Source organism: Cyprinus carpio, chromosome B16 (genome assembly GCF_018340385.1).
Source record: "Cyprinus carpio isolate SPL01 chromosome B16, ASM1834038v1, whole genome shotgun sequence".
Classification (NCBI taxonomy): Eukaryota; Metazoa; Chordata; class Actinopteri; order Cypriniformes; family Cyprinidae; genus Cyprinus; species Cyprinus carpio.
The window spans coordinates 17710376-17854554 of record NC_056612.1 but is presented as its reverse complement, the minus strand read 5'-3'; the positions used below and the strand labels follow the sequence as shown (position 1 = coordinate 17854554).

The window sequence follows — 144179 nt, the reverse complement described above, 5'->3', positions numbered from 1 at the left end:
ATGAGGATTGTCAAGCAAAATCGATTCAAGAATCGATTCAAGAAATTCACAAGGAATGGACTGAGGCTGGGGTCAAAGCATCAAGAGCCACCACTCCTGAACCACAGGCAACATCAGAGGCGTCTTACCTGGGCTAAGGAAAAGAAGAACTGGACTGTTGCCCAGTGGTCCAAAGTCCTCTTTTCAGATGAGAGCAAGTTTTGTATTTCATTTGGAAACTAAGGTCCAGTCTAGAGGAAGGGTGGAGAAGCTCATAGCCCAAGTAGCTTGAAGTCCAGTGTTAAGTTTCCACAGTCTGTGATGATTTGGGGTGCAATGTCATCTACTGGTGTTGGTCCATTGGTCCAAAGTCACTGCACCCGTTTACCAAGAAATTCTGGAGCACTTCATGCTTCTTTCTGCTAACCAACTTTTTGAAAATGCTGATTTAATTTTCCAGCAGGATTTGGCACCTGCCCACACTGCCAAAAGCACCAAAACTTGGTTAAATGACCATGGTGTTGGTGTGCTTGACTGGCCAGCAAACTCACCAGACCTTAACTGAACCTGTATTGTCAAGAGGAAAATGAGAAACAAGAGACCACAAAATGCAGATGAACTGAAGGCCACTGTCAAAGAAACCTGGACTTCCATACCACCTCAGCAGTGCCACAAACTGATCACCTCAATGTGAGCCAAAATCATCACAATTAAAAGAACCAAAGACTTAAACTACTTCAGTCTGTGTGCATTGAATTTATTTAATACACAAGTTTCACAATTTGAGTTGAATTACTGAAATAAATGAACTTTTCAATGACATTCTAATTTATTGAGATGCACCTGTATAATATTGTTGTAACTAATATTATTTCTTTTTCTTTGTTGTTGAAAAATACAATGTGCATTAGTGTGTATGTTCGTTGAAGTCATATAATCAGTTATATTGAGATTTGAAAGTCATGGAGTATCAACCCTAAACATTTTCTGTAATGTTTTTGAGCTGTGAAAATGGACATGCATTCATTTCATACAGTATGTCCCTTGTTTACTCACTATTTTAAAAGTAGTTAAAAGATCTCCAAAGTAAGAGTCTTTACTCCTTCCAGCTGATTCTTATCACCAGAGCTGCTTAAAACCTGCTGCTTCCTCCACAAATCCATTTAAAAATCATTAAGATGCTCTTCGGCACATTTCTACTGACACTTATGTTAATCAGTGCTGTTAATGTAACCCTATTTAGATGCTGGGATGACACAGGAGGCTTATAGCCACTGATGGTGACATTTCATTGACTTTTGCAGGCCTGTGTCATCCTTTCTTTTACCTAATCACCCAGGGTTGGACAGACAGGATTGTTTTTATCTGGAAATGGTGCATGCTGTTGTTGATGATAGTTTACACACAGACAAACACTATGAGACAATTAGCAATGTGACCTCTTGTGGAAATAGAGGGTGAAAGAGTTGTTTGCTGAGATGTTCTCATCTTATCTGTGCTTATGACATCATTGAAGAAGCAGTCAGAGTAAAAGTCTTGGACAGCAGTATACAGTCCAAATCCATCCTGCGTACTTACAGTAGATGCCTTACATTAAATAAATCAAAAGTGACGTTACAAAAAAAAAAAAAAAAAAAAAAAACACACTGCAAATTTAATTAATTTTAACTTTATAATTAACTTTAAATAAAATAAAATATATTTTAGTTAAATAAAATTAACTTTATATTATTCAAAGAATCCTAAAAATGTATGATGCTTTCCTTAAAAATGTTAAGCAACACAACTGATTTGTGATCATTTCTTGATCAAATAAATTCAGCATTGATAAGCATAAGAAACTTCTTTCAAAACAGTCTTATCAACAAAAAACTTTTAAACAATAGTCTATACTTTAATGTAAAATGAAAAGATTGTGTACCAGGAAATATTGGCAAATGCTTTTTTTTTGTTTGTTTTTTTTTTTTCGCGCAATAAACATAATAATGTGCCCAGTGTAGCCTGATTTCACAAACAAATGATTCTTATGAACCAGTTCTTTTTAGTGAATCAGAAACATTGTGTGGCCAGTATAGTCCAGTTGCCAAAATGAACAACTCTTATGAGCCATTATTTTTGACAATGTATTTTGAATATATTCACTGGGCTGAGGTTGATCTAATACAGAGTACTCAAATGTAGTAAGCTGTTGATGTGCTGATCGTCAGACCCATTTAACTGCATTTAAAGTTATTGCTTGAGATGTTGTGCAGGTTTTGTTGTGGTACTTGAGGAAGCATCATCAAGTAATGAAATTCCATTTATGTCCATCTGTAATAATTACTTAACATCTGTCAAAGCTCCACAATTATCTTTCTTTATTGAGCAATGCACAGTCAATGGAACAAACAGTTCTCTCTCTCTCTCTCTCTCTCTCTCTCTGTGTGTGTGTGTCACCCTGCACCATCTGGAATAAAGGTGTTCACAAGCATACTGGTGCACTATGGGAGGCTGTTAGATAACCACACCCTAACAGACAGAAGATTCATATGATCCTTCAAGAGCCTATTTAATCATTCGCTCTGCTGATAAGAGCCCAACTTTTACACTGCACCTCCAAACCAAGTAATGGCACGCTGCACATCTAATTATAACACACCTTTTAAAACCTTATCAAGGTTAAATGGGTTTATAAGATGTACACAGATGTTTATAATTTTGATTAATTGCCTCAACTAATTCATTTTTAATCTGTTTCGAAATCTCTTACATTCCCAAAAAGCTCTTGTGATTCACTGATGATTAAAAAGAAAATATCCAGGCCGCAAGACGCAGAGCTTTTGAAATACGGCTAGTGAGGGAAAGATGTGGCTGCATTGAGCCTGTCTTAGCATTTAATTATCAGCCCAGTGTTTTTCTGTTCATTATCTTGACTGATTTTGCCATCCAGATTCACAGTGTGTGCGTAAACAGCGCTCTGAACAGCACCTCTGTTTGTTCATCATAGTCTAGCTTTAATCAAGCCAATCATTAATCAAGGGAATCGAGAAGTGAGAAACTCAGCATGCGATTTCAGTCCAATCGTTAAATGTTTATGACAGTGGGGCAGTGTCTTGCCACAGCGTTACAATCTCACAGTCAGAAAGCCCTGGCCTTTTAATGCAAGCCTCTTTTTGTGGTTTGGAATGGCCTTTGTGTCACAGAAACACACACACATACTATAAGTGTATTTCACTATGACAGAAAACTCCGTGATTGTAACGTTCGTGATAGTAAGTAAAAAGTCATTTAGCCGGTGCTTTAAAAGTAACACATCACAGGAACAATTCCACTGGAGCAACCTGAGGTTAAGTGTCTGGCTGAAGGGCAGAGCAGCGATAGCTTGCATGAATCAAACATTCTTTTAGTTACTAGGCGTGATACAATAATAGATCCAGGCAGAATATCTTGAGTTATTTTCCATTATCTCCAGAGATACTGGGCAAAAAAAGTCTGTGAAATTTTTTATTATATGCATTCAAACATAGTAAAATACACTGTAAATTGCAATTATCATATTAAAAGGCTATTTTTTTTATCTAACATGACTGAAAATTTGGTTTTATTGGTGGAATTTAAAGTAGTATTTTTGACTGGAGTAAATATTAATTTATTATTATTTTCAGTTTATGTTAAGTAATTGGTTCTCAGCCTTCTCCGAGAACCATTGTGTTAAAAAAGCTGTATCTGTCTGCGTATTCCACATATGCATAACGTATCATTAAAGGGACAGTTCACCCAAACATTTAAATTCTGTCATTAATTACTCACCTTCATGTCGTTGCAAACCTGTAAGACCTTTGTTCATCTTCGGAACACAAATTAAGATATTTTTGATGAAATCTGAGAGTTTTCTGACCCTGCATAACACAACTACCATGATCAAGGCCCAGAAAGGTAGAAAGGACATCGTTAAAGTAGTCCATGTGACATCAGTTGTTTAACCTTAATTTGATCAAGCTATGAGAATACTTTTCATACGTAAAGAGAAAAAAAAAGACTTAATTCAACAATTTAATTTAATTTATTTAATAACTTTATTCTGTGTCAGTCTTCGATGCGCTTTTAAGAGAGTACATCACACATGCATGTGCAGCTATCAGATTTTGTCAAAAACATCTTAATTTATATTTTGAAGATGAACGAAGTTCTTGCAGGTTTGGAACGACGAATTACAGGATTTTAATTTTTTTTTTTTTCGTGAACTACCCTTTTAACTTTAACAAATTTTGATCTAGGCCAGATGTTGCTAACATTATCACAAGGGTTTGCTTTGGTTTGTGTGGCATTGTTTAAATTTTAATAGTAAGGATGTCAGAATTTGACAAAACTGATACAGTCTGTCTTGATTTTACTAAGATTTCACTTGAGTTATGCCATACAGAACAAAATCAGCAAAGTTTAGTATTTAAAAAACAAGTATGCAAGATGATGATGTCTTGATGAGTGACTGATCAAAATTTGAATATGGTCCAACTTAGTGCATTAGAAAGTCAACAAGTTACATATTTAGTTGATTCCATCATGCACATACAGTGCGTTACTATATGTACATCTGTGACTGTTGTGACAGAGTCACTCAGGAATTGATTTCAGATCAGAGTCTTTGCCTGAAGTCCTCACACACAAGCACACTGAGCTCTACCACACCTGCAGCTGAACTCAGGGTTTGTCTTTACTGCCCATAAATTGTTCATCTTGTGTTAACCTTGATGTGATGATTCTCTCCCTCGAGATAAACATCACAAAGCCAGTCCACACCAATATGGCATCAAGTCTGTCCTGCTATCAGTCTCAGGGAGGGGTTATCTGTGGAGGAGAGCTCAGCTGCCTCATTCTTCTCCATCTGATGTCTACCTCACTGCACTTATAGTCTCCATCACGCACTTAGAGGATAATGAGATTTTTTTTTTTTTTTTTTTGCTTTTGTTTATTTTGTTTTTTGTTTTGTTTTTTGCCCAATCATTCTCAGCCAGAGAGGACCACAGAGAGAGAGAGAGAGACAACGGGATTGATGTGCAAGTATTTAGTAGATTTTTTAAAGGGATAGACCACACAAAAATGTAAATTCTGTCATCATTTGTGCTCCCTCGTGTCTTTTCAAACCTCTATGACTTACTGTACTTTCTTCTGTGGAACACTAAAGAATATATTTTGAAGAATGTTGGTAACTAAACCATTTCGGTTCCCATTGACTTCCATTGTCAAAAAATTAACATTCTTCAAAATATCTTCTTTTGTGTTCAGTGGGAAAAAGAATGTCATACAGGTTTGGAATGACATGAGGGTGAGTAAATTATTTTTCACCTTTAAATATATTTAATATTTTATATTTTAGAGTTTGTGTTGCTTGTCACATATTCATGCTGCACATGGTTAGGACAAGCAGGTGAAGTCATTTTTTTTGAAAAGCACTAACAAGAAGTGTCTTTACAGAGTTTGTTCATACCTACGGTAATTTAGAGGTTTTTGAAATGTTTGTTCATCTTGGTTTTGAAGTTAAAGTAAATATTAAAATACTTTTTCCTGTCCTAATTCATGCAGCGGCCGCTATAAGTAATTTTAGGCCTGTGTCTTCTCTGTAATAAGGCAGTGCAGCAATGCCAACTCATAGACCGTCTGCCAGTGTACTGAATGGAGTCAGATGAACTAATTATCTCTTCCAGACTTCATGCTTAAGAGCAAAGAAGGCCCTGCTCTCAGACTCCAACAGAGAGACAATAAACTTCACAATTACACACACAAACACATACACACACAGATTCATCTGTAGGATCATTGGCGCACAGTTCTTGGATATTAGGGAGATCTTTCTCTCTGTGTACTCGTAAATAGCTTTCTTCCCTTCAACTCTTTGGCTGATTATCTTCCATCAGTGAGTGCAGGATGGTTGGTTTTGTTGGGTGAGAAAGGGTCTTGCACTCGGGGGAATGGATTCAGAATAAACATGCTAATCAGATTAATTCATTTGACCTTGTACTTTTTGTCTGCAGGGTTAGAGTTCCCTGCCAAGTCATGTCTATTTTCAAATGCCTCCGTTCCCTCCCCTCTACTTTCCTCTCTGTCTATTCTTTTCATCATGATCTGTTAATTATAAGGTCATTGTCTGGTGTATGTTATTACATTGTGCTCAGCCATTCACAGTGGCCGGCCTGATTCATTCATACGAGGAAACAATGGTGCGGTGCACGTATAATCAGCTTTCTGCGCTGGTGAGCTTTAATAGGTCAAACGCAGAGGGTGATGGGGACATACACAAAGCTTGTTCTGAAGAGTAAATAAAAGACATTTTCATGGGTCTTATTAGCATAGAGTGTGGATAATGTCATGAAGTTTCAGTGGGGAAGCACAATATATTATTACCATATCGGTTATTGGTACAGATGTTAGACTTTTTCATTTAAAAATGTGATGGCTGAATTATATATATCCAGTTTGCAATGTAAATGCAATGTAAAATTGGCCGAAATGACTTATCATTCTTGAAGTATAACATATCTGCCATGTTTTATAGTGTTATGTGAAACATTCCTCTCTTGTTACGTTGCATTTTTTAAAAAAAAATCTGAACCCACAGTCCCCCATACCTCATGCTTTTTGCAGCATGATTTTGCTGAACCCGTTCAGTAAAATCTCCTGTGTCTTATGCCTAAAAAGCCTCTCACACTCACACATACTCACAAACACACTCTCATACAGTACAATGACAAGCCTCTCCATTATGAAACTATCTTCAGCCAAAGTGTCCAATTATCGGACCTACTCAGCTGAGTCTTCACACATGGAAGGGCACACACTGAGGCCAGCACAGCACAAAATTCTCCCTTTCTCTTTTTTCCCCTTCCTTTCATAAGTTTGGTACACAGTGCGAAAAAAGAGCGTAGAGAAAGAGGCAGAGAGCGAAAGAAAGCGAGAGACGGAGGAGAGAATGGGCAAAAATCAAGCACCATTTGCATAATGTGGCTTTTGTCCCCATTTTCAGTCTCTTTAACTATCACATCTAATTAGAGCTCCAGACTGCCAGCCAGAGATAGGGCTGTGTGTGTGTGTGTGTGTGTGTGTGTGTATGTGTGTGTGTGTTTGGGTCTGTTTTCATGATTGGGTGAGATAAAGAGGCTTTGCTGAGTCCCAGGCTGGCTCGTTCCTCTCCCAAGAGACTGCTTATGACAAATAAGATTAATGTAGTCCCTCTGTCACCAGACCGCAGTCCTGCAAGTGATAGGTGACTTTTTCAGCTGGTAGCCGAAGTACATGCTGGTCAGTGCACGCTTGAGCTGTTGGCCATTTGGACCTTGATGGAGACCGGCCAAACGATGGGTCAGACACAGGGTCACAGACTGTTACCCATAGACTGTGCTCCAATTGCGGGAGGGAATACATCCACTAGAAATCCTGATATAGAAATCTACTCTTTGTGAAACCCTGTTCCTGTCGTGTAGCCAAGACACACGTGCCATGGGAAAAGCATCGTGGGGGCACCCTCTGGTCTGTTTGTGTTTTAATGAAATATAATTCTGAACCCATCTGCTTGTCAGAGACGTTGCCAGGTGTGCTATGCTGCTATTTGCAAAACAGGAAATCTAACAATCAACATGTTTCGGAAAGTTTCTCTAGATTTGAATGTGGTTTTGCATATACTGCTTTTGTGTTTTGAAATTTAGGCATTTTTATTGGAGCCATTGCAGTATTTTTCTAATATTACTAATTTTGGTTTGCCCTGGGTGATTTTATTTTTGCTGAGGGTTGACAGCTTGACTGAACAGACGGTATTCAGCCTTTCTATTAGGTGGGGCAACAGCCAATCAGAGAACTTTAGCTGCAAAATGCTGTGCTGTTAGGCCAAACTGACAGCCTCAATGTTTAGGAGGTTGCCCTTTGTTATTGATATGGGGTGAGTGGCAATGGTTTTAACACTTTTCGTACACGATAATGCTAAAAGACATTTAGCATTATAACACTTGCTCACTAATGGATCCTCTACAGTGAATGGGTGCCGTCAGAATTCAAACTGCTGATAAAAACATCACAACAATCCTCAAATAATGTTTGTTTGTGATAAATAAATCCATCATTCAGGTGATTTTAACTTCAAACCATTGATTCCAACTAAAATCATCTAACCATAATGTAGCTTTGTCTCTTGAATAAATCTCTCATCCAAATCAGGAGAGAAATGTGCACAGATCAATCACTGTTTACAAGCAAAAACAGTCTAAAGCAATTCTAAAGAAATATGTTGTGGATACTGATGTGAAAGGACAACAGCTTTTTCAATGGGGAGACGTTATCATGGATTATGGACTTGTATTTTGTCCAGAAGCAATGTAAAGTAAAAACAACCTGGTCTCATAAAAATATGTATCTCTGGGTACTTTTCTGCAGCACCGTTTTTGCGTACCTTACTTTTACTAAAACTAGCGTTTTGCCGCCGTTTCAAAGAGAAAGGTCCAATGAGTGGCGCTAAAACACGGGATCAGTGCGTGAACCCTGGCACATTTTTATTACATTGATACAGGTACATACTGCTGTGTTTTTATTCCGTTGCTTCAGGAACGTATTACGGTGGTTCAGAATTCAAATATCCGGGGACTGTCGCTAAAAGTTAACCCTAAACCTAACCCTAACCCTTAATGCTTTATCATGTTGAAAATATGCCCTACACCAAAACCAACCCTAAACCTACCCGATAGTGTTAACAAATGCAAAACTGATATAAAAATGCATTTGTTGATGCAACTGTGTCATTTGAACTTCCTCATATGCAGATTTGAACTGTTTTGTCAAACCATAGTTACACAGGATTCAAACCAGAGCTCCTCACTTTTTAAGTATATCTCCTTACTCTGTCAGCTACCCAACAAGCCTATTGTCTATGAAAACCAAGAGATATGAAGCTGGATATGTGTGATGCTAACAATCAAAAGCATTGGTTTTCAAAATCTCCCAGCATAATAATATTGTTTTGAAGTCATAACATGATATTCTTCAAGTAATTGTGCAAAAATTATGCTTTATTAATCACCATGGACCATTGGCTAAACGTTTGAACGTAACGTAATGCTGAATGAAATGAACTGTGATTGGTTGTTTGACATGTCGGTCAAACGGGCTCATGGGCGGGCCTTGGCCAATGAAAGCTGCCATGAATTCCAGACCTTCAGCTGGTCTGGCTACGCGAGACTACAACCAGCCCCACTACCACGGTGAACTGAAACAGGTGGGTTGGGATGTAACACAGTGGAAAATATATAGAAATAAGTTTAAATTTAATTAAATCAAATCAAATTAATGTTTTTTTTTTTTTTTTTTTCAGAATTATATTCCAACCCCATCAACCTTTCCCAAACTTCAGCCCAAACTCTAACATCACAAACAAGTTGGAATAAATTATTGAGCAAACATACATGAAGCAGGCTAGTGGTGTGTCACTGTTATCAATGATACTATTATAGTTTCTATTAATATTTTGAATTAGATTTTCTTTTTATATTTTATATTTTCTGGTTTCATTTTAATTGTAATATTTTAGTGATTTTGTTGTTTTTTTATATCTTTTTTTTTAGTTTCATTTCATTTAGTCTTAGTTATTTTGGTACTTAAAGTAAACAAAAATAAGAGAAAATTTGTGTTTTTATATATATACATATATATATATATATATATATATATATATATATATATATATATATATATATATATATATATATAGTGTATATAGTGTATATCATAAAGGGGCAAATATGCTTATTGAGATGATGTTAGTTCTGTAATTTATGTAACATCAGTTAATCAATGATTGCAATGATTGTGAAGTTTTGATATTTTTACCTGTTTTTTTTTTGTTTTTGTTTTTGTTTTTGTTTATTTTTCCTTTTTAGGGGTTCAAGCACATAGTGCTGAAACCCTATTGTAATTCTTTTTCTTTTCATACACAGAGCCTTACAGCATCTACACTACTTTTACCTTATGGTGTTGGTGGTCATGTATGATACCTGTTTCTCTGGTTAAACTGAAGGTGTTCAACTCAGCCCATGTTACAACCGTCCCTGATCTCCCCAATTATTCAGGATACAGAATTCAATAGGACGTCGATCCCAGGTCAGTTTCTTTTGGCAGTGAGTCCACTCATCACAGTGACCTGGGAACACATCCGAGAGGCTTTTGGTGATCCGCAGGGAGACGAATGCAGGGGTAGATTGTGAACGCAGCATGTGCTTTTGTATGTGCGTGTCTGTTTACGTGTCAGAGTAGGCTATAATATCATCTCCGAGCGAGTGTTAATATCTCTCTTCCTTGGTTCCGTGTCTTACGGTTCAGAAGGATGTAACCTCTGATCACTTCTGACACACCATTGTTTGACTGTCGGCAGAATTAAATGATATCTCTCTCTCTTCTCTTTTCTTCCGCTCTCCAAAACGGAATTCCCAGTCTCCGGTATGTTACTCTTTCACAGAAAGGCTTGTCAAGTATAGAAATGCAATTTCACTGATTCAAGGCAATTACCTTGGAGCCTCTCTCCTCATCAGGATGAAGAAACTACAAAGGCACAGATGGAGGCTGACTCTTGTAAAGGAAAGAGCTTGAGGCAAAGATCCGCAGCAGCCCCACTGACACTTGCGTGGTGTTGACTTAAATCGCTCAAGCACTCAAGACAAAGAGGAGGAGAGAATCCTAATTACCCACCATCACTTGCATCATCCTCAATTTGCTGTGAATGTGGTGGGAGAGAGAGGAAGGAGAGAGAGTTTGTAGTACATATTACATAGTGTGTGAACTGGGGTGCCACCCACTAACTTTAGTGGAATCATAGCTGTTTGTTTCTCTGGTTTGCCAATGTAGTATGTTTTACTGAAGTCACAAGAAAAAAGAGGCCAAGGTACGTTTTACTCCTAGACCAGCATTTCTGGCCTGTTGAGGACTGTACTCAGCAATATTTAGTGTTATTATTGCGACAGCATGCTGAAGGTCGCCTTCATTTGTGCACCAAGACCTCTGTTGTTATAGTTTGAGTGTAAAGCAATGTCCAGTTTAGTACTGACAGAACCGGCGATATACACATTTTTGGGGGTGAGCTGGTTTCTGACCATTTACCAAATTTGTGTTGATTAATTCAACACTGCAACCTCTTCTCTCAAACTCTTTGCCTCTCTCTTCTACTGATTTTGAGTTCCCTTTGCCCCCCCACCCTCCCCGGCCTGTTCCCACTAGGCTCCATCTGCTCATGGAGGGGGCCGCAGCAGCTGCAAAGCCTGAATCTCGCACTCATCTGTGCTTGCCTGCCTGCCACTGCATACGAGCACCAGCTGTAAACTAGCCTACGCAGCCTATAGCACTGCTGCTAAAAATCACAGAGAGATTAGGCAGGCGATTAGTTAGTGATAGCACAGAGTGGATGGGATTTTAGGTAATGCTGGTTAAATAGTATAGAAAATAGGCATGTTTTGGGAGTACTTTATGTCTGAAAAGCTTACTTTATATTCTCAAATAATTAATAATAACTTGTAGGGTTAGGGTCATTAATATTGGCCTTTGGCCTCTGTGTCATAGTTTTTTTTTTGGAAAACACAAAGGACTTTCTTTATCTTTTTGTTGCTGTGCCAAAAGAACAATATGCAGTGTAAAAAAAATTCATCATAACAGCATCTTTGTTTTTATTCGTTTAAGTTAAAGTGTACACACACAAATAGTTTCTGTCATTTCTACTTGTGGGTTATGGGTTTTTGAGTTATGAAAGTCATGAAATTTGAAGTTGGACAAAAGTCTAATGAGCTTGGCACTACTTTGTTTCAGATTAAGTGGGTAGCTTTTTTTTTACATTGAAAAAAAATCAAGTAAATTACTGCTAATATTTCTAAATCAAAGAAATATATTAAGAGAAATATTAACAAGTGTTAACATGTATTATGAAAAGGGTTGACCTTTTAGTGAGTTTGTAGATATTATATTATATTATTATTGTTATAGAAAGAAAGAAAGAAAGAAAGAAAGAAAGAAAGAAAGAAAGAATGAAGATCTATAAATGGTTTTCATTATTTTAGAAACTTTTTAAATTAGATTCCAATTATTATTTTTGCTTCACTTTTGTCAAAAAATGTGTCATTTTCATAAACCTAACTCCATTCATACAAATCCCAGAGAGATTAAACGTAATATTGGTTAAACAACCTAAACAAGTCCATGTTTGAGCACATTTTATGTCTGAAAAGGTATAAAAGCAGCTCAATAGATTATTTGTATTCTCTGATAATCATCTTTCAGTACTTGATGTCTGCTTCTGACCTTTGTGGGTTTTTTTTTTTTTTTTTTTTTGCTTTTTCAAAACAGTAAGGATATGTTTCTTGAACATCTGTAGCACAAAAACAACATAAACTGTATCTAAAGCATATGCCCATATCATTTAAATAAAATATATTGCTACTAGTATTGCCAACATGTATGAATATAGAGGAACATTTCTCTGTTAATATTTGTGATGTATGTACTATAGGTTAAAATGCAATCCGAAGAGTTTTTATGGGATGTCTATGGATGTCGAATGTATTTTGTGCAAGCTTTCAAAAATAGAGGTGCTAAAAACGACCAGTGGAAACGAGGAACAGACCAAGTTTGAGATGTCACTGCTTTTATGTGTGTGTGTGTGTGTGTGTGTGTGTGTGTGTGTGTGTGTGTGTGTGAGAGAGAGAGATTTGCTTTGATTTATGTAATGTGCATTTTTGGATGAGACTCAAATTGTCGTAAATAGACTTTTTACAACAATAAATTCTTATTCCGCAGAAACATGGCGGGCGCCGTGAACGTAGGAAAAAAATGAGACTGAGAGACGAATAACAGCATCAATAAATCATTCTCGTCCAATGTTGTTCCCGGGAGATTTCTGATGGATGAAATTAAGCACTTCCATCTCCATCTCCCACCTGATCGCGCGCGTATAAATCCCAGCAGCTGATCAGCAGAGCTCAGACATCAAACCAACCCCGCGCGAGCAGAGACGACAGCGGACACCTCTCTCTCTTTAACATTAACAACCGCTCCTCCGGAAACGTGCTCGTATTTAAAGCTGCCCATTTTTGGAGCGCTTCCATTTGGGTCTGAGCGCACTCTGACACGCGGCTCCTGGAGGCGGATCTGCTGCTGCTGCTGCTGCTGTCCAGTGCTGAACTTGCATTTCGCCTGTGCGGAACGGCTTGCGCACAGTTGAAGCTCCGGAGCTTCCGCGTCTTTCCCCCCGCTCAGGTGTTTGACTTTCAGCCCTGCAGGACCAACTCTTTTATTGTGCGGTGGATAGAGCGTGGATATCGTGCTGGAAGAGGCTTTCCGCTCTGCGCTCTAAACATGCCAAGGTCTTTTTTGGTGAAAAAGGTGAAGCTAGATGATTTCTCATCCACTGAACTTGAGAGCGTGTACGGCAGGTCCAGGACCGATCTTAGATTTCGGATACACGACAAAGGTAAATGCAAAGGAATGCTTATTCCCTTTGATGTAGCGCTGTTTAACTTAATACAAGCAGAGTTTAAAATGTAACCACAATCAAACACATCTGAAATTGCGAAGAATGGTTTTGGGGTTCATTTATGAATTAACCTCTGAAGGAAGGAAAGTAGGTATCTAGTAGCGGGATTGAGCACCTCTGTGGCTTTGCATGCGATTTATGTGAAACCATAATGGGAATGCAAATATAATTAGTGGGATTCCAGCACTGAAAACGCATGGTAACATTCGCATGCATGCCATATGGAAATCTGCCGCTGGTAACAACGCTTAACTTCTCAGCAACTTGGAGCTCAGTCACTTCTAGATGAGCTTAGGTGTTTGTTTATTCTGCAAATCAAAGAAACGCTTAGGGCAGCTGCGCACAGCACACTGTGCTTATGGTGGTGCCTTTAGAAGGGGGGTAATTAATCTCCCACTGTAAAAAAAAAAAAAAGTGCTATCTGTGCTTATACTGTAAGTCCACAGTAAATGTGGCATCCTTCACAGCTCCACGGCTTTGTCCTGAAATAACTCTGAAATAATGTGAAGTCAAGCCGACACCTATTCTGTTTGAAATTTTCTGTACTGAGTGGTCATTAAGTCTAATTATATTCAAAGAGAAATGCTGAATTTGTTAAACACATAATGAATCTCAAAGAGCACTGGCACAATCTGGTCGCCGGTCGCCTTTGCCAAGGTGGAGATAAATTGAGCGGAAAAGTGGCCGTTGCATCGCCGAACCCCATTGTCCTCACCCGATTCCCTTGTGAATATGAATAATTGAATAAAAGATCTTGTTCTCTCCATACTAGGCTACATCAGTGACTACATCACCCCGGCCGTTTACGATGGAGAAAGTGACGGTGGCACCAAAGTACCTTCTCCAGGACCGATTTACGACAGTAACCACAGCGACTACGGGGCACCTGACTCGGACCAGCCTGACAGCCCACAATCCGAGATCACATCCGGGTACATCAACGGTGACAACGCGGTGAGCGAAGGTTACGCCGTGGACGCGTTCTTCATCACAGATGGCAGGTCCCGTCGGAAAGTGCTCACCGGCTCGCGGACCCTCCAGCGGCACACGTGCAATGAATGTGGCAAAACCTACGCGACGTCTTCCAACCTGAGCAGGCACAAACAGACGCACCGGAGCCTGGACAGCAAAATGGCCAAAAAGTGCCCGACATGTGGGAAAGTCTACGTGTCCATGCCAGCCCTGGCCATGCACCTGCTTACCCATGACCTCAAGCACAAGTGTGACATATGTGGGAAAGCGTTCAGCAGACCTTGGCTACTGCAGGGCCACATGCGCTCTCACACAGGTGAGAAGCCCTTTGGATGTGCACACTGTGGAAAAGCATTCGCCGACCGTTCCAACCTGCGGGCGCACATGCAGACCCACTCCGCATTTAAGCATTTCAAATGCAAGCGATGCAACAAAACTTTCGCGCTCAAGTCCTACCTGAACAAGCATTACGAGTCAGCGTGCTTTAAAGGGGCGTTCTCACCACTCGCGTCCATCGAGGCATGACTTCCGGTCTATAAAGCACTCACTCCCTCGTCACGTGTTAGGATGATTACGCTATCTTACCCAGTTATGTCTCACAATCAAAATGAAACCCAGTAATAGCACAATTTTCTCTATTTTTTTTTTCTTCTTGCAAAGCTGACCTTAAAGGAATATGGAACCTTCGCATGCACTTCAGCACCCGTGTCCTCAAATGACGTTCAGACAGTTAACCTCGGCCCTGCGCAGTGCTTGACTATGACTTGCGTCGAGTGAAGATTTGAGTGACACCATGTTCCTCATTAAAATAAAACTCTTTTGTATTGTCAGTGGATATTATCAAACTGCTGCAAGTGGCCCAAACATATTCACAATTGAGGTAAACCGGTATTATTTATTTATTTATTTTTAATATATTTATTTTTTTGTTTGTCTGGTTTTATTACTTCATCTAGGATGTATGATTCTCTATGATACACTGAAAGTGTGCTTGTCATGTATTTATTTATTTTAGTGATTCATTTGGCCTTTTTCTTTCTCAATAACGTTGCCTTTTGGGTTACGCCAGTCTTATTAACATGCCAAAGCATTTAGATCCATGGTAATAATTGTATGTTGTTTTTAGTTGTTTGTTTTTTATTTGATTATTATTTTTGTATACCTACTTAATGCATGCAAAAAGAAAAGAAAAGAAATCTATGCCAATACCACAAAGCTTATAATTTTGCCAAAATGTAGAGATAGTATCAGGGGGCAATATTTCTAGGGGTTCTCATAAGAATATAAAAAGCAATAATCATAATGCATGGTATTTTTGAAAGTAATAAAGTATTACCTATAGCAGTTTTTTCTAAATCAGGTACGTTTTGATCCAATACTCTTAATAAACATTTAAAAATACCACATCAGGGAAAATGCCAGTGTAGAGTTTAGTGAGACGAAATCCATAAGTCAAAACCATCTTTCTTTGCTCTCTGCTTATGCACTGCCTGCCTCGAATTTAAACGTAGATTTAGGATGTAGGCCCAAAGTGCTGTAACTCCACTCTAAGCAATTCAGAACCATTCTCTAGAAGTGTGGAACATGTAATGGTTTTTCTGAGGTTAACTCAAAGGGACACGCAAAGACAAGAAAAGGACAGGAGCGATAGGAAGGTGTACCATCTGCATAGCCGTTCTGTAATGCACTCACACTGCATTTCCTGCTCAGCTCAGACGCTTTATGATTTTCTCCAGTTTGGGTGTCCCTGAGGTTGAAAGCACTTCATTGTAGAAATCCTTAAAAAGTAGCACAAAAACCCTAGATTCAGGTAGATGTTACCTAGCTCTATCTTCCTTTTTTATACCTCGAAAGAGGAATAAAAGCTCAGTTTGTGAGATGATCTTCATGTAGATACTCATTTGAAGAGGAAAAAACTTTTTACTGTAGATTAATCCACTCAACCTGTTCAAGAAACAAACAAACAAAAAAATGTCCTGCGACTTTTTGAGCCAATGTTCAAATGATGTAAGCACAAGACACAAGGCATTTTAAGCACTTCATAATAAAGGCAAAGTAAACAAAACCAAGTCTATTGCTCATTTGTCCCTGATTATTGCCGTTCCTCTGTGAAATTAGTCTATTAAAGAGGCCAATTAATCTTGGTGAATGAAAATCAATGCACACGCACTGACGAAGAAATGCAGGCCATGAGATGGGAATGGGTGAAAACCTGCTATGGTTATTTATGGTTCAATATATCCACTCCGGCAGTAGCAATTGGTTGTTTTTAATGTAGCACCAAAAGCAAATATAATGGAAATAATAGAGTGGCTATAATGGAAGTCCAGAGGGAACAATTTCCACAGGTGCTGCGTTTCCTTCAGGTTGACATTCTTGCCACATAATCTTCGTCGGATAAGAAAAACGTGCACTTTTGTTACCTCAAATCAACAGGTTTCATGGTGAAGCTGCAGAGCTGCATGATGCTTCTCCATTCTTACAAGTAGTGCTCGGCATATGGCACATAAATGTTAACAATCCATATGATTAGGTGTTTGTTTTACCACTTAAGGTGAGGGATGCGTTACACTTGAGTTGAGTTTTGGTGACTGTGCATGCAAGATAAATTACCTTTGTGTTAGGATGCAATCCACTTCACAAACACACACCACAAAGTGCAGCTTTTACTGCAGTTCCATCTGTATCTGCTCAGTTCTCGTTCAGCGAGGAGCACCAAACTCTTCCGCTCAGGTTAATCTAGCTTGTGCAAACGAGGCCACCAGTGTCATCAATTTGCTGGGAATCATTATCTGAGCATTCTGAGCGTCTGCGCTCTGGTCTCCGGAGCTCTGGGTAATTGTGCTAGCAGGATGGGATCAGCAGGAGCCATTATTTAACCGGAGACAGCTGTGCGAGGGGCCGCACACGTTGATCTGTTTGCTGTTTCATCCCTGTCTCTCTGCTTTAGGATCACAGCATCCCTTGAGTGATTCCTGCGTCTTCTGTACTCCTCGTGTTCTCCAGGGTCCTCGTCTCTTTGACAAACCCCATAACACTCTCTCAAGTTGAGCAGGTTTACTTTTACAACTCGGATCTCAGAATAAACATTTTCAGAAGTGATTATTGGATTGAGTATAGGCAAAGAAACTGCTTATTAGTGACATCGCTGTTTTCTTTCTGGAAAGCCAGAATCAATATCCATGAGGTTACAATCAGCAATGGCTGAAATTGTGCCTGTGTCAACTGATGGATTAGATCAGAGGCTATTAAAGCAAGCCTTGTACTCGAAAACACATAGACGGGTCAGAGAACAGTGTTCATTAAGAGTTTGTTGATGTACTACTACTAATAGCTGGCTCATAAGAAAAAGTGACTCACGACTTTTATCTTACACCAGCAAAACACCTCTTGTACTGTATTTTAAGTTGCTTTTTTAATGTTCAAACTGTTTGTTTATTTATTTATTTATTTAACTGAGGAGTCCAAGTAGTTGTTCCCTGATAATCTTCCCCTCCGCTATTGCACTTAAATATTTAAATACGCAAAATATGTTGCCTCAAGAAACATTATGACATTTAACAATGTCAATTGCTGTTAGCTCTTATGTGTCTTGTAATGGACTGCCATACCCAAGTTTGAAGATCTCTTTTGGAATGCGATTTTAGATATGTAAATTTTTTTCAGTTAAAACTGATTTGGCATGTCCAAGCTGCTTGGTTGAAAGTGGACATATTGCCTGCAAAATATTGCTGATGCGACCCGCACCTACTTGTTTAACACAAACCCAACTGGTATCATCTTGTGTCCAATTTATCGATTGTAGTGAAAATGATCTTAGTGGATTGCAATATAAAAATTATGCAGGTTATGTGCAACAAATGTCCATATTCTGTAAAAGAGGTTGCATTTTTTCCTTTTCAGGTCTTTTGTATATTCTTTGCTACACATAGGGATGTTTTACTCAAGATGCCTTCAAAGGAGCTGCAAAAGATGAGCACAACTGATATCTTTCGCATATGCATATTGATATCTATTTTTTCCCCTTCTCACTAACATTCAAATATTAAAATTGAATAAAGCACCAACAATAAAAGGAAGGTTAGCTGATTATCTTAAATGTCCACAGACATCTCCAACAGTTCAGACTGCTGTTAAAATTTTGTCCAGCAAGTGGATGCCATGAGATCTGTTTTCCTTTTTGTTCATGTATTTGTAATTTGTATGCTGTAGCTGACTGATTTTCTTAGTGGAAGCTTTAAGATTATTAAAGATTAGAAAAATGTATACTGGGTTGATTATGAAATAATTTCAACTCTAATCAGTATTTCATTCAAGAATTTACTTATTTGGTGAGTAGCAGTGTAATAATGTTTAGTGAGATTATCATTAAACCCTGACGTAGAGCAATATTTCTTACATGTTGTGCAGTAAGTAGTGTTAGGGGCTCAAAAATATCTGTATCTAAATAATATCTGTAGGCTATAATATAGAAACAATCAAAAATATTGGTTAACACACTTCAGTATTTTATACCTTGTGACAATGTTTTTGAGTTGAGAATTTCACGTTTCACAGTGCAGAATGAAAGTCCATGCAATGTGTCCCTTAATGAAACAGCCCGTGTACCTGCAGAAATGCCAAGGTACTATAGATAACATATGTATCCTCCACAGTATATAGATTCCTAGTACCTCAGCTGTCTGTCACATCCTCTCTTACTTAAATATGTTTCCCAGTCCAGCGATTTCCTTTCTGTTTTTATCCAAGCATCCTGTGTGTTTTTAGTCATTTTAATAACATACTAAACCATATGTGCACGTTCCTTTCAAACAGCACAACCATGACACCTGTAACATAAAGAATGCTTTTCCTTCTGATGTTCTCATCATATAGAGTGAGTTTGCTTCCCTAGCGTTGTGTGCATGTCCATACTGGTGTAGGTGGAGGTCTTGAAAAGCAATGTCTGCAGGCAACTTTGCTCAGACACACTTCAGTAGCTGCAAGTAGCAGCCGGGCGCTCAGAGAGAGAGAGGTTTTTTTATAGCTGTTGCGCAGCCACTTGAGAGAGTGTTACCTCTGATGAGAATAGACATTGTGAAAGGCATCGTCTTTATGCTGTGTGCTTGCATGTAGTATTTAAAACATATTTAAATGTAAAATATTTCAAATATATTACTGTTTGATTTTAAATTGCTTGAAAAAATTATTAAATATTTATTAAATTGATTAATGTTCCAGTGGATAAAATAATGGTTGTAAAAATAGCACACCTCAAGCTTAAAGAGCTGAAATTCACATTAGCATGAGGTTAAATGTTTACCCTTTAGGTTTTATAGTAGTTAACCCTGAATTCCTCCCCGAAGAGGTCATTAAACACAGATAGTATCAATGTTAGAAAGATTTAACGATCCTTATTTACATAGAAGTATGTGACTTATCTGGCAGACAGTGGGAGATTCAAATAATTCATGAGGCCTTTCAGTCATTCATAATGAGGTCTGTGTATCTATGAGGTGTCTATTTTGAGAGCGGTAAGAGTTCTTGTTGCATACTCTTGCTCTGTTGCACGGCAAATATTCCCAGGCAGAGAATAGTGCTTTCAGGATTCTAGGAGGAGGAAGGGTGGGATGGAGAGAGAAGCGGTGGGAGGGATGGAGAAAGAAAGAGAGGGAGAGAGAAAGATAGAGAGAGAAAACGAGGGAGGAGAGAGGGAAGTTGACCCAGTTTGGATGACATGCAGCTGAGAAAGCGTGTTCTAGCCAGTACATTTTTAATGGCTCCTTTTGAATATCTGTATGAGAGGGACGGTTCAGTTCCTTAATTGTGCCCGACCGAGGCTTCTGCCCATTAGAGTGTATAGGCCAAGTGCTTGTGTGCAATCGTTGTCTAATGTTAGGCTTGAAGGAGCATTTCTGAAGAGCCATAATGTTCTGATTATTGCAGCTTTGTGGTCGGTTCTTGTCCTCTGTGCCTGTTGCAGTAATGTAAGCTGGTAACATAAACACTTCAAAGTGAAGTTTTTAGTCATTTATAACTGTCATGTTTGAGTATTGAGGGTGAGTACTTGTTTTGCGTAAACGAGTGTTTCCTATAGTGTACTGCAGCCTCTCAGCGATGAACTTGTGCAGGAACAGGCCGGGCATGTGCTTTTGTTTCAACCCTTCATTTAACGTGGTTGAGGAATTAACACATCATGCATATTCAGCAGGCGAGAAGGCGGAGCAATGCCCCACTACAGCCTTTGATGTGCATTAGTCAGTGGTTGCGAGAGGCAGAGATGCTGCATTAGCAAGGCTTTAGAATGACTAAGACCTATTTATTCTCCTCCGCTACAGACTCTGCAGGTCCATTTTTACACTGACTCTCGCCATTTTAAATAGAGCACATTCCAACGTATGGGACTGAGAGCATTGTGAAAGGCTGTGACTGTGTTTGCCGTGTCCACTCGGGTTATTCCTGCAGGTTTGAAGGCTTAAAAATACATGTTAGACACTGTTAGACCAGAATTGTGTTCATTAAAAATTCTAATTAAAGTGATTAAAATAAAATGACTTGAATACTTGAATTTAGTAAGCAGGTGAATATAAACTAAGTTGAGAAAATCCAGCTTAAGAGGTTTTCGCACTTGCACTTTTGGTTTGTACCTGGGTCTCTTTGATATCAGAGTTTGGTTTGTTTGAATAATATGAATGCTGTTTTCTGAATTCAGGTGCATACCCACAAACTGTCCCCATGAATAACACTGCAAGAAGAAAGAATTTATATCTAATTTCTGCTAACCTTCAAAAGAAATTGACTGCCGCATTCTTTTGAAATTTTCAATTATTTATGACAAATAGATGCATGTGCCATTTTGTGTTGGTGCTTTGGAAACAAAACCTAATTTTACAAAAGTACAAAAGTGAGGCGAGCAAGCAACAATATCCATCAATTTGTCCTGCATAGTCCTTGCCTAGCAACAGGGGTAAACAGTTCCCATTCTGATGATGCAGTGTTCCGTGGTTCAGAGCCAAAAACACAGTGCGGACACAGTCCAGTGTGGGCAAGGAGAGGGGGATCAGTCCAACTGGGGTTTGGACCAGGCAAATAACCAAGTGTAAAAGCACACTTAAACTGGTAGCTGGAACATGGCAAATGGATTCTAGCTGGTCTAAACTGACCATTAGCTAGTCAAAGCTCATCATTAGCTGGTTAATTTAACTAAAATAATTATAATATTGTTTAGTTTTTTAACTGGACAAAACAACTGTTGTGAAAACAGCACACTTTAATTTGAACAGCTGAAATTTACATTAACATTTGGGTTTTGTCATGGTTAAGCCTGAGATTCAACTTGACTATACAAGTTTGGTCAGTTTAAAATGAAAATTAAAGTAACTGAAATGTAAAATGCAGTAACAATGGTTGAATTTAGTCAATAAATGAATGTAAACTGAGATTAACTGAGAAAATCCTACTCAAACTGGTGTTTTGGAACATGGCGGCTGGTTTCAAGCTGCCCTAAACTGGTCTTTAAATGGGCAAAGATCATCATTAGATGGTTAAACACCTTAATGTGGTACCGTATGATATGCTGAAAGCTAGTTTGTTTGCCGGTCTACCAGTTGGCAACAGCTAAAGACCAGTTTTTGACCAGTTTAACCAACTAGAATCCAGCTTAAGTTGTGTTTTAGGGCAGCATTTCTCAACTTATTTAACCAGCCATTTGATCAAGCAGCTTCATCAGGTAAGTTTTGCTGGACACCACTAGCTAAACCTTCCTATACAGTAAACATCCCCAGGTGTTTAAACTCCATTTGAGCACTTCTCCATGGCTTTCCTTTATCGTTCCCATTATGAGATGCAGGCAATCTCATGAATTGCCTCTGAGTGAAAAGATCAAGATTTGGCTGTTGACAGAAATTTGACTAAATCCACGTTAGTGGTAGCCAGAGGCTGTTTTTCTGACACTTAGTGTGTGAGTATAAACTTACAGTGTGCTTCCTCTGAGAGATAACGCTTGTGTCTTTGTGTTTTTTTGTGTTTTTGTGTTTTTGTTTGTGTGTGTTTTTTTGTGTGTGTGTGTGTGTTGATGGATTTACAGAGACTGATGGATTTACGAGGGAGAGAGTGAACAAGCACTGGGCATCTGAATGGAACAGTCAATGGGATTTGGACGCTCTGGTGTCTCCATGCCTGTGGCTCTATTGTTTGGCTCTTCGATCTCCCATCTCTAACTTTTTATCTCACTCTTTTTCTTCCTCGCTTCTCTCTCATTCTCTCTACTTCTCATTTTCTAATTTTCTCTCATTTTCCCACTTAAAGGAAAAGTACACCCAAAAATGTTTCACCCCCAAATCATTTCAAACTTGTATTCTCATACTGTTTCTGTGGGACCAAAAATAAAAATAAAAAGATTTTAATGAATCTTCATGCAAGACTTATGTGATATATTTCAAGTGTTTTAAAACCATATAGAAGTTTTATGTGAGGAAATTAGAATTTTAGCTGTTATGCATTGATAATCATCACCATAGAAATGATGAAATGAAAAAGAAGAGTCATGCAAACAAAAATGACATGCATTTGTTATTGTCCTTAGTCAGGGTAGTACCATATTAAATATTTGACAGCAATAAAAATGAAGTTCTGAGGGATAGAAGTACCAATGGACTGTACTGTTGTTTAATGACATACCAATTGTTTAGCTGACAAAATTTCTTTACAGAAAAAAAAAACTTTCAGCAGACAAAAACACTGAGAAAAAAAAAACTGTTTTGTAATAGCCTCATTTTCTTTCATGTTAAATTCAATATGGTGTCTAATCTGAATAAGGTATATTAACATCAAAGCCATTGACCGAGATGTCAGGTCAGTGGAGCCATATTTGAGCCACAGCAGAAAAAATAAGGTCAAATGAACAAGTGAATTACTTTTATTTCAGTCTGTTGTTTGTCAAATCCATTGCATAGCTTCAGAAGACCAGTATAATAGTGCACAAGCTGTATGGACCACTTTTATGGTGCCTTTTTGAAGACATACAGATGTGGTCACTATGAGCAGTCTGTGAACATCTGCATTAAAGGGATAGTTCACCTTCAATTGCTGGTCCCATTGACTTTCATAATATGGAAAAGAAATGCTATGCAAGTCAATGGGTACCAACTGAAGGTGAACTATACCTTTAAGAATTCTCCTTTAACACATATAAGCACATGTGCACTTGAGCAGCTAAGTCCTTAGCCATCTTCAGAAAACGACTAAAAATACATCTGTTCCATCTTTATTTGACCCTCTAGCACTCTAGCACTTTCTATTTTATTTTAATTCTACTTTATCTGTTTATCTTATTTTTTATTAAAAAAACGGCAACAGATTATGGAACATATGGCCGCCCGCCAAGGAGAATCTGAGTGAGAGATCACCGCGCTCCGCACTGCCGCTGCCCAACGAGTTCCGCTGCCGGATCCCCGTCTTCAGGCCACGCAGCTCTTGCCGAAGATGACCGCACACGACGACGCAGAGAACTATCTGCAGATGTTCGAGGCCATCGCGACTTGGGAAGGCTGGCCTCGGGAGGAGAGCGTGCTGGCACCGCTGTTAACAGGGGAGGCGCAACGCACATATTTCTCGATGTGACCGGCTCTAAGAGATTCCTACGATGAGCTACGGAAGGAGATCCTGGCCCAGGTGGGGCTTTCACCCATTTGTGTGGCACAGTTGTTCAACGACTGGGAATATAAGACCAGGTTGCCAGCCCGTGCCCAAGCAGCCGAACTCACCCGTCTGGCACATCATTGGCTGCTTGCCGGGGATCCCACCGCTGCTCAGGTAGGGGAGCGGGTGGTGGTAGCTCATCTGCTTTGGGTCCTTCCCCATCCTCTTCGGCAGGCAGCAGGCATGCTGAACCCTCACACTGTTGGTGATCTCGTGGAGGCCATCGAGTTGGCGGAGGCGGCCCAACATCGCGAGGCTGCCTTTTCCCCGGAGGGTGAACCAGGATCGACGCATGCCGGAGGGCGTCTCGCGACCAGTAAGCAGGCTGGCGGTTCCCGGCCCACAGGACAAGTCTATGCCCAGGGAACCACCCCGCTCGCCGAATCGGGCCTGACTGACTGTCCGACCTGCCAACGGATGTCACCACGACACCTCCCCCCAGCTCGCTGATTCCACTGCCTATCATCGAGGTGCCCTTCGAGCGTAAAGGGATAGATTTGGTCGGGCCACTGCCGAAGTCCGCCTGGGGCCACGAACACATCCTCGTGATAGTGGACTACGCCACTCGCTACCCAGAAGCTGTCCCCCTTCGCGATACTCTGAGGATATTCATTTCTCAGGAGATGTTACATCTATGTAGTCGGGTCGGGATTTATTCGTATGTATTTGAGTATGAGTGCACACAGTTATTTTGACGGCTAATGGCTGACCTCTGTCACCTCCTGAAGGTGAAAAATCTGAAGATCACGGTCTACCACCCCCAAACCGATGGGCTAGTCGAGCGATTTAATCAGACGTTGAAGCAGATGTTCCGTCGTGTGGCTGCGGACGACAAACAGGACTGGGACCAGATGCTGCCATACGTCCTCTTTGGCATCAGAGAAGTTCCCCAGGGCTCTACCGGTTTCACCCCCTTTGAGCTCTTGTTTGGATGGCAACCTCGTGGCCTGCTCGATGTTGCAAAGTAGGCCTGGGAACAGCAGCTGGCAGCCCATTGGTCTAGGGCTGGGGGATATATCTAACGATATGATCATGCGTATCTAGTCAGTAAATCTGGTTCCCTGATTAGCGCTAAATCGCCATCACCTGCTTTCAAATGGAGCGGCATTTAATAGACAGAGCCGTAGTTCACTGACAAGGTACGCAATATCGCGTTGATTATCGAAGGCGATTCATCTGGGATAATGAACGCGATATTGCGTAGCTTGTCAGTGATCTACGGCTCTGTCTATTAAATGCCGCTCCATTTGAAAGCAGGTGATGGCGATTTAGCGTTAATCACGGAACCAGATTTACTGACTAGATGCGCATGATCATATCGTTAGATATATCGCCCAGCCCTACATTGGTCCACCATCGAACATGTCCTTGAGATGAGGGAGAGGATCGACAGGGTCATGCCGTTAGTCCGGGAACACCTCACGAAAGCCCAGCAGGCCCAGCAGCGTCACTACAACAGGGCAGCCCAACCATGGGAGTTTCAGCCAGGGGATCACATGATGGTCCTGGCCCCGACAGCCGCCTGCAAGTTTCTCGCTACTTAGCAAGGGCCATATACAGTGATGGAGCGGGTTGGGCCCATCACGTACCGAGTCCAGCAGACCGGAAGAAGAGAGGACCAGCTATACCATGTCAACCTCCTAAAGCGATGGGTCGGGACTAGGGCCCACCTGTCCGCTCTGACCACCACTGAACCCGTGGTTGTTGATGTCAATCCCCATCTATCGGCTACCCAAAAAAAGGAGTTGCAACACCTGGTCGGTCAATTCTCCGATGTGTTCTCCCTCTCCCTGGGCAGACCCACGTGCTCCAACATGACATCCGCACACCACCAGGAATGATCGTCAGGCAGCGGCCCTACCGTGTCCCGGAGGCTCGGCAACACGCCATCAAGGAGGAGGTACAGGAGATGCTGAAGTTAGGGGTGATAGAACCATCATGTAGCCCGTGGTCCAGCCCCATCGTCATGGTCCCAAAGCATGACAGCACCCTCCAGTTTTGCAACGACTTCCGCCACCTCAACGAGGTCTCCGAGTTTGACGGCTATCCGATGCCACAGGTGGACGAACTGCTAGATCGCCTGGGGAGAGCCCGTTTCATCTCCACCCTAGACCTCGAGAAGACCAAGCTGAAAACCGCGTTCTCAACCCCCAGTGGCCACTGGCAGTACAGGGTTCTCCCCTTCGGCCTGCACGGGGCCCCAGCCGCTTTCCAGCGGATGATGGATATCCTGTTGAGGCCCCACCAATCCTACGCGGCCGCCCACTTTTCTCATCAATAAATTCACTCTCCGGGGCCTTTTATGAATTCCTCTTGTCGTGTGATTCTTTACCCCGTTACAATATATATATATATATATATATATATATATATAGTGTGTGTGTGTGTGTATATATATATATATACACCTTGCTGCGTGTACTGTGCTAACCCAGACTTGTCATTTGCACTTACATATTGTTGCTCTTTTGTTAGTCTTGACTGCTTGTAAGTCGCTTTGGATAAAAGCGTCTGCTAAATGACTAAATGTAAATGTGAAAGTGTAAACACATGATTTTTTTCTCCTCTTTCTCCCAATGGAACTTAGACCCATCCTTTAAACTGTGCACCCTGACTGATGTCCTCAAGGAGAGCTCAACTCTTTTTACATGATACTTTTTAATCACTGATGTTGGATCAGCCTACCTAACAACAGACTAAGCTGAGCTTTAGACTGTACATTAAGCAGAACATTTAAAAACATATAAACAGTGACAATACAATAATGGAGGTAAAGGCTTGTGGGAACACTGAGCAATGTAGCTGATCTGAACACCAGTCAGTGTCAATCTGCTGCTTGTATCTCCCTCAGGGAATATTAAAACCCTTGAATCCACTACAACGAAATGCATTTTGAGAACTGCAGTCATCTACATTGTTCCAGCAGCTTTTGTAATAGCGTAAAGGTTACAATCTCAGTTATAAAAAGTTAAGGGGAAGTCGTGGCCTAGTGGTTAGAGAGTTTGACTCTTAACCTTAAGATTGTGGGCTCGAGTCTCGGGCAGGCAATACCACGACTGAGGTGCCCTTGAGCAAGGCACCAAACCCCCAACTGCGCCGCAGCAAAAATTTGCTTCCGGGTGTGTGTTCACAGTGTGTGTGTGTGTTCACTGCTGACTGTGTGCACTTTGGATGGGTTAAATGCAGAGCATGAATTCTGAGTATGGGTCACCATACTTGGCTGTATGTCACATCACTTTCACTTTTTTTCATAAAAATTTGTGTCTTTTTTGTTTTATTATTTTTAATATATTGTATGTATGTAATATTATATATCAATTATTATAAACTCTGATAAAACTATATATAGCCTCCCCTTTTTAGGATACTGTATTTTAAAGATTGTAAAATCCAAATAAGCTTTACAGATCTTTATTTGAAAGGGTTTAAAAAATATTGTTCATATTTGTTCAATGAGCCATAAACAATTATTGCACATGCACCTGTGGATCAGTCCTTAAGACACTTTAAGGTCAACAGCAATTTAAGGTCACAATTTTTAAAGGAGTTGTTCACTTCCAGAATAAAAATTTCCTGTGAAACATTGATGACATTGAATTTGATTATACCAGATTATTTAAAAGGACAGAAATGAATTGAGTTATATAAATAGAACTGGGCAGCATTTCCCAAAAGTACTGTACGCCTAAGTAGATAGTAGTAATCATTAGCACCAATGGTCTCTGTGATCTAGTGAAACATTTGGTCATTTAAAAAAAAAAAAAAAATTATATTCTTTTTAAAAACAAATGCTTGTCTTGCACTAGATCTGCGATGCACATCCACAACTTCACACATTCTGGTCATGCGTGACATAGTTGGAAGTATGGACCCAGTGTTTACAAAGAAAACACACAAACACTAAATCAAACACCCTTTACAAAAAAAAAAAAAAAAAAAAAAAAAGATAAAACAAAAATGTCAGAAGATTTTGAAGTTGGAGGAGAAAATCAGATGGAGTTAGGTACTACTTCCACCTACATCACACGTGACCTTTCCAACGTGACTAGCATGCTGTGTGGATGAGCTTGTGAAAGATGAACATTTGTGGTTAAAAAAACATTTAGAAAATGACTGATTGTTTAGCCAGATAAAATCCTTATTCCCTGGCTGGGATTGTGTAGAGCCCTTTGAAGCTGCACTGAAACTGCAATTTGGACCTTCAACCTGTTGGTCCCTGGTGAAATCTACTATATGGAGAAAAATCCTGGAATGTTTTCCTCAAAAACCTTGATTTCTTTTCGACAGAAAGACATGAACATGTTGGATGACATGGGGGTGAGTAAATTATCAGGACATTTTTAATAACTTAAACAGCAGTAAAGAGACCTTTCTACCGACTGAAAACACTAGAACAAAGATCCCAAAGGTTCCTGTTCACCTGCGTGAACATAGTCCTGCTGCACTAGGCATGAGGACTGCAGATATAGCCAGAGCAAAAAAAAAAAAAAAAACGCAGTGTCTGTAATGAAAGACACCTAAACCAGTGTTACAGGGAGACAGGAAGGACAGCTGATCGTCCTTGCAGTGATACCGTGTAACCATGTGTCCCCCAGATGTGTTCAAGAACTTGCAAGTGCCTTGGTGGAAAAGGGAAGTAAATTGCAAGAACTGGCAAATCTGGTACAGTCCATGAGGATGAGATGCACTGTAAAACAGCTGTTGGCCACACAAGATACAACTGCAACTTTTGATTATATTGTAAAATATACATTTATGTAATATTTGTTGGGCAATTTAATTCTGTGCTGTAATTGCAAATCTGGCAAACAACACAGTTTCAAAACTGAAAGTGTAATTTAAGTTTTTTTCGGGGTTATCAGGAGAAAATACCCCAAAACGCGTATTCGCGTTAATCGACTCCAGAGGGTTAAAGTAGGTTCCTCAACACTGGTAGCTTCTTTACGAAATGCTTTGTAGCGACACACCATTTTATAATGAGATTATTCTTTAACATATATTTCACACCTTGTATTGGGCAAGAATTAACTTTATTCTTAACTCTACAATCTATTCCTTACAGACCCTCTCTTCCTCTCTATCTTTGCCTTTTTGTCTCTTCATCTCATTCTCTCTCTCTTTCCCTTTCTCTCTCCAGGGCATTTTCTCACCCAAGATTAGACTACCTGCCTTCATCATTACACAGGCATTAAATATAGCACAATAACCTCAAGACGAAGAGCGGAGAGAGAGGTTATAAATTACACCCTTCTTTACAGACATGCAGTATGGAGGGGGGGGGGGGCACTGCTGGAATTATTTGAAGCTGATCTGTTCTGTTCCTTCTTTTTGAGTTAGGCAATAAGAGAGTGTGAAGACGTAAACTGACTCTTGAAGACAGTGTGCTGCTAAACGCAGTGCTGCCTCCTGATTACCGCTGCTCAATGCTCTACATCTCATTTGAAAATTCAGCATTTCTCTCTCCTGTCTTTCAGTACTTATAGTATGGTGGCCTTGCCTCGACAGCAGTATGTTCAATTTACATCTCTACGATTTACTTGATGTTTTTGAGAAATGCAGCTGGTCTGTTTTGTTCAGTTTATTTCAGTTCATATCAATTCAGTAGATAAATTGTTCCATACCTTTACGTTCAGTTCAGCTCACTAAGGGGCAAAGGCTGCGTTTCCCAAAAGCATCGCAAGCATAAGTAGATCATAGAGACCATTGGTGCTAATGATTACTACAATCTACTTAGGCTTACAGTACTTTTGGGAAATGCTGCCCAGTTCTATTTATAAAACTCAATTCATTTCTGTCCTTTTAAATAATCTGGTATAATCAAATTCAATGTCATCAAATTCAAGTTCAGTTTTGTTTGGATGATTTCAGTTCTGTTTCGGTTTACAAAAATGCTTGACTATTATGGTATAAATTCATATTTAAGTTCTTTCGTATTTAATCAAAATTAGTTTAATTCTTTTAAGTACCATTCTGTTCAGATTAAATATTGTTATTTCTAGAGTTTTGAATTCAGTTTTGTCAGTTACATTTAGATACACTTCAATGTTCATTTCATTTCATTTTTCTGTTTTGCAATTTAATATACTGTAGTTCATTTCAGTTTAGTTCACTTCAGTTCTGACTCGTTTGGCTTATTTATTTGGTTATTTGGTTCATTTTTATTCTATATATATATAAATTCATTTCAGTAATTGGGAATGTTCGAGTTCAGTTTTGTTTTATTTTATTCTGATTATCAAATGTAGTTCAGTAAAATTAATTTGTTTGGTATAGTTTAATTCAGCTCAGATCTTTACAGTTTTCTTCAAATCACTACTTTGATGTAATTCAGTTTTGATTAAATTAATTCAGTTCTGTCATGACAACTCTCTGAGGGAGTGGCATGGTAATGTACATGACAATGTTAATGTATTTGGTCTTGACGGAATAGATCTGCTACGCTGCTGCGGCAGAGCAAGTACAGAGACTTGCTACTGCCAATACATCCACAACATGCTGCTGTGAGCATGTAAGAAATATTGATGCTGCAAATATAACATACATGAATAACCCCACAGCATACATGAATCACCTCATAGCAGATCTATACAGGTGGAGCTGGGGAAGGTGGAGGGTTTCTGAAGCAAGCTGCACTGCTTACGGCAAGCTCTAGTCAAATATTTGAATGTTGAGCAACAAGCTTATTGGCTACCAATACAGGAGAGAACCAATCAGCTGTGCCATGTGATACTGATGTCATTATATCACATTGAGTTAGACTTATCAGACTGCACAATCAGAGTTTCATGCCAGAACTCTGTATTTCTATCAGTTCTGTCCAATACTTTAAATTTAGTTCCATTTAGTTCAGTTTAGTGTAGTGTAATGGAGTTTGCTGATGAGGTTAAAGCAGCACTGTTCAAATGTGCATTGCAGTGCAATGCAGTAGCACGAGAGAGAGAGAGAGAGAGAGAGAGAGAGAGAGAGAGAGAGAGAAGGATGCTGGAGTAAGTAAAGTGTTGTAAATGTTGGTATGTCTTCTATGCATGTTTTCAGCTTCAGTGGGTCAGGGTGAGTCGTACTTCGAGCTGCTCTGCCGGATCAGCACTTTCTGCTCCAATCAATGCAGCCAGGCCTGCAGCAGGAAACCAGGACAGGCATGTTCCTCACTGGGATACACATACAGTATTACATATATATGCACAAACAAACACATATGGGGAATGTTCCTAAACACGTATCTGTGAAGCATACATAGACAAGTGCCTGCAGGCATGATGTACGATTAGAAACACCAGCTAAAATCCTGTGAGATTCACGCAGCAGCATATACAGACCTACTTTACACACACACACACACACACACACACACACACACACACACACACACACACACATAGACACACACACAAACACACACACATATACTTGCTATCTAAATTAATGATACGCCATTGTTTTAATGTAAAGCATAGTACAATCACTACGAACTAACCCTAACCTAAACCCTACTACTATACGCTCTTAAAAAAAAAAAATAATTTTAAAATGAAAGAATGAATAATTTTTACAAACGAGGATATCCCCAAAGGGATTTTTGTCATATTTACCTGACTTCTGGTGACTAATTTGTCCATAAAATATAGCTAAGTACACACACATTCACAGCTGTGCATACATAAAAATGCACCAACATAACAACACAGACAAATAAGGACAATCTGAACATACATGCGCGCACACACACACACACACACACACACACAAGCCTCAGAGTGTTGTGACTGTTGTGTAAATAGAGTAGTTGTGACCTGCTCTCTGAAACGGCAGGTCTATGTGACCTTACCCTTCCATCATAACAGGAACACAGCGGGATCGAAACAGAGATGAGACACAAGCCAGATGACTCGGGCTTTAGTTGAAAGCATCTCATTCTCTTGTACAGGACTTAAGAAATCATTATGGGGTTTGTTGAAAGATAAACAGGTATCTGAATTTAGAATATGCCATGTCGAGCACAGGACAGATGCTTCTGGTCAGACTGCACCCCGGGGGGCAATGGAGGTTCAGATTAATCAAGTGGCTTTTAGCAGGAGTGCTGCTTCTGTTGGACACTACAGGATTCACACACAAATAAAAACAAAAGCCACAGCCAAAAGCACAAGAGGTCAGTTAGTGATATTTATAGTCTCGGCTCAAGGTCTTATGGAAGATAATGCCACACATATCAAATCATCAGTAAAAGGAAAATAACACTACACCAAAGGCTGGTATATCAGAGCCCTATTAAGAATACTGGTTTTAAATATACTGATTTTGGACGAAACCAAATGTTAAACATTAACATTTAATGTATTCATGGAATTTTTGTTATGGTCTAAATTTTAGGCATCCTGTTTAGTTTTTTTTATCGTTTTAATCATATGAAATTCAATAAGTTGATGCTCAAAAGATTTTTCATCCGCTGATCACTAATTGGCCAGAGAATCATCACTAACATTACCTGCGTCACTGAACTTGTGACACAAACACAACAGAATCGCTAGATTTAAATCAGTATAACCAGCGAAGGATCGAACGCAACTGTTTTGAAGGAGCGCAACTTTTTTAACAACCAAAAACTGGCTGTTTCGTGGTCTGTTGAGGAAGTATGGACATTCCTCTCATTGATAGGAGAGGAGCGGATCCAGAGAGAGCTTGATGGTATAGTAAATATTGTATATTTATATTTTTTATTTCATTTTATGCTAGATACTCGATATTTATACTGGGGAAAAATCAAATTATTATGATTTTTTTTTTCTTAGCGTGAAAATAACTGAGTCACCCAAAAATCTTCATTGGATTACATCACACACACACACACACACACACAGAGAGAGAGAGAGAGAGAAAATAAAAAAATAGGACAATGTTAACATACTTTTTAGGTTTATATATATTTAGTTATATATAGCCTACATTTATAGTATATATTCGCTCTCAATGCTCAAATAAAACTGACACTATATCCTCACTGTTAGAATCTGTTACTCCTTTTTCTTGACCTCTTTTTGAGTGTGAGGTATATGTATGAGTGTATAGTTTGTTTTTGTGTGTGCATGTTTGCGTGTATATCTGAAAAGTCTGTTGTCTTGGCAGTTGCTTTGTTAGTTTTCCTCAGGGCAGGACTGTGTGATGTCTGGTTTGAAACAGAGAACCACTCAAAGCTCAAAATACACTCACTTCAAACATGAGCCCAGTTTAAGCGACTGAGTCAGAGGAAGACACAATCTCATACAAGAATAAGGTACAATTTGAGCATTTTATTCTTAGAACAAGAACCATCATCAGGGGGAATAACTGTGAGCATTCGGGTCATGTGATAAAGGGGCACCTGTAAGCTCCTCTGTGCTAAAACTTATTCCTTAGGCCTAGGTGGGTATATTTATGTTGGTAATGAGATATACATAAAATTAACTTAGAACATGATTGTAATTGTCAGTTAAAATATCATTCATTTTAATATGACCTAAATGGAAGAAGTGTTATTATAGATAATGGACTGGTATTTTGTCCAGAAGTGGTTTAAAGTAAAACATTTTAATGAACTTGTGGACTATTGTGATGTTTTTATCAGCTGTTTGAACACTCATTCTGACACCACCCATTCACTGCAGAGGATCCATTGGTGAGCAAGTGATATAAGGCTAAATTTCTCCAAATCTATTCCGATAAAGAAACAAACTCATCTACATCTTGAATGGCCATAGGGTGAGTATTATCAGCACATTTTCATACATACAGTATGTGAACTTTTCCTTTATTGGTTCAGTTTAATTTTCCTCAAGGTATAGAATTTGAAGTGATCACATTTATTTTGTGACAGATAATCATTAAACTTTTCAAAATTACCATTACCACAGTTTTGAATGCTTTGCCATGTGTAGCCAATTCCCATGTGCTCACTGATCGGATTGATTGTTGAATTTGACCTTTTTTTTTTCTTTTCTTTTTCTTTCTTTTTTTTTTTTTTTTTTTTTTTTGCAAAACAGTGAGAATGACTGAGAGTAATCTTTTCTGATTATACACATGCACATCCCATTCTTCCTTCTTATATCAGCAGTGCCCTAATTTGATTAACGACTATAAACAATTAGCAGAATGTGTATTTCACAGAGAAACAAACGGGTCGCTCCAGTGGCTGTGTCTGCTGATTAGTCCTATCATGACACTGCTGTACCCTTCAGACAGACCCTCAGCCTGAGTCGCACACTACAGACACTTCAATACCACATCTCTTCATCTCACACATCAACAGAGGAGACAGGTCGAACAGACAGGATTGCAACTATTTCTAGGCAGAATAGAATATGACAAAGAAGCAGAGGTGGGTTTGTATCAGCCTTTTCTGCATTATAGACAAAAAATAATTCCATTGGTTGAACTACATTTAATTGAGATACTTAGGCTTCATAATACTGCACAGAAATGCAGAAATTGTGTATATTTTTTTTTCTTTTTTTTTTTTTTTACAATTTATTATGGCAAAAGTCTGTAAACCCTATCCTTAATTAAATTCATGTAAATCTTTTCTATTGGCAATAACAGTTGCGGTTCAGAGAGTCAGCTGAACTCAGTAACATCTGTGATTCACTAATGCAAGCCAATAAATGAAGCTCTTCTCTTTGAACTGGTTCATAAGAGCCATTCTCGCAAATTGGACATCATGTCTCATGCCGTGTTTGTTGTTTTACTAACAGAAAACTCTAGCTTGCACTCAAATGTACGGAGAGCGTCTGTAACGAAACCGCATATAGATGCATACAAAGTTTTCCTGACTGTGATAAAATGTTTAATTATTTATTTCTTTGATCCATTTAGTCACTGTTAGGAGCCCTGGTTAATCTACAAAGCCCATCTGCAGCCAGCCAGAAGCAAGGTGATACATTCTTATAATTTCTGTATTATGTAGCCTATAACCCATGGTTTTGCTAGTTTACATTAAATGTTAATTATCTAATGGATTATCTATTGAATCTGCCCATTGCGTACTATTGTCACATCAACAATTAATCTTAAATTACAAAACACAGAGTTCACATGTAAGCCCACTGAGGTGTAGATTTGCACCAGGTCTCTAGTTCTGTAGTAATGGGAGATGGTAGAACTGTTCTGTCTGAACTACTTTGCGGCCCATGATCCTCATTAAAGCACAGAGGTCCTTCCTGAGGCACTGGGTGAATCTGCAAAGAGAACCAGACAAAGGTAATAGCTACAGGCTGCTCCCTTTGCTATGCTCAGACCTTTTTATCAAGCCTTATTTGAAGACATCAAACCCCATAAATTGGGACAGAGGGGATGTGTGTGGATGAGCAGAAAGAGAGAGAAACGGAAGAGTACAAGAGAAAGAGATGGGGGAAGGGAAACGGGAGTCAGGCAATATTTTAAATGCAATTTTATTTAAAGTTTTTATTATTATTTGATTGTTTGTTATTATATTTTAAGTTATTATTGTATTGTTATTGATATTTATTTAAATAATTATAATTTAAATATTATTATGTAAAAAATAATATTTTTGAAAGAAGTCTCTTATCCTCACCAAGGCTGTTTATTTGATAAAAAAAACTAAATTAAAAATAAAAATAAAACAGTAATATTTTGAAATATTATTCAAATTGGAAAGAACTGTTTTCTTTTCAGTATATTAGAATGATTTCTAAAGGATCATGTGACACTGAAGACTGGACTAATGGCTGCTGAAAATTCAGCTATCAAAATAATGTTAAAATATATTAAAATAGAAAAAGTCGTTTTATTTTCCACTAATATTTCACAATATTAATATTAATATTAAATTAATATAGCACAAGGGACTGCGTAAAAAAGAAAAATTGTATTTGGACTTTGTACTTCCCCCGACTGATTCTGGTATGAGCACAGTTTTGGTAGAAAGGGGGTAAGGGTCTCATTTGAGGTTGGATGATATGTGACAGCATCTGTTCATCAGTTTCCAAGGGTGGAGAACCTCTGAAGATGTCAAGAGCTGCCTAACCTGTCACCTCGACACACCTCAAACATGCACACACACACACACACACACACCCTTGTTTAAAGGCCAGATGATAAAGTGAGACTGGCCTGTGTGTCTGTGTGTCAGGCCTAGACACTGAATAAAGAAGCAAATGAGGGACAGCTAGCACACTCCATTAGTACGACAGCATGTGTGTCTACCAGGGCGTTTTTGGGTACATTCATATTTATATGTATGCGTCTGTGTCTTAGCGCCTGTGACATCTCTAGGGGCTCTCGTTAGGAGGTTTTCCAGACTGTTTGTGTGCGGTTATGTATTTGTGCCTAAGGGACACAGCATGGGAAACTGTTCAAGGCCTAATTTAATTGTGGTGGAACAGACAGACCTGTAACATTTCAATGGTGTAGAAGCATGCTTGTTTGTGTTTATATGCATGTTCCCATCTGTATTCCTTGTGCCACTAGGGCAGGGTGATCTTCTGTTGATCTCTACGCTGAAGTCTCTGATGATGAGCCTGCCCCCTTCAGAAATATCGCCTATGGTCTTTTAAGGGTCTTTTCATTCTCCCACCCCTTTAAACTCCTCAGAGCCCTTGAATTACTGAAGTGTATTCCTGAAGATCAGCATTATATATGATCATCTCTTACTGCTATAACTCTAATTGTGTTGATTTTTTTAATAGATTTGACCAAAAGATTAATTTAGATTGGTGCATTTGGTTACCAGTTGGTAATACAAGTTATATAAATTTACAGTTTTATACAATTTTAATACATTTCCCTTTTTGAACACCTTGAGCATATAAATGCACAACTGAAAGTTTCTCATTTCTCATTTAACTTGTGTTTTTTATTTTTTTGTTTAAATGTTATTTGTGTCATGTGTTTCATTAGAATTATATAATAATAATATTAGCAATAGTAATATGTTGTATGTTACTTGAACGAAAAACAGCTATCTACAGTAACAGAAAATTGGGATTTCGGAGAATTATCAACATGTTCAGTTCAAAACCCAGATCTGTTTAGAACAAGACATCAGCCATTCAAGGTAGGCTATGTGTAGTTGTTTTTAAGTCTTTCTCGCCGTGGCATGGTTAAAGTATTTGCATTTAAATATTTGTGATGTAAGGAAGGGATTTTCTGAAATGTACACACAAACAGCATATGAGCGCATGCCTTTTCTCTCTTTTTCTGGCAATCGTTAGCTTCAGTGCATATGTGTTTGCTGAGAGCGTCAAAGTTTTTTTATTTACAACATGTTTTTGCAGCGTTGAGCAATGTAGCCAATCACAGACATATCTGTTGATTTCTTGAACACAATGGCCAATCAACCAAACCGCCGTTTTTGTTCAGTGCTTAGTTCTGCAGGCTGGCGATTCCTCTCATTATACCAAACAAAGAATAGACAAGTGTAATTAAGAGATTAAATGTGCAGTGTAGAGAGATTCGTTGGTTATAATGGAACTTTATGAGATCGTGATGAACTTAAATGGGTGGCAGCTTTTTAAGTGTATGCTTTCTATGCTATGCCCTCATGTCGTTTCAAACCCGTAAGACCTTTGTTCATCTTCGGAACACAAATTAAGATATTTTTGATGGAATCTGAGAGCTGTCTAACCCTGCAGACAGCAACACAGCTGAAATGTTCCCAAGTCCAGAAACGTACCAAGGAGATCTGTGAATTAATCCATGTGACATCAGTGGTTCATCCACAATTATACAAGCTACGAGAATTCTTTTTGTGCACAAAATAAAAAAAAAAGTAATGACTTTATTCAACAGTTTGCCTCCTCCGCATCACCCTGGTGCCATTTTGGAGAATATCTGCTGGACCTATTGCTGTTCTGTTCAGGCATGCACTTGTCACTTTATGCATTGAATTTGCGGCAGTTCGTACCTCTGCTTGCTCTGGAGAGACATTCATCTACAGTGGGTCATATCTGTGGAGATGTGTGTTGCAGTAGCGCTGTGGTAAAATGAATATGTTGTTCAACAACAAGATGCATTTACACTTGACCCGTTGCATCTGGAATGTGATTCAGACCACCTCCTGAAGTGTTTAGCGAGATCAGATTGCAATCCATCTCGAATGTGTTTCAGACCAGTCCTTCTTTCTTTTTTTTTCTTTCTTTCTTTCTTTCTTTCTTTCTTTCTTTCTTTCTTTTGAGCTGGGTGATGCAAAATATTAAGGCCCACCCACTCTCTGTATCGGCCACTGATTGCAGTATGTAAAAACCAAGCAGCAAACTTCCGGTCGCTCTCATGAAACCAACACGGAAGTGACTAAAACTGCAATTCATCGACTTGCCGCTAGAGGCTGGCTCCAAAAGTGAGTCAGTCCCATAGACTCCCCATGTTAAAATACCAAACTTTACAGCAGAAAAAAAATGTTTATAGCCTGATACAAAAAGTGGTTTTGGTCTATATAGCTAATTTTGCCCTTCATGACAACTGTGAGGGGGTGATTTTTATTATAACTCATCCGTTTAAATTATATTAAGCCTTATAGATCTGCATAATTAAGGGCGTTGCCACTAGAGTGACAGGTGGATTGCCGCTGCTGTCACCACCGTCAAGCTAGGTGGGCGTGGCTTCAGCAACCAGCTCCCGCCTTTTCGCCCACTTTTGAATATCCGGGAGTGAAGCGCGGTGACATGCAGTTCTGCCCACTTTGAGCTTCAAAAACGCTCTTCAGAAACCTACTGGTGACATCACGGACACTATGTCCATGTTTTTATACAGTCTATGGTAAAAACATATATACAGATCCGATTCTTTGTCGGTTTCTCTTGATAAAGTCAAAGCTGATCAACCCGGAACCATCCCCAACAACAAAAACTCAGAAACAGCAGCCAACCGAGATTCTCAAACTTAAAGATCCCCAGAGAAAGTGGGTCAAACCCCAAGGTCTTTTGGGGGAGATTAGACAGACTTTTGGTCTGAAGGTTCATCATGCAAAAAATTTTAGGGCTCACTGCAATAAAGATTCAATAAATTGCTAAAACAAGTTGAAAACTGACAATATGCAGCTATATATGTGACCCTGGACCACAAAACCAGTCTTAAGTCGCTGGGGTATATTTGTAGCAATAGCCAAAAATACATTGTATGGGTCAAAATTATACATTTTTCTTTTAAGCCAAAAATCATTAGGATATTAAGTAAAGATCAAGTTCCATGAAGATATTTTGTTCATTTGCTACCATAAATATATCAAAAATTAATTTTTGATTAGTAATATGCATTGCTAAGGACTTCATCTGGATAACTTTAAAGGCGATTTTCTCAATATTAAGATTTTTTTGCACCCTCAGATTCCCTCAGATTTTCAAATAGTTGCATCTCGACCAAATATTGTCCCATCCTAACAAACCATACATTAATGGAAAGCTAATTTATTCAACTTTCAGATTATATATAAATCTCAATTTTGAAAAATTGACACTTAAGACTGGTTTTGTGGTCCAGGGTCACATATGGAATCAAGAGATTGCCAGAAAGGTGCAAAAAGGCTAAAACCAAACTAAAGTGATTCTTTTGTTCTTAGATCCACCCTTCCAGAAGACCACCTCGTTTGTTAGATGGTGCTATTTTAAAACCCACACACTAGGAGACATCTTTGTAAAAGCCATCAAGCCATCAGCTATTGAGTCTAAATCATTATTCCCAACGTGGAAGTATTTGATCAGTTTTAATATTTGCATGTCAGATGGATGCCAGGCTTCTGTTTGAGCACCTGAAACAGGGCACACAGGCTTTTTTCAAGCTGACTGACGGAGAAGGTAATGAGCCTGTATTATAACTGTTACCAAAATTAGCCTTCTGCTGTTGAGTGCGTCTTTGAAGGGTTTTTCACTGCTCATTCTATAGTTACTTTACATCTTACGCTTTCTCATGGAGGGATGACAGCCAGCTTTCTTGACCTGAGGAAAAAAATGAGAGGGGAGTGTGACAGCCTTGCAGATCTCACGCACTTACATATACAGTATGTATATACATACATTGTCCTCTAAAAGCCTTAGAGCTATAAGTGACTGCAAGGTATTTCCACACTGTCAGTCAATCGGAGTCAAGAACAGTGATTCTGTGTCCCTAATGAGAGTCTACCAGACTTCAAAGGTTTAGTAACACAAGGTGAGTGAAAGAAGGGTCACTTGTCTGGAATGCAGACTACACACTGGAGTCACGAAACACAAGTTAATGATGTGTATTAAACCAAAAATAAACATGATGTGTATGCAAGAAAGGCAGGCATGTGTTCAAAATTATCACCCAAGCTTTATCAGACTGTAAATGGAGAACTGTGAGAAGTTTATAAAAAACGATTGTCCTCAATTGAGGTAGAAAACAACAATGAACTTGATCAAATATTCACTAGAATGTTACTCTGACTGCTTGTAAATGTATGTATAAATGTTGCAATAGTGGAGCAAGTAGCATTTTATAGATCTGTTCTTGCAAAATTGACACTTATGAAATACAAAATATATCCAACCATTGTTTTGGTCAACAAATTGTAGTTACCCTTGTGTGACAACTAACTCTGGCCTGCCATTGAAAAACCCTTTTCGGTCAACTACTATTTTTGTCCTCTAAATTGCTCAAAATGAATTCAGTCCCATAGTGTTGTTCTGTCCTGTAGGACCCCTCTTTTCCATTTTTCTTTCTGTCTCTGCAGTTTTCTCCTCCTTTTCATATCCTCTTCTTTTGCTGCTGTCTACTTATTTCTCTCCTTGGAAGGAGTTGTAGAATAGATAAATCAAATTTTGCAGCAATACAATCTCATCCAGACCGCAGTCACATAACTAATTCAGGTACTTTGTTACTTAATGGAGGCAAATGGTTGTCATTTTTTATGACAGTGCTGTTAAAACTGTCCAACCTCAACTGACTTGCTCAGTACAATGTTGCTCGTTGTTAAATACGCAGTTAAACTCACTCTAACGTACATGAATCTCATGTAAAACCAAAACTTTAGAAGTGCGTCAGCTTCCATTTCACTCCCAAGCTTTGGACTCCTCCCTTCCCTTTCGTAGCATTAACCAGTTATGACATCTATTTAAAATGGGGAGAAAAATAAACAAAAGATAAATGAAAGAATTCATAATTAATTTACAAATAAGTTCCCTCAGGATTTTTTTGAGTGAACTCAAATTTTGAAGACAAGTTAGCAGACACTGTCCGGATGTGCAGTTTCAATTCACTCTAATCATCCCATCTAATCATCCCATCTAGTTCACCCAAAAATTAAAATTAGACTGTTTTACTTACCCTCAAAGCATTCTAGGTGTATATAACTTTCTTCTTTCAGACAAATCCAGTCTGAGTTATATAAATTTTTTTCCTGGCTATTCCAAGCTCTATCACTGCAGTCAGCGGGTGTTGCAGTTGAACAGTCCACAAGTCGTCAAATAAAGTGAGCGCATTCATAATAAAACGTGTCTCACATGGCTCCGGGGGTTGAACAAAGGCCTTCTGCTTACATCAAAATCTCTTGGAATCAAATGTGAGTGTCCTGTGTGTAGGGCTACATTTGCTACATATGTCCAGCGTTCCAAATCAATCAAGATGTTCAGTTTCAGTTAGGATGTCCCCTTATGCCCAACATAGCCCAGCTTTGATGTGAACACTTAGCAAATGCTTACAGTCGAATGCATAGCCTTTCAGAGTATACTCCATTTGATAGCATGCACATGCACTAGAAAGTTTTGTCCTTGTCGAGCTTCTGTGCTATTTATATTCATAAGTTATGACTGATAGAAATGTCTTTGTACTTGTTTAAACTAAAGTCACAAATCATTCTTATCGACGTCATATAAATGCTTGTGGGCATCTGTTGTTGCTGTCATCGGTAGTGTGTTGTTGTTCGGCACAGTTTTGCCAACTTGTGGACAAAGCAAATAACACAAAAAAAAATAAAAAAAAAATTCTAGGCACATTTGCGAAAAATCTGTCTGATGATGAAATTGACCTCACACACACTGAAGTATACACTTTTTCATGTATACCCCAAAGTAAATATACTGAGTTACTGTGTTAGCAGTTTATAGAAAGCCATCTCACTAGATTTTGGAACACAGCCAGACACTGAATCAACCGACAACTGATCAGTCCTAAAACTAACAGTGAGCATAATTAACATTTAATGAAGATTCTTTTGCAGTTAATTAAACATGCATTTCTTTGTTAATGACAGTGGCCAAACTCTTGAATCCCTGAGCATCAGTGTATCTCACTGAGGCCCGTAGATTCCCTCTGGCAAGTGTAGTCTAGTTTTCCAGTTAAGCACGCTAACATTTAAAGCTTTCATATGCTCCACATCTACAGCCCCACGTGTTCCGTTGTGTTTGAATCCAGACTCAGCAGTTATGTTCTGCTAACACATCACTGCCCTCTTCATCATGAATCCCTGCACATTTCTCAGCTGCACTCCGTCACAATGGCGTCCTGGGCAAAATATGCTAAGCACGCATAACCGCGTGCAATCAATAACGGCGTGCATGCTTTCGGCTTTTTGCATGCAAGTGGATCCTCAGAGGGAGGATGAATGGGAGGCTGTTTAATACATCTGCCCATTGTGCGCGTGCAAGGTTGGAAGCATAGCTTAAGGACACGAAGTGAGTCTGTCATGATGAACTGCGAGGGACGGTTGTGCGTTATTCCTTTAATGGAAAGATGGATGGCTTCTTTCATAGTTAAATACGAGTTTAAAAACACTCCTTGATGCAATTTACCTTGGTCTTGGAAGGTAAAACAAAAGCAAAATCCATTTATAGTGTCTGTAGCATAACAAAACATGAATGTGATTCATGAATATTAAAGAGATAGTTCATGCAGAAATTCTGCCATTGTATGATGCTTTTTCCATACAATGAACGTGAAAGGTGACCATGACTGTTTTTTTTTTTTTTTTTTTTCTGGAAGCTTGTTTCCGTAATTGGATAAAAAAATAAATAATAATAATTATATATATAAAAAAAATTCACGATTCAGCTTTTCTTTTTCTAACAATTCTGAGTTTATTTCTTAAAATCCTGACTTTGAGATTACATCTCATTATTTTTCAGAACAAAAAAAAAAGCTAATTGTTAGTTTTGTTTTTTTTTTTTTTTTTTTTTTTTTTTTCTCAGAACTGCAAGTTTATATCTCGCAAATCAAGTTTATATCTTGCAATTCTGACTTTTATTTCCTTGGAATTGCATAAATATGGGAAAAAGCAGGATGAATATTCAGCTAAATGTCTCTTATGTTCCACATTAATGCAGTTATTTTGTGTTTGTCACCAAAAATCTTCTGCTATTATTCATTATTTACCTCTATTTCCACCACCTTACAAAAAAGAAACTTGGTGAGAAGCTCAGACTGATTGAAGAAACTACACACTCTCAGTCAGCAGTGTGATAGAGTCATGAGTGTTTGACAGATGGCATCATGGGACCGCTGCTGAAAGCGGGTGTGAGTCTGAGAAAAGGCCTACCTGTTTTAATTAGGCAGGAATGCATCTCTAAGCACAGCTGTGCGCTCTCACACACTGTCTTTGCTTTTGTCGGGCCAGCTGTGAGACAGGCCTTCCTGTCAGTTCGACATCTTTCCGTGCGGAGAGGCTGATCAATCCCTCTCCCTCGAGAGCGGTGTGCACAGAGAAATTGTGTGAAACAAAGACCTGTGTGCCATTCTACATCCATGTTAACTTTTGCTTTGTTTTCAGCGGTCAGACTTCATACAAAATTGAAAATGTGCAAGTCTGAGTCTAAGCCTAATCCTAAAACTGAAACTACAATTTGTTGAATAATTCACATGAAAATTCTGTCAACATTTACACATTTACTCACCCTCAAGCTGTTTTCTTCTATGGAACATAAAATATGAATTTCTGTAGAAATTCCTGAATGCTGTTTTCAATATAACAATTTTTTTGTATTATGTAGAGAGAATGAAGACTAGGCCTGCCAAAAGTTCCTTTCAAGTGTCCCATACGACTCATGCACTATAATGCATACCTTCTGAAGCCAAAAGTTTTGTGCTAGAAATAAATACATAAAAAGAATTTCAGTGAATAACTGGGTTGTTTTTCTCACAAAGCTTGACTTTCACTGAAAGTCTTCTGAAAGTTTCAGTTTAGTTGTTTACACTACTTTAGCAACATTTTATGATGCTTTTTTCTTAATTTTTGAGCCTGACAGCCCCAGTCCTTATTTACTCTAAGAAAGTCACATTTTGTGTGCCATTGAAGGAAAAGTCAAGCAGATTTGAAATGATATAAAGTGGTGATTGATGATATAAATAATTATATAAAATATATAATAAAATTATAATATACAGATAGATAGATAGATAGATAGATAGATAGATAGATAGATAGATCAAAATATTTTAAAATACAGTTTGTTCCTGTGATGTCAAAATTTAATTTTCAGCATTTTCAATACTCCAATCTTCAGTGTCACATGATCCTTCAGCTGATTTGGTACTCGAGAAACATTATTATTATTATTATTATCAGTATTATTATGGGAACAGTGATACATTTATTTTTAGAATTCTTTGATAAAGAAAGTTCAAAGGAACAGCTTTTTTTTAATCTTTTGTAACATTATAAATCAGTGGTACTTTTATGGAGAGATATTCAATTTATTGCATCCAAAAATTTCTTTAAAAAAAAATCCTACTGACCCCAAAGATTTGAACAGTAGTATATTAAAAAACAAGCAAACAAAAACAATATTAATTTTTGAGTGAATTATTCATTCAATTAATTCTGTATCATTTAGTCTTCAGTATTTAATACGAGAGTAAAACATTCAGAAATGACTTAATATGACTTGAAACACAAATGTTATATTTTTAATAATAAAAAAACTGGAATTTGTATAGAATTTTTGTTTGACAGGGATTTAAGGTACACAACATATACCTTTAACATTGCAGCCACAATACTTCACCAGTTGAGCTGATACTGTACATGAAGGCTGTTTTCTCTTGAGTGTTTTTCTGCAGTCCTTTGTAGGTTGCTCTCTGTAGTTTATTTGTAACAGCGAGAGGTGAGCGGATTCTGCGCTCTGTTCCACTGGAGACTGGTCACTGGTGTGAAAAAAGGAAGGGAAGGACAGAGTTATCTCTCTACAAAGTAAACATGATACACTCAAGCAAAACTAGACAAAACATACATCCCATAAATCTGCTGTGAGTCGGTGAACCAAATGGTTCAGACTAGCATTTGAAGTCTCCACGCTGAAGTGCTGGCATGATTGTTCTTGTGACCCAAAAAAGGCCAGGGCCTGTCACATGCCTCCCTCAGGAATACATCCCTGTGATCGAACAAATGCCAACAGACAGAGCCAGGTCTCTTTGTCAGCACAGAACGGAGTCTGTCAGAAGGTGGCGAGTTCATATTAAACAGAAGGGCTAAAGGGATAGTCCACCCAAAAATGAAAATTCTGTCATTTTACTCACCTTCATGGTGTTCTTCATAAAGACAAAAGAATATACAGTTTAAAGATCTTTGGGATCCAAACAACATTCTCTAATATATTGCTTTGCTGGACTATTGACTTTAGTTGACTGTCATCTGGGAGCAAAGTTATGAACAATATTTACAGCAGATATCTTGACTTAATCCTATTACAGCTGAAACCGAAGCTTTTTAAGCTTGTGTGTTTGAGAGACATTCTCTCTGTGAGTTTCAAAGATTTAAAACCAGTCCCAGAGGCCTAATACCAATCATCAAGCCTACACTCCCATTGGCTCGACTGCTTATGAAACATATTTTGATTGCTTTCAAGTGTGAAACGTCGACTTTGAATCTTGAATGTGGTGGCAGTGTGGTGTATTTAATAAAATGGAATAATTAAATAGTCAAATATCATCGACAATTTCTGTTCCTAAACCCCACAGAGGGTTTAGGTAACAATCAGAATGGCAAATTGAGTTTAACTTGCCGTGCGGTGGAATAGACCTCTCACAAACTTAATTATGGTACATAGTCTCAGAGGGAACTTCAAATGCTTGCAAAGCAACAATGCCTCCAAACCAAACTGTTCCTAATTTATCGAAAATATTTGTTTTACTTTTACAGGCTAAACCTCTGCTGACTTGTTACATAACAGAGCATTTTATGGCTGTATTTATGTTGTATTAATTTCGAGTGCCACTCTGAATTCTTATAGGGCTTTATCTGTATCTTTATACCTTTATTCACTATGCAGTGCCATGTTGGTTATGTCAGCCTGCAGTGCATTTATATTTATATGTCCCTTCGGTGAAAAGATCTGCAAAGTAAATAACTGTAAATGTGAAGTTTGTCAAGCCACACCATTCACTAAACCCCACTATGTGTGAAATTGAATCTGTATTGTTGCCGCAAGGTTCTCCAGAACTTCCTCTGAGTAAAGCTGTGCTAATTTGCAACCGGCTACAGTGTCATTCCAAATTTACATTCCCAATGACACACAGACTTAACATGCTGTAGGTTCCTCTGCACACTGTGAGGGAACATTATAGCCTCGGGCCCCAAGTCAAACAATCAGGACAGGAAGTTCCATCACTCCTGTCCTCCAATCAGGTGCTCCACCGGTGCCGCTATAGGTGACAGAAGGGCTTGATTGGCCCAAAGCATCACCCAGTGCTCGGTAGGACACCAGAGGACACTGGGAAGGACTGTGGATCCATAGCCAACAGGAGAACAGGATAAAAATACTCTGCTGACAAGTCAATTAATCAGGGTTTGAAGGTGTTACAGTGAAGGAGAAGAGTCATGAGGTGAAGATCGGCGGGTGTTTACAGGTTCACAGGGAAATGAGGTAAGAATAGTGACGTAACATCAGTTGTACCCTTTTGCCAGACCCAAACTTCCAATCGTAAACTATGAAAAATCCACAATAAAATATGAATTATTTAAAACTATAACATATACAGTACTATAAAAAATAAACATATTGTCATTTCTGGTAATTTTCTCAAATTATGCAGTCTGATTTTTTATTATTTTTTTTACTTGAGTATATTAAAGTCATGGTGTAACAGAAGTAGATGAAACATAGATGACTCTCCTCTTCCATATTGTGATGTACAGTACAACCAAGTGTACCATTAACGAAAAAAAAAAAAAAGAACCGCGGGGACTTGATCCAATCCAATTGTACCGAGGCAAGCTTGCAGTCAGTTGTAAGAAATATTCAGGGTTTCGGTGCTTGAAATGAATGGAGAAGTCTGGCGTATATCATCAGAGTGAACTGAAATAACAAGTTTTGACATTTTAATAAAAAATTACAAGGTGAAAACATGTGCATGGATTAATTATTCACAGTAAGATGAATAAAATTTAGCCTTTAGGTTTACTTTGAGAAGAAGAAAAATGTCAAAGAAAGGTTTAGCTTCATTTTATTATTATCTTTCATTTGTGTGTAAACATTTGCAATGTGTAAATTTGTGTGACTCAGTGTTATTTTAGTATCTTTGATATAATATTGTAGTTTTTGGTACATTTTTTGAATTAGATTTTATTTTAAACTGTTCTGTTTGCACTTCAAGGTTTTAGGTTGTATTCACATCTGTCTTGTTTGATTTGATTGAATCAAACTCAAGTTCGTTTCCCCCCTGGGTGCATATCTTTTGGACATGTGTAAATGCAGCAATCGCACTCGGGTGCAGACCAAACAATAATACCAAGACCCAGCTGAAGAGGTGGTCTCTGTCCGGTTCCAAACGAGGTGGTCTTGGTCCACTTCCAGTTGAACTCTGGTACAGTTGAATGGATGATCTTAAGCACAGAGGTGGTCAAAAAAAAGGGCAATTTGAAAGCGAACCACACCAAAAAAAAAAAAAATCAACATTGTATTTGGTCTGGACCAAAGCAAGTGAACTAGCTGACTTTCCTGGTGTGCATATACCCTTGGTTTAGTGTTTTTGTAGGTTTATATATATGTATTAATTTATATTTATTAGTTTTAGTTTATTAACATTTATCATATTCCAAGTAACATTTTTTTTATTTTTATTTTTAATGGTTTTAATTTTAGTTAACTATAATAACCCTGGTGTGCTTTACTTACCTCTACTGTCTTACTGCAAATGAACATACAGCTGAGCAGAAAAGGACATCAAGCATCACTTCTTAAAACCATTCACATTAATTCAAAGCCTCTCGGCAGAAATACTGCATAACAATGCACTGCGGTGTCTCCTCGATGCCAGTGTGAGTGTGAGCTGTCAATCAGCCCTGCTAACACTGGGTTACAGATGAGAGATGTGTGGCCCCCTGTAGGAGGTGCTGTCAGGTTGATGTGATCTTGTTGTCAGTTCTGTGGATGGGAGGTCCAGAAGCTCTGGAGCAGTGACCACAGGCAGAATGGCTGGCTGGATAATGCTATCCAGCAACAAGTCTGCAATTCTAGCTCAAAATGTGATTCAGTCTTCACTGTAGTCGGAATTTACATATTATAGTTATTGCAATGAGCATATCTTCTCATTTATTCGAGAAAATGCAGAACCATGTACAAGCACTCTTAGGCCCTTAAAACTTCCAGGCTAATTGGACAGTTATTGGCCAGAACAAGCCGCAAAGTGAATAAGATTTTGTGCTGATATTCCAAAATCTGGCTCTGTGAGGCATGTGCTCGGCTAAAACAGGCATAACTCTGTCAGCTCTGCTTTTACTTTGAGGGAATATTGCAATTGATGGAATGGTGCAGACCCGGGCCAAGAACCCACATGGACAACTGTAGAGATATTACTTTCACATGATCCCTCTGACAATAAGAATGAAAGGCAGCGAGTGGAAAAAAAAAGATCTTGAGGGTCTCCATCACCCCCTATGATGAATGATCTCCCTGACAGAACAGGCAGTCAAAGTCCACCGGTCCGCCACCTGAGATTCTGTGGTATTGATTTCTGTGTAGACATTCAGCGTGAACCTCGGAGCTCTGGGCCCTTTGATAAAAGCTTTCATCTATAACGGCAATCGTGCGGGTAAACCGTCTGTGACACGAAGTCTGGAACAAGCTGTTTTTTGTAGAATGATACCAATGACTTCACTATGCCCTCTCACATTACAGTCAATGCCACCATCGTTATTGATCTCTCTGCGTTTATTTGTTGTGTTCCAGCAACCTTGGTGTGACCCGTTATTGCCCATCACTAAAGACATCTTTCACTGGTTCTGATGCCACATATCACTTTCTCAAAAGACAACAGTTTCACTGGAAATTGAAGGATGTTGTCAACCCCAACAGTGTACTTGACACCCATATTCTAAATGATTTACATTCAGGGCCTGTTTACACCTTGTCACTTCATGCATTTTCTCTGATCGGACAGCTATCTGATTGTGAAAAGACCTGGGCCCTCATTTATCAAGAGTTCTATATTTTGTCCTATAAATGAAATTTAGAATGTGTAAGTACAAAAAAAATCTATATTTATCAGACGTGCACACGCATTTCGTATGCACACCAATAAGTAATCATTGTTGATAAATGCCATTTATGTTCTTAATCACCATGCTCGTTCACGTTCATGGTCATTTGCATTCATAAATGCATCCAATGAACCATTTATGGTGACAGCACCTCCCTTAATAATCATGTGAATGTACGTATTCGTCCTCCCTGAAGTCATGGCAAAGAAAGCAGTACCGACTGAGAAAAACGCTCTTTGAAAATGCGTTCTCTGCTCAGCGCATGGTTTGCCAAATCTTCCAGCAAAGCGAGATCAGCCATGACCACATAGCTACATTTCAAATCAACTTCTGAACTGTCTTTTATAGCTTTTCACACTTATTGTGCAAAAGTTTAGCTTGAAATATGAAATTATTAATTGAGCATTTGCAATTAAAGGACACAGAACACATGCGGCGGCACTTTCTTTTTGTAGTATCATGATTCTACCTCTAGATTCTCCACGTAAGCATGCTCAGAGTTCTGCGTGGGAATTGAAGATCGGAATTATATCCGTTTTGTGGAGACACATTTGTGTGGCCAAGTGGAACCATTTTAACAAATCAGATAGCTATCCGATCAGAGAAAAAAAAAAAACACATGAAGTGACCAGGTGTAAACATGCCCTTATATTTATTAATAGATTTTTTTTTTTTAAATGCAAAAATGTATTATGAATTATTTTTAAAAAATTTAGCAAGATGTGCTAAAAGATTATTTAGCACATCTTGCATGTCAATAAAATTTAAAATGTAAACATCTGAACATATGTACAACTGCATTTACTAAGCTGTAGAATAGTTAATTTTTTCTTCTTAACAGATTTAGAGAAATTTAGCATAATTTTTACATAATTTGCTCACCAGTGGATCCTCTGCAGTGAATGGGTGCCGTCAGAATGAGAGTTCAAACAGCTAATAAAAAAATAACAATAATCCATAAGATTATTATTGTGGATTATGGATGGATCCCCGTTGGCACTGAAAGCCTCGTGCAATATATATTTCCATTACGCTTCAAGTCCTGGGTTTGTGGACCTTTTCCAATCCCGCCCCCCTCTCTCTACCATTTTGCTTCCTGTCTACATACTGTCCTATCATAATAAAGGCAAAAATGCCAAAAATAAATCTTTAAAATGATAGGTATCCCTTCATTATATGGGGTCTTTGATATTAGACTAATTGAAAACCCCTGTATTAGAATATGCAGCTGTAAATCTTCTACGGTTGAGCTGCAGAATAGGCCTTCCTCATGAATTGTATTTAATGTTTAGTGAACACTTTTCTTCTTTGAAAAGAATGTTCACCACTCCTCTTTCTATGTGCTGTACGTCTGGCCCCAGGGAAGCAAAAAGCACTTTGTTAAGGTGTGCACCGCGCCTTAGTAGAGAGAGAACTCATTTATAGGCTACACTCTGAGCTTGTTCCGCTTTATTAGGACACAGCCAAGTCACCAAAGGGGCTGGAGAGTGTGGTCAGACTAGCAGAATGTTCTGTGAAAAGAGCTTCTTCCATGAATAACTCCCAGGAGCTTTTCCTATAAGAAAAACAATGGACCCTTAAACCCTTTTCACCTCTGTAATAGAGGGAAGCAGACTTTTCCATTACATCAAAACAAGAGGGTTTGCATTATTACAGTTATAGGAACACTGTATGACTGCAGTCAGCTGCTAGGCAAAGATGAGTACCATTAACATCAAACAGTGCTGATAACTGCAGTAATGCACATTCGTAAAATGCTTTTATGATACACGTCTTCATTCCGCACAGCATATGTTCACAGTGCAGTTTCCAATTGCAAATCTATCTAGACTAGCAAACTCTTTCCATCTATCAATCATTATTATAATCATCATTATTATGGAATCCAGAGAAGCGCTGCACTGTGTTGTTGTATAAAGCCTACTTTAGAATATATATATGAATATCTTGGTCAGTTCATATATCAATGTATGCCTGTGATTTAATAAAAGACAAAATAAATATATATTTCTTTTTATTCTTTCTCCAATCCCATCTTAATATGCAGAAACTAGTGCAAGTAAAGCACTATTTTGATTGGATTTGGTCTTCCAAGCGTCTTCCATTTGTGGAATTAACATAATTTGACCCTTGTAGAAAATCATTTACTGTCTAACAATATTTAAGGATGAGATTTCCGAATACAAAATTAATAATTATAATAATAATAATAATAATTATTATTATTATTATTATTATTATTATTATTATTATTATAAAATAATTGTATTTTTCATTTTATTTAATGTTTTCATTTATTTTCAAATTATTTGATTATTACAGGATGAGATTATTAAAAATGTTAAACTGTTATTATTGACAAATAATAATAATACTAATAATAATGTAAGATGAGATTATAAAAATAAAAAAATACATTATTACTATTATTACTATTATTATTGATGTTATTATTAGCAGTGGAACAAGACATTTAGCTTCAGTTATCATTTTTTAACATCAAGATAAATTACAAGAATTCTGAAAATAACTTTAATCAGAGACAATATTATTTGAATGGGAAGAGTAATTTGTAGGTAATTTGCTCTATACTTTTTTTAACATGTTAAATTCAGACAGGATTAAAATCAAAATGTACACATGTAATATCAGAACCAGATCCATATATGGTTTACACCGACCATCTGCAGATAGGGGAAGTGTTCAGAAAATCTGTTTGAAAACAATCATTATTTTATCTTCATAAACTTCAGCTTTAAAAGAGAGAGAGAGAGAGAGAGAGAGAGAGAGAGAGAGAGAGAGAGACCCAGAGCTTGTTTTTTCTTTATAATTTGTCTCATAATTAAGTTTTCTTTAACTGTCATCAACTACCATGTGTATGAAAAAACACATCACACATATTTCCAAACAAAACTTAAATCTTAAACTGCTAGAAATTGTCTCGGATCCGGCTGCTTGCGTTCCTCTGTCAGCCTGTGCTGAACACTTGCGCAATGTCTCTGATATTTAGAAACCTACGAATGCAGCATATTCTAAGCTCTGTCACTAACACAGCAGGAACACACTTTCAGCTAATTAGAATCTGAAGATTGCACATTGTCTGACACCCAAACCAGTTCACAGATGGAAGGGAGGAAATTTCTAGAACTCAGAGAGGGAACACTGGGGCCAATAGTCCCTGACGAGAACGATACAATAAGAGTTTTAATAGAAAAAAGATTAATTATTATCTTGATTTGAGGTGATTACAGTATTGATTAATATGCAATCAATCAAAAACAGCTTTAGTAGTTCAGTGATCAGCCAGGGTTTGAATGGTGCCACTGTGATCTTGGATACATAAAACAGCTTAATTTCTTTTAAATATATCCTTCCCCATTCAATTTGCAGAGATAAACCCATTATTGTTTGTATACCGAGTCAATAATCTCTAAATATAGAGGCAGTTTGTGTCCTCAGGTGGCATGTTCACAAGGGAATCTTTGGCAGAAGAGGAAATGGTGTCTAAGAGACTTTTCTCTCTCTGCATCAAAGTCTTCAGCAAAACTGTTTGAACTGCACTTGGAAGTTATCACATCCCTGCTGTCAAACACATCGTGACGGACCACTGCCTCCATCTGGCTCAGATGTGTTGAATTAGAATAATTTTCTCCAACATAATTTGATAAACTTCTATAGAAAAAAAAACATCACTTTCTTAAGCATTTTTTTAAATCTTCATTGTTCTTCACCACAATCTGTTCCTTCTTAACGACAGCAGGTACTGTAGTACAGGGACAATATTCACTCTGAACATTTACACTATGATGTAAGACATTAAGAAGACACACCTGCTGATTATTACACCAGAATTTGCATATATCTCCAAACTTACATTCTTCATCCATTTGTCTCTGTCTAATAGGCACTTCTACATGTCATTTTACAGCTAGTCTCTCGTCTGCATTCGTCTAATTTAGTCAGGCCGTCTGATTTAAGAAGAAGCTGGGTGTCCTTTTACTCACCCCCTGAGAGACACTTAACAGATCAGTCTCTGCTGAAGTTCAGCCTAATTGTGTGTTTTTCACTTGAACTCTTTTTAGGGCTGGGTCGCAGGATAAGACGGGATGGGGATGAGGAAGTGCGAAAGGGGAGTATAAGTCTTTCTTTGATAGCTGAGTTTCCCCCAGTGACTGCGAGAGTGGCAGAGAGAGATTCCTGTTTGATCATCACTCTCAAATCAGCAGTGGCAGGAAGCCTGCTGAAGCAGGGAAGCCTTTAGGTTCAGACATGAGAAGATGACTTCTGAAGACACTTTCAGGATTCTTATCAGGACAAGAGTTGGTTAATGTACTCACTCTTGCAGTTCTGTCATAAAGGTCAGGTGCTGTGTTCAATACAGTGCTGTAAAAGTATTCTGGTACGTATTACAGAATATCAAATCAAGTGGAATCAATCTGCAATGTTTAGTTGAAATATTTGAAACTAAATATATTAATTATTTATATATTAAAACACTATATATTTTAAAGACAGACAATTTGAATGTATATTAATTTAAATAATTAAATATAAAATATATCAATAATTTACATATTAAAAATAGAACATATTTTTTATATTTTATATATTTTCATGTATTTTTATATTAAATATATTTTCCTTTAAACTGTATACTACTTTAATATAAAAATAACAAATTTAATCATTTAAAATTTTCTTTTAAATATATAATCTTTTAATATATAAATAACTAATATAATATGTGACCCTGGACCACAAAACTAATCATAAGCCATAAACCAGTCAATTCTTTGAAACAGAGATTTATGAGCTGAATAAATAAGCTTTCCATTGAGGTATGGTTTATTAGGATAGGACAATATTTGGCTGAGATATAACTATTTGAAAATCTGGAACCTGAGGGTGCAAAAAAAAAAAAATGTAAATTTGTCCAAATGAAGTTCTTAGCAATGCATATTACTAATCAAAAATTAATTTTGGATATATTTATGGTAGGAAATATCTTCATGGAACATGATCTTTACCTAATATCCTAATGATTTTTGGCATAAAAGAAAAATTTATCATTTGGACCGATACAATGTATTGTTGGCTATTGCTACAAATACTAGTGCTACTTATGACTGATTTTGTGGTCCAGGGTCACATATATATTATACTATATATTTATATATTATATAATTATAATATATATTATTGTATACGTATATTTTATATACATTTTTTCTTCATTGGATATTTTTTATCTAAAACAAAGACATTCAATTTTAAATGTGGCTCAAGTTCTTAATTTTTTGGTCACTGTAATTGTACAACATTTCTGTACTATTTATTTTCAACATGTACATGAATCTAATTATGTCCAGTGGGTCTCACTTATGAATACTGTTGGACTTGACATAATTAGATTTGTGCCAAACATTTATGATATAAACTCAACTCAATACTATCACATTTTTAAAATATTGCATTTTAATAAAAGATGCAACCTTAAGGCCTTGTCCTTGGGAGGAAGTGAGAGAAATACCTCATTATAATGCCAGAAAGCCAAAGTGTGCTGTGATATATTGTGAAAATATGTTTCTTTTGGTTGCCTGTACCACTGCAGATTAAATTACACTAAATGATGAAGTATTAAAGCTCCTGTTTACTGAGAATTAATGCGAAAGAGGTCAGAGATACACTGCGACAAGGCAGCAAAATTTATTACCCGACAAATGGACAAGATCACCTTCATGGCACCGTGCACATTACTATGACATGCGAAAGCGTTACCTGCTCATGGGTGACAACAGCAGAAGGAATACTCTCAGGGAGGTACGAAAAAAAGCTCGTATTAAGTCAATATGCAAACACATTTTAACAAACACAGGCAGATGTAGTTTTGCTGATTTCTTCATGTTGATTTCTCATTGACTTCATATGAATTCATATTGGTTTCTTCTTTGTGCTCCTACAAGCTGTGCGTCGTTCTCTAGGCCTTTAGGTCCAAAAGGAACTTCATGCAGCTCAGAGTCATGCTGAGGGCCAGACGTAATGACCTATTCATGTTCGCCGGCTATTTGCTCAGTAACTGGGCACAATTGGTGGGCGGATGAAATAATTCAGGAGAAAGAATATTGTAAGGCATTTGCCTGGTGTATTAATTAATCATTTGTTCTCAGCTGTGACTGCAGCGAGGGAGATTCAGTGGAAGCGTTTCTCATCTCTGTGGGAGTCTGATTGTGGCTCATCGCTGAATAGATTCACTTATTGAGTAGATTTGGCTTGAATTTGTCGAGCTGATTGAGTGCCATGTGAATTTCTGTTGAAATCGTGGCGCGAGTTTCATACGGCGCTGCAGCCTCCTTTAGTTGGACCACAAAAGCACTGTAATGCCTGTAAAATAAGTCCAATGTCACACATGGCTTATCTTTAATGGCATGTATAAAGCTGAAGGGGTAACCATCCACATCATTGAAAAGGTCACTCTTATGGGAAGGGCTGCACACCACACACAGGCTAATGAAACAGCTAATATTGTGGATGGGTGCAGATTTCATCATTTCATGGGTTATGGGCAGGGAAGCACTACTGGATAGCATTTATTGTGACAAACATTTGATATCAGATTCAGTAACACACCTACATTATCTAAATCAGAATGTTACAGCAACTCTTAAAGGGACAGTTCACCAGAAAATTTAATTTTTTACAAACATTCTTAAAGGAAGATCTAACAACAAAATGAAAATTCTGTCATCGGTTACTCACCCTCTTGTTATTAAAAACATGTATGACATTGTTTTTCTGTGAAACCTCAAAGTAGTTTTTTTACAATGAACAAGGTGGCCCAGTGTTGTTTTGGACCCCATCTTCTTAATACATCTTTTGTGTTTCACAGAATAAAGAAAGCCAGACTGATTTGGAATAGTGTGGTGAAGTTGGAATTTGGAACCACTGAGGGTGCTTCTTAAATTAGTGATGGTGCTCTAACCTTAATGAATGGGGTGGGGAAGGATGGGGAAGAGAGTTTGACTCCTAACCCTAAGGTTGTGGGTTTGAGTCTCGGGCCGGCAATAACACAAATGAGATGCCCTTGAGCAAGGCACCGTACCCCCAACTGCTCCCCTGGCACCGCAGCATAAATGGCTGCCAGCTGCTCTGGGTGTGTGTTCACGGTGTGTGTTCACTGCTGTGTGTGTGCGCGCTATGGATGGGTTAAATGCAGAGCACGAATTCTGAGTATGGGTCACCATACTTGGCTGTATGTCACTTCACTCACTCACTCACTCACTTAATATAGGGGCCTCATTTATTAAGCATGCGTACACTCAGATTTGATTTTAGAGTGTGTGTGCACTCTTAAATCCACGCCAACACTCATATTTGTAAAAACCGCCTTTGACGTGGAAAAGTGCTTAGCGTCACATCAGGGTCTGAGCATATTTGAGAGATGATCGTAAGATAAAATTTAGGATGGTTTCTGCACAACATTTTATAAATAAGGCCCAGAATCAATAAAAAGCTGTCACTCATCTTAGTTCATAGCAATCTCACAAAGATACGTTATAAACAATGAAGTTCGTTATGCTGCAAAACGAATATCAACAACATCACATCTAGACTTTGGTATAATTAGATGATTAGTGCTAAACACAACACCTCAACAAAAATTCTGCCGATTTGAGCGGTGAGTGGATTCTAACTGAAATGCCTCGGTTGGTAATTGACTACATAGCTCAACACAGCAAAAACACATTGAAATAGAAATCAGTCTCCAGAGCGCAAACCATAATGCACTGGATACTTTGCCAAATTTGCAATAAAATGCCATTATTACAGCTTTAACTGAGGGTGGTATTGATTTCGTTTGAGGGTGCTTGTCACCCTCTAGCACCCCCGTAGAACCGGGCCTGGTGAGGGTGAGTAAATGATGACAGGTTTTCATTTTAGGTTGAACTATCCCTTTAAGAACTAATTGTAAAATAATGATGATGTACTTCATATAATAATATGGCAACAGTACTTTTGTCACAATTAGGGTTGGGTACCGTAAACCTATGTAACCGGTATGAACCGAACCGAATCAGAATGCAAGAATGCAGATTTCGGTGCCTCTTAAATGCCTGAGCGATCGATTGAAATATTTGTTCTGGTTCTCCGAAATGTACACAAGAATCATGGGTGTTGCTAGGCTTTTTTTAGCAGGGCTATAGCTCCATAAACTTTTGCATGTTTTAGTACATTGAGGGAATGAATTAGTAAATCGTGCGCACAATTTATTTATTTTTTCTTGCATGTCATGTGCGGGGCTGCGTACACCACAGCTGTTTCCTCCAGCGAAAATCTAGCCTTTAACACATATGAACGCATACTTTAATTATACTTATTTAAATATGCTTAATTTAATTATACTTACTTTATACATACACTACTGTGCAAAAGTCTTAATACTAATACTTTTGCACAGTACTGTACTTTACAAATGACATTGTTGCTACTTTATAAAGAATGACCATACAGTCATTCACAGAACTGATTAAAGACAGTGACAGACAACACTCATTTTAACTAAATATCAGAGTGATTGACAGAGATACAGTAGAAAAATTATGTGTGGTTTTGTATTAAATAATGACCCAGATCGTGAAATACATTTATTAGCCTTAGAGTAAGGGAAGCACAACTTGGGAAATGAGAGCATCCAAGGAGTTTGTGAATGCTATGGATGTATTGTAAATATTTTTCATGTTCTTTAATGTTATCCATAGTGTTTTTTGGCTGTTTTATTTTATTTTATTTTATTGTTGTAAGTATCGGTTCAGGCACTGTTTAGGCACTGGTACCTATAAAAGTATCGATATGGCACCGGTATCGTAAAAAACCTAATCAATACCCAACCCTAGTCCCAATGCTTTAATCATCATGAGAAAAGACATTTCGACAAGCAAGTTGCATTTGACAACCACAATACACTTAAATGGCGAGGATCATTTGAGCAATTGCATTGCAGTCTGCCTCCTACCACCTGTGTCTTTAAGAGCCGCCTTTTCCTTTTTTGTATTTTGGGCATGTGATTGTTACTAAATATTTACTGCACTCAACACCCCCCTAAAGAGTTCAGACTCAGAGAGTGAAATCACACCAATTTCCGACGCGAGAGGGGCTATTTTCTGCCTTTGAAGCATTTTCCAGACTCTGACTATGCACCATCCTGTTGAGACGTGCCCAAAAATACACTTCTGCCAGCGTCCTGGCAGCACTGTAGCATATGCGACGCGGCTGGCCTGCAGTGCCCCCCTGCAGAGCTGCCTGCGCTCACATCATTGTCTTAAATACGAAACTGGCACACTCGACGGGCAGTCACCACATAATACCCCCTCTATCCTCTCCGCCAACACAAACACACATTTATATCTGAGGGACAGGATAAAAACACAGAGAGGCAGCATGTTTTCTGCCACGGTGCATGCGAAGAGCGGCGTGGAACACTTTTACTCCTACACAAAAAGGTCACAGACTGATTCAGTGTCCTCTGTTTAGATAGTTATCTCAGCAGGGATTAAGGGAAATGGTCTGTCTGATTGGATCTTGAGCTGAAGCTAATACTGCTCTCGCTTGCTGTTTGCGATACTGGGAAATATTATTACCTGTGAGGGTATCAAAAAGCACAAAGTACAATGCATACTTTACCCCAGCAGTGGATGAATTAATGCAGCATTTGGAAGGTATATTTGTGTAAATGGGAAAATAAGAGCCATTCCTAAATGAAATACCTGCAAACATCTCCTTCTTTGCATTTTGTGAGCTTTAAGCAGGTCTAATGAAGGCAAAATTATGCCTATACAAATATGATAAACGAGCTCTTATGGAGCTCTATCTCTACTGTGGCTTTGCCCCAAATGGCAACCTTGCTGTCCTCCTAAGAAATCACACTTTGGGGTGAATGTGTGCACTATTCTGTAACCAACTATGACAAATGTTCACCTTAAGACCGATCTTCACAGGCATCAAATGTGACATTTGGGTCTGGGCATATAACTATACAGGTAGCAATGCTACTAACTTAACTACAGTTACATCACTGTTTTTATAACCATTAAATGATGACTGTAGCTTATCAGCTGAGAAAATAATCAAATGAGTGATTTATGGTTTATTCTAGCTAAATAAATATTGTTAAAATACAAATAAATATTGGTTAAATACAGCTGATTTGATTCAGTTAATATATTACATTTGATGAAGTCGCCATAACTGGTATCATTGTCGATAAATACTGGTTTTACACCAGCAATGCAAAGGTCATGGGTACAGTTTGCCTGAATGCCTGAATTTGGAAATAAATAAATACATTTATAAAATTATAGTTTGAATGTAATGTAAGTTTCTTCTAAATGTGTTCGTCTAAAGCCTGGGTGGACACTACACAATTTTGTCCACGATTTGGCCATCTGAGATAGATTTTGCAAATCCTAAATTATTTATTTGATATAAATAATCGGATAATTTTACATCCAATGAAATTCTGCCAGTGTCAGAAGGTGTTTGCATCGTGTTTTAGGGTTAACAGAAATATACATTTAATTTACTGGATAACATCCTGTCAGAAAATTTGCAGTAAACGTTCATTTCAGTTTTTTTACATTGCATGCTGCAACAACAACAAACCACAGCTTGCTCCACACACATCGTCTTCATTTTTTAATTTTTCTTTTCAAGACAATTCATGATCAAAATAATGCTAGCCACTATGTCAATTCCATGCTTGAATGCGGCTCACTATCACCAAACATGTCACAAATTGATGGTGCAAAACTCTGAACGAGTCTTCTCGCGTATGTCTGTTTTTTAATGAGTCTTGACAGTCATACAGTCTGACACTAATGACAACTAAGATCCCACAGTGTGACATGGCTTACAGCTGCATCATGTTCATACAGTCATATAGACTATTATAAATTGTACCGTGCACCTGACTGCATGAATGTAGATGTATTTTATTTACTTTAAAAGATACTGGCTTCTTAAATAGCTTCAATACTGAGTTACTTTTTGTTAGTAGCTTGCAGTGTAGCTAAAACTACATTTTCAAAAGGATGGCTTGACTACTTTAAGTGTAGACTGTAGCTTGCCTAGCTACAAAGTAGTTTCCCCAACACTGCTATGGACTCTCATTCCCTACAAGTCAGTATCTTGTCAGTCATTCTGTTAGGCAGCATATATCAGCATATCAGATCGCAGTGTAGATCAACAGGGTCTCACTGTAAAAAAAAAAGTGTCAGATGACTCATAATCCCCCTGCAGCATTTGGTTCCTCTGCTGATGCCTCTCTATCACCTGATTTTATGATTCACACTCAGCAGAGATGCAGGCCTCCGATTACACACATGCAGCACTTCTAAGTGAAGCATACTTACTGAGACGCTGCATCAAAATGTAATTTTTGTTACTCACAAAATCAACACTGCCCCATAAATGAATTTTCAGAAAAAAATTCACTGCATAATAATAAAGCGCAGACACATCCTTTATGGCTGAAATGGCTCCTACTCTACAGAGATTTGTTACACTAGAATAATAAGAGCAAGAAGAATGGAACGTCTGTTTGATCTTACGACGTAATACATTATTTTTCACTTTTTCGCCAGGGCTGCAGGATGCATGCAGGAAACAGAGAAGGGGAGGCATGGGGCGGATGGTCTTAAAATAACTGAGTTATGAAAGTCTAATTCAAAGAGCCTCCCCTTCACGTCAGGCTAATCTGCGACTCCTGCATGTGGAGGGGGGAGCGTGGAGGTGCATTGTTCAGATGAAGATTGACAAGTGCAAGCCAAGAGAAAAGATCAAAGACCTCGAATGATGAGGCTCATGCAGCCTTTGTGTTTTTGTCTAGACGGGAAAACTGTTGCCTAAGCATGTTATAAGCAAGGCCATCGAGATTAAGACATTACCTCATAGTTTAGGAGGTGAAATATAACAGTTACAAGGTGAACTAGATGTCATTTCACTATACAAATAATTTAATTAAATGATTTCATTTATGTTTCCTTGTACTGTAAAATAAAACGAATACGTAATGTATGAATCAGCACTCAAGGTTTGAAAACACTAATGTTATCGATTTCACTTGCATTTTATGCACTTGCATGACTACAGAATGTACTTAATGAATATCTGAGAAGTAAACTTTTCAAGTAATGCAGTACATACTCCAAAAGTACACTATTTCAGACACAAAGAGCGACTGGCGTTTTAGATCTCACTTCACTTTTTTGTACAGTTTGTTATGGCTGTGCAGTGGACACATATTGTAGTAGCTGATGCATAATATAACCATGATTTTTTTAAAAACCATATCTCAGATCTCAAAGAAAGTAAGAAAGAATGAAAGGAAGGAAGGAAGTAATGAAGGAAGAGAATGAATGAATAAAAGAATTAAAAAAAGAAGTTAAAGAAATTGAAAAAATAAAAATAAAAAAATGTTATCACCATGCTTTTACTGTATATATTTATACAGACGTCAGTGTCACATGATCCTTCAGAAATAATTGTAGTATGATGATTTATGCTTAGTTATTATGAATTGCTTTTGATGCCTGATTATTAATGATAGTTCTTATCATTAATAATCAATGTTGACAACTTTTTCAGGTTTATAGAATTATTTTGTAACATTATAATGTCTTTATCATCACATTTGATCAGTCCTTGCTATTTTTAATTTCTTTCAAACCTTACCCATTAACTTTTAACTGTTATCACAGGTCCACAAAAATATATTAATCAGCACAACTGTTTACGACATCGATAATAATAAGAGATATTTCTCAAGCATGCAATCAGCATATCTATTTTAGAATTATACTGTATTAATTCTATTGCATATTCTCTCTCAATGTAGTCAAAACACAGCATGCAGAATAATTTTTTTAATTAGTTAAAAAAAAAAAAAAAGTTTTAATACTTAGCAGCATCTCTCACCACAGGACACCACAAAAATCAACTTCCAGAACTAATGTCATCTTCTCACCCATAATCAAATCTTTAAAGCTCATATTTCCTAATTCAGCACTGTATCTGAGCATTAAAACGCACAATTACAGCAGGAATGAAAAGCAGGAAAACTAGTGCTTCTCTGCAAACTAGTCCAGCACAACAGCTCTCTCAGGCTTGTTCATCAGCCGGAAGCTACTGGACTTATCTCAGCTCGAGCGCTGAAGAAAGAGGATCTCTTCCTGACAAGCCTGCTGAAGATAAAATTATCATATTTCACACCCATGTCTCTCACAATCTGGCAAGCAGAGAGCAGGTGGTTTGCTCTCAGGGGAATCGTGCCTGATGCACAGCACTATATCACCAAGCCACATCTATCAAATCCCTCTCTGCCTGGAGAGAAATGTTACAAGTGTGCCATTGTAGTCAAGTTTCATGAGACTTATCTAAATCTACTTGTCAAGAAGTGTTGACAAATTCTTAAGGAACAATTTGGTTTTACAGCATGCAGAAAGACATAAAAATCAGTTTGACTGATGGCAGATAGTTGATGTAAAAAACAGGCACGTTCAAATTTCGGAAACCTATTTTCTCTAAGCTGTCATCATTTGAGGAGGGTAAAGGTTAAGTATAATTTTTAAATATGTCTGCACATCTAACTTATGGCACATAAACAGATGGAATTTCAAATGCGCTTTTTATGCTCTGCTTTCAACAAATCTTTGCACTGCAAAAAACAAAGTTTTTTCTTAAACAGATATACTTCAGCTGAACAGCGTGACAGAAGCAACTTTTTACCTGGTTTTAATCAGCTTTGTTCAATCAAAAACCTGCTGTCAGAAAAAAATAAATATTGTACCTTTTCCCTCTCATCTCCCTTAATAAATGATGCTTATACCAGCTGTTGGTTCAAAATAATTCTGTCTCCCTGACTCCGAATTTGTGAGTCTCGCTTTGGTGAGAAAACACAGACAGATCTAGAGCTGATCTACAGTTAGACATCATGTTGAATAAATGTTCAAGACCTCTCTATAAATAAAATGTGTTTATTTTAAGCCCTTTTTACTTTCACAAGCAGAGAAATATTTTCTATGTGCCATAGCATCTTCAGTTATAGAATAAAAATGGATTTTTTGCCAGATGATATTATTATTATGAAGTTATATTAGTATTATGAAGTTATGAACAAACGTTTTCCAGTTACAGAATGTTTGGTAAAGTTATGTGGTCTTATAACCTTATAAAAAATATCATAAGCACGTTATATAGCACCAAAAAATTATTTATACATCAGACATGGAATATTTTTCAGAAACATTTTTGTTGGTCTGTTTTTTCAAAAATTGCTACTTGCTACAGATGATTCAGAGAACATGCAAAAGTAATATTCCTATAATGTTTGCAAAATTATAAAATTGAACATTTCCTTAAAAGGATAGTTCACCCAAAAATTTAAATTACCCTATGATTTACTCACTCAAGTCATTGTAGGTATATATGACTTAGTTCTTTCAGACTAATGCAGTTGGCGTTATATTAAAAAATGCCATTAAATAATGGCAGTGAATGGTGGAGATTTTGAAGCTCAAAAAAGCACATACATCCATCATAAAAAGTACCCCACACAGCTACTGGGGTTAATAAGGGCCTTCTGAAGTGAATCGATGTGTTTGTCTAAGAAAAATATAGATATTTAGAACTTTATAAACCCTAATCTCTATATACCTTCCGCTAAATGACGTACGCACATTCACTAGAGAGTGGCTTTCCAGCGGATGACGTAGGACGTAGCCATAAGATAAGCTCTGATGAGAATATGCTAGTCTCACAAGAACCAAGTTTTGTTTACAGCAGAGGAAAACCAGCCTCCTCTTGGCTTATATCAAAATTCTCCAATATTTTTCTTTACAAATCCTCGTTTTGTACTTCTAATTTTTATGGATAAAATAATAATAAAAATATAATAAGAAGAGCTTCAATTAGTTTTAATTAATTTGTAATAATATAATATAATAAAAAAAATTAAGCTTTGCTCATTACAGGTACTGGGACTGTTGAATCATCATCACTGCTATATATATATATATATATACATCATATGTGTCAAGTGAGTCATATATTTTTCTCTGACTCTAAAGTTTTGACAAGCCAAAGGAAATACCGGCTAAATAGATACCGACATCACAAAGAGATTGCCTTCCTAGGAAATATTAGAAATTTCAGCACACTCCCACAGAATTTCCATACCCACTTGACAAGTGACATCCATCAGTTGTGCCTCAGTGCGGCGTAGACCCAAAAAAACGCTGCAATTACTGCTCAGACCAATGCACAAAATAATTAGGGGGAAATATGTTATTCTCTGACATCATTTTACTTCATTCTCTTATTAAGCCTCATCCATCTTGAGAAGTCAAGACTGACTGTTCCTTTTTGACAAACACCGGCTGAGGAACTGCACCAACCATCATTCTCAGGTTTGGACACATAAATGTGCCTCTTTCAGCAACAGGCTCGTGGAGTATGCGAGCGCTTCATGGCTAGGATTAATTAGCTGGATTTGTATGACAATGGGGCTAGTGACATATGCTCCGCGGTTATGGCAGTAAGTGTTAATGAGCTTTGGTTCAACAGGCAGGGAATGTCGAGTCCATCTATAACGCTGCAGAACAAAGGCTGCACGCTGTCTCGACACAGCGAAGGTTGGGTGTTTACATTTCTCATAAAGGACTGTGATCCTTAATCGTGTCTTTCTGACATATGGCGACACGTTTCACACAATGGCAGGATTTCTTGCTCGCGTACTGAAGACGAATGTGTTGGCGAGCAGAATACATCAGGTCCATCTGTTGGACCACACAGCCTTTAGTTATGAGGTTACAGAAGACATGAATTTATCTGGCTACTTAAATGTAGTACTTTGTGGATGAGAGATTTGGATTGAGAGCCTTTTTACTTGACCCACAAAGAAACACTGTTCGCCTCGAGTGGCTTTCTGTTATATTCTTAAGTAGGGCTTCGTTTTTCCAGCCTGAAAGAATAAAGGTTTGGTGACTTATTAAATATTCAAAAGAAAAAGCTAAGTTCAGGCCAGAAGGAAGGAGCTTCGGGAGGCAATGAGTAACGATAATCACCAAAGCCATTTCCAGACAAATACATGCACATAATAATAAGACACTCAAGGGTGGATCAGCTATAAATAGAGCATCAACTGCAGATTGATTTGAGATAGGAGCTCTGGATCTGATTCAGCTGATAACTTCTTGGCAAAAACGCACGTCTTTTCCTCTGGTATTCATGATTGACTCGATAGATATGAGCTCTAATTTAAATCTCTCATAGAATTGAGTCAAAAGCAGCTGGACTATATAATGAGTTGGTCTTGACACACTTAATTACACTTGCCCACCAGTGCAGGACCACAGTGTACATTTCTATGTCATTACATACATTATAAATTAAATTTAAAGTTTGAAAATTACTAATCACTTGATAGTTCATTTAAGGTAGGAATGACATGAACAGAATTTTCATTTTTGGTGAACTATCCCTTTAAGTTGCCAAGCATAAAATGTCCCTACTACATGTACTATCTGACAGATATCACTAAAATAGGTGTCTTGAGAAATCACACCGGTCTCTGTGACAGTTCTAGGCTCAGTAAACAAACCATGATGCTACAATGATGGTTTTTCAGCAAATCAGAATCACTTTCTGCAAATCATTGTGTGGGGGTGTTTCTTCAACTACGGTCATTTTGGGCCCTGTAGCCCTCTCTTAAAACTAAATTGCATCCTGACTGGGAATGATGCACAATAAATATGTTTTGTTATTTTTTTCTTTTTTTAAATCACACATTGTGTTTCATATTTAATTTCAAGCATGTAAGCTGTTGTCTCCCTGGTAACCAACAAACAAAAAAAACATAAAATACATAAATAAATATATAAAAAATAAAATAAAAATGAAATATTAGGGGAAAATTGTTGTGGCAACGACACCACAGCTGTGAGGCAGATGTAAATTTAAGAATGAATGAATATTCTCACTCAATGAATATTAAAATGAATTACAGTTATTTTACTCTAATAAAATTATGCTTTTAAATTCTAAAAATGTAATAGCCTTGGGTCTATATTGGCTCCTTTTATAAAATCTATAAGGAAAACACATCTGAAAACTTACAAAAGAAGAAGACATGATGTTAAAAAAAGAGTTAATTCATATCATCAGTTTGATCTTTATATCTTTATATTAAAAGGTTGAAATCTGTTAGTTTTAATATAATTGAACCCCTGGGATATGTGCTCACAGTTAACGCCCATGTACAGGTTTGCTGATGTCTGGCTAAAGCAAATGGCGGATGTCCTTTACAGGAGCTTTAATGTAAAAATGCCAAAAATTGTTCCTACACTCCTGGTTGGTGCTACATTAACAGCCAGTACCATCCTGTTCCAGAAACCTCTGCATTACACCATTAAAAGGCACTCAAAATCAGCCTATTCTGAGGCTACTGTGACAAACAGTATCTGAAACTTTACCCAAGACCTCTTTCTCTTATGCATTATTCACATCAATGACAATTTAAGACTGTTGTCTTCTATTCATTTATTTCCTGGGTATATTAATAAAAAAAATAATGGAGCTCTGCCATTTAATTTAAAAATCATAAAAAACCCATTTTCTGGGAAAATCCTGTTATTGTTTAATTATTTTGTACTGTATATAAATGTATGGGATCAATGTGTTTACGTAAGCTGTCAGTGACAGATATCATATTGATCTGTTTCTTTTGTTTACTCTGAATGCTCTCTAGATGCAATGGATCATTTGTTTATGTGCCTCTCGTTAAACTTGGCCTTCTGCCTGTTCTTAGAATACACACAAGCATCTACATGTGCGAGCAACACACTAGAACAAAGCATGTGTGCGAATAAACAAACATCAAAAGGTCTGAAAATCTGCAACATGAAACATGATGGTGAGCGGTCGCTATAGAGCCATAGCTGAAATTAGCTTAACTGTATTGCATTGGATACACTAGCGTGGTCTTTGATTCTAATGTCTGAGATTTTCTTGCTCCTTTTTTTTTTTTTGCTATGGTTGTTTGATGTTTGACCCCTGTTCCGTGGATCCAGACGTTTCTTTCCCTTCCCTGTCTGTGTCTGGAGCATAATTAGCATCAGGTTCTTTTTTCGTACTCTTTAGCTTTTGAAGCTTCTGCGTTTTTCCCCCCAAAGACAGTGTGAAAGTCAGTCTGATCTTTCTTGATTGTTCCCTAGAGTTCTCTCAAAAGGTGGAAAAACATGTCATTTGGCTGTCTATCAACAAACCTGCAGTATGAAATCAACCCAATTCAAGATTAAAACCCACATACTGTACATGATAGTAAACATAGTTAGTAACGTCCTTGATTGGAAATTAAAATGACAGCAACTCCACAGAGGATCACACTGTATTTTAAGTAACATTGTACAGATAACAACTTCTTAGCTCTGTTCAAAAACCGACATACTACATACTAACTAGCAGCACATTAACTAGAATGGAACCTCAAAAATCATTTAAATAGCATCATACAAATAGAATTTTTCAATGGGACAGTTGGGATAGACATTTGATTCCACGGTAATGGTATATACCATCATATCGCTCAGCCCTGTAATAGAAAAGAACACATAATTCAGATGTTTGACTTTAAGACAGATAGCAAAACATTTTTTTTTTTTTTGCCTGTCCAACTCAAATATGTTCAGCCGCCAGTTATTTTAGCATGTGTAAAAATAGTCTTTTGTGCTGCTTGATATTGCAGATTGGTATTTGACCTTTTGCAAGTTTGCATTGTGACTAACAATGTGGACGTGCTAGCAAAAGCAACTGCAGCCTGAACAGAAAAAAATTAGACCTGGCTGTGGATATATCAAGAGGGTGAACTCATGTTATTATGAATGGGAGAAAGTAAAATTCGAAATATGGTGGAATATGTCCCACCCTTTAAATAAAAGAGCCAATACAAGGCTGGACCTACCTGAAATATAAGCTTTTTCAATCTATTTGAGAATACAAAACAACATTTAAACACAGTCCATTTCAGATGTTTTTAAATTTTTAAATTATTTAAAATATGTTATTTAAATGTCAGTGTGGCAAGCAGTTTTGAGATTTCAGATTTTACCCATTCATGTATAGGAGTTGGTCTTGGATGCCTGAAATAGCTGCCCGGAGGTGTTGCAAATATGACAACCAAGTGAACTGACTTTTTTCTTGAAAGGAACTTAAAAAAAATTTAAAAAAGCATTCTTAGCTTACTGTAATACAATGCTCCTATACATTTTGGTCAAAAGGTATCTTGGTAGGCAGCTTATAAAGGGATGGCTCAGCCAAAAAATGAAAATTTTGTCATAATTTACTAACCCTCCACTTGTTCCAAACCTGTATGAATTTCTTTCTTCTGCTGAACACAAAAAAAAGATATTTTGAAGAATGTTGGCAACCAACTAGTTGACTGTAGCCAAAGACCAGCATAATATGGAAACAAAATATTATGGAAATCAGTGGCTGCTGTCAAGTGTATGGTTACCAACATTCAGACACGTCTGGAACAATCAGAGGTTGAGTAAATAATGACAGAATTTTCATTTTTGGGCAAACTATCCCTTTAAGTTGCCTACCTTTGTGAATAACCTTTGCAGGCACCTCACTAGGTTTTTGAACAAAGTTGTATCGCAGAGACATCATACAGTTTTCACTGCCTGCATGGTTCTTTAAACTGGTGTCCAAATGTGAGGGAGTGTAAGACTGGCGGCAAAATTTGCGTTACCGTAGCTTTTGGATAGTGCAGTGCTGTTTTGAGTGAGATGGTGCCCGTGTGTGGTAAGGAGAAAGGGAAGTGACTCAACAGCTTCAGGCTGGCTGGCAGAGGCATTTGGGGTGGTGAGGGCGAGGTCAGCCAGCATGGACGGATCTGACAGCAGGCAGTGCCAGCTTGGCATCTCAGGGGCTCGGAACACGCTGCCAGCACTCCCTACAGAAATACAGAGGGACCAATCTCCTCTGGGAGGGAGAAAGAGAGAAAAAACAAAGAGAGGGGTAAGGTGAGGAATGTTTGTGTACGTGTGAGAGAAACAGCAAGACCAAGAGAGCGAGAGAAAACAGGAAGGAACAGAGGCCAAATCTGCTGCCCCAGAGTTTAGCACCACAGGCAATGGAAAGAGGGTAAAGACAAAAGAACAAACAAAGGCAAAACTGCAGAGCTGCATGGCTGCAGGTTGTTGACATTTAGCTGAGCTCAGTCCTCTATGTTTCCTCTCAGATAATGCATTGGCTTAAGCAACACTGTGGATCGTCAAGCAAAGAGACAGATTACTCAGCTAAATCAAGTCTTTCTGAATAAATTAATGTCTGACGGATGCCTTTATTGTTGCTTAAATACAATTTGCTTTGGCACAGCAGTTTTGAATCTTATACACATCCATATGTGATGCTAAAGATCTGGGAAGGACTACAGCAAATTAAAGAATGTCAGGCGCAAATGGGGAAATGCCACTCATGGATGTGGGTTGCAGAGAGTATTATCATACATTTCTGATGACTTAAACTTTACTAAACTCAAAACATATTTGATTTATTGCATCTTCAGTTACATTTAAAGGGGTCATCGGATGCTACATGTACTTTTACAAGTTGTTTGAACTGAAATGTGTGTTGGCAGTGTGTGTACACAACCACCCTATAATGATAAAAATCCACATTTTTTTTTTTTTTTTTTTTTTTTTTTTTTTTATAATGTTATATTTGATATTTTATCAAGTGGTGATATTCTCAGATGCCGGTCTTTGTGACGTCACACAGACATGCCCCTCCCATGATAGTTTGATTGACAGTAGCCTTACCTTAGACCCGCCCTGTGTGAGCTGTCATCAGTCTGCCATTGTTTCGACACCATACCAGATGTAGACAAGAATGGCTCCTAAGTGACTGAGGTGTTCTGTTGTTGGATGTAATAATGAACATAGCAGTCGTCATTTACTCTCAACATCTGAGCCGTTGAAGATGCAGTGGATTACAGTTGTTTTTGAAGGGAATGTGCGCCCGATCTACTTAAATGCGTCTATCTTCGCATGAATCATTCATGATCCAGCTTCACCAATAGAAGTGAGTATAAGGTTTTGTAATGAATCTTTGCAAATCGCCTCTCCTAATAATGTGCTAATTAGCAAGTTTCACAATGAATCTGTCACAATCTGTCTGAGAGTGGCTCAGAAGAGAGGGGCGGGGTCAGCAGAGCTCATTAACATTTAAAGGAAAATGCTACAAAACGGCTTGCTCTGAAAATAGCTGTTTTTGACAGTACAAAAAAGGTGTTTTTTTCACTACCACTGAGAAATTTTAACCAAAAAATGTTACAGACTTTTCATTAAGACCCTAAAGAATTATATCAACTTGTGGAAAATGGGCATCTGATGACCCCTTTAAATACAATTTCTGGATCTATTATATACCATAAAAGCTTGTATTAAATGATACTAAACAAGTCCTCTACAAGTTTTGTTACATAATTTATTTTATCTTCTAACCCCTCTTATAACATTAGTCAATGGTTTCCTGCACCAAAACAATCATATTTTGATTGTCAATCAACCTGTTCTTTCTTCTATATTTCACAAATCAAGGTATTTAGAAAGAAATCTGTGTTTTTATACAGTATTTATTTAGTCCTGAATATTTCTGAATAAGACAGCATCAGCTTAGTTACAGTAAATGGTCTGGGTAGGCTGGAGTGTGAGTTTTAAAAAGTTAGACTATGTCTATATATACTTGTAATAAACGAAAAGTGCAAGGGGAATCTGGCTTTCCATGCTTTGACCCCTGTGCATGATACAGTACATTTTAGTTCATTAGGCAAAAGACCAGCCTCACTCTACTGGAGTCTCAGAGGAGCATTAAAAGAAGTGGAATTTTGCTGCTTGGTCAATTTAGTGAAATAAAAGTATGCTAACATTTTGAACATCCCAACTTCATTTCATTGCATGCAAATTCAAATAATGTAAATTTGATTAATTCATTAGCATTTGGTTATGACCATTTCATTGGTCACAACCAGATAAATTCAGATGCAGACTAACAGACAGAACTTTAATCTAACATTTGCCATGCAGATTATTTGATTTAGTATATTCCTCAATTAAGGTGGGATATTTTTAAATGCTTGCATGCTGTATAAATATATACCAATAGGCAAAAAAAAAAAAAAAAAAAATGTTTATTGAATGTTTCTATTTCTTACTCAGTCTGGATGAATCTGGAGATGGTGATCATGGAATATCAAACTGTAAGGAACCTCAGTGCTCATCTCTAAGGGCCTGGAAATATGCCAGGTGAACAATGGCTTCATACATCTGGCTGTACTGTTCTGCCTCTTTCCTATCCTCTTACAGTTCCCCTCTCTCCTGAGCCACCTATATGATTCATTATTAAACCAAGAGTATATCTCAAGCTTGTGGTGAGGTTCTCTAGTACCCCATTCAATCCCCTTGTAATTCCAGGGTGAGGCAAGAACTGGTTTTAAATTAGTTTCACAGTGAACACTTGAATCTCTCTCGCTCTCAAAGAGTGACCTCATTAAACAGATGAGCCACAGGGCCTGAGAGCAAGTACAAAAACATACACACACTCATGGAGAAGCAGACAAATACTCATAAACACACAGAGACAAACTATCACAGACCAGACTTATTATCACTAACAGAAATTATTGTCAAAGCTAAAAACTGGAAACAATATTGTTAGCCAAAATAAAATTATTAGTTTGCATAAAACTAAACACATGAGAGTTTTAAGTACTTTCTGCGTCTGTATTTCTGTAGCTCAAATAGTAGAGCATGGCATAAGCAACACCAAGGTTACAGGGTTGGTTCCCAATGAATGCATGAACTGAAAATGTATAACTTTAATGTAACATAAGTTGCATTGGATAAAACATCTGCCAAATGTATTATTTTCAAGATGACAACTAAATAAAAAAATAAACAAAATACATTTTCAAAGCACATCAAATAATAAATAAATAAAAATAAATAAATAAAATGAAAAACATACTATTTATGCATAACTAAAACTAAACAAAAATAGAAACAGGAAACCAACATATAGAATACATTTTTTCCAAACTATAATAGTGCAATCAAAGACCAAACACAATTGTATTTCTGTTTGCTTCGCATGCACGCAAACAAGTTGCCTAAACATTTTCTGCATAAATGATGCTGATTAGTGTAGCCCAGTTACACATGAGCAGAAACAAGACAAATTGCCAAGTCTGTGGAAAATTCCTCTTATTCCTCTCAGCAGCCGAGAGCTGACAGAGCAAAGGTCCTTAGAAACAATTCTTGAGTCATCATTTTTTAAAACGCAAAACTCAAATTCAAACATTGGCTCATAATCAAGTAAAGATGTTAGTGAAAGTCCATCCATCTTAAAGAGCTCAACAGTGTAAAAAATCAAGCCTAATGAACCAGAGGAGAGGCAAAAAAGCTAATTGGCTAGAGCCCTTAATTTTTTGCAGCCAGACACCACTCTGTTTAATGTGATGATAAGTTTGTTTAAGCTGTGCTTATGCTGACTGACATGAGATACTAGAAGATCAGCGTATAAGCGTTTTTAACTGCAAAACCATGTTTTCATCTCAGTCACTCTGCCAGGGTTGCATTTTTGTGCTCTTTTTCTCTCACGCAGAGCGGAAGTTGCAGGATGGAGACAAGAGAATGTTTTGTATGCTGTTCACTATTCAAATGCTTAAATCGAAATTATTATCTATAACAATACTCTTAGAAACATTACAGAAGGTGCTTATAATGTTCAGTTTAAATACTTAGGGTGGTTTTGTCCCACATTATGGACATTTTGTCCTTGTTATTGGATGGAGTACTGCTGATCTAATGTTCCTGTTATTACTGTAAGTGCTTCAGTTCCTGTTGTCCTGCCCTCTGTGCAGTGTTCTCCAGTTAATATATTGTTTAAAGGCTCCAACCAGTTCGAACTCATCTTTATATCATTAAAGGAATAGTTCACTTTGCTGAAAATGTACTCATTCTTAGGCCATACGAGATGTAGATCATCAAAACAGATTTGGAGAAATTTAGCTTTACATCACTTGCTCACCAATGGATCCTCTGCAGTGAACAAGTGGTGTTACATTGAGAGTTCAAACAGCTGATAAAAACATCGAAAAAAATCTATAATAATCCACAAGACTGCAGTCCAGGAATTAATGTCTTGTGAAGCGAAAAAGCTGTGTATTTGTAATAAACAAATGTATTAATGCTGGATTTGTTTCTTATAAACATACAGCTTTTCTACATTTTACATTTAGCAAACAATTTAATCCAAAGCAGCTTACAGTGTATTCAGCCTATACATTTTACCAGTATGTGTGTTTCCTGGGAATTGAACCCATCACCTTTTGCACTACCAACGCAACGCTCTACCACTGAGCGGTGGTCTTGTCCTGATGGTCGTCTATGTGAGGAGGTCTTTACTGGGGATCTGTCTCTGGGGCTCATCTAGTTGACATGGTCTCTGCTGACATTTAGGGCTGTAGAGGTCATCTATAGGTGCTGATCCACCATCTGGACATAATATGAACAGGATCCGAGTGACTGCAGTGGTCATCTGATCTGGATACAGTGGCTACGGTGACCTCGGAATAAGAATGGAATATTGAGTGTTATGGGAAGTGTTCCCGGTTCCAGTTGACCTATTTAATGCAGCCTAACAATCCTTTAACGGACTTGAATAGTAAAAAATTGATAGTGTGTTAATCATAAAAATGCACTTCTTTTGTTCCTGAATGAATCATTCTGAATTTGGAAATGCTCACTACAGTATATTCTCACTGTTACTGCCATAGAAAGATATGGTCAAAAATACTAAGATTTGTATGCTAGTTTGCGTTCTGGTTTCATTGTTTTTAAAGGACTCTTTTTTAAAGACTTCTTTTGTTGCTGAATGTTTCCGTGATTTTATTTAGTTTTTTAATCGATTGAGTGAATGATTCAACGAATCAGTCATAATTACATTAATCTACAGGAGTTCCTTAATGAATAAGTTTTTTAACAAATTGGTTTAATGAATGAATAAATGACTGACTCATTCAGACAGCCGCTTGTCGCCACCTACTGGCATAATGACATAACCTGCAGAAAGAGTCACTGAAATCACCACTAATACATAGACAGAAATTCTTCCTCTATGTGATGCATTGAATTAATTCATTTATAGCCTCTAAGGGTTTCTGTAGTTGGGGCAGTGTGAATTAGCTTTAATTTTCTGTCATATGAATTGTTCTGCTCTTCTCCCCTGGGTTTGTCCTGTCTTTTGTGTCCCCAGCCAAGTGGGGCCCCAGGATTGAGGTTTCACCACATGCACTGCTTCTCATGTCTCTGCCCTGACTGTTCTGTTTGCTCACTGACATTTGTGTGAGGATCTTTTTGGAGGGTTTAGTATCAGCTGTACTCCTGGCTAATATCCAGATGTGGCTTGTGCTCCACTCTCTTTCTCTTTCTCCGGGCTGAATAGTTTGTTCCTCTCTTCTACGCTTCTCTCCATGTATTATTTTTCTACAGCTCTTTGCATGTACCCTGAGGCTCCACCCACAGATGCTGTTTCTCTGCTATTTTAGCAGATTAACGCACTTGTCACTGCAGATTATACTGTCAAACAGCCATTTTTTTAGCAGTGGGAGTCTGACACAGCAGTGAATGAAGAAACTGCAGCATCGTCATCTCTTCTAGAAATCAATAACGTGTGATCACTGGAGGAGAACGCCGCTGCAGCAGCACGGTGACACTTGAGTTCCGCAGCAGCCAGATGAGGAAATCTAGATTCAGCTCCACTTACATTCTAAAACCAAAGCAGTCTGAATCCAATTTGTTCACTGGGGATTCTGGAATTTAAGTTTTAAAAGTGTCTGACAGCTGTGAAGACCATTTAACAAGAGTTTAAACAAGGTCAAGAACTTTTCTCATACTTGGGTGTTTCTTCAACCATGGGCATGTTTGGCCTTGTACGGTAGACTTTTACTAAATAAACTCTCTAAAAGCACAGTTTTCACACTCTCACTGTTTGTCTACTAATGATGTCCAGCAGTGTATAAATGTTTTATTCTTTTTTTTTTTTTTTTCTGAAAATATAGTCGTGAAAATATATTGTCTTTAATATCATTCAGTAGTGGAAATTATGACATTTGAAAATTTTTTGGATTTAAATGGAATTAAGCTCTTTTGTCTTGCTAAGGCATATCTCACACCATTTAAATAATAATAATAAAAATAAAGGTAATTATAATAAAAACTTGCAAAAATATTTATTATTTCCAAAGGTAATAATATGATAATTTGACCACAGTAATCCAAAAGGGCACGCAAAAATAAAAAGAAAGAAAGAAAAAAGACAGAAAGAATAAAAAATAACAATTCAAACGTGCCATAGAAACAGTAAAGCTGTTAAAATATAAAGTAATGAATATTTTTATGACAGATTTTCATATCTTAAAATTGAAGGTCTGGCAAGCAAGAAATAAAAATACAAAAAAAAATATTAAATATAAAATATTACGGCATAGAAAAAGTTTCCATAACAGTTTTAATGTGACCTTCATAAATATAATATTTTGTAAAAATGTGTTACTTGTGGAGTGCAAAAGGAGGTTTCATCTAAGAAGGGACGGGGTCCAGATATGTGCTCCCCTCCCGGCTGACTTATTAAGATCTTATATTGCTATTTTTCCATTTAACTATATTTTCCTGCTATCTTCTCTTTATCTGTTCTTTAATAATTGAAGTTAGAGACTGACTGCATAGATATCTCTTTCTATTTCATACTAGGGCTGACATATGCTCCCAAACGAGAGTTCACATTCAATCATTTGGAAGAAATTACAAATTACTATTGTCTAGTATGTATTTTCTGCCCATTCCACTTGCTGCTGGTTTGGAAGGGCTACACAGTGTACTTTGATGTTAGCTGTCTGTACCTCCAGTTCTCTATCAAAGGTCTGTGTCTGTCAGCAGTGGTCTGGCTCAGCCCAACCCTGCAGAATATGCTGTGAATTAGTCAAATCTCCTTTTGAAAAACCTTGACCGTTATCACATGACTCAATTTCACAGTAGTGAAGGCTGCTGACATTCGTAATTACCATTCTGGGGATTTGCCTTGCGTTTGCACTTGAACAATGTTGACCTGCGTTCACACACACACACACAAATGTGTCAGAGCTAAAGTCAAGAATACGGACAAAAGAAAGGACTTTAAAATTGGCTGACGAATGCTCATCTAAGTTGTTCTGACCGAGTGTGTGATCTTGTGTGGTTGGGCATTTCAATGAAAAAAAAAAAAAAAAAAAAACAGATTAGATTATTTACAATTAGTAGTTTGTTACTGATTTCAGATTAAATGACAAAAATTGTAGTTAGTAACGTAATTCATTATACTACACATTTTAGATGATATAAACAGACTAATTTTTGATTACTTTTAGATTGCTTTTGACCTTATCACATTGATTTAAATAGAATAATGTTGTACCATATTAATATAAAAATACAAAGAGTAAGAAAATGTATTCCATGCAACTAATTATTAAAATATTTTATTTAAAATCTCAGAGGTACTTTAAGTTAATATACATTTTGTGAAGGAGGTTCAGATGACAAAAAACTTTGGGAATATCTGCATTACATGTAAATAAGAAATAACGTGAATTTGTGCATTTTAATGTTTTTAAAAGACAAAAACCTTCCAAAGACATAGAAGAAAAACCTCATATTACATATAAAATACATATGATAATACATATAAAAATGAACATGTTCATTGATGCAACACTGAAACACTTCTTAAATCTAAAATTATTTTTATAAATAAAATTGTCAAATGCTGTGTAGCCACCTGCCTAATGACTGGTCTTTGTGTAAATATCCACAAAACTGGAAGACTTTCTGAAGGTATATATATATTTTTGATCAAAGATGAAAAAGAGGAATTAGGGAGCATGAATAAATTATGAATAATTTATTGCTATTGTGTGAATAATACGTAAATGTAATCAATAGAATAGTCTGACCACAAGTATTTTAAAATGTAATTTAGCAAGTACTTGTAATCTGATTACGTAATCCAGATTGTGTAATCAGTTACTACCCAGATATGTTTGATGAGAAAATGCCATTTAATTCTTTCTACATAAAAGTTTAACATTATTTCAATGTTACTTGCCACCTCTTTTTAATTAATTGTGAAATTTACTAGCAGTTTCTAAGTGAATGCTGGTTCTACACCAATCTGTTTTTATGTAAATGAATGTAAATATGGTATAAAAATGTAGATCCTTTGTGATTTCTGTGTGATCTTATGATTTTTCAAGATGTCCCTGAATGTTTAATTACATTTTACTATATTGTATTTAAATGTGTGGTAAATAAAAATAAATAAAAATTTTACAAATATTTTAGATGTATATTTTTAAGTTTAACTTGTTTGCTTTTTGTGGACAAGGAAGACATTCACCCTTCCCCCTGCTGCCCAATGTTTACGGAACATGCTGGAAGTCTGTGCTTTCTCTGAGAGAATTAAACACTAAATCAATACACCTGCACACAGACATCATTCGGTTTTCAATTACAACGACCTTGTGGATTACTTTCCCCAATGATTCCAGAGGGGCGAACGCATATATATCACCTGTGAGGCTTTGCTTTATATTTAAGTAGCAAAACATTTTTTTTTTTTTGGTGTCATGAGATGGACAATAAAAGCATTGGCTTCAAAACATCAGCCCACTGCTGGCTGGTTCCTGTGCAAGAAATCCATCGACTGCAAAACAGGAAGACAAAAAAGCTCCAGATGAAAGTCTTTCCGGAAGTCTTTTGTGGCGTGTATGGCTGTCAGGGAGGCGAGTGTAGAGTTTTACGTGCTGTTTGTTTCCGAGTGAGAGGGAGGCGTAGGAACAGAGAGCCAACAGCGAGAAGACTCTTCAGCTGCCAGTGTAAAGAGAGCCTTTGATAACACCGGCACACTCAGAACCAACTACACCGACTATACTGAGCCACTAGACACACCTGCCGTCACTGAAAGACACACAGTTTTGTCATTCTGTAGATATGGTCCAACATCTTCCCCACAGAGACACTGGTAATAGTGCTGTTCAATGGGCCTGTCCTCATGTGGGCGTCTCGCCCTCAGTTTTGAGTTTTATCCTTGTCAGTGTTCGTCTTAATCATGGCGAATTCTGACCTCTGTCGCTTCTTACAGTCAGCCACGAAAATCTCTTCTCTTCTCATCATGTCACTGTGCAGTTTTGCTCCTTTAGAGTGCTGATTCTCCATATGTGCTTATCTGTCACACGTCTCTCTGGGTGGCACCGTTTCGCACCACACCCTGCTGATGCGGCAAGATGAACAGTAAGACATGTTTAATGTTCGTTCTCCCTCTCCTGCTGAAAACGTATACAAGCAATATCAATTAATTGTTACCAAACCACGCTCTTTCACACACTCGGCATCACATTTACTCATTCTCATATACAAGACTTTTTCTGCACATTCAGGGAATGTAGCTCTCAGCATAAACATGCAAAACCAATTTTACCAGCGAATGCAATTTAGTGCTTAAAAGGAGCCTTTCTCTGTGTAAAAAGCTCCTTTCCAATGGCTGTTTTCGGAGGATTCGTGAATCTTGACCTCCTGTGGGATCCTTGAGTAGTTTTTTCCCCAATCAACACTCTAGGTTCCACCCATTTAGATATATAAAGGAACATAAATGTAACATAATGTGGCAATACTAGTTTGGCTGTTTAAAGGTACAGTTGTAAGTTAACACAGTCCTGTGATTCAATGTGGCAGCTCAGAGGAGACGAAAATGAGAGGTTTTGTTTTCATGGATTAGATTGTCAGGCCTTATAAAGAAAGATAAGCTCTGAGCTCCAGTAACATGGGACCAAGCCCTCAAATGTGCTTTTGATGAAGACAAATGGAGGATAGGCTCATTTAACCATCAGCATATAAAATAAGGCTCATTTTCGAGTGCAGTGTGGAGAAACATACATATTCAGTAAGTAACTGATAAATATTCAAAATCGCCCCAAAGTCTGCATGTGATTGGCTCATTATATTGTACAGTGTGCACTATACATATTGTCATCATTCTGGAGAATAATCAAAAAGAAAAAGACATGCTGGCACTGAAACTCTGAGATACAAAAAGAAGAAAAAAAACAATTACTGAGGATTGATGCTCTGTAATGTATGAAATCAGTTTGTGTATTGATTTTTCTATGTCAACCCTGGTTTAGTCTGTTAACAATCTTCACTGTCAAGAGGCAGAAAATAGGGTTCTTAGCAACAGTTCTGTTTAAACTGCCACAGTCATCTTAACTTTTGATACAAACTTTCTTAAGAATGTTTGTTTCTCAAATCATTTGATCAAAGAAAAAAACTTTTTCTTTTTGAGTGTTTTAGTTGATGAGAACAATTTTTATGTGATTGAGTTCAAAGTTTAGTATATAAAACATAAAAGGGATGTGGGCCTTTAATGACAAATCCAATTAACTGGTATAGATTGATGTTAGTTTTGATCGTTTTGCTTGTTATTATTATATTTTGTTTGAGATAAAAGCCCTCACCTGATCTGTGCTGTGGACTCCAATATCTCAAGATCTGTACAATCCGCTGCGCCACTGTGATCGGCATATTTATTTTTTCAATAATATAAACAAGGTTGAGAGGGATCATTAAATGAATTTAGTGCGACAGCAAAATAATTCATATTTTACACAATGTGTCCATGTACTGCAAATAGCAGCAAGAAAACATGTATGTTATAATGTGCATTGTAATACATTGTATATTGTCTTAAATAATTACAACCAAATTTAAAATGCATAGTGTAACAATGAATTGATATTGTGTTATAATGTATTATGTGATTATAATTATTCATGAGATTGTACAATGCATTATACGGTGCATTACAAGGCATAACTAAGGCATTAAAACTACTACTAAGGCTTTAAGTAAAGTTTTACCAACATGACTTTTTTAATATTCAAAAAGACACTCAGAAGTTACAGTATTTTACTGGGTTGAGGTGTGACAAATGCTTCACTGAATGAACTCACTGAATCCATAAAAACAGTTACTGAATCAACATAATACTTTTCAACAAAATTATTCGTACTTTCGCTGATGGACATTTTAAAATGCAGCTAATTTTGCACTGTGAGACTTAAATCACTGACCAGTTGCTTAATTCTCTGTATTCAAATTCTTTGTATCATTGAACAGACTGTATATCTATTGCTCATGACAATGTTTTAATTTGTGAAAAATCAAATAAAAATCATCTGTCTTGAAAATGGTCTGTTAGCTACAGATATTACACACCTCTTTCCAAAAACAAAGCTTGTTTATTGTAGTTTCATCAAATGCAGGAAATTTAACAGTTTGGATTCAGTACTTGACCAGAATTTCCAATGTGTGTGTGTGTGTCTGAAATGCCAACAGGGGGGTATTTTCATGGCAGTACCCATGAACAAGTCCTCTGCACCGGCACAATGTTTGCTGACTACACTAACTCTCGCGCTGTGGGCCAGATGGCAACACATGTTTGCAGAATACCGCAATCATGTTGCTTGGTCACAGTGACCATGGAGACATGCAGACCACCAGCTGGTAATCAACCAGATGCCCAATCACATCATGGGATAATGGTGAGATGTTGGGAATTTGTGTACGGCTCTGATGATTAAATCTTGTTTGTTTAGCGAGTAGTTTATTGACACAGTTGATTCTCAGTGTCCCTTTTTTGCAATGCATTAGGGACGTATTTAGCTATATCCAAACAGTTTGTTTAAATTGGATTTCCTGTGGCCTTTGTCTTGATTAACACGGTCACATAAGGTTTGTGAGGCTCATCCAAACTCTGCAAGCCATCTCTCAATCCATCATCTCTCCCAACACCTGTTCGTTGTTCCTCCATGTTTATGATAAATCTTTCTGTCTCTCTCGCTTACTGCCGCTCATCCATCCATCTCTCCATTTCCGCTCCCTCGCTCGCGTTCCCCATGCTGGGTCAGGTCTGAGAGGTCTGAGTGTGCGTTGTTAGCTGATGCCCTTTGCAAAGCAGCGGGGTTCTGGCCCATCTGCCCGTTTCGGCTCTTTACCCCGTCTACTGTCAGAAAGCAATGCACTCCAGATGCAACTGCTGTGACTGCTGAACCCTCTGAGCCAAAATGGCTGCCAAGGCTCGGAGCCCTTAGTGGAAGTTGATTCAGAAAATGATCCAAGACCAGATTACTCTGTGCAATTTCCAAACCTAGAGATGCACAAAACTGATCTAGCCCATCAGAGAAGATGGTTTTGTCTTCATTTGGAGGTGGAGCTGTGACAACCTTGGCAGATGCATGAGTTACTACGATTATAAATGATATTCCTTGTGGTTAGAGATGAAGAGAGACTCAAAAAGTACACATTTTTGTCTCAGCTTTTTGAAAGGCAACAACAATGACATATGATGACAGGATAGCCCGATGTTCACTTGCCAATGTTGTGCTAGCACCTGATGGCTAAATGCCATGTGCATCCACCATTATAAAGCCTGGATCTTAAAAGCACAGCAATTTATGAGGGAGAGCAGGGATTTGTGTGTGTGTATGTGTGTGTGCTGTATGTGTGTTGCTGTCCAGCATGAGATTGGAAACGCAGCAGTGTAATTGCTCCATCCACTTGTGTACATGCGAGATGACACATAAGCTCGGATGATTAAAAGATAAGATTTCAAAGACAACTGTTTCGCGCTCAGACAGCTTTTAACTGAGGTGCCAGTGAACTCATCTGAGCCAAATGTCCTTCCTTTTTACTCTCTCCATTCCAACAAAATCTACTGCCAAGAATAGACATAAAACACCCATCTTATTTACCCGGCTATATTTACATCTTGAAGGCAGGTCCACATTATTACTATGCGCGGTTGATAGTATACAATAAGCAGCACCGTTCCGCCTCCTCAAATTGAAAAAGTTTTAAGCTATGCATAAATCTGGTAAGTCACTTGTAAAACTAAAAGTATTTATAAATCAACTTGTCACTGACCCTTCTACTTCCTCTATTGTTCCACATTTCCATCTAACTCTCCTCACTTCCAGTCAATTGTATATGGAAGCATGTTTTTGCCTCAGAATAAAAAAAAAGGTAATTGCAAAGTTTTATCTCAGAATATAATTTAAAATCTCACGATTGTGACGTAGATGTAGATCTCGCAATTGTGTTTTTTTTCCTCAGAATATGAGTCTTAAAATTTTCACTTTATATCTCATAACTATGACTTTTTTTTATAAATGTGACTTCATTTTTCATAATTGTGATTATTTCTCACAAATAGCAGCTTTTACCTCACAATCGTAAGTTTCTTTCTCAAAATTGTGACTTTATATTCACAATTATGACTTTTTATCTCACAGTATGGCTTTATTTTGTATATCATGTAATTGTCATTTTATATCTCACAATTGTGATAATTTTTCATTATTGCATCTTTGTTTTTCATAATCATGACTTTATTTCTTACAATAGTAACTTTGTATGTCAAAATTACATCACTTTTTTCTGTAATTGCAACTTTATTTTTCATAACTGTGACTTTACGTCTCACAATAGCGACTTGTTGCAAGCTAATTTCATCTAACTGTGAATTTACATCTTACACATACAATTGTGACTGTTTATCTCCTGATATGACTGTGTATTATATGAATAAAACATTTCTGTGAATATATCAAATCAGAAAAGAAATTGAATTTCATTTAATTAGAGGAGTAAGTAGAGTGTGGAGTTTTTAGAAAATTATTATATGTGGATGTTTGACATAAAGTAGCTTCAGTACATAATCTAATATATAATAATATCATTAGGGCATAAAGTGTCCCTTAGAATTAAAGATGATAAGAACAACATATTTTATTTCTCTGGAATGACATACACATTTGTATTTTATTCTGAAGTGGAAACAGGCTTCCATAAATCTTTAATTCTTGCGATGTCAGCTCACCCAATTCTTTTTCACATCACACACTCTTACCATAATGACATGTAAAAGTCAATAGAGCTCTATCCCAACAATCAGTGTGTTTAACCAATATAAAGAGCTCTGATGTAATGAGACAGAGATTTTAATAATTCAGAGTATTTCCCTAGTGGGACACCTGGTTTGTTCGTTTAATTTCATACACCTGACATTCATTCCACATTAACACCCTGAAATACTGTTGCCTGATTTCTGAGTTAAGCCAGTGCTGACAGCCATTTAATTTTCCCTGGGAAAGCTCTTGGAGAAACCGTCTATTAATTATAGGAATCAATCAGAGAGCTCTTGGCCAATTGGCCATGCCCAATCCAGACTGAGGAGAGGACCGATCGATGGGTCCACAACGCTGCCTACTTCAGACCCCATGAATCAGCACCTGTTTGAAAGCTGGAATAAAACATTAGGATGTTTTTCGTGAGGAAGACAGAGTGCTGGAGTGTACAGAAACAGTGACTAACAGACTGTTCTTTGAACGATTGTGTAAATGGCATAAGGAAGACGAAACTCCCCAGATTTAAGACAAAGGATTTATTATACCAGATGGAAGCCCGTTGGCGGTACAGGAGGTTATCAGTATGGCTGCTTTAGGTTTCACTGCCTCTGAACTGATTTAACTTGTTCCCATGAGGCTGTGTGACACTCTGCTGAACAAAACCTCTCATTTCTATCAGTTTCCTTCTAGATTACATTAAATACGAGTCTAACATTTTGCACATTTTGATTACTGAGAGTTATATAGGTAAACAAATTTAGTTACCTGTCAATAATGGTTCTTTTACAGTGTGTTGACCAGAAAGGATTCACCATTTGTCCTCTCTGTTCAAGTTTTTTGTTCATTGTTCTTGGTTTTTAAATATGTTTATACAAGGAAGGTTTTTTGAAGGCCAATATGCTAAGTCCCATAATGTAGCTCCCCTGTAGTATCCCAGGGTTAAGTGCCTTCCCCCAACGCTCCACCAATGGTCAAACGAAGGGCAGGGACATTAGAACAAGCGCTTATTTTGAGTTAAGTCAGCATGATGGAAAGCCCTGCAGGGGTTTGAACCCACAACCTTCTGTTCGCTGCTTTTAGGTTTTTACCCACTGTATTTAACACTTTTTTACATATACATGCTCACATACAATTTATGCCAGCACACTCTTCATTTATTTCCCACTGCAAGCAGATAAATGGTTCTCAAAAGTAGACCGGCACTTTTAGTGTCCAAGAAGAGAAAAACATGTCAGAAAAGCCTCACTGTTGCACAAAGCAGTCCTGTTATACAGTACAGTCTGAGTGTTCTAAAAGGCTAAAGGAGCTCTCACTTTTATCTCAGCATGTGGAGACTTTCATGCAGGTGATGCCTTTTAAAAGCACTGCAGTTGCTGCTAGGCATTATTGTAGAATTGCAGAAAAGCATCAAATCATGACACATGTAATTGAAAAGGGAAATGCATCATTTACAGACATTTTCTTAACTTTGTCTGCATGGTTTCTACAGACTTTAAAGTCAGCATGAATTGTCGTCTGCAACCAATTTTACATCTGTAATCTGACAAATTTGCTAAAACTAGCTATTTGGCTATTGGTTAACAATATTTAATGCAAAGTATAATAATTGTTTGTGTAGGTATATGGCAACATATTGACTTTCAATTTTTAAGTATGCAGGGAAAAAAAATACAACAAACTGCACTGTTGAAATAAGTAAAAAAAATAATAATAATAATAACTAAAAAAGTAAATAAAATAAAACAAAATACTGATTATACTGTATACTGTTTTTATAATATATAATGCGTTGAAAAATAGCCCTGTTGCCTTATGGCAGTCCTGTACCACAGCAGCATCTATCTATCTATCTATCTATCTATCTATCTATGTAATCATTCATTCATTCATTCAGAACTGTTTTTAGATATATGGAATTGTTTTTAGAGGCTAATTTTATTCATTCATGGAAACATTTTTAATGATTAGTGGTAATGATGAATTAGCATTTTTCAGATCAGATTTAAATATTATATAATATACATATATATAATAATTATTTTCATTAAAACATAAAGTGTTCCTTAAAGATTACTAAGACACATTCTGTTATTTCTCTGGAATTACATACACTAACGATTCATTAACAATAAGACAAGATACATACATTAAAAGTCCATTTTTTTTTTTATGTTGAACTTCATTTTGAACTTTTATGTTGATTTCAACTAACCATGTCCCGGATCTCATGAGCCAAGTAAAGGTCTTATGCTGTACTGACTATTTAGGTTTGGCTATTTGCCCAGTACCTTGCATTGCAGTGTGTGTGTGTGTGTGTGTGTGTGTGTGTGTGTGTGTGTGTGTGTGTGAGATAACAGAACATGAAGCAGCAGGTATTTAACATGACACTCAAACTGATGGTCATTGGCACTGATTATCCCATCAGCATTGAAAGACACTCATACGATGACAGAGGTGATTTTAGATAACGAGTGTCACTGCTGATTATAATCCAGCACCAGAAGACCAGCAGCGTGTACAAGTTAAAGCACTGTCCCTCTCTCAGACCTGTCATTTAGATAATGAGATGAGAGCAGTGGGCGTTGTGAAGTACAATTCCAAGGAAAGGATATTCGCATATTCTTTAACCTTGACTGCAAGCACTGTAATACATTATGAGGATAGAATGCATTTTTCACTTAAAACAATATTCCATGTCACGCATCCTGAATGTCATTCAGCAATCAGCATAATAATTCACTTTTTACACCAAAAGATCTTGGCGCCCTTGATAATGTGACTGATGGGTGTCCACGTGAGTCTCTATGTTAGGGGTAACTAGGGGCGGACTGGGGCCAAAAAGTGGCCATGGACTTTTTGACACAGAGCGGCCCACCAAACCCGGTCTGCAACACACCATACTACTTTTTTGCATTATAAATTGTCTTTCCTGGTGTATATGGCAAATAGTAAAGAATTTTTAAGAATTTTTAAAAGGGACAGTTAATATCACTAAATTATTGTCAGTCCATATGACACAATGCTCTGGTATCGTCTAGAAGACTTGAATAGTGCAGAATGCGGACTGTTTTTATGGTGCCTTTCTATTGGTCAGTATTTGTCTTTTTGCAGGAGCTTGACATCTGTCGTTTTAAGGAATAGAGCTCAAATTGTGGAAAAGAGCAAATTATTTTGATCATGAAAAATGCAGTAAACAATATTGTGAAACATATAACGTTACAATTTAAAATAGCTGTCTTCTATGCAAATATGCAGTAAAATATAATTGATTGCTGTGATCAAAGCTGAATTTTCAGCATCATAACTCCAGTCTTCAGTGTCACATGATCCTTCAGAAATCATTCTAATATGCTGATTTGCTGCTTAAGAAACATTTCTGATTATTATTAATGTTGAAAACGATACATTGATGTGTAAAGACGCAAAAGGATTGGTCTGTGCAAGAAACTGAACAGAATTTATATCGTTTTTTACCTGCACAGCGGATCACAGACTTATTAGATAGGTGAGCGGTAATGCACTTATAAGTCTGCGATCCGCCTTAAAGCAAGAAGAAGAAGAAGACGCCTCACCGCAGGCTGTGTCGAGGACGCACTCAGTACAGTTCAGACAGTTCAGGCATTACAGTGCATCAGAGGTAAAAAACAATATAAATACTGTTCAGTTTCTTTCACAGACCGATCGTTTTGTGTCTTTACACATCAGTGTATCGTAACAAGTCGCAGGGTTTAATTTGGTTTTGTTTGTGTATGTTTTTTTAGTTTTATTGTATGTTTTAACCGTGATTCCCATTCACATCCATTATAAGACTTACAGACTGCAACAGTTTGTGTCAAAACACTTTGTTTGTGTTCTACTGAAGAAACAAAGTCACCTACATCATGGATGCCCTGGGGGTAAGCAGATAAACATCAAATTTTCATTGAACTATCCCTTTAACTCTTATCTCGTGACTGCTGAAAACTGCTATGTTATGTACATTGTGACGAATAACGTAAATGGCATTAAAATCTAAGAAATTTGAAAAGGCCAGCAGTTTGCATTCCTGAAAATTAATGTCTGTCATTTAACCTTTTTTTTTATTGTAACGGTTGGCAAATATTGTTGAATTGTCTCATCATGTTTAGCTGCTTAGCTCACATTCAAGTCTCATGCAGCGCAGCGTCTGTGAGCAGTAAATCCTACCTTCTACACTTTGATTGGCTATTTCAAACATTTTGACATTGACGAGCACTTTTGAGCCGCTGCACTGAGCACGCTAAATTCATTCGAATTTTTTAATCAATTCATCTGTGCCGATGGAAGGATATAGCCTACATACATTTACTACAATTCATTTTTATATATATATTTACACAAAGGGCCAGCCCACATTGTACAGCGGCCCACCGGGTAAACTCCCGGTGCTCCAGATGGCCAGTCCACCACTGGGGGTAACTGATTATTTGATCATAAAGGTTTTAGCTAAAGGGGGATAGTGTAAGCACCACAAAATAATTTAAAGGGACCTTGAGAATATTGTAGGCCCTATGTTTAAGTCACCATAAAATCAAAAATAACTATTTTTTTAGTCATTTTTTATTGCATATAGCAAATAATGCAGTTTCTTATAAAAAAAAAAAAAATCATGCACTTCATTTATTTCTTTATTTTATCTTTTTTTAACTGTGTCCTCATAATATCTAATCACATAGCATCAGCAAGGATTAAATTGATTTAAAAATACTTTTACATTGTTGCAAAACAATATATTTCATATAAATGCAGTTCTTATAAGTTTTCCATTCATCTTAAATCCTGAAAAAATATATGGTGGGGGAAAAAAAAGGTATTCGACAAATATTCAACTATTTTTCAACAGTGATGAAAAAATAAGAATTGTTTCTTAAGCATCAAAGCAGCATATTAAAATGATTTTTGAAGGATCATGTCACACTGAAAACTAAGCATAATCTTTTGAAAATTCAGCTTTGCCATCACAGGAATAAATAAAATAAAATATAATAAAATAAAATATAAAATATAATAGCAAACATTTTACATTTTCATTATATTTCAGTGTATTACTTTTTATCAAATAAATGCATCCTTAGTAAGCATAAGATATTTCTTTAAAAAACATTTAAAAATTTTGAACAGTTGTGTACGTAATATAACAATTTTTTTACTAAAATGATGACTCCACAGGTGAACTTAAAGTGCTAGTGACAATAATAATTAAAGCATGATTGCACAATATTGTAAAATTACATTTGAGTAAAACAGAAAAAAAAAAAATTATATATATATATATATATATATATATATATATATATATATATATATATATTTTTAAAAAAGGAAATTTTTTTTTTATTTTTTTTTATTATTTGACAAAATGTTGAATTCAAAAACAAAAACTATGACTAAAACAAAAAACAAAAAAACTGTAGAAATTGGTGTGAGTACTTGAACAGAGGGAAAGTGTGACGGTAGGGAGGAAAAGTGCAGGGAGGGTTTGATGGTATCAGTAGGGGGTTCAGTTTCTGTGTGTGTGTGTGTGTGTGTGTGCGTGCGTGTGTGTGTGTGAGAGAGAGAGAGAGAGAGAGAGAGAGAGAGAGAGAGAGAGAGAGAGAGAGGGTGTGCACCTCTATAGGTACAGTCTTCTACTTTGATCTGTTCACTTGGCCCACATTAAGAGGTGGAGAGAGAGGTTAAAGCTTTGTTCATGGTGTTTTTACAAGATAAACACACACATTGTTTCTAAAGTCATAGCAGATCCCCTCAAGTTTAAATGCGTGTGTGTGCTTGTGTGTGTAATTTATATAGAATTAAGCAAGCATGTAATCACTAAGGAGACATACCATATTTATCAGGAACAATAAAACCCTCCCCAGCCTCCACCCCCTGCAAAAACACAAAGCACTCCCCCCAGAAACCAAAGAACAATAGGACCGCCTTTCATGCACTGGCATATGTGTGTGAGCCCCTGAGATACGGGATAGTTTCATAGTATACAGTATCTCCCACATGAGAGAGGAGGAGATATTGATTGCTCTGAACTGCAGAAATTTTCTCGCTTGTATCTTTCATCCCTCTCTCTATTTTTCCCTCTGCTTATTGTTGACCTTGTAAAAAACACTTTTTCCCCAGGCTGGAAATGAGATGTCCAAATTCAATCTGGGTGCTGACAGGCAGTGTTTGGAAATAACAGAGTAGGATGGAGGCAGGCAGGCCAAGGCATTGTTGCATCACAATGGCTTTACAGGCTTTTGAGTGCGCTGTGGGGGAGACGTGATGACACTCTAAACATTGCCATCTGCTGGAGACATCGGTAATATCGCCAGAACTTTTTTATATTAGCAGACACTCCTCAAGATGTATTTTTTCTGGTTTCATTCTGGTTGTTGGTCACAAAGAGGTATGTAATACCAGGAGAAATCTATTCGTCACTGGCAAAACATCTGCTATAGGCTGCTATATTGACTGTTATAGTTCATTTCCTTGAATTTAAGTGTAGCATTTTCTTTGTTTGTGCATTCCAGACATCAGTCTGTGCATTTAATGTTGGGAATTTTTCAATGACTCTTCCTGCAAGTTAGGGTGCTGTCACATTTAGCCACCGCTGCTTAGCAAAATCCAGTCATTTCAAAATATATGTCACTGCAGCCCGAAGACCTCCAAGTGGGAGGAACTTATGCTGTGAGTAGGTGAAGACCTTCAAATTATAGCTGTTAATTTGAGATTGAGGTCTCTGCAGAGCAAAAGTGTACATTTCTGACTTTGTGGGTGTCTTCAAACTGCTGGGTGTTTCTAAATCATGCAATGAAAATTATTCCCCTTACCTAACCCCACCCTATACTACCTGTCACTATGACATCAGCCAATCAGGTAACAATGAAAATAATTTATTCATGGATGAATCTTTGAATTATTCACTCAACTGATTATTTAAACTAGTGCTGTCAAAGGATTAATGCGATTAATCGCATCCAAAATAAAAGTTTTAGTTTACATAATATATGTGTGTATACTGTGTATATTATGTATATATAAATACAAATACATGCATGTATATATTTAAGAAAAATATGGTATGTATATATATTAAATGTTTATATATAATATAAAATATAAGAATATAAATGCGTATTCCTATAAATATTTTAAAAATATATACCTTATGTGTGTGTATTTATATATACATAATAAATATACACAGTACACAGCATCTCCTTAATTGCCTGGGCAAGATGATGCAGAAGTGGTTTTTGGTACCTTACTTCATCCTTTTGAGGGTAAACACTTTGAAGGTTTTATGACATAGGGAGTCCTTCAGAATGGAATGCAGTCTTATTCATTCAGGAACAAATCCAGAATGAGTCACTGAATCATTCACTCAAGCGATCTGTTAAAACACACTGGTTCAATAAGTGACATGTTCCTCATAGATGCGCATTCAGCTTGGAATTGTTATTGTTGGTGGAGCAAAACTAGACAATAACTGACTACATATTGATGCAATATTAACTTTTGGTTTATTGAAATGATGTATAAAACCACTATGTATAAAAAGCCTGCAGTGGGTTATGGCTTCTACCAGCGGGGGCTATTGAGTTGACTGCATCATAAATTCATCTTTATCGTGTCATTGTTTTCATGAACAAAACCCTATCATCTCACTCTCTGTTTCTTCCATTCTATCTATCTACCTCACTGGTCTAGGGAGATCTGTATGGCTTCTCTAGGCTTTGAATGATTCTGTCTGAATCAGTCGTGCTCAGCTGTGTTATCCCTCTCTCCGATGAGCAATGCATCTTTATCTCAGTCCTCCAGTGTGTGTGTGTATGGGCGTATGGTCCTGCAGGTTCCTGCAGCATCTGTCAGCATGTGCTAGCCTTTCCGCTGAACAGAGCACTTTGAGCCGCCTTTGTAAGACAATATGCAGCCATAGCCAAGGCATATGCATTATAGATTACCTTTCACAAACAGAAAGACAGAAAGAGAGGTGGAAAAAGACTTATTTTTGAGGAGTTCATAAAACTTCACATTTCTCCTTTTGTTTGTATTATGTATTAAAAGTTGCATCAATGACAGGCGAATGAAATCTATTGAAAATAACATGCTGATGATGAAATTTTCATTTAAAATGTCTGAATTAATTATCTATATATGGCAAATTCAGAAAATGTGGTTTTTGAAAGCATATACTGTATGTACAAAAAAAATAAAGGAAAAGACAAACTAATTTAATGATTTAGCTAATGAATTAACACACAAATGAATACCTTAAATTAACTGCTCAGTGTGCTCATTTGCCTCAACTTAACCTCAATAACTCAAAATGTTAAACTGGGGCAACAGATTGTGAGAGTAAGATTTTCTGTTCAATGACAAAAAAAATTGACAAACATGCATGCTAGTACAGAAGAAGCTACTTTAGTTTTTATCTATTTATTTATATATTCAGAAGGGAAGACAGAACAGGACGTGATGGAGTGAAGAGGTAGAACGCGATTGTGAAATGTTGCATGCCACACTCAAACTGGCATTGCCCACATCAGCGGCACAGCTCAGTGTCAGACCACTAAGTCATAAAGGTAACATTCACATCACAAAAGGCAACACATGCCATTACGATGAGGAAAAATTATATAAAATACTTTAGTTGAGTTACTTATTTGATTAGCTAGGTGACCTTTGAGATATATTTAAACCCTACTTTATGATTAAGCCGACAACGCAACTCTATATTCATATATTGTTGCCAGGCAAAACTCTAAGCTGAACTCAAAGACCTCAACCAAACTGACCAAATGTGGAACCCTCTAATTTAGAGCTCTAAAATGAGCAAATAACATGTAATTACCAGCATGAATAGGGATTCTATTTTGATTCTATTGTGTTGGGTCAACATTTGCTCAAAATTCTAAGTAAGTGGTGGTGAGGGCCTCAGGTGGAATAAGCTGATCCACAGGTGTGTTGTAGCTGGATAAACAGAATGCGTATTACTATTCATGAGGCAACATGCATGCTTTCTCTGCCTAGAGACCTGTCCATCTCATCTCTGCTCAACAAAACACAAACTGTGACAACACAATTATCAGTTTTTAATTAAACAAACATCAACAGAGCGTACGCCGTGAGCGATGAAGAAAGACAAAGTATGCCTGAGAGATCTTGTGCATGAATGTGTGGGTGTGTGTGTATTTTGGCAGCCAGATACTTGTGGATGTGATGAACCCAGAGGAAAGAAAACAAGAAAAAAAGTGTTGTCTTCAAGTCTCAATTGTTTCTTCTATTTGAATTTAGGAAAAGTTCACCAAAAAACGAAAATTCTGTCATCATTTACTCACCCTCATGTCATTTCAAACATGTATGACTTCTTTCTGTTGGCACACTAAAATATTTTGAAGACGTCTCCTCAAAAACGTTTCTCTTGTGTCATGCATCTTTTGTGGGCAGTATAATGACTTGTTAATCTCATAATTTGTCCTTTGTCATATAGTGATGTCACTATGGCAGACATTATTTCAAAGAATCAAGCTGGCAGATGATATGTGAGAGCGAGCAAGCTTTAGAAAGACAGAGACGTATAGAGAATGACAGCGATATCGGGAGTCAAGTCCTTGACTGAACTGCAAAAGTGCTGACACGCGTGCCACCCCTGAAGTGTCTATCAGTCTGCCTGGATCGCAACTGAGATAAACTAGCTCTCGGTCCCTAATGACTGAGTAAATGTGGCATGACATGTCACTACACCACACAGGAGTGAGTGATTTCAGCCTCACAACTTCATTACAAATCCAAGGACACGCTCACAGCCGGGCACATACCTCTTCACCTCAGGCCTACACAACCAAACGCCCCTGCCAGCTTGCCCTGACAGCCCTGACAGAAGAGAGGGTCACAAGTCATGCGGCCAGGCATAAAATACAATCAACCTGCCACTGAAATGTATAGAATTAATCTTTCTCGGGCCCCTATTTCATCTGGGGGCTCGCAGCCAAGTGAAACAAGCGGCAGTATCTTTACTGAGAGCGCTGAGAACAAATGCAGCCATGTGAATTCTAAAGTCACATTTTGCCATGGCCAGAGTTTGAGCTTGTGAACTTACACTGATGCTACTGACATAAAATGATGATTTTTTAATTAAGCAGATTTTCTTTAAATTTTAGATGCACTGGAATCAAAAAAATAACCAAATACTGGATGGCTGCGCACAAGCATCTGAGCTGCACTGCACAGCATCCAAAATGTTCTTTCCAAAATGTCTTTCTCAGGTTCATGTTTACACTCTGATTTACTGCAGACGGTTTTCTTGTAGTTTACTTTGCAACTTTGATAAGAGGGAAGGTGAAATGTTCTGCCTCGATGAGCACTGAGCATCTTAGTAAAGCTGTTTGAAGTCAAAAACTTCAGACGACAGATAACGGTTGCCTGCACACTGCACATTTTGGAGCTTATTTGCACCTGTTTTCGTAACTCCTGGAATAAACTGGGAATAACATATTTTGGAATCACACAAAATCCTAAACTTTAAGCATTACAGAAAGTTACTGTGGTTTCCAGAATACCACATAAGGTTCAATATTAAAAAAATATATAATATTATAAAACTTTGGTACTTGGTATTTGGTACCTCTGTCATTAAAAAAAAATACAGTATTTTAAAAGCAAGGTTATTAAAGAAAAACTTATACTGCTTGAAGATCCCATACTGTTTGTAATTAGACATTATGCAGTAGAAGGGCAATAATTTATGGCGAAACTATGGTTAAAATGTTAAAGGAACAGTTAAACCACAAAACACTGTTTTATCATTTACTCGTCCGCGTTATTCCAAACCCTTTCTTTCTTCTGTGAAACATAAACTTTGATGCTAGACTGGACGACTGCCTTAGTCACCATTTACTTTCACTGTATGGAATAAAGACCCAGTTGAAGTGAATGGGGACTGAGTCCATAACATCTTTCTTCCACAAAAAAAAGTCATACAAGTTTCAACACTGTAAACTATGACAGAATTTTTGTTCAGCTTATTCTTTATATTATTTATAAAGGTCATGTTTTTATGAAATATCACAACATGACCTTTATGGCAGCTGAGCTTAAAGTTACACTATTATACACTACTGACTCCTATTGGGTTAGACGAGTCTTTTACATGCCAGAAAGAACGCGGAACTAGACTTTCCGGGGGAAAGTCGTAAACCTCCCTGAGACTCGTTTTTTAAACAAACGTGCTAAAGTCCACGAACATTCATGAGTCAAACAGCATTATTACAAATCTTGCGTCAGCCTAATAGCTTGCAAAACTGGGGCTTTGAGCAAAAGCTTGTTTTTCCGGTCGCTGAGCCAAATGAGACTCCTGCGTGGACTCGACTTACTTCATTTGTTTGCTCAAGGCTTGAGGTATATTTGCTGGAATCATGATGGACAAGGATGATTTTGGGCCCATCACACGGAATCGTAGACGCGCGACCATCACGAGCGCAAAGAGCGAGACTGTGAAACTCAGAAACGGAGCGATCGCAGCAGCCAGTGATCTCAGAAGGGGACCCAAAGCGCGGGAGTCTCTCACCAAAAACTTACAGCTAAACGAAGACAGCACACGAAAATGCGATCGCTACGACAAAATGAGGTGAGATATACGTCAGGACGTTATGAAAAACGTAGCTTGTTCTTGACTAAGATAGATGGTCACTGCAAAGAGAGAGACAGGGGCAGGATTCGCCAGTGTGCGTGTGTGGCACAGTGCAAGACATTTAACCCCTTTTTACCCCATCATTTCACTTATCTTACTGTTACTGAAGAACTATTCCATTTAGCAAAACAGAAAATAATATGTGCGATGATTTCCGGATTCTTATCTACGTAATTCTCCAACATGGGGAATTTAATGGAACAAATTAAGAATAGACTTGTAAAAAATAAATAAATAAACAAGCAAGCAAACGTTGACCAATGATTTGCAATATTGAGAGGAGGGGCGTGTCTTCGATGTTTACAGAGTGTGGTCACTTTCAGAATTCATTTCTACCTACTGTAAGCTACTGGGTTGTACTAATATCATTTTGTTAACCACATCAGCCCACAATATTTCAATATCTTATTTTTAAGTGTTTTAACAAGAATCCCTGTTGAAAATCTACATTACCCATAATTCTTCAAAGAAATCTGCCCACTATTTATTGTTTATTGTATATTTGGATCCCCATTAGCTTCCACAAAGTGGTTGCTAGTCTTCCTGGGATCCACAAGTCAATCCAAGACAAAACTACAGGCTACATCTCAGCAGTATAGTGGCACTTAAAATATACATCTACAAAACTGTTTAAGTATATGTTTTGCCATAAACAAAAAAGGAGGGATCTAAAGGCCTATTTAGATTATTTTAGCTTTGTTATATTTTATTAATTTTATACTAATGTAAAAATAACTTTATCTGTAAGATAAAGATAAAAATAAAGAGTTCATTTGCCAAAACAGATAACTCAATTTTAAACAGTTTTCAAAAATCATGTTTTTTCATTGAGCATTCCTATTACTCTCAGTCAAACTGCAGTTGGGTTATTTTGATTAGGTAAAAATAACAGCTAACTAACACAATTAAAGCATGATTGCGTAATAAAAAACATGATTTTTGAACATTAAAAAAAAGAGAGAGTTATCGGTTTTTGCAAATAAACTCTTCAAATATAAAGAACAAAAATAAACACTTTAATCATCATTACTGTTTTTATTTCATGTCCTCTTTTTCCCCTCATTATAGTTGCCACAAGTTACAGGAGTCAATGCTGAGTTCTGCAAGCAGCTTCAAAAATTACAGAGGAATCCTGAACTGGTGTGTTGTAATGCTGGTGAGTCTGAAACAGTAACTGATCCCTGCTGCACTGCAAGCTTTGACTTGCCTACTCATTATTCTAGTTAAACTGTGTCAAAAATAGCAGTGTGGGTTGTAAACATTCCCTCTCACTCAGAGGTGCTTCCAAAAATTATTACTAATAATTTTTACTGCCTCTTATGTAAGGCAGTTACAGAGCTTAAAGGAGGTTAAATATTATGCTGTAGTTTAAAAGCAGCCAACTTGTTGCTCAGACATTCATTTTCTGATCACTGGATAGTTTAAATGTGTTGTTTCTGAGTGTATACTGGGTTCATATTAGGGATGCATCAATCCGATACTCGGGATCGGTATCGGCTCCAATACAGGCATTTCCTGCGGATCGGGTATCGGTCAGAGGAGACCGATCCAAATCCGATATTGTGCGTATAGCTACTATTCTGTGTTACTGTTGAGCCCCACGAAAGGCACGAAAACATGATAAAGCACCAAAAAGTTTTCGTGAACTATATTTCAAGTGTTCTGAAGCTGTTCCATAGTTCAGTGTGATGTACAGATTAATACTGAAGTTATTAAATTCAAGTTCACATAAACTCTTCTTTCCGCTGCGGCTGTCTGTCATCCTCCATTCAGCAATCAAACTGCGTGTTGCGTTCGGTTACTACAGTCAAAACGAATAAACTCTCTTCAAGAGCACACAGTAACTGAGGTTTAAAACTGTTAAAAGGCTCAATAAACAAACGCACAGATTTAATACACTGCGTATCAATATCTCTTCCCTGTGTACTAGTGATGTCCGGTTCGCGAACGAATCGTTCAATTTAACCGGTTCTTTTTAGTTGAAACAGTTCGCGTCTCCAGTAAGCATTTTATTCACTCCAGTAAGCAAAGTTATTAACTTTTTTAATGTGGCTGACACTTCCTCTGAGTCGAAATAAACAAATATCCCAGAGTAATTCATTTACTCAAACAGTACACTGACTGAACTGTTGTGAAGAGAGAACTGTAGATGAACATGAGCAGAGCAGCATGTGTGTTGTACTAACTTTTCTATGCTCTGAGTCGCACTGTGACTTCGTATTGTTTCAAGCTCATCATTCTGGGCACGGGATGCGCATAAGCGCTTTACCGCTCTGTATTGGCGCCTTTAGTATTATAATACTTTTCTGCGCAATCAAAGATTATTAATAGTCTTTCTTGTTCTGTCCTATCTATCATATGTTGCTTGCCTTTATTACTGTGCTATACATTTAAAAGAAACTTCTTTTATATTTCTGTATAAATGTATTTACTTGTTTTTTTTCATGGATGTATTTTACAACAAAAAAAAGAGCCATGTGTAACATTTTACCAGATTTTAGACTTATTCACCTTTATTTTATAAAAAAAAAAATTTCCCTAGATTTTATACAATTATTGTGCACCCGTGATTTTTCTAGAGTATCTTTTGCTGCTGAATCATCCACTAACCTAGTTTATAATAGTACTTTTGTCAAAGATTGTGATTGTATATTTTTTTCATTTGTTGTTTTTCATTAAAATTAAGTTGTTTATATGTAGCAGATTGTGTTTAACACACAAAAGAGTGATGATCAGGTCAACACAGAGAAGTAGAAATTCTACATTGATTTAAAAACAAAAATACGCCTGTATCGGATTGGATCGGTATCGACAGATACTCAGAATTTTCGGTATTGGATCGGTTCTGAAAAAATGGTATCGTTCCATCCTTAGTTCACATAATGCATGTGAGTCATGTGGAAAAGTTTGGCTTTCTGTCTGTAATGAAGTAGATGCGTTTGTCCTTATAGAAGCTAAAATATTTTCTTTTGGACTTTGCACTCTCTTTGGACTTTGAACTCTCGACTTTAGTCCATAAAAGAAACAACCCCATCATTTTTACTTTAAACTGTTGCTTCTGGCTAAAATATGAATCAACAATCTATAATAATACTTCTTCAAGTGAGAAAGTCCATCCCCTGTTGTCCTTTCACATCAAAATCAACTGACATATTTGTTTAGAAGTGCTTTAGACTGTTTTATCTGTGCATACTGGATGAAAAGGTAATATTATAGAAAGAGTTGTTTCTTGCAAACATGCAGCTTTTCACATAAAAAGATGCTCATATATGGGCTGGAGTCTTGTGGATTTCCTGTAGATTATTTTAATGATTTTATCAGTTGTTTAGACTCTCATTCTGACGGCACCCATTCACTGCACAGGATCCATTGATGAGCAAGTGATATAATGTTCAATTTCTCCATATCTGTTCTGATGGAAAAAATAAACTCATCTACATCTTGGATGACCTGAGGGTGAATACATTTTGAGCAAAAATAAATTTTTGTGTGAACTATTCCTTTAATGGACTTAATTTTAACAGAAGAAAACCCACACTAGTGAGAGAATTGTATTGCAATGACACATTTTAAGTAACGTCGGATGGTGTGTGACAGACATGTGGCATGTGAAGAATCGTTGATCAGTGTGTCTGTTTATGGAGACACACTTAATGCCAAGTGACGCCTAAAAATAAACGGCCCAAAACAGCTTGTCTGTCTAAAAACACTAGCTGAACATGGAGGACAGCCAGCCAAGTCCTTGTCTTCAAAACTGTGAAGAATGCATTCACGCTTTTCAACATACTGTTAATGTGAGCTTTGACATGACTATTTTGTCCTCTGCAATTTTTTTTATCCAGTCTTTTTCTTTCATATTCCATTGGTACGGCTCTGCTTGCATTTGCATTTTCTTCCTCTTCTTCTCCATTGTTCTTTCTCATTTTATACATATGAATAAGTGTGTCTGTCTTCTGTATAGATTTATGGACATGAATTTCAATATATCTCTGCAAACTGTGTACAGACAGTGAATAAGGATCTTTGGCGGATTTTATTCTGGTGGTTCTGACATGTTTAGCTAGTCTTAGTGATGTATTCTTGCATTGGTTTTCATTTGTTTTCTTCACGAATGTGTGTTTCTGCTCTTTTGCAGGTTTTGAGCAATGCGCGCCTGTTCTTGGAAAACCTTCTCAGGTACGAATAAATACAATATGCATACAGTTTCTTGTGAAACAGCCAAAACATATTTTGATTGTTTAAAGTCTGGAAAAAAGGAAGGATTCATCCATGCATGTTTAATTATTATTATTTTTTTTTTAACAAAATGTCACAATGTCTCCTCTCCACTTCTGCACTTCTCCCATTATTTAGTCCACTTAAAACCCAACCCGTCTTACAATCGACTGCAAGCTTGCATTCAGATTTTCCTCTATCCAATCAAAAACTGATGGACTGAACAATGTCCATAGTTTACATTTTTTCTTTTTTGATAATCTGTTTCACTTGAATGTATTTCACAATACAGAAGAAAAGGTATGTTGCTACTTCCATTTCACCATGACCTTAATGAAATTTAATTGGGAGATTTGTTGCTTTTGGTACAATTATTTTATCTTAAAAATGGCAATATTAAGTTGCAGTGTTCCAATAATTTTGGCCACCACTGTATATCAGCGTGTGTGTGTGCGTGTGTGTGTGTGTGTGTGTGTGTGTGTGTGTGTGTGTGTGTGTGTGTGTGTGTGTGTGTGTGTGTGTGTGTATTTGTAATAATTTTTCTGTCATAATTTGCTCTGGAGTTCAAAGTGTCTCCAAGAATAGGAACAGCAGAATGTGGTCCTGAAATGTTCTCCAATAACTGACCTTTATCTCAAGCATCCCCACTGAGCAGGTGTCGAATGGACACAAAAGTGTTAAAACACATTCTCTGCAGTTCAGCTCTCTCTGTGTTTTGAGTGTCATGCCGATGAAGATGAGTCTATAGGGTTTGTTTGATAAGTGTACAGGCTTTCCTCTCCCTGAGTGGAATGAAACACTGAACCCCATGCTGGGAGAACCATATGCTGTCATCATGTTGCACACTGCTGCTTGCAGACAGTATGTATACAGCTGCCCGCAAAAACTGCCGCAAATAATCAGTGGCTTTTAGAGCAAGAGACCAGGATAGGAAAAGAAACATGTTGTGTCTGATATGTATAAATATTTAGACATTTAAAGGTTTGGGAAACATACCTGCTTTGTAATTCACAGCCATTCTTTGTGTCGTAGGTATGGCATTTTGGTGGACCCCATTCAAGTGGTGTCATTGTTCCTCAAGGACCCTTATAGCTGGCCTGCTGCGTGCCTAGTCATTGGTATGTATTTTAAGGCAAAATCTGCATATATTTCCCAGTTTTGCCTTTTCTTTTGTTGTCCAGACAGGGACGTTATTAAAATTAGACCAGTAGACGACACTCCCACATTCAAATAATGATTTGCAGATTGTCAAAATACTTCCTTTTTTAATCTACTTAAATGTAGATTGTTTGTATAATTGTGCATGTTTCAAAGACATAGAAGGGTGTAATTGCTTTTAACTCTCAATCTTTATAGTGCAATATGTGATTCTATCTTGTTTATAGCAGGTGGTGTGATTGTTCAATGTATGACTGCTGTGTGTGTGTGTGTGTGTGTGTGTGTGTGTGTGTGTGTGTGTGTGTGTGTGTGTGTGTGTGTGTGTGTGTGTGTGTGTGTGTGTGTGTGTGTGTGTGTGCTGGCCGTCTGCCCTGTTGTAAGGCTCATCCTGAGGGTGCAATTTTGACCCTTTCATTACACCCTGCAACAATGCTTTTATTACTGCAACTGCTTTTATTTTTAGAAATATGATCTTGTTTTACAATATAGCAATTCTTTGCTTGCAGTTTCTAATGTTTTTATACTTGTGGCGTTGTACACTGAGAGGAGACTAGCCATGGTGAGTTCAAAACCCATTCACATTTCTACATTTAATCAGTTTATCCTAATGAATAAAGACATTGTCATAAAAAAATAGGGGTTTTGTCACTTCACACAGTATAATTTGGCATTTAGAATTACATTGAGGGGTTGTGAAGAGTTCAATTTAGAGGGCAAATTTGATACATTGCATTTTAAAAAGCCTGGCATATTTGAGAGAGCTTGCAAAGTATCAGCACATTTACTCAACTGGCTGAATTGAAACTGAATGAACTTATAAACAGTTCAGGCATTTTGCTGATGTTGTGTGAGACTTGCATAAAAAATAAATTGTAGGGCTTTTAGAGAGGAGATGCACTTTTATGTGCACCAAATGCAAATTATGTTATATGCTTTAATGTGTCTTTTTATGTCACTGTGTTGAGATTTCTAAAATTTGAATATTGATTCTGTTCATTTGCCCGATTATGTTATTATGTAAACATGTATTGTTGTACATGTACTTGGATTATGCTATTAAATGTTTCCTCATTGTGTTTTCCAGGGGTCGATCAGTGAAAAGGTCGGCCTGCTGATCTACATTTTTAATTTAACAATCATCTTGTGTTTTCCGATGGTTGTTGTTTTGAAGCTGCCATCTATTACACCAGGTGAGACTATACATTATACAGAACATACACTTTTATTGTGCTTTGTGTACTACATAATAAAACACTAACATTACACAAACATGCACACATGCTATATAGTCAATTATAATATTGTGGTATATTATTATTTACAATGATGAATTTATACTATAATTTAATTGTATATATTTTAAAATGAATGATATGATTGACTGTACTATTTGGTGTTTTATTATTTATTTATTTGTATAGGTTACTGGCCAAAACAACAGTTATTTAATTCTTACATTTTTATATATATATTTATAATTATAAATCTTTATAATAATAATAATAATAATAATAATAATTAGTAGTAGTAGTAGTAGTATGACATTTTTAAAAATTAAATTTTTAAAGAAATATAATATCAGTGCATACCTATTGTATTAATTTACTCTCCATCATACTTGTTCTTCTAGATAGTCATCGACACAAAAACAGCTTTGTTTGTTGTTGCATTAATGTCGACTATAATATGGCATGTGATCATGTGATTCAGCTTGACCGAAATGATTGGGCACAACCAAATTATGATTTACAGACTAAACTAATCCACCTTTATACCAGCATTCAGATCTCATGGGCTCAGCTGGCATGTGAATCATATTTTATACACAATTGAAGATATAGCAGTAAACATGTTGTTGGATTAATGGTTATCAGTGGTGCTCAAGCAGTAGATGTAGGTTTGATTCCTTCACTCATTGTGTCCTCATTAGTGATAGACTGATATATTTAGTTATTTCAAATATCAAAACCTAAATTCAGATGCATTTTAGTAGAAAATATATTCCCTCACTTCCTCTTCTCCATACCACAACTTTCTCTGGCTCTTCTGTCCGCTCTCATCTGTTTGCACCATGGGAAGCGAAAATGTGCCTCCATCTGTCAGCCTAGTACTGCACACACTGCTCCTGTACCAGACAGCCAGGTCATTTCAGTGGGCCGTCAGGGCCTCTGCTGGTCCTACAGCCCTTGAGATCATAGAGGCACTCCAGAGCCCCTGCATGGACCATTTCCACCCAGCATATGGCTGCTATTGATAAAGCGGTGGTAGAGGGAGCATATGAGTGTGAGCCAGGTCTGTGTATGGTACAGTGGTGATGGGCTATGAGTCTGGACGTGCTGGGTCACGTGGCTGTGAGTTATGAACCATTGAAAGGGGCATGCTGTGGTGTTGTGATGGAAGTGCATTTGCATTACAAACCTCTTGTGTTCCTCATAAATTCAGGTATTAAATGGAAGAAGTGAGTTCTGTTTATGCCGAAAGCGTCTTCGTAATAGCATTTTTTCTGTTATTGTGTTCTCTTTATGCAGTTGGAGGGGCGTTTGCCTTGGGAGTCTACACCATCCTATTTTTGAAACTGTATTCATATAAGGATGTTAACAGGTGGTGCAGAGAGAGAACGCAAGCGAAGGCACGCAGCCTCTCCAGATCTCTTTCATGTAAGTAAATACATCCACCTCTCATCAAACACTATGTGCAGCAGTATGAAAGTTATGAAATACATATATATTGCTATGTAGTGCACTACATGGCCAAAACTAAGATGTCATTTTTGTCGCCCCCTGTTGGCTATCATAAAACTAGTTTACAATACTGTAAACACTATGCAGCAATAAAGACATTGGTACAGTAATTGGGGGCCATAAAGTTGCTCCATTTTAGCAACTATACTTTTACAATGAATGATTTCCAGTTGTTACTGAAAAAGGCTGATGAAAAATGTGTTATGTAAAAGAAACATTGTTTAAGATGTTAATACATAAACTAAAGTTTAAGACGTTGTTCATAAGCTAAACAGTCCCATCAGATTTTCACAGGTCGTTTTCATATTTTTAATGGCCAAAATAACAATGTTCTGTACTTTTTCTCAAAAATTGTGGATATATTTACAGCATTTTTTTGTGTTGTTTTGCAGTGAAAACCTACCAATAATCATGTGTTTATGTGATAAAATGCACAAGGCAATTAGTGACACAGTATAAAAATCTTCATAATAATTGTTAACCTTTTTGCAGAAAAATTACTGAAATAAGACAACAATGCAAGCTAGTTCACCCAAAAATGAAAATGCTGTCAACATTTACTCACTCTCTTATTTTGTTCCAAACCTGTAGGAGTTCTGTTCTTCTGTTGAACTCAAAAGAAGATATTTTGAAGAATGTTGGTAAATGAACAGATTACAATTGCCATTTACTTCCATGTGGGAAGAAAAATACTATGGAAGTCAATGACTTCTGTAAACTGTTTGGTTAACAACATTCTTCAAAATATCTTGAAAGAGGGAAAAAAAGAAAGTTATGGGAATGACATGAGGTTAAGTAAATGATGACTGGGTGGACAGTCCCTTTAATTCTTGCGATTGCAAGGTTGCAAAATTCCGAAGTGGTTAATGTAATCATTTTAGTCGACATGTTTTACATTAAATGCTTGTGTGGTGTGAGATGCAGAGACCTCATTCTTTAACTGAACATCGGGTTTAAATGACTTTAGAAGCAGATTTGTTTCTCTCTTGACATTTCCTGTGTTCTTTAGGCCCATCATCTTCATTTGCATCCAGTGCTATGCAGTCACATGTGTCTTACCCAGGAAATCTCTCTCTCAGGGGTAAGCTGTGCCTTACAGTCCAGTCACCAAATATTATTTCCAATCAGATTTTGTTTTATTTTCATGATATCTAACAACAATTCCAGCAGTGTCAAATACTATGACTTCAGATGACCTGAGAACTTGTAGTTAGTATTTTGACTTGTGTTTTTCAGATATGTATTATTTTGTTTTTGCTCCAACCCTGTGCTATGAGCTTAATTTTCCCCGCTCCGAATCCATCCGAATGGGATTTCTGCTCAGGAGGCTCTTTGAGATGGTAGGCTATTGGCTTAGACATATTTCCTGACAGTATTGACAGTTCTTGCTCATCATTACATTGATAACTTGTACCACCAGATTTGTTCACAGTATATTATCCCTTGTTTATTTTGTGAATATTGCATTCTTGCCTAAATCTGCAAATGGCAATAAATCATGGGAATTAGCTTATTGTTTGCACACAACTGCCGGGAGCCATGGCAGGAATATATGAGGGTAATTTTTATTTATGAAAGTGCTTCTTGTTAGAGCATAACTTCCATTTATAGCTTTTGCAAATTACACATTCTGTAAACAGCATTGTTAACATTCGCGTTTTATATTTAATGAGAAATCAAAATCTGTTTTGCTTGTCTGTTCCAGTTGCTCCTCACTCAGTTATTGGTTGGTTTAACGCAGCAGGTGAGCATCACAGTGCATTTGGTAATCACATCACACCTGCAATTTTCATGTCTTTGAGACATATTTCATATCTAATGTTCTTTCTGTTGTCTTTCAGTGGATGGTGCCAGTCATTCGAAGTTCAATGAAGCCATTGCAGGTCTGTTCATGTGTTTCATCTTCTGGGTTTTTTTCAGTGTCTTAAAAAGAAATGCTTTAATTAATTCTGTGAAACCGGTTTCATTTTGCAGGAAATGGACTACAGTAGAATGACAGAGCGTCTGCTTAGACTAGCAGTGAGTAAAACTATTTTCACTAAATTCCTCCTCAGAATAGAAACGAACTGTAAACCCGTGTTCAGATTTTTGCTGAAAAGAAATGAAGCAAGAAACGAATAATGGAATGAATACTGATTTGTATACTACTGTAGGTGCCCAACCATCTCATCTGGTTGATTTTCTTCTACTGGTTTTTCCATTCCTCAATGAACTTTGTGGCAGAGCTGTTGAGGTTTGGAGATCGGGAATTCTACCATGACTGGTGGTGAGCGATCTTTACAGTTATTACTCTTTAAAAAAATTAATGCAATAAATAAACGCTTTAAATGCTGTCATTCTGGTTTATATGTTCCACCTCCTTCCATTTCCATTTCATATGTGTAGTTTTTATTTTAAGTCTCAGATGGATTGTGACACTGTGTTTCTTTTAGGAACTCTGAGACAATAACATACTTCTGGCAAAACTGGAATATTCCTGTGCACAAGTGGTGTCTCCGGTGAGTGAACGAAGGTTTTGAAAGAGACCGCAGACAGCTGTTGGGAGGCGAGATGAAATACCACACAGTAAAACTCACAGAGACTATAATGAAGAGAGACTATAATGTGATCTGTCCACAAGAAATATATGGTTATTTACAGTTCACACTGACAGTGAGTTTATGTGCTTCTCTCTCCTGTTTTCAAAGGCACTTTTACAAGCCGTTGCTGAGAAGAGGTGCTGGCAAGTTACTGAGCCAATCAGCTGTGTTTTTCTTCTCTGCTTTTTTTCACGAGGTGAGATGTGCATAAATCACACGCTGTTTTAAATATTCTGTCGGGTCATGGCAAATAAAAGTTAACAGTCTGGGCAGGGTAGCAACCTGTGTGAATTATTCTCATTTTAGAAATGTGCTGTTTCTCATGAGCAATAGCGAAACACTGCGATATTTTAGAAGCTAGTGTGTTTACATACAGAATATTACTTTGGTTAATACTATTAAAATATTAATGAAACATGAACTAATAAAAGGGACAAACGTTGACCATTGTATACAGCTCACATGAAGTTAATTTGTATGTAAATCAGATCTTTACCAAATCTCAAAAAAAGAAAATCTACATTGGCTTGTAGGATTAAAAACAACTGAATTTATTTTAATTGTGTTTTAATTTTATTAGACAAAACATTATTCCATTTTAATGTTATCAGCCATAACATGAAAATAATTAATTATTATTTTAATACCTAACAATGTTATTTATTTATGTGATGGCAATGCTGAATTTTCAACAGCCATTACTCCAGTTTTCAGTGTCACATGATCTTTTAGAAATCATTTTTATCCGTTTTTATCAATAGGATACATTTTGCAAACAGTTGCAATGCCTAATATTTTTTGTACCATGCTTTTAGGATTCTTTGATAAAAAGAAATTTGATTTAATAGAAACCTTTTGTAACATTATAAATGTCATGAGTGTCACTTTTGATCAACTCAATGCTTCCTTCCTGAATAAAAGTATTCATTTCTTTTAAAAAAGAAATCTTACTGAGCCTACACTTTTAAATGATAGTATACGTTCAGATGTCTCTGCATATGCATCTAAGTAAGGAAGTATTTTAACATCGAAATAGTACACTTCACAAGTGAACATAAATGTACTAAAAAAATCAAAACTCTTTGGTCTCTTTGGGCATTGCGGGAAGCAGCTGTTCTCTGAAGCAGCTGTGTATTCTAGAATCATTTGTAAAATTCTAGATGTTCTCCACTCCCTGACTCAGAAGCAGGTGCCCAGCGTTTGGCTGGTAGCCACCGTTCTTCAGAGGAGATGAAGGTCAGAGTGGAGGGATGAGGAAGAGGAAGAACAGGCTCCTATCAGGCTGCTGTTCTCTGTGATAAGCTGTGAGCTGAGCTGGGGGAAGGGAGGGGGGGGAGGAATCAGGGAGGAAGATGTGTCCAATCCGCAGGTGCAGGCAGATAGTATTCTTAACCATCTTATTAAAAAACATTGACCTTCACAGGACGCCTCAGAAATGGACCCTGGATCACAGTAATGACTCCGAAAGCTCAGATGGAGAGTGAAGTTTCGTCTCACGAATATCTAAAACTGGAGCTGTAAAGATAACGCTGAAATTTTAAAAGGGGTTTATTTATTTAGAGCTGATGTGCTGAGGGTATGATCTAGCCCTGATCTAGTGAGGGGTAACAGGAAGGTCAGTGTTTCTAGACCCCTGGAGTTCACTAGAGGTTAAGCACAGTTAAAGGGCACAGTGATCAACCCTTCAGTAATGAATCCACATTTTGTGTTGTGATTCTGTGTTTCCTGGTGGGGATTGAGAGTTGCTAAATTCATGTAACCTGACAGAGTTTTGCGCACCACTCCTCAGGATTTAAAACAGCAGCGCTACAACAAATATGTATATTTTATACAAATTCTGAGCTAAAAAAATATAGTAATAATAAAAGAAATCCTGTGTTCTCTGTTTACTTTTAAATGAACGAGTGAATTCAAAGGAATCACTCTATTGTTGTAGTTGTCTTTAAATCAGTAGTACACAAAAATGAGAGCCACTACTCTGTGGCATTTAAAACAGCAGCACCACAACAAATATAGACAGTAAGAAATTAACTTTCTATTGCATTGTGCTTTCATTTTGGAAAAAAAAAAAATGAGTGAATTCAAATGAATCACTCAGCTGGTGTAGTACACAAAAATGAATTACTTATTCATCTTCATGTCATTCCAAACTTGTGTGCCATTCTATTTTCCGTCAAACACAAAATCAAAGAATTCTTAAGCAATTCTGTCGCCATAAAGTGGCAGTTCTTTGTGACCAGTGCCTGTTCAGCTCTAAAAGGACCTGTCGTTCAATCTTTAAATATTTCTACTTTTGTGTAAATAATGATAGAATTTTAATTTAAAGTCAATGAGTCATTTGTTGAATCAGACTTGTACTGAATAATGAACTGAATCAATCAGATGACTCATTTCTTCTGTGAATTACTGTAGCTTTGATAACTCCAGGTTAAAAATCCACAAATGGTAAAATGTAAAAACTGTACAAAACTAAGTCCTCTTAGAAACTTGGAGTTTAATGTGTTTAATGTGAGTAAATTTCTCTGTCTGCAGTACCTGGTCAGTGTCCCTCTCAGGATGTTCAGACTGTGGGCATTTATGGGCATGATGGCCCAGGTATGAATTTTTAGATAAAAAAGCATTTATTTAATATATATATATATTGTGAAAATTATCTAATTATCTATCCTTTTCTGTCAGTACTTTGTTTACAGTTAACTTGAATTTTATTTTGTTTCAGCTCCCATTGGCATGGTTTGTGGCCAGGTTTCTTCGTGGTAATTATGGAAACGCTGCTGTGTGGCTCTCACTCATTATTGGTCAACCTATTGCAGTACTGATGTATGTTCATGACTACTATGTTACCCACTGTGAGGATGACCCGACGATCGCCGAAGCTCTGTAATTACACTGTTGATCGTGGACTCGGCTAGGCAGCTAAACTTCAAAATATTGCTGTAAGACTTCTAGATATTTCAGAGGTACTAGTGGGAGTACACTGATACAACTGAAGAGTCCCGGCAGTCAGGTTTCCATAAAGTCTTCAAATAAACTCATAGCTCTAGGCTATGTTTAAACCTTTATGGACAATAACAACAGGCAGTCTATGCAAATCTTGCCTAGAACTGCCAGTAGAAATGCACAAGAGTCTTTAAGCTTCTGAATGTGACTCTACAGGTGTCAAGTATTCATTTTAACTTAACTAAATGAAACAGTCTTTATTTTTCTAAGGGTGTGTTACATGCATTACTATTAGTAACGGTCTGTCACTTTTTTTTTTTTTTTTTTTTTTTTTTTGCTTTTTTTTTTGCATTTTAACAATATTTAACAATATTTAACAATATTTAGTTTAAATATAGTGAAAACTCTGGGCATGCTGGACTTTTATTATTGTGCAGCTATATGTTGTTTAAATTAAATGCCAGTAAATTGATAAAATATGCAAGGAGAGTATGTACGGACACAAATGTGTAATTTTTTTAATGAATATATTTTTAAATCAATATGTGGGCAGACACTTTATGTATGTTTTTTTGTTTGTTTTTTGCAAAGGGATACGAGAGAAAATGTTTGTTAAATCCAAAGTATGTTACGTCCATATTTAATCCATATTTTATGTGTTACAATAAGTTTGAATTGCATTTTTATGTAACCTATCTAAACTGTTGTACACTAGCGTTAAGATGCCATCTGCGCTCCATCATCGGCATTATAGGACCTCTTCATCAAGAGTGCGCCACTTTGTGGCGAATGTTGAGAATAAACAACCCTGCAAACGATGTAACTGTGGAACCGTTATTTGTTTTTGTGAAGGCATTTATCAAGCGTAATTGTATTCACTAGAGAGAACCGAATGCATTGTAATCTTGCAGTGTGTTATTTTTCACAGATCAGGCCCTTCCAGGGCAATTTGTCCTCGCATGATGAGGGTGCCAGATCCTCACAATCAGTGCAAGTTTGTGATAAATGGCTTTTGAGATAAGTCTTATAATAGCCACGGGTCATATTGTATGAGCATCCTGTCGTGTTTGCCGCAGTGGCACAGACGCACTTCAGGAACTCGTGCTATCTAATAGGCTGATAGTGCTTCGCCGTGCTGCGATCTGTTCAGTATACATTGCCATACATAGAAAAGATTGGAACAGCCGAAGAATGATTACGGCGCAGAAAATCAATGCTGTTTATGTCACTGTTTATTTAGTTAAACTAATATCAAGTTTAAAACATCCCCACTTTGGTCTAAAATTCACTAGCATATATAATAAGCTTAGCTAATGCAGGCTGCACCGTTAAAAAAGTTGGGGGTCAGTTTTTTTTAAACGAAATTAATATTTGTATTCAGCAAGGATGGATTAAATCGAAAAAAGTGACAGTAAAGATATTTCAAATGTTACAAATTGATTCTTATTTCAAACAAATTGATATTTTGACATTTCTATTCATCAAATCTAATTTCACAAAAATAGGTCTATTAAGCAGCACAAATATTAAGCAGTTTTCAGCAGTGATAATATTAATAAACAATAAAAATTATTTCTGAAGAATAATCATGAAGACTGAAAAAATTCGGATTTGTCATAGAATTACAAATTACATTTTTAAAACAGTAAAATGTAATATCTGTAATAATATATTTAATACAATTTCTGTTTTATATTTTTGATCAAATAATTACCTTGGTGAGAATTAAAAAAAGATCTTGCCGATCCCAAATTTTTTAACAGTAGTTATAACAATGTAATAAATGTTTGTTAAAATAATGTTATGCGTAATGATTGGTTGTTGGAGTGTTCATGTCTATATTCTTAAGCGTTTATTCTCGTCTTTGTTAAGTTGACTTGAGGAGTGTGCGGGTCATTTGCAGGGCACTGACTGCACTGTCACTTCTGCTGTAACTGCACCAGAAAAGAAACAGAGACATATGACATTGATGTATAAACCAACAGGGAGGAGATGACGTTTTTCCGCTCTGAAACAGGTACCCAGCGTTCAGCTTTATGTTTTACGGTATATTTCAGCTCTAAGCAGATAATTGGCTTGTATTCAAGCCGTTCACTCCCAGTGTAATTCTGACAGACAAAACGGTGGTTAAAAATAAAGTACTATAGTTTTAAACCACTCACAATCTTTTATCTTTCTATAATCATGTAACCAGACACTGGGTCCTGACACTTATCCTTTAATAAGAGTGCATATCTGTTTTTGGACCCATTCAGTGCTTATTATGTTTAAAGGAGCTATTATACTTAAAGGTGTGGTATAGGCCTATGCTGTAGTCATGAAACAAATTTCTCTTGAAACATCACTCAAGATGTCTTCTGTGTTTTCTATTTCAGTGGAAACCTTATTATCCATTTCAGTGAAAACCCTTTGCCCCCTTTTTTCAGTGAAAATTAAGATCCAATGGGTTCTTTCATTTACCCTTTACCTTATACCACTAAATTGTTGTAACATTATATGGGGTTAGTTGTCACAATGGAACTTGCCATTGAACAGCCAAATATTTATTTATTTATTTATTTCCCAGCAAAATGTAAGCAGTAAAATAATAATCTAATTTATGAAACAAGCTTGAAATAAAATAACGTAAAAGGTAACAAACGCAAATATAAAAATTGTTTTAGCCAACAAATTCTGCAATAATATAAATTTATAAAATGTAAATTATGCAACAACGTTTTGAAATAATAGTTTTTTATGTTTAATAAATGTTTTTACAATATAAAATGCTTCTGTTGTTTGTATAACATTTTTCTCAAAAAAAATAAACATTTTATCAATTGAGATATATGTAGCCCTTGTGACAACTAGCCCCGTTCTGATCCCCATAGTCTGGACAGACATAAACCCGAATGAGAATGTGTTCCATTCTCTGTATTATGTCACTGTGACCCCCTGTTGGTCTGGGATTAATTCGAACCCATTCACCTAACAATGACCTTACAAAAAACACTTAATAAGATCTCTTCTGTTCTAGATGGTTATGGAACCCGAATAGGATATGGAAAGATTAGAGGTAACAGTATTTGTCTTGAGAAATAGAAATGGTTATTTTTTGTTATTTTTAAGTTAGAATTTAGATTTTTAAAACAAAATCTTGCTATAAACCAAAGTTTAATGGCTGACAGCTGAAAACAGTTATTTAGTTACAAGCAGGACTCAGATTCCTATTGAATAACATGTATGACTTTCAAGAGTTTATGGGCATTCTGTAAATGCCACATACAAATATGATTCACAATTCTCCCAATGAACTCCCAATGCTGTTAAACAGTATTGAGACAAAGGACAGCACACAGTTTCAGTGATTTAAAATCATTCTCAGTCACATTTGAACCTAACTTCATAAATTTGGTTGGAGAAATTTCGGAAACATCAGGACAGAGCCTTGGCAGATGGTGATGGATGAGTTTCCAGGCAGGAAATGTGGAAAAAGTGTTGACACGTCCAGCAGTATTAATACATCCTGTCATTTATTTTATCTGTCTTGCTGACATTCTGACACCTTCAAAAATCTTTATGATGGACTTCATAAAGGAACATTTTATTGACAACTAATAACTATGCATTATAACTTTTAGCATTTATTGTGTTTTTTCCAGCCCCCAAGTGATGTTAGATGGATTAAGGCTAAATTTTCCTTCAAATAATCCTAACATTGTATTTAAAGCCTATGTTGAATTTTTATTTCAGTAAACCACAGAGAAAACAATCACTGTATGAAAAGTATCATATCCCAGAATCCAGTGTTTGTAATGTCAGGGTTTATCCAAACGAACTCAAACTTCCTGTGAGCGAGAGGATGAAGGGAGGGAAGGAAGTAACAAAAGAGTGAAACAGACAGAGAGAGACAGAAAAAGAGACATGCAACATAGAAAAGGTGGAGAGACTATCCTCTTTTTGCCTCTTCAAGGTGAAGATGTTCAACATGTTTGTAGCACTTGGGATTGGATTTTCATCATTTAAGTTTCTTTAAGATTTTTTAGGGAGTGGTTTAGGCTCTAATTTGAGTGTCAAAGCAGTGGCCTTTGCTACAACGCTTCTGTTTCACATTCCAGATCCAAATTCTCATCCGTCTGCATGTGCAGGTAAGCAATGAAATTGTGCTGTGAGTGGTTATTGGTGGATGATGCAGATTATTGTTGTGCTCTTAATGATACCAGATTTTCATGGGTATTGTTTGCCATGCCGTCCTTGAATATTTTGTATTTTGGAAGTTCTTATAAATTATAAAAATAATATATTAGTTATTTAAATACATTACAATACAGTTTGTGTGTGTGAGTGTACAATGCCTTTCAAAAGTTTGGGATCAGTAAGATTTTTAATGTTTTTTAAAGAGGTTTATTATGCTCTTATCTACAAAAATTATGCTCTTATCTACAAAAATTCAGATTTTTTTTTTTTAATTTTGTGAAATATTATTGCAAATTCAAAATAACAGTTTTCTATTTAATATACTTTAAAATTTAATTTATTCTTGTAAAGCAAAGCTGAATTTTTAGCATCATTACCCCAGTCTTCAGTGTCACATGATCCTTCGGAAATCTTTCTAATATGCTGATTTATAATCAAAGTTGGAAACAGTTGGGTTGCTTAATACTTTTTGGGACCAGTAATACTTATTTTCAGGAGTCTTTGATAAATAAAAAGTTAAAAAAGAACAATGTTTCAAAATAGAAGTCAATACATTTTTTTTTTCTTAAAGAAATTAATCATTTTATTCAGCAAGGATGTGTTAAATGGATTAAAAGGGATAGTAAAGTCTTATATTGTTAGAAAAGATTTCTATTTAATAAACGCTGTTCTTTAATTCATCAAAGAAAAAAAGTATCAAAGGTACCAAAAAAATATTAAGCAGCACAATAGTTTCAAAACTGATGATAAATCAGCATATTAGAATGATTTCTGAAGGATCATGTGACACTGAAGACTGGAGTAATTGCTGATGAAAATTTAACGTTGCGTCACAGAAATAAATTATATTTTAAAGTATATTAAAATAGGTAACCAATATTAGAAATTGCAATAATATTTCACAATATTACTGATTTTCTGTCTTGTTGATCAAATAAATACAGCCTTGATGAGCATAAGAGAGTCATAAGAGAGATTAAAAAACTAAACATCTAAATTAAAAATCTTACTAGATAAAAATCTAACACACACACACACACACACACACACACACACACATATATATATATGGATTTATCAATTATATTATGGATTTTCACTTAAATGTTCCCAAATCTTGTATTTTTTGTCAGTGCCTGTTACACAGTATTTTGAGGATGATCCTGGAGCCAAAAAACTTAAAAGCTGTGATGGCGACTCACACAGAGATGTTTATTTGGACAGCATTAATGCATCACTGTCTCTCATAAGAGGGCCATTAGTTTTGCAGAATGACATTCCCTCTTTATATCTGAGAGTCAGGTTTTTGATGAGGATAGTTTTATAAACAGGAGGTTCTATTCCTCACCACCTCTCTCCCAAACAACTCATGAGTCTTTTCTGTATAGCTTCAGGTAGATTTTTTACTGTCAGTGTGAAACTGCAAACAAAATTATTTTAACTTTACTTATTTCTGAGGAGTGTAGCTTAGTTTTAATCATGCCACAGTGCTTGACATTGTTCAAATATTTAAAGTAATTCTGTGGAGTTTCGTCTCTGATGTCTAAACAACTTTATTTTGGTCAATAAATATTGTATATTGTTCTGTCTTTTCAATTAAGATGTAAATTGAGCAGAGGCCTGAGTACATAAACACATGTAAGAGCCAAAAGTCTGATGCCTTCAGCCGCTGCTCAGAATTCATTTGCGTAGCAGAGGGATACACATCTATTCCCACGAATCTCCATATCCAAACAAATTCTTCCCATTAGTCTTAATTATAAACACATCTCGTTCTGAACACTATCTGAACCATGCCAGACTGTAGGCACCTCTTCGTCAGAGGCTTCCAGGCTGTTTGTTTTTCAGGCTCATTCTTCCTACCATGGAAGGAGAGCATATTTGTTTTAGCAGGCAATTTTCCATGATGCCACATTGTACCATGTGACAAGGGTTCGAGATGTAGACACACACAGTCTTAAAACTGTCATTTAGTTTTATGCTGGGCATACCAAACCTAGGTACTACTTTACCAGAGAAACAGTTTAATTGAATTAGCCCACTATATTATATAACATACTGCAACAGTACCACTGTGGTAGACAGTTTGCAACTATAAATGTTATACTAAATTAGTTAAAACTTTCAGCAAAGACTTCTTATTTATTTTTAAATGAAATAAAATTAAATATCCATCAAAGCCACTTAGCTACTTTATAGAACTGGAAAGTTTAATCTTTATTTTATACTACATACTGAATTTATTTATTTAAGTATGAATGTAGCTGTTATATGGTGCTATTATACCTTAACTTTTTTATTTATTTGTTGAATGTTTTGTTTCAATTAATTCAATTAATTTATGAATTATTTAGTATAAAAATCAAATAAATAAATATTAAAATAAATACATTAGAAATTAAATAGTAGTAAAATAAAAAATAAATAAATTAGAATTAAATGTAAAAAATAATCTACAAATTATTATCATATTCCAATTCTATATAGGATTTATGTATTTTATTTACATATATTTACATTTCCTTCAGTATGGATTACAAACCATTATGATGCATATATTTTAAGTCATACGTAAATTAAACAAATTTATGAATGTGATTTAAAGGGTTACTCCATCCCAAAATGAACATTTTGTCATTAATCACTTACCCCCATGTCGTTCCAAACCCGTAAAAGCTTGTTCATCTTTGGAACACAATTTAAGATATTTTGGATGAAAACCGGGAGGCTTGTGACTGTCGCATAGACTGCCAAGTAAGTAACAGTGTCAAGGTCCAGGAAAGTATGAAAAGCATCATCAGAATACTCCATCTGCCATCAGTGATTCAACCGTAACGTTATGAAGCGATGACAATGATAAAATGTTCATTTTGCGGTGAAGTAACCCTTTAAATACACAAAATCCATTTAGCCTTAAAAATCTATTTTTTTTCCATTCTCATACATTTTAATTAATTGACTATTGCTTGTTCCACAGCTAACTATATTTTAACCACATATATTTTATGCTATACTATATTTTAACCCAGTATTTAAATTAAATCAAATAAATTCCAATAGTTAAAAGTGCAGAATCCTTGCATGTTTCATTTATATATGACTTACAAATATGCATTTAATAGTCTTTGTTAAAACTGCGTAATCCAAATGGATTGCAATTTGATATGCAATCTGGATATTTTTTTTTAATGTACAAATAAATGGCTTAAAAAAAACATTGCAAATTGTTGTCTCTCTTTGGTTTTTATGCAGATCCAGCCCTCAAACCACAGAGATGACCCTCACGGAGGGTTCACTGAATCTGAACCTCACATCAACATCAATTCCTCCCCTAACAACCAATACTTCTCCACCATACCGAGAACCTTATTTACACAGACTGGCCCACTTGGATGAGGGTCTGTATAATGACTTTTACAGCCTGTGGATAGCTCTGGTGGTCATCAACGCCCTTATCTTTATGGTAGGGATGACCCTTAACAGCCTGGCTTTGTATGTCTTCTGCTTCAGGACCAAGCTGAAGACCACGTCAGTCATCTACACCATTAACCTGGTGGTGACGGACCTGTTGGTTAACCTCTCTCTTCCCACTCGTATCATATTGTACTACAGTGGAGGAAAATGCCTAGTCTGTTCCTACATGCACATATTCAGCTACTTCGTCAACATGTACTGTAGCATCCTCTTCCTCACCAGCATCTGCGTGGATCGCTACCTGGCCATCGTTCAGGCGGAGGCCTCACGGAAGTGGAGGAACCCAGGTGTGGCCAAAGCGGTGTGCGTCTGCATTTGGCTATTCGCCATCATCGTGACCTACTCGCTTCTCACGACAGCCTTCAAGCACTCAGGCTGCTGCCTTTCCAAACTCTTTGCACTGACCGTTTTTGAGTTCTTCCTACCAATGGTGATCATCGTAGTGTTTACTATTCGAATCATGTGCGCCCTTTCCAGCCCGGGCCTCATGCAGCAGAGCCGTGACAGACGCATGAAAGCCGTACAGCTGCTATCCACTGTTCTGGTGATCTTCACCGTCTGCTTCACGCCGTTTCACGTCCGTCAAGTTCTGTTTTACTTCCATCCTGATTTGCCTCATCATGTGATTGTATACCATGTGACTGTCACCCTCAGCAGCCTGAACAGCTGCCTGGATCCTGTGGTCTACTGTTTCGTCACTACTAACTTTCAGTCTACCATGAAGAGATTTCTCAGGAAGATGGAAAGAGAGCAGACGAGCGGAGACATTATCAGCGTGCAGAAGAGCTCGAAGGCTTCGGGCACAGTGATTGCTATAGCCAGTAGTATAAGGATAAGCATGAGCCCTGTCCAGCAGGGAAGCCAGCCTGCATGAGGGAGCATGTGCCATGTGCTATGTAGAGTATTTAGATGGTTGCCATTACCATGTCATGCTAATGCAAAATCAGTGACATAAATGCACATTTGTGACTTTGTTTCGATGTGTACTGTAATTACTTTAATGTAGAGATTTTATTTCAAATGTGACACTGTTATGTTTGTAACTATTACAACTATGCAGCAATGCCACCATAATGTGCCATAGCATTTTTAAGCTTGCAGTGCTTTAGAGCAGGGGTTTTCAAAAACAATAATGATGCCTTCTTAGAGGTAGATGTATCTATATAGTGTGCGTATGAAGACGCATGAAGATTTATATTATTGCCTATTATATTGTTACTGTACTGAAGCCAAAACAAATTATTAAAACATAATCTGGAATATATTGTCTTTGTATCTACTGTATCTTTTTTCTACCAACAATTAGAGTAAAATTAGATGTACACTACCATTTCAAAGTTTGGGGTTGCTAAGATGTGTTAGTTTTTTTAATTACTATTTTAATAAAGAAGTATCTTATGCTCACCATGTGTGCATTTATTTTTAAAAAAATACAGTAAACAGCATTATTGTGAAATATTTTTTACAAATTCAAATATTTGTTTTCTATTTTAATATATTTTATCCTTTTATCCATTGATGGCAAAACTGAATTTTCAGTAACCAAAGTGTCACATGATCCTTCAGAAATCATTCTAATATTTTTGATTTGGTGCCCATTTAAAATATAAATCTTTTGTAACATTCCAGATGTCTTTATTGTCACTTTTGATTAATGTGTCCTTGATATATAAAAGCATTCATTTCTTAAAAAAAAAAACAATCCATAACCACACAGTAATATTGTGAAATATTATTACAAATTCAAATATTTGTTTTCTATTAAAAAAAACTGTCCCAAAAAATTTGAAGAGTATTTGTACACCTGCAGAGAAACAAATTTATTTCCATGACACTTTTCACAAAAAAATAAATAAATAAATAAATTCAAAATAAATTTTAAAGTTGTCCCCTCAAATTTCCACAGCCCCCCAATAATCCTCTCGTGGCCCCAGATACCAGTTTGAAAACCCCTGCTATAGAACAGTAATTGACTGAAACTATACATAAATATATTAATTTAAAAAATGTAATGTCATAAGGCTTTTTAGGCAAAAATAAGCAAAAGTATATAGTGCTAAAGTTTTAGGCCAAATAAGGCCTAATCATTGATTTTGATGAGTAAACTTTTTTTTTTCTCAAATAATGTTAACCACAGACCTTATGAAAAGTTCAGAAGAAAATCATAATAAAATTATCTACAAATAAAGGTTTCAATAGCGTTTCTTAAGCAATTCAGGCTGAACCAGGTGCAGAAGTTTAATACTAAGTGTAGTATTTTATCTAAACTCTATAACACGTATCTAATCTGTCAAATAACGTTCTCAATTTGCCTTATTATTTTGTTGCATAATATTATATTATCAAATATCACATTAAGATACATCATTTACCTCTTTATGACATTGTTAAATAATAAGTAATGACTAAAAGTGTTCGTGGCTTCTAGGTTTTAGTTCACAGATTTTGACATTGCGATATTACATCACTGCTGATGAGGGGGATTTGTAGAGCGTAACAACTGGCAACCACGAGCAGACAAAAGATGCAGTACATCCGCGACCTGAGAGCAGGTACATTTGGCTCTTTAACATCTTTCTCCATTTAACTGTGGATGCTCTTTCTTCTTTCTTTGTCCATAAATGAAGATGCCTGTTATGAATCGGACCGTTCGTCGTGCTCGGGAACCGAAGGTATCCGTTAAATTCAGTGTAGAAGCAAGTTAATTAGCAGGCTAGCAGTCCGGGCTAACAGACTGTTTAAGCATCAATCAGACTGATGATTCATATAAAGTTAAGCAAAATCCCAAATACATAATTATTGCAACTTGCTCGCTCACTTTTCCAGTCACTTCACCCTTCCCTAGTGATAGAGTTGGTAACACGATTATCGTGTGTATGATGCGAAGTATCCAAAATACTATGCAACAGTCTGATGATCTGGCAATCCTTTGAATCCAGGAAAAATTACAGGGAACGGGTTTTTTATGGTGATTTGGTAACGTTATTGCCGTTTATTTTAGCCAGCGAGGTTGTTTATGTGTCTAACATTAAAATATTACGCTGTTAACTGAAAATGCCTGGGTTTAATGTTTGGTTTCCAGGCGCACTTCCAATCACAAACAGGAAACCGTACATGTTTAGGCATGATTTGAGCTCAATAATAGGCTTCTTTAAAGATTGTTGCACGTGATTCAGCGAAAGGCACCTCTTCGCCACGTCCCCATCCCCTAATAACAGATGACTTGTCGTCCTATATATTGTCCCCTCGTCTGCTTGTCACATTTTCACGCCAGTCTCTGACAGAGGTGTCCATTCGCCCACCTGACTCCTGTAACAGCAGGCCTGGGCTGCTCTGGGGGGGGATGTTACCTACCAGAAGCCTCTGGGTGTAACTTAGCCTTATCAGTGTAGTGCACAGGGCGGACTGTTATCACGGGCGTCTCATGTAACCAGCAAGTAAAACTCTGAAAGGCTCTGTCCCTGTATGTGTCACTTCAGTTTGAGTATACCTGTCTACTACACTTGATCTGGGACAATATTTCTGGGTTAAAAGGATCATTTTTACGTCAGATGAAACGAGGTAGCTACTTAACGAGGTAGGATATGTTTATAATTATTACATGTGGGAGATTTTCACGTGTCTTGTTACCAAATTAGTAGCCTAACTATTGTAAATATATGTTGAAATTATTTCACTTGCTTCAGTTTAATTATTTTTTAAATTTTTACTTATTAAATAATTATATCCGAGCATACAATAATTTAGAATAAATTAGTTTTATAATATCAGCTGCTCATCCACCATTATCTTTTACGGAAAACTCTTATGTAAATGGCTTTAATACAGCACACGTTTTTTTTTTTTAGTGCTACAACTGCGCGCGATTGTGTAATTCTAACTCATTTAAAACGACCTTTGGAACTTTACACACTGTTGCTGCCTTCACCATATGACTGTGGAAGGTGTAAGTAGATTTAAAAGTGCATATAGGCGTTTTCAAAATTCTTTAAAGCTTGTGTATTTGACAAATAGAAATTTGCAAACAGTCGCGTTCGCTTGATGACGTACTGTAACCATAGCAACTGTAAGCTGCTGGAGAGCTTTCCGAAATCCGTGTGGGATGGTATATCGACAAAAGATGGCACGTATTGCTCTTATTTATCACTTTATCGCGTTGTTGTTGTAGATTTGCATTTCAAAAATGTGTCAAATAAGTAGTTTTCTTGTTTTAAAAAGTCCATACGATAGTATAAGGCCTCGTTTACACTGGAGGTCTTGATTCCCAATTCTGATTTGTTGCCTATATCCGATTTTTACACGTTCTTTCAATTGTGATCCATATCCGATTAATTTATTTACACCTGTTTTTATACAGTCTATGGTTTACACCACAGTCTATGGTTTACACTTGCCATTCCATCTGAAACATCGCGCATGCGTTGTTGTCATTTACCGCCTCTACATGTGCTTCCTCATAAGAATAATGCGACTTGTGCTGACAAAACGAGTCAAACTGAAAACAGAAAAAAAAAAAAAAAAAATTTTTTTTGGGAAAAATTAAATTCTCCATTAAAAGACCTTCAGAATGATTTGTTGGAATCGGACAAAAAATGACCGAATCACACCCATTTGAAGTCGATAGTGAAGTCCTCCACCTTTTCTTATTATTAATTATTATATGAATAATTACAATACATTTTTTTTCTTTTATCTTTGCTATTATAAATAGGAAAATATGCAAAAAAATATATAAAATAAACAAAACAGTAGAACAAATAGCCTACAAAGAAACAAATAATGCATTACCTTTATCATTTTATATCTAAACTAAAGCATTCATGTACGAAAAACAATAAAATGTAAAAAAATAACTTAAGTGTATTCATTACAAATAAATGTATTATTAAAACTACAAAAGCAGTTCAATGAAGTGCAGCAGTGATTCCCTCTTTTCTTTTATTGTTAGTTTAACATTATGATAATGATACAGACGTCCTATGCTGTAATGCATCGATCTAATATAATGTTACACATCAGATGTTTTCCCCCAACAGTTCCCAAAGCATTCACTTAAGACGAGCAGATGTTTGCGTGAATTTTGAAATACTGTAATTCTGTGTGTATTTATCGGGATCGCGCGCCGTTATATGCACGCACTTAGGGTGACAGTCATTACGAGAAGCGAGCGGAGAAAATGTACAAATAAAGAGGGGTTTTTTTTATGCCTGTAGCTCAAAATAGCCCGTGCAAATTTACACTAGTGATGTGTCTTTCGTGAACTAATCGTTCTTTTTGAACGAATCTTTTAGGTGAACGAATCGTTCTCGTTCATGTAATCCATTGACTCATATTTCTCGTTCACTGAAATTCCTCCCTTCAGAGCAGCGCGGTGCAGTTAGCAGCACATCCGCAGCTCGGTGGACCGTAGCTCTGTGAACTGTTTCATCCTGTCAAAGAGTTACTCAACCTCGAGCCAATAGCCTTCGAGTATGAGATGTGACTAAGCATGTGATTTGTTGAATGTAGTGAACGAATACGCCCTTCACTGAATGAGTTTCATATGAGTCTGAACTAAATCGAGAGATCTTGTCGTTCGTGAACGAGTTGAATGATTTGGTACATCTCGTTCATGAATGAAATGACTGAACTGGTACATGTCGTTCGTGAACGAGTTTAATGAATTGATACATCTCGTTCCTGAATGAAATGAATGAGAGTAAACCGGGTCAGTCGGCCATCTGTCAATCTCTCAAAAAGCAAAGCGCAGTTATAGGTACTGTGCACATACGCTTGTTTTCATATTTAGCATACAGAACATAACTCCACGTTTAATCCCCGATTTATAAATGTGAATATATAATATATGAACTGTCTGACCAAACAATTAAAATGTTAATTATGCAAGAAAACCTCGTGCTTTGTTCATCTGAACAACTTATTTAGACTTTTTTTTATTTATTGAATGCGATTATGCACCCATTTTAATAAAGCCAAATCAGTTTTTGTAACAAGTGAATAGGTTCGTTGCCTTAAGACAACACATAAGACACTCTTTTTCGCCACCTGCTGGCGTATTTTTTCGTAATATGAAGAAATGGTCACTGAACGAATCAGTGAACGAATCTGAACAAATCATTTTGGTGAACGAACTGAAAATGAACGAATCTCTTGAAAGAATCAGAATTTCCACCACTAATTTACACTCATTTTGCCAGCACGGGTCACATATGACGTCGTTAAACCGCGGAGAAGTACCAAATTGTCGCAGTTTTAATGACGTAGGCTACAGAACGCAATGCCTCAGAAAATCCGATCTGCCTGTTTACACGACAGTCGCATTGACACATATCTGATTTATATCCAATTTATTTCCACATATGAATGAGGCCTGAAACCAATCTTGAAATATTCGAATGCATGTGTTTTTTCCCGTTTACACTGTTATAGAACAGATCCGATCTGTGTCACATATGAGCAAAAAATCGGAATTGGGTCACATTTAACAGGGAGTGTAAACGAGGCCTAAGATGGTGCCAACAGATATTTGAGGTTATGCGAGATACAACATTCAAATGAAAACTGGCAGAAATAATTCCAAAATATGTCTCTGTTTTCTTTTAATATATGTAACGTTACATAATTTGTAATATATAATGTATAATTTGATGAAGTGTTGGAAATGGTCACTTTTTTTCTCAGTTAAGGCTTTAAAATGTTATCTTAAGAATACGTATCTACATTCTCCTATCTTTTCAGAGCCTTTTCCCTAATTTAGTCACTTTATTATTTCATCTTCCTTTCTCCTGGGACTACAGATATGCAAAATAAGTCAGATTTCTGCTTAAACTATGTTTACTGTTGCAATGCCAGCATTTTTCCCCATCTTGTTTTTCACTGACCTTTTTCCACTGCCTTGATATTTCTGGACATCACTTGTTAATGCCAAGATTTCTCTCTCTCTCTCTCTCTCTCTCTCTCTCTGTCTGTCTCTCATCCACTCTCTCTCTCCCTCTCATCTAGATTAATAAGTAATTCCATGGAAGCACAGAGAGGAACATCCACCTGTTCTGCTCTCCATACCCTCCCCCATTTCCCTCTTTCTTTTCATGAAAACATGACTCGTGAGTTACACCAACAAAGCTCTATATGGACTAGGATTAATTGCAATGGTTGGTAGATCTCTCACTGAAATATATGGAACAACATGACCTATCTTTTTACTGCGGGTGTTTTATAATAAGAAGCCTGCTGTGGATTATGAAAGATCGGTGTGAGGAGAATACAGTCTGGACTTGTGAGGGGTAAGTACCACAGGAAACGTTTCTGGATCAAGACCCCAGACGCCACCTTTGTATATGCAGGCCAGCATGGCACCCAAGAACGCTGTCACTGAGTCCGTTCCAGTGCTGGAAGTGGTCGTACAAGAAAAGGATTCGAATGGTGGACAGAATGCAGAGAAGGAGAAAGAGCGGGAAGTGGAGATGTCAGAAGACTCAGCCAGTGAGGATTCTGTAAACCACATCCCAAAGCGGTTATGGGTCATGCACGGTGCAGTCATGTTCGGAAGGGAGTTCTGCTATGCGATGGAAACCGCACTAGTCACTCCTGTGCTGTTGCAGCTAGGTCAGTAATCAACTGTTTTCCCAACAAACCTTTTGACAACTTAAATTAATTCATTTCCTTCATATGTCTGTAGACAGAAAGTCCTAATTTATCTCTTAACATGTCAACATGTCATGTCCAAACCTTTATCTCTTTTTTTTTTTTTTTTGGACCTTAGTGGGTTCTAATGTTGTTTTAGACCCTATTGACTTTCAGTCTTCAAAATATCTGCTTTTATGTTTCGTAGAAGATATAATCACACAAATATAATTGTAAAAATATCTAGGCTGTGACGTTTTTAAAAAAAAATAATTTTACTGCACTATTTTACGGCACATATTATAATGACAAAATTTTGATATTTTAAGCATTTTTTAGATGTAGATAAAACTGATGCTCAACAGGCATGCACACTTATCTATAAATAGAAGGTAAATGGGTAATTTAGTGTTTTAAATTCATCCTAGGCTTAAGGCCTCTATTCATAATCATTGAACAGGGACATTCCTTTGGATTAGGTAAAGATTCTCTATTGTGCCAATGCCTACCCTGTGTCATAGTAATAAGATGGAGGGATGTTTGTTTCCACAGTAGCATGCAAAAATGGACGAGGTAGCGTTTGCATGGAATGCAGAGAATGTGTGTGTCCGCGCATTTCTCTTTCTCTCAGTTTTCCGTCTATTTTAAATAAGATCAATGTCAATAGATCCTCTCAGGAAACTAAAGGGTTAACATAACAAAAGGTTTGAATTGCTCTAAAGGCCTTCTGATCTCATACCAAAAGCAGTTTTAGTAGATTTAATGGCTGAATGTATCTTAAATATCCATCCACTAAACTCTAAAAATTTAGCTTATCGTAACCTAAAACAATCAGTTTATGTCGCTTTAATGTGCATGTTTAGGCAAAATATATGTGTCCCTTAAAAACTCAACTGGCCTACTTGATTAAAAAAAAAAGAAAAAAAGGTAACATAATTGCAATTTTAAGTGTGGTTTAATAGGCAATCAACCAGAGTCTGTTTTCAGAGTAAACAGGATGAAATTCTATCCTGTTATACATTAAATGCTGTGTGTATTGACAAAACCATCTCTTTAAGTTCTGGCCCTTGGGAGTTGTAACACTGAGTGTTATTGCTTTATAATACAAGCTGATTACTTCATTACTTCATACTGCACTTTAACCTGATCCACAGAGGTTTGAATGCGGTTGGATAGTTGTTTATCTTTAAAGCTGAAGAGTTCTCATCTGCAAATTTGACATGTGACATGTCTGTTTTGTCTGCACTTTCTGTTCTCACATTCTCAGTTGTCATCCGTCTACACACATGACCTGTAGTTCTTTTGGACCTCTTGAAAAAGGAGAAGTTTGACATTTAAGTTTCACTTGAGTAATCAAGTGTTTGGGTTTTAGCATGTCATCAGTCCTGGCACGAGTTCTGTGTGCCAGACTCTTGGAAAATTCCCTTAGCTGTTAAAACGATTTGCTATTAATCATCACTAACAAATAATCCCAAATATTCTTTTCAGTTTTCTCATGCCATGTCATTGCATTTGATAATAAATTTATTGCCAGAGGCAGTTTGATTGCTTCATTACTGTGACACAGTTTTAGTTCTCCTATGTGAAAGGTTTATAGTGTTGTAAATGACAGGTTAATGAACTGCAGACATGCTGAAACCTGCCTGGTTATCTGTTTCAGCTGGGTTGCTTAAGTCGCCATATTGGTATATTTAATCAAAAAGTGGTTATTAAAAAATATAGTTTTGATCTCCCTGAACTTTGGAATTGAATTGATCCCAGTCCGTTTCTTTTTGCAGGTCTCCCAGAGCAGTATTACAGCTTAACCTGGTTCCTCAGCCCTATTTTGGGTTTAATTTTCACTCCTCTGATTGGCTCAGCAAGTGACCGTTGCACTTTGAAATGGGGTCGGAGGAGACCCTTCATTTTGGCACTATGTATTGGAGTGTTAATAGGAGTGGCCTTATTTCTTAATGGATCTCTTATAGGTAATTATTTTATGTATTTAGATAATATTTAAACACGACAGATATCTACAGAATTACAAGTCACCATTGTTTAAATAGGAGACCCATGACTATATTATTATATTACTCATACAAACTTTTGCATTTTATAAATGATTGTTCCTTACAGTTTATTTGAATCTTTGTGTCAATCAGGTCTGTCTCTGGGTGATGTTCCCAGTAATCAACCGGTTGGGATTGTGCTGACCGTTGTTGGTGTGGTGGTTTTAGACTTCTGTGCTGATGCTTTGGATGGACCAATCAGAGCCTACCTCCTGGATGTGGCTGATACCGAGGAACAGGACATGGCTCTAAATATCCATGCTTTCTCAGCAGGTGTATATTCTGGGACTGGGAGTGATAAATTGATCTGAACTGGAAGAGACACTGTGTTCTTTAGCATCATACTTGAACCCTTTTCAACTCTTTAAAAAACCTAAAGTTTTAGAAGATAATTATTCGCTAGGAAACATCTAATCAGAATAAAAATGTTCTACTTACGTAGATAATTGATTATAGAATATCATTCAGCAGTTTGGGATCAGGAAGATTTTTTCATAAATGATTATTTTTTTCAGCAAGGACACTTTAAATTGATAAAAGTTGACTGTAAAAATATTTATATTATAAAGATATCAAGTAAATTCTTTAGAAAAAATTAAGCAACATAGCTGTTTTCAACATTGATAATAATAAAAAATGTTTCCTGAGGGCCAAATCAGCATATCAGATTGATTTCTGAAGGATCATGTGACACAGAACACTAGAGTAATGGTTGGTGAATATTCATCTTTGCCATCACAGGAATAAATTATATTATAGATGATACTGAAATAGAAAACAGTTATGTACATTGTAATTTGTAATAGCATTTCTGTTGTTACTATATTTTTGAACAAGTGCAGCCTTGGTGTGCATAAGAGACTTCTTTCAAAAACATAAAAATTTTAATTTTTAAACAGTAGTGCACTTAACATTATACTGGATGGTGATTACATTTGATATAATTCCTGTTTTTCAGGGCTGGGAGGTGCTTTAGGTTACATGCTAGGAGGGCTGGACTGGACCAATACCTTCCTAGGTCGAGCTTTTAAAGCCCAGGAGCAGGTCCTCTTTTTCTTTGCTGCCATCATCTTTATCATTTCTACGACGCTTCATCTTTTCAGCATCAAAGAGCATCTATATAACCCCAACCAGCCAGGGGTACCGAAGGATGAGGATGAAGAAAGGCCACCTCCTGTCCAGCTCTATGGCAGCTTTCCATCTACTCGTCTCATACCTCAACTAGAACTGATCCCTGAAGAGGAGCCGTTTTCAGCCCACGAGGATGACCGCTCTGAGCAGGATGTTTCAACAGACTTTCTAAACATCGACCTAGTACGGAGTAAAAGTGACTCTGTTTTAGCCATGCCAGATGCAACAGTAGAGCTTGACCCAGACTTGGACTTGGATTGCGATGGGCAGTTTCTGTACGACATCGAACCGACTTTATTCCAGGACTTCCAGGGTCTACAATATGATGGAACAACATTGGATTGCCGCAACACCAGCCATGCAGGTCAGTGCACTGAGCACCACTTACAGAATTGCAATAGCAATGGGGAACATATCTGTGGAGCTGCCAAAACCATAAACGGAAGCTTTGCTGTTTCTGGAAATCCAATCACTGGAGCAGCGAATGCCGCCAATCAACCAGGCAAAGTCGGTTTACGTCCATCTGGCGTCCCAGTGCGTCGCCGCACCCCTTCCTTCTACCGCCAGCCCGCCTTCACTTTCTCTTATCACGGACGTGTGGGCTTTCAATGGCGAAGGCGCTACGGCAACATGGCTGGGCCAATCAAATCTTCACGAAGCCTAAATGACATTGACAAAATCGATAGAGGGCATGAACGGCGAAAGTTGCAGATAAGTCGCATTTCTGCATCCCGCAGGAATGAGGAGGATGAAGAGAGTGAGGATGGGGATGACGGTACGACAGTCAAACTGCTCTGGTTGTCCATGCTGAAGATGCCACCCCAGCTCTGGCGTTTGTGTGTATGTCACTTGCTCACCTGGTTCTCCATGATCGCACAAGTTGTGTTCTACACGGATTTCATGGGCCAGGTCATCTTTGAAGGAGACCCAACTGTAAGAAGAGTTTCTTATCTTGTCCTGTAATTGACAGCAAAGATCTGTCCAATCAGAACGCAGATATTATGTGCCCCCGCTGCTATCCTCCATCTTGCCCGACAGCTACGGCCGGTGTTCTGACAAATAATGCTACCTATCAGATGTATTTATCTCTGCCTATGTATTTATCCTACTGTAAGGGTAGGTTCAGGGTTGGGGTAGGTGTACATGTTAATAAAGCCTCACACCTTATTAATATCATGCTGGAAGCAAAATCTGATAGGTAGCAATTTTCGCTATCAAATTATGTTACCTTCTGTTTTAATGGGAGGTAGCAAAATCTGACAGGGTAGCACAAATCGTCAGAACAGCGGCATTGTTTTTCGGGGATGGCAACAGTCACTAAGGAGGACAGGTCTTTGCGAACGGTCAACTGAAATATAAAATAAAAACTGTTTATTTAAAGCAGTGGTTTTCAAACCAGCCCTGCAAGCACCCCTAGCACCTCACATTTTGTATGTCCCCCTATATCTGACACCCATTTCAGGTCTTGCGGTCTCTACTAATGAGCTGATGAGTTGAAAATGTGCAGTGCTGAGGGTGCTCGCAGAACCGGTTTGAAAACCACTGATTTAAAGGGATAGGTCACCCAAAAATGAAAATTCTGTCATTAATTTCATGTCGTTCCAAACCCGTAACACAAATTAAGCAATTTTTGATGAAATCCGAGAACTTTCTGACCCTCTAGAGCAGGGGTCGGCAAGTAAGTTTGGCATCGGGCAAAAAAAAATTGGCACTAGATGGTGGGCCAGAACATAGTCAAAGATAAATATCACAGTTCTGTTCATAACATAACAGTACATTTTCGTCAGTTATTTTACCTACGGATCGATGCATTTCTTACAGATTTCTGCTCAGCTGAAAATATTCAGTATCGAGAAGGAACAAACAAGTTAACTGAACTAATGTCCATCGCCGTCATCATATCCTTCACATTCTTTCTGATTTGAGTGATCCATGTCTATAAAGCTAGCTAAATATGTTTAACATGTGAATTCTAGCTAAATATGCAGTTATATTACGGGCTGTTGGCATGAATTGTACTTGTAATGGAGCGGTGGTGGAGCGCTCTTGGAGCGAGTGAAAACCATGATGCTCCGACTTTTAAAAAAAAAAAATCCGCTCCTTGCTCCAGTCAAAATCACACTGCTCCACTCACAAACTCTGATTGTGAGTAACTGTTGCTGTCATGACAGATATATTTCAGAACCAGCCGCTATCAAAATAATCTCCCTGTGAGATATAATTAGCTGTTGCCGACCACTGCTCTATAGAGAGCAATGTAACTGAAATGTTTCCAGACCCAGAAACATAGTAAGGACATTGTTAAAATAGTCCATGTGACATTACGAAAGAGAAGAATTGTTGAATAAAGACATGTTTTTGTTTTTCTTTGGGCACAAAAAGTATTCTCGTAGTTTCGGAAAATTATGGTTGAACCACTGATGTCACGTGGACTGTGTTCACAATGTCTTTACTACATTACCAAATTATTTAACCAGCAAGGCGTTACTTTTAGTCTACATTGCATGCCATTTATTTTTCTAATATGAGTGTCGATATGATACAGGTTCTATTTTACAATATGTAGTACTGATTATTCTTGATATCCTATTGTTGTTTTTCAAAACCAGGCTGCTGCTAACTCCACCGCCCTGCAGAACTACAGTAAAGGCGTGCAGATGGGCTGCTGGGGGCTTGTGATCTATGCGGCTACAGCTGCGCTCTGCTCAGGTGTGTGTTATGTTTATGTGTTGTATTTGGATAGAACATGGCTAATGATGAGGATTACATTTTTGTTCCGTCCAGTGGTGTGATCAGGTTTCAGTTCTGTATTTAGACACTCACATGACCACATTATGGAATAAGCAGATTTTTAGGCTGTGATGGTTCTAAACATTTATGTTTTATAAATAGCATTTCCTTCAGAATGTTGTTTGTTTTCTTAGTTTTATATTTACCTGCAATTTAAGATTAAAATTGTTGTAATCCTTTTTACACATTTTATGCAACATTTTATTTTATGTGAACTTTTTTGTATACAATTTCTCTGTCAGTGTGCATTTTAAATATTATTCAAACCAAATAATCAGAAACTTTTTTTTTCACAGATGTGCTCCAAAGGATCTTAAACAACTACGACCTAAGCATAAAAATCATCTATATGTTGGGGACTCTAGGCTACGCAGTGGGCACAGCCATCATGTCCATCTTTCCAAATGTATATGTAGCTATGGTGATGATAAGCACCATGGGAATCATCTCTATGAGCATGTCATACTGCCCTTATGCTCTGCTGGGACAGTACCATGAAATCAAAGAGGTCTGTATCATTTTATTAACTTGTGTAACCAAATGTATTATGTTACCAATAATTCAAACTACAATTCAAAAGTTCAGAATTATTACAAATTAATTATTAATGACTTTTAGCCACTTATACTCACCAAGGCTGCAGCTGTTTGATCAAAAAATACACTAAATAATGCATGTAATGTAATTTAAATGTAATTTATTCTTTTGATCAATTTAAAGTGTCCTTCCTAAATTAAAGGATTAAAAAAAAATCTTCCTGACCTTTTGAATGGTAGTGTGTATGATAGAGATCTGTAAGATAAGCTCTTCCAGAATTCATCTTCACTGCCAGTAGCACTTGATTTGTGACAGCAACTTTCCTCGCAGCAGCAGTGCTCTCAATCAGCTTCTTTCATCTTTCTTTTACATTGTCATAGTACATTCATCACAGCCCTGGAAACTCACGGCGAGGCTTTGGCATCGACTGCGCCATCCTGACGTGTCAGGTCTACATCTCTCAGATATTTGTGGCATCGGCGCTCGGTGCAGTTGTAGACGCCGTCGGTACGGTTCGAGTGATCCCCATGGTAGCAGCAGGAGGTTCCTTTCTTGGTTTCCTTGCTGCGGCTTTCCTCGTCATCTATCCTGATACACTTGATGATGAAGATGAGCAAGGCCCAAGCTCTGTTAAGTCAGAGGCTGCCTCCAGTATCAGCACAGAGAAGCTCAAGCCAATGCCAAGGAACAGTTCCAGCAACCCAGAGGATGAATCCTCAGTTTGAGTGTTAGAACGTAAAATACTTGAGCTATTTAAGTACAAATCCCAGAAGGCACAAGCAAATTAAGACAAAAGAAGTAGAGGGACATTGTTTACCATTCGTACACTTTCACATATGCTGAGTGTAAATCTGTGGATATGGTACAGAGACAAACCTATTTGAGTCAAATATGTGATTTCTGAGATTATTTCTCAAGCTATTTATTATTTGTTCCCAAAATTTCCATTGTCTACACACAAGTATGCTTCAGGTTTTAGTTTAAGTTTATTTTTTTTATATAACCAGGTGTACCTCACTACGTTTGAAACATTTCACATTCTGATAATTTTTTCCACACATTATCATTTCACTTTACAAATCAACATTTTAATACCAGATGTAAATTTGCATTTTTTAGACTGATATTTTAACAGTGTTGAAATGTGTCTGATTATCATTGATTATCATTGTAATCCCCTCCTCAGCCTCATATCATAAGAAACACTCAGGGGAAAGCTGAACGGCTGCTGCTTCTGAGCACAAAACGCTCACTTCTGTTTAGACTTTAACTATGCACAATGCCAAACCATTTTTTTCTAATGATCCTAGACTTTGAGCAAGACATTGTTTTTGAGAGTTGCCTTTAGTTCATAAACTTGATTTTCTTAGGTACGCTATTTTGAGGTATGAAGAACACAGAGAGCTGAGACACTGTGTAAGGAAATGGCTTTGCTGTACAGCAGTGATTGGTGTGTGAAATGAAGAAGTGTGTTTAGCTGTCATGGCAATTTTTACTTGGTTTCAGCCTCCATCTTTGATGACACTCCAATAGTGGCAGTATTTTTCACAGCAAAATTCATAATACTGTTCCAGTACTGTTGTGTAGTTTATATACACAAGTTTTTGAGCTCGCCAGGCCAAACATTTCCTTTACTAGTTAGTCACAGAACCCCACTGGCTAAGTGGACTAACTAAGCTATGACTTCATATGCTCATAAATGTAGATTATATACATTGCTGGAAGTGTGACATCTGTACAGAGGTCAGTAGGCTGGCTTTGTATCTTATTTTATCAAACAGGAAGTTTCTCTTTGTGTGCTTTTCATAAACAAGGGGAACTTTTTTTTGTTTCTTTTTTTTTTGTATATGTGGTACTTTTGTGACTTTTTTTAGTGTTTGAACCAAATTGAAAGTTTATAATGGTTCCAGGTGTTTAATTTGAATGTGTGTTCAGTTTCGATAAAGAGAAAGTTTTGCACTTTCCCCTGCGTGAATGCTTGTTTGTTTTGGACTGTTAGCACAATGTGGTTGAATCTGAAATGAATCTGAAATGAATTGTATTAAGGTTGTTGACTATCCGTACGCACACAATGTGGTGACCAGTTAGTGACCACTAGATGGCGCGAGTACATATGAGATATTGTGTGATACAAAAATAAATGCACGAACAGTATTTAAAGAAAAAATCTCTTAAAAACAATTAATTATTACCGTGAAGTTACATTGAACGATTTCTGCAGTGTTTGCAAAGGAATCTCCATGCGAAATCAGTGGCACAGAATGAAGTCTTACAAAATGTGTGTGTGTGTGTGTGTGTATATATATATATATATATATATATATTATTCATTTAGAGTAGGCACTTACACAAATATAAAAAATTTAAGCATAGTTAAAGGTATAGTTTGAAAATTAAAATTCTGCCATCATTTTGTTTCTAACTGTAGCCTATGAGTTTTTTTCATCTGTTGTAATTTACATCAGATATTTTTAAGAATGTTGGCAACAATTCACTATCTATTGATTTCCATAGTATGGAAAAAAATATAACTTGAACAACTTGAGGGCGAGTAAATGATAGAGCTTTCATTTTTGGGTGAACTATCACTTTAAATACTCGAAAGATATGAGTTTTCGGTTGTTTTTTGAGTACTGTCCAGGATTCAGCTGTTCGGATGAACAGATTTTGCAGAAAGGAGAGACGCTTTAGGCTATAGCCGAAATCAGAACACAGCTATAGTCTTTATCTTATGTGTATGCTTTGTGATTTCATCAGATATCAGTTAGCCTATAAATCAGGATTTTTGTGCAGAATAACATCTTGGAAGGGACAGCTGGATATGTAGTCTTAATGGGCAGTGTCACTACTTCACTATTTTATATTCATCCCGTTTTCTGACAACAGCAATGTCAAAGGTTGCTTGTAGTCGTACCCCATGGACTATTTTAATAACTGGAGATATCTGAATAAACAACGGTGAAACTGGACTGGCGGAAGGATGATCACTGAAGCGATGTAAGCAGATCAGCATGCTTCTTCCGAACTTTATAAAATTGTAACGATATACGAAATCACAAATAAGGTCGTCCACATTGCTTTTTGTTTGCCTCCCCTTTCGCCCTCTGCTGGAGAACACGGATACTGCACACCTGCACATTTTTATTTTATCAAATACTCTCCTTAAACATGATGAGCAACAGTAATTAACATTTTATTCTCATTTACATTTAGAGAAAGCGTTAGCTCAGTTACTCTGAACCAAAGTGTGTTGAGTTCATTATAAATATTGCCATCAAAATTAACACAAGACACTCTACCTTTTTAAAATACCCTTTCAAGAAGTCTTAAAGATCAAATCGTATATTCATCATAAGATAATATGATAAAGCAGAGGAGCCAGGCTGTAACAGAAATCATGCAGTTGCTGTAATATCACTGAGACTCTGCGAAAAACACCCAAAACCATAGCTATATAATCGTGTAAAAGCTCTGGATAAAAAGCATCTGTCAAATGTGCTGTAGTCCAGTGGTTAAAGATCTGAGCTGGAAACTGGATGACTGTTCAATGCCACCAAGAGCTGATCCTTGAGCTAACACTGCTGTGCCATTCAGAACTTAATGGCAGAATGAAGTATTATGTAACCTTCATCTTTTGGCTAACATCTTTTTCATCTTTGGTCCTTTAATCCTCAGGTCTGGAAAGAAGATATAGAAGCCTATGAATATTGTTTATATTGCAATAACACACAATTCCCTGTTTTAGATGGTCAGTTGAGTTTAAAGATCATTTTCTAATGACAATCATCATTAATCAGGAAATTTTTATTCACAAACCCTAATTTCTTCAAGCTCCTCAAAATAGGTCAGTCTGGCTGGGCCGTGTTGTTCTGATGGCAGTACACATCAGACTGAACTGTAAACTGTTGGCAGTGTAGCAGAGTCAGGCACAATCACACTAGGTCGGTTTCTGTCATAAAACCAAACGTCGTCTTGCTGGCTAGCCACTCTTTGCTAAAGGACCGAGACAGAGATTAGAACCAATATGGCACATTTGTTTCACATGATCCATGTGAACACATGTCATCCTTTCAGCCTGCTGAGCTGGAAATGTTTTTAACCTTTGGATAAATCGTTTCTGATGATCTGCAGCAGTCACAACATCTATAGTTGGCGGTCGAAGCGACAATTGCAGAGAGGATGCAGGTCAGAATATCACAGGCCACAAGGGCCATTGCAGCCCAGAGAGGCTGAAGAAATTGTCAGAATATGCACATGGTTAATATAAACAGTTTAGTTTTGAACGGCATAATTAGGTGAAACCAACTGCAAGTTGACCATACTGATGTTATGCAACATGAATACAATTTTTAAAGCATGAAATGTGACTAAGATGACTTACCAGACACATGACTGATATATGTTCAGCTAAGACTGCTCCAGTTAAAACTGACTAAAGGGAATGAAAATAATGTTTTTCAGTATTTCAGAATCACCACACAGTGTTTTCCTGATGAGAAAAGGAAGAAATACTTACAAAGCACAAGACAAGATAAAACAAGCCACCCCACAATGGTAAAAAGATCCCCAGTAAACTTATTGATATTTCCAGACCCTGTCAGAGAAAAGGATAAGTTGTCTTTGTTTATATATTCACCCAGATAATATCAATATTTAAAACTTAGAGAAGTCCTCAAGGTGGAACAATTTTGTATTTCTCCCAAACACTTTGCCCAAACCTCCAGAAATTCAGACTTCCCTTTTAGGTGACATCCAGCCATCTTTAAACACTGTGGTAGACATGTGAAAATACAATCTGTTAATACAATGCATTTTTTACATTCTTTAGGTTAGAAGTAGCTCTTTGCAGTTGCTCTTGATAAAATGTAATGAAATACCAAACGTTTAAATGAGCTGGCAGAGACCATTTTGATAATGTTTCATGTATTAAAAAAATAAATAAGAGAAGACCACCAGAGCATCACAGACCATCAGTAAAATGTGAGTCACACCATATTAGAGGCAGGAGGATTATGAACTAAACACAAGTAGTGTCTGGACCAATAAGACACCATTTTTCATCTGAATTAACAAATAATCACAGACCCCACATTTTCCAGGAAAGACACATAATGCTCAGCAAAATGGACTCTTCTCTAATTAATTAATAGGAAAACCTTTCTTTGAATGAACACACATATACTTTAGGGCATTTTGTATGTTGTTACTCTTCGTGGATATTGTCTTTTGTATTGTATACTTTTTTATGCATGCTTATTATAGAACCACTCGTTCATGTAATGTTTCCTATATGTAATCCTACCATGTTTAGTATCTATGAATTTGCCTTCTGATGATCTAAACGAGAGTGTATATTATATGTTCGTACTTAGGCAATATATTAGTGTTCTAAGTAATTTTGCATTAACACTCGGTAGAGTTCCATATGCAAATTACCATGCTTTTAGACAAAGGACCATAAAACTCTCCATTATTTACAACCTCACGCTTGGAATTTCAGCCTTTCTCACTGGACAAGCCCATCCTGAGAGGTGTGAATTGTCTCAGACCTTAAAAGGCTCACGCACAGTTCCACCCAGGCCTTCTTCTTCTGCTAAGTCTTCTGCTAAAATCCGATTGCTGTCCGTGTGGAGAGCTGGAACAGGTGCGTGCCCAGGGGGACCCAACACATAGCTCAGCAGTCTGTGGTTCTTTTAGATTCTGAGAAGATGAGGATGTGAGCTAGAACGCTTCTAAGGACACCCTAAGTTTGTGCCAGGCCTCATGCCTTGACTTTCCATTCAACAAAGATCCAAGGATCGCAGCTGACGTCTCTCTTAGCTCTTTTTCACTTCCCACTGGGAAGAAACTCCCAATCACCATTGAGTCAGAACATCTTTGGAATTCATCACTTTTCAAACCCAGAAGAAGGATATCACGACTCCTACACCACCGAACCTCCAAATCTTCAAGGCTTTCATCCGAGACTGCATCCCGACGCTTGTTCCAGGCTAAGGCAATGCAAGTATTGTTCATTTAACTAAATGATTTAGTTTAGTATAAGCTATAAACCCCATTATAAATGGCGCTGATGGTTTTACACAGATGGTTAACTGACTCTTTTCATAGCTTCATTCTCTGGTTTTCCTGATGGTATCATCCATCAAATCTCATTAGCCCTTTTCCCTGTATGAGTGATTGTATGTTTGTTTGTTTGTTTGTAAGACTAGTTTGTGTTAGTGTTTAGTTAATAAAACTCAATTTGTGCACAAATTACGTGAGTTTCTGATTCTGCCTTGCAAATTAATGTCTCTTACAATTTTGATCCTCGCTACATACTCTGATGCATTAATACTGTATGAAAGTATTTTCTGTGGCCACGAAAATAACCTTTCCTAGAGTTGATATGAACTTACACTGAATGTTCGCTGGATGAACAGTTTAGTTAATGGCAAATTTAATTCTGCTACAGTTACTACTGGCAGCTCATATAAATAATTTAATTGTAATTATTTATATACATTTCCCTTTGAGCTAAAGAACACTACACACATTTTTGCATTAGTTGAATTATTTGTATTGAAGAAATTGTGATACATTCACATAGTTGATATAAACAGTATAAAAGAGAGATTAATATTAAGTGTAACTGAGTAATTGGACACTGATGCATTTAATACCAACCAACATAAATGCAAATTAACTTCTGGACTAAGTGATTTTTGCAGATCTCATGTAGCCTACTGTATTTCAAGCAGGAAGTCTATACTTGCATCATTAGCAGACCCATGAAATGGGGTGGAGAAAATGTTATGGCATTGAGGTAGTTTACAGATTGTGAGGCTCTGTTATGAAATGAGAAAGACTCTTTAGGCAAATCAAAAAATATATACAGTAGTCAACATTTGAAGTGGATCAAAAAAGTTCAACAAAGTCATCTAACGCTATATCACTAACCAACGCGTGATTCTTTTGGTTAACACTTAAGGAGTCTGTATTTAGTGTTAGTGTAAATTGATTGTCTTTTTTGAATGATCGACCCAGGTTCAAATCTACCTTTTGGTGAACTTTTTTCTTCCTTTTCAAATTTCAAATCACATCAGAAAAACATTTATTTTCAATGAAAATGAAGGAAATAATCAAAAAGTTGAAAATAAAGTATTGGGTAGGTGTAGGGAGGGCTTTATTTTCCCAATAAGGTGGCATCCATTTAATAATTTGAAATAAAATTAAAATTTACACTCAGTAAGTTATTGCATATTGTTTTATAATGTACTACAATACTGAGGTACAGGTAATTGCCACTGTTTGCATTAAGTAGTATAAATAGCAGAAAATCCTTCTAATTTAACATAGTGTAAATAGAATCTATAGCTATTTGCACTTAGTGTAAATAGCATATCATTAAAAAATGCTGCTATTTGCATCCATCGCTATCCACCGCTGCCTTTTTAATCTCGTTAAATAATTTCCCCTTTCTCAAATCGAGCCGATCTCAGATGCCTGTCTGTGTGACATCACGCCGGAGCAGATGTACAGTAGACAAGAATGTCTCCTAAGTGACTGAGGTGTTCTGTTGTAGCAGTCATCATTTACTCCTGACATCTGAGCCTCTGAAGACGCAGTGGATCTTCGTGCGACTCATTCATGATCCAGCTTCACCAACAGAAGAAGTGAGTATAAGGTTTTTTAATGAATTTTTGCAAATCACCTTTCCTAATAACGTGCTAATTAGCAGGTCTGGCTGGAAAGAGAGGGGCGGGGTCAGTAGAGCTCATTAACATTTAAAGGAAAATGATACAAAACAGCTTGCTCTGAAAAGAGCTGTTTTAGACAGGGTAAAAAGGGTGTTTGTGTAGAGAGTTTGTTTTTGATTTTGTTTTAGTTATGTTACAGACTTTTCATTAAGACCCTAAAGAATCATATCAGCTTGTGGAAAATGGGCATCCGATGACTCCTTTAAGTGAACATAAATAGTTGAGAAATAAATTATATAGGATCCATGCATATTAAAGTAACCGTGCCTAATTTCCTAGCTGCTGTTGGTGTCCTTAATGTTAATCCAAGAAAATAAAACAGAGAAAAATCACTCACTGCTCGTGACTGAATTACTTTGTAGTTTTGACAAGAATTAATCTGTATTTAATTTATACAGTGAAGACTATGCAATGATATTTTACATTTAATTATTCGGTTTCTGTACCTGAGCACCTACAAATTTGAAAAAAACTTAAAAAAAGAAACTTAAACATTGTTTAATTTGTATCTTTGTTCTATTTATTTTATTTTATTTTATTTTATTTTTGTGCTATTTACACGATTTCAAACAGGGCCCACGGGTACAACCTGCACCGGGTCCCATAGAATTCTGTCAAGCTAACATAGGATGTGTTTTTGTGTGAAGTGAACAGTTTTTTAAATGTCATTTTGATATTTCTGAATAGTTGTATACACTCTACACTAAACTTTTGTGTCATGGATGAGTGTATAGTGGTGAATGGGAGACTAATTTTATGTATTTATTTATTTATTTTAAATATATATATAGATTGATTACAGCAGTCCAATTTATAATCTCTCTCTGCTAATATAACAGTCCATAAATATCTTAATACATTTTCTTAACATTATACTTATTATTCTATTATTATACTATTAATACACTTTTTAAACTTAAAAAATTACAATTACACATTCCTTATAAATATCTTAATACAAGTACAAATATCACAAATATCTAGAACAAATTATACAGTAAATACAAACAATGCCACTTCAAGGTGCCAAAGTGGAGGGATGGAAAGGCCACTCATGTCAGCCTGCCAGAGACCTTACTCCATGACCTGAAACAACAACATAAATCAGTGTTATTTATCTAAATATATTACATTTAGATTAAATTTGACTGATTATATGAAAAAACATTTGGCAAATCTTAGACTCTAATCTTAGCACCTCAAACCAATCATTGAGCTGCATCTCCTGGAGGAGAAGTCTCCTCTGAGGGTCAGGCTGCAGACAGTCGTGGATCATCTGGCAGCATTCCGTTCAAAAAGATGAGAGAGATGTCTGATTATTAACATTAAAAACATGTTAAATATTAAAGATCTCACCTTGTGACAGGTCAGGGTCAGTCCAGTCATTCTTACTGATCCTGTGCAGGTCTTTCATGTCTGCATAATACCCATACACCATCACAAATCCCCAGTGACCATGTCTGCATAATACCCATACACCATCACAAATTGTATTTGAAATAAACTGTAGCCAACTGTCTTTGTTTACAAAAGTGTGAACCAAATGGCCCATATAATTAGCCTCTTAGGTCAAACATCAGATCAATGAATGGGCTTTCCATGGGAGAGATCCTTTCAAGTCATCAAAAGGTTACACTATCATTGGCTCTCCATGGGGTGTTATTGTATTGTTTGTAGCACATTTGTTACCAGGTATAAAGGTCTGGTCTCACAGACAGCACCTTGGGTTAAGATTGTTTGAAGGATGAAATGCTAACATCACTGCTGAAGAACTGCTACACTGCTACCTTCAATAAATTCTTCTCCCCACAAGAACTTTGGTCAAGCTTACTTATTTTATGTATTAGAGAAATCTAGTACATTGGCGAGCCACCCAAACTACTGCTCAGCCAAATACAGCAAAATCTAACAATGTGTTTCAGTGAGTTAAACAATCTGCTAGCCATTATCAAACATACCACTGAAGGCCATGTAGGTGGAGCCCTTCATGAGCATGCCACACTCGAAGTTGATCAACTTGACCTCAAACGTGTCCAGGTTCTCCAAAAAGATGTTTGAATCGCTCCGCTATAGGTAATTTTGCAAGGACAACGGGGCAAAGCCACTGGTTTCAACTGTTTTAAGGTAAGTTTATTTAATGTTTTCATTAATAATTATTTTAAATCGGCAGAATTATAACTTTTTTTGCGTCAAGGATACTGTTAAACTTCTACAGGCCAACATTAGTTATATGTATAATGTATAATTATATGTATAATGTATAATGTTAAATGAATATTTTCTGGAATATCCTTCCAAAGACAGGCTCTATAGCAGAGCACACTGCTCTCAGCTGTAGATCTTTGCTTCAAAGCTTTCTAAGTGTTTCAGGATAGTTCACCCAAAATTGAAAATTCTGTTATTAATTATTCACCCTGGTCTGAAAGCTCTCGGATATCAGCGAAAATATCTTAACTTGTGTTCCGAAGGTGAACAAAGGTCTTACAGGTTTGTAACGACATGAGGGTGAGTAATAAATGACAGAATTTTCATTTTTGGGTGAACTATACCTTGAACTACCCTAAGCAGTGAGCATCTACCTAGGAGTTTTTATATACTTGATTCAAACTTTAGGACGTCTTTAAATGATTTTGCATTCTCTTTTAAATTTTAATTGTCAATGTCATTTCACTGTGTATTTAAATAGTTAAACATGTCAAAATGTAATAGTTAAACAGTTAGACACATCACTCAGAAATAATTTTCTTATTTATTGCAACTGTATTTCTGTGATTTTTGCATTTGCTGGAAAAAGAAAAAGAAAAATGCATGTTGTTTGTCATTGGTACACATTTTAACACATTTGTGAATGTCAGATGGCATTAAAAAAAAAATTTTAGTCTAAATAACCTGTATTCTTCATTATTTATTAATCCATGATTGTCTTGTTAAGCATAGGCAAAATTATGAGAATAACCCAGCAAGAATAACCAAGAACCACAAAAATGCAAACACATAAATGGTAAAAATGACTATATATTGGGTTTTCTCAACAACCCACCCTCCGGGGTTAAAATGTGTAAACCAGCATGCTGGGTTACTTTAACCCACCATGTGTTCTGTCCAATATTTACCCAGCGCTGGGTTGCCAACTGGGTTATTTTTAACCCAGCCATTTTTAGAGTGTAAGTCTCCAAATCGATCCCGCATCACTCTGGTTCCTTTTCTCGGCCTTAGCCACGTAGTATGTTCCTCTTCGTCTAAAATAGTGATAAAGGCCACATCTCCAAAACCTCTTCTTCTTTTTATCTTGTCCCCTGCCTCCTTTCTCCCTTCATCTATCCTTTCAGCACCAGCAGGTGTCTCATCGAGCCGATGAGGAGGGGTTCCCGCTGTAATGGGCGGGTATTTGAGCGGCACACACTGTTGGGGTTTGTGTGCATGCTCCACTTTAAACGCTTTCTTTATTCGTGAAAACAGTCCCATGGTAACGCAGTTTTTTCACTCTGAAAATAGACTACTCCAAAACTTCAACCAACAAAATGAGATGGTAAGTTCCTAGCCTTTAAATACTAACACGTGACACGTTCTAATTGTGTCGTGACGTCACTTTTGAATAATAACGTTAATATCTAATATAATCAACGCGTCTGTACAATTGTGTAAAAACTAAATAAAAAAATATTTTTTTAAAATAATAATAATGATTTTAGAATAATTGTAATGTCTGATGAATTAGGCCTACCTTTGTTAATTTATTATTATTATTATTAATTAGTTTAGTTTAGCAAATAATTGTTGGTGCAATTAAATAATAAAATTGTCATAGCAATCTCTTCTCTTTTTACCTTATCAAATAGCCTAAATAAATAAATAAATCGGAAAGCATACTCAACTGTTTATTTAAAACAGTAATACATTAAACACAATAAAGAACACTGAGTTGGCATTTTATCTCATCATTTTATTTATCTTATTTTAAAATAAAAACTCTGAATACACACATTAGGCTTCATTAACTCCAAAATCAGCAACTGTTGACTTAACATTGAAAAAATGGTCAAGCTAATGGGATGTGTTTTTGTGTTTAGTGATTTTTTTTTTTAGGATTTACAGTAGGCTATGTTGTCTTCTCACATCAAATTTCACCAACATATTTGAGGTAAATATGAAGGTTTAGGAAGATTTATGTTTACTTTTGCAGAACAAAAAAAGTTTTGATGGGCTGATGGGTATGACTGCTTCTAGTTTAAGAATGGTTATTGAAATAGAGACAAAGATGTCTGCCTGCTGCTGCTTTACCATCTCCAATGAAACCAAGCAGATCATTCCAACCTCTGGCAGTCTCATCTAATCTCAGTTTGTTAGACACACAGCACACAGGCGACGCCTGAGAGCACTTGTCCTGTAAAACACTGCTTGTCGGTCATGTTAAAGGTAGCACTGGCACGGAGAGCGTGTAGTGGCTGTTGACTGGAGAGCGCAGGCGCAGATCACACTGGAGCGTGTAGTGTATCCCGTTCTTTTGTCTCTCTACCTGTCCCGTGCGTAATTTCACTTTCACAATGCCGGTGATCGACAAAGGTGCGTGCATTCTTATATTTCCTGCGAAGATGGGCATGTAAATGGTTAGAATATAAACTTTAAGAAAAACTTTACAATGTTATCCCCTTATATAACAACTTTAAATATATTTATCTTTTCATGGAGAACGCCAGCAACTCGCCGATTATTTATTTATTTATTTTGCAGTTATTCCTATTAGGGTAAATACTTAAAATAGGCCTATAACAGTTACCGTGCTCGAATTAGCAAAAATGTTAATAAATGTAGACAAAATAATAGCAGTGACCAATTATCTGAAGTTGAATGCAGATTGTAGTCTATGTTTCTGCTGACTACAATAAAAAAATTCTATTCACTCAGCTCTTTTGTTACAGTTTTTTGAATATTTAGTTTGGCTTGCACATAATTATATTTTTACAAAGTGTTGTATGTTTCAGTTTTGGATTGAATATGTGTTTAAAATAGTGCTTCCCACTTATTGAAATATTTTAGCCTATAAGCTGTTCAGAAAGATTTTTTTTAATTTTATTTTTTTTTTAGAAATTTTACTCCTGCGTCACATACACACTTGGAACTTCCCAGAGCAGGAAAATGAGATTATAGTGACACACCTCTTTTATCTGTGGTATCTTTTTTTGTTTCTTCTTTGTTCCCACAACCATGCCATTGTGTTGCTGTTGTGTTATCAATGACTTGAGGTGTAAATGTACATATAACTTAATATTGCATCTTTAAAGTTTATCACACATAATCTACAATGTTAAGCAAAAATGTTTTACTTCTTTCGGATTTCAGTTTGCAACCCAGGAACTAGAAATAAGAGATTTCTACATTAATATGAATATGTGCATTTTCTTCATTGATCTCTCTGTTCTCAGATCTTATAAGAGCTGTAGGTTCACAATCCTGTTGATTCCCAATGGCAGACGGTCTGCCTTCAGGATTACTGGAAGCTTGTATCGTTGTTGGACCTGCAAATGATAAACTGAAGGAGCTGTCCCAGGTAAAATAATTTCCTTCTGCGTGTCTTTGTTAAACTGTTATGCAATAAGGCATCGACAGCGGATCTCTTTATTTAAAAACATCATGTCCATTAAACATGATGGGACAGGCCTAGAGCTATA

General features: G+C 37.0%; 5 protein-coding genes across 9 annotated transcripts in view; all 5 read left to right on the top strand.

The window, feature by feature from the left end:
- The first annotated feature begins 12735 nt into the window (after nucleotides 1–12735).
- scrt1b (scratch family zinc finger 1b) lies at nucleotides 12736–16548 on the top strand. The gene is made up of 2 exons (XM_019082027.2): nucleotides 12736–13444; nucleotides 14280–16548. The coding sequence occupies exons 1-2, from the start codon at nucleotides 13330–13332 to the stop codon at nucleotides 15002–15004; spliced, it is 840 nt and encodes a 279-aa protein (XP_018937572.1). The 5' UTR covers nucleotides 12736–13329; the 3' UTR covers nucleotides 15005–16548.
- A 20542-nt stretch (nucleotides 16549–37090) lies between these two features.
- On the top strand, nucleotides 37091–109813 carry dgat1b (diacylglycerol O-acyltransferase 1b). Of its 2 annotated transcripts, none has more exons than XM_042741209.1 (17): nucleotides 37091–37202; nucleotides 96431–96518; nucleotides 99498–99538; nucleotides 100610–100695; nucleotides 101242–101294; nucleotides 101820–101925; nucleotides 103264–103392; nucleotides 104486–104557; nucleotides 104713–104816; nucleotides 105182–105220; nucleotides 105318–105359; nucleotides 105451–105495; nucleotides 105630–105742; nucleotides 105909–105974; nucleotides 106164–106251; nucleotides 108588–108650; nucleotides 108775–109813. In XM_042741209.1, the coding sequence occupies exons 2-17, from the start codon at nucleotides 96453–96455 to the stop codon at nucleotides 108937–108939; spliced, it is 1278 nt and encodes a 425-aa protein (XP_042597143.1). In that variant the 5' UTR covers nucleotides 37091–37202; nucleotides 96431–96452; the 3' UTR covers nucleotides 108940–109813. The 2 variants fall into 2 exon arrangements, with proteins under 2 accessions (XP_042597143.1, XP_042597142.1); XM_042741208.1 differs by lacking the exon at nucleotides 37091–37202 and adding an exon at nucleotides 94799–95299.
- A 3062-nt stretch (nucleotides 109814–112875) lies between these two features.
- On the top strand, nucleotides 112876–117981 carry gpr20 (G protein-coupled receptor 20). Its single transcript, XM_019107268.2, has 2 exons — nucleotides 112876–113122; nucleotides 116424–117981. Exons 1-2 carry the CDS (start codon nucleotides 113115–113117, stop codon nucleotides 117517–117519), a joined length of 1104 nt encoding a protein of 367 aa, XP_018962813.2. The 5' UTR covers nucleotides 112876–113114; the 3' UTR covers nucleotides 117520–117981.
- A 1074-nt stretch (nucleotides 117982–119055) lies between these two features.
- On the top strand, nucleotides 119056–132257 carry slc45a4b (solute carrier family 45 member 4b). 4 transcript variants are annotated; one of them, XM_042741205.1, is made up of 8 exons: nucleotides 119056–119197; nucleotides 123648–124250; nucleotides 126047–126235; nucleotides 126410–126589; nucleotides 127275–128380; nucleotides 130057–130156; nucleotides 130534–130745; nucleotides 131155–132257. In XM_042741205.1, exons 2-8 carry the CDS (start codon nucleotides 123983–123985, stop codon nucleotides 131497–131499), a joined length of 2400 nt encoding a protein of 799 aa, XP_042597139.1. In that variant the 5' UTR covers nucleotides 119056–119197; nucleotides 123648–123982; the 3' UTR covers nucleotides 131500–132257. The 4 variants fall into 4 exon arrangements, with proteins under 4 accessions (XP_042597139.1, XP_042597140.1, XP_042597141.1 ...); XM_042741206.1 differs by having other exon boundaries at nucleotides 119179–119317; XM_042741207.1 differs by lacking the exon at nucleotides 119056–119197 and adding an exon at nucleotides 119370–120206.
- An 11279-nt stretch (nucleotides 132258–143536) lies between these two features.
- Nucleotides 143537–144179, top strand: part of dennd3b (DENN/MADD domain containing 3b) — a 12417-nt gene continuing 11774 nt past the window's right edge. Inside the window, exon 1 of the mRNA XM_042741203.1 lies at nucleotides 143537–144058. Within this exon, the coding sequence (XP_042597137.1) occupies nucleotides 143975–144058 (84 nt within the window). The 5' untranslated portion in view covers nucleotides 143537–143974. The remainder of the gene's footprint in view (nucleotides 144059–144179) is intronic.

What these genes read in the sequence shown, in the direction of transcription:
- slc45a4b (XM_042741205.1), top strand. Translation starts at nt 123,983, where the DNA reads ATGCAGGCCAGCATGGCACCCAAGAACGCTGTCACTGAGTCCGTTCCA. An exon ending in TCTTTGAAGGAGACCCAACT is followed by an intron (nt 128,381 to 130,056) that starts GTAAGAAGAGTT and finishes TTTCAAAACCAG; the next exon opens with GCTGCTGCTAACTCCACCGC. An exon ending in TACAGCTGCGCTCTGCTCAG is followed by an intron (nt 130,157 to 130,533) that starts GTGTGTGTTATG and finishes TTTTTTTCACAG; the next exon opens with ATGTGCTCCAAAGGATCTTA.
- scrt1b (XM_019082027.2), top strand. Translation starts at nt 13,330, where the DNA reads ATGCCAAGGTCTTTTTTGGTGAAAAAGGTGAAGCTAGATGATTTCTCA. An exon ending in ATTTCGGATACACGACAAAG is followed by an intron (nt 13,445 to 14,279) that starts GTAAATGCAAAG and finishes TCTCCATACTAG; the next exon opens with GCTACATCAGTGACTACATC.
- dgat1b (XM_042741208.1), top strand. Translation starts at nt 95,088, where the DNA reads ATGATGGACAAGGATGATTTTGGGCCCATCACACGGAATCGTAGACGC. An exon ending in CTGAGAGGAGACTAGCCATG is followed by an intron (nt 101,295 to 101,819) that starts GTGAGTTCAAAA and finishes TGTGTTTTCCAG; the next exon opens with GGGTCGATCAGTGAAAAGGT. An exon ending in AGGAAATCTCTCTCTCAGGG is followed by an intron (nt 104,558 to 104,712) that starts GTAAGCTGTGCC and finishes TGTGTTTTTCAG; the next exon opens with ATATGTATTATTTTGTTTTT.